The following is a 144,179-nucleotide window of genomic DNA, read 5'->3' as shown; positions in this document are numbered from 1 at the left end:
AGCAATGTGGAAAAATCCACCATTCTCGCTTTGCTTAGGTTCTACGGAACCGGCAGCGATAACCAAAAGGCCCCTAGGGACGATCGCCGACAGGATAATAAAAATCCCAAAACAAATCCAAGGGAATGAAAATGCGCAGCCGTCTCATAGCGAGGGAGGTCTGATAGCGCTAGGATTGGTGCACCTCGAAGTTGATTATTTTTGAGCTGGCATGCATTTGTCGCGTATGGACTGGATTAGGTCCCGGATTTGGAAAAGTAATAAAAAATCGACTGTACTTGCGCGTGTGAGGTAGCATGGGAGGGAAAATAGAATAATTTAGTTTGATAAGTAAGAATTCTGGCATCTCTTTTTCACTTTAGAGTTAAGTTTGGGTAGCCAGACCCAAGGCCTGAGCTAGAATGAAGCTAGAAAAATACAGGATTGTCTTTTGAATACTCGATGCGACCAGTCGATTAACTTGAAAGAAATCTTCTCTCCTCTTCTTTTCCTTTCTTAAAGTTTGAATTCTATAAGGTTCTGAAGACGGACCATAGACCGCTCCCCTAAATTATAGCGGTACTAGGCCCTTCCCAACCTTATTTGAAGGCAGAACTTAATCTTTAACGTGTTGGAATTCTCCTAGCTTATGCCAGGTGATATTCCAATACTGCAAAGACAAAGGGAAATAATTGACCACCTGAATCAAGTCTCAACCCTGAATGAATCTTCTGAAGACGGAACATAGGCCGCTCCCCTAATCATAGCGGTACTAGGCCCTTCACAAGTTTGATTCAAGTGAGAGATCACAACATCAGCTAGACAAGTTTGGCTGATGATAGATTCACTACACAATTTCACATCGACACTGTCGCACCGAAGAGTTCAAACCTTCGCGGAACGTAACATCGGGTTACGGATTAACTCGGTGTGCTTCGGGTCGGAAGCTTAGGCTTCAGTGCGCGACAACGCTATTGTTTGAAACGCGCATTTATAAGGCTCTAGGCTTACCAGATCATTTAGCCTTGATCTGGTATCAGAGTCATGTCCTATCTCGGTATCTCGATTCTGTTAGTGGTTTTTCGACTACCGTCGCCTACCAACGCCGTTCCGGTGATGCTTCGACCTTTTTTGGAAACACCCTCGTCAATCATGCAGTCGCAATGGCAATTTACGCCGACTACGAATTGCTCGGCGGTGTTTTTGCCGGTGATGACAATCACCTGTGGGGTCTAAGTTCTCTTCTGGACAACGTTGCACCCATTTACTCGCACATTTTTAACTTTGAAGCAAAAACCTTAACGCACTTTGAAACTTCTTATTTTTGCGGTAAATTCATCCTCGCTTCCATTGACGGCTTCACTGTTGTTCCTGGCCCCATTAAGTTACTGATGAAACTAGGTAGACGCGATCTTCGTAACTGGGAACACGTGGCGCAGTATCAAATCTCGTGCAAAGACAACATGAAGCCCTTAATGAATGCCTACATATACCGTCAACTGTCCGAAGCCATTTCCGAACGCTACAACACTCCAATCACCGAATTTTCCGGCTTATTTCACTCCATTAATTTCGTAGTCTCATCACAACATGAATTTTCGAAGCTGTATTATTCTTTGCCTGACGATAGTCTCCTTCTCGATCCGTCCCTCCCGTCCCTTGAAGTGTAAGCCGAGGAACCCACCTTTTCCCGCACCACACGACCTGTGTGTGTTTTACTGTCCCGACGCATTCGGTATGGTTGTAGCGGTCCTGCCGACCGAAAGAAGCATTCCCCTCCCCGTATTGAATAATTCGAAAGATCAATGATCACCATTGATCTAAGAAAGAACCCTTTTATTTTTCGATGATGTTCCACGCAAGTTAGTGGATTACATCAGATGTGGGTTTTCACTAGGTTAACCAGAAACAAGCGATGTAAGCAGAAGCCAAGAACCTTACTGCTTTTTGCTCGTTAACGTGCTCCAATGCCGGAGAATGTTTTTGTTTTAATTTTTGTTTGTGTGTCACCCGACAGCGCTGACTGAACGCCCCAACAAGGTCTCGGTCACATGGCTGCACTAACCGAGCCACAGCGACGCTCGTTTTGGCTTTTCTCTTTCCTCTCTTTATTTTCAGATTGGGAGATTGAGTTCCCCGCGGGAGCGCGATAAAACGCTCCGATCGCTGGCGGCGAGGGCGCAGTTCTGCCGGTTCGTTACAGGGGGTGTCCGGATGTGTACGACGCCCCAGTTCTGACGGTTCGTTCCAGGAGGTGTGGCGTTCGGGTTAAACCTACTTTTTGTATTCGACATTTTCGTTCAGTGTTTGATAGTGATATAAGGTGGGATGAACGATAGAATAAAGGCAGAAAACTAGTGAATTGTGATGACTTTTAGTGTGCCTAATAATGAATAAAATTGCGGAGAAGAAAAAAAAGATTGTTCAATAATCCGAAAACCAGTGTCGAGTGCCCCGGTACGCTACATGGTTATTCCACGCGCACTCCATAATCTCTCACTTCCGTAGTCACTCCACGGATGGTTTCCTAAGATACTATCCGTTCCTGTGTCCCCAATGCCCTATGAGGAATTCGTCGTCGCTTTCCGCCCATTGCACTGTTTCATTGACTCTACCCCGTTGACCACTTCCGTCGGTTGTGGTCAGTACCGTGAGTATTTGAAACATGGTGCAAAATCTGGTTATTCGTTTAACCAGTGGGCGGATGCCATTGACGATTGCCCCATCCCCACATACCCCCACCAATGCCGATTCAACGGTACTCACAACATCATCCAATCACTTTCCACATTCCCGCTTGGCACTGTCGGTTGTCGTCCCGCTCCTAACGTTTCCAATTGCCTTTTCTAATTATAGCTTAGGTTAAGTTTGGTCGCTTAACGACATAACGGTTGACACTTGTTATCCGTCGGTGTGCCTGCACCAATTTACTACGTGTCGTACCTTCTGTACGATCACCATGCGATCCCCGTTGTGAACGATCACGGGTTGTTTTGTTTACATTTGCGATGAGTTTCTTGTTCGTTCTTCTCATCATTAACAATTTTTGCAGTATCAACACTAATCAGGAAATAGCTAATTCAGGCCCTAGAGTATAATGAAAAAAAAAAAAAAAAAAAAAATTAGAAGGTACACAAACTCCAAAGCAATCAAAAAATCCAAATCTATGGTGGCTTTAAATGAAATAACAGTTCAAAAGTGAAAATCAATTCGCTATGGCAGGAATCGCGAATATTATAAACGAACTTTCTACAAAGGAACACAATGGAATAATTTCCACATCAAATTCAAAAATTGCCAAACAATTTGTGCACTTGCTTATTAGAGAAGAATTTATTAAAGTGCAAAAAGTGTCGAACAACAAATATAGGATCAAAGAGTTAATGCTGAACAATGTGGTGCTGGTCAACCGAAAACCACTCAAGGCAAAGCACATCATAGGATTTGCGAGTGAGGTACTCCCGACCATAACTGGAGCAGACCAAATAGGTTCAAGTCAGCAGCCAAAGCTATTATTTTACAAAATCGACTCAATAAAACCGTCAAAATGCCAGAAGTGGACATAAAGTTGGGGACAGCCCTTGTCCAAGTTTACGACGGAAATCCAGATAATCTTAATTCATTTTTGGACGGTATTGATTTGTACAAAACCACTATAGATGCAAAATTGCAGGCAGCAACAGCTGCAGAAAAACAAACAACCAATGAGACCGTATTCAAATTTGTTAAAACTCGTCTTACCGGAACGGCTCGTCAAGCAATTGGAGAAGCCTTAAATCTTGATCAAATCATTGATAAATTAAAGGATCAATGCTCGCCAAAGATCAGCTCGGATAACGTAAGGGCAAAATTAATTGCTCTAAAACAGAAGGGATCACTTGATGAATTCTGCGAACAAGTTCAAACACTAACGCAGAAACTCTCTAATTTGTACATTGATGAAAAAATACCAGCCAACAAAGCAATTCAAATGGCTACTAAATGTGGCGTGGATGCTTTGATCAGCGGAATGTCCAATAATGAAACAAAAATCATCCTTAAAGCAGGAACGTTTACAAAGATAACTGAAGCTATTCAGAAAGTACAAGAAAATGACAACGGTGAGAAAAATCGATCATCAAATGGTTCGCAAGTTCAAATGCTCTTTGCAAAGACTAATCAATTTGAACGTGGACGTGGTCGTGGTAGATTCACCAACGACCGAGGAAATTTTTCCTCCAACCACAGACAAAATTCAAATCATTACAGGCAACATAATAACAATGGAAATTTCAGATATTCAAACTCACGAGGTAATTATGGCCGAGGTCAAAATTTCAATCAAAGAGGTAGAGGAAGAGGAAGGTATGAACAATCTTCATATCATTCTGCATACTTCATGCAACCAGTACATCAAATTGCACAACCCGTTACACAACAACCTCAACAATTACTTCAACCAACCTACCAGCAACCAGTACAACAGCAACCTGTTTAAAATACATTTTTTTTAGGAACACAGTTTGGTCAGCGTGCACCATAAATGCATCGACTTCTAACTATGTTATTTTGAATATAAATTTATCGGAAACACAGTGTACTTTTATAATCGACACTGAATCCGATATATCCGTCATCAAAAGCCTGAAAGTAAAACCTACTCAAATCTATTATCCCGAAGAGAAATGCATCATAACAGGTATAGGAAATGAAAGAATCCACTCTTTAGGCAGTACCTTCACTAATATAATAGTGGATGGTATACCACTTCAGCAAAAATTCCAGATAGTTCAGAATGATTTTCCAATTCCAACAGATGGAATCATTGGAAGAGACTTCTTATCAAATTATAAATGCAAAATAGATTATGAACCATGGATTCTATCGTTTACTATAAACAGTCATTCCATTTCTATACCAATAGAAGACAATTTTCAAAACAAGTTTTTCTTACCTCCTCGATATGAAGTAACCCGTTATTTACCAAATCAAAATTTTCAAGAGGATATGGTCGTACACTCACAGGAAATTCAACCTGGAGTTTTTTGTGGAAATACGATCATATCGGTTAGAGAACCAATACTACAATTTATACTATAATTATACAAAATTTTGCAAGTATCGCATTTCCGCTAAATCAATTATTAAAGAAAAACGCAACTTTCAGAAAAAAAGGAGAAGTTTTAAACCCATATCCAGCGAGGGAGGCGCCCCGGCAGTCCGTTGCAGTACCACCCCCGAACTGGACGACGGAAAGATCTTCAACTGGTGGATCTTGTGAAGCATGCGGTGCATGCCGGCATTCGTGTTTTCTACGGAATTGACGGACCCCTCAGAGGCAGAAAATAATTCAATGCAACCCGGTGAAGCTAATCAGCACTTGGTAACAAATAATAATGACAATTCACCATATGGTTTAACAGACTTAAATAAAGAACTGTCAATAATTTCTTCTGAAACACAGCTAACTGACATTTTAATCTATTGTCAGAACTTTAATCGCATGAAAAGTGCTTTTAAAATTAATGAAATTCATAAAAATATATTAAGTTCATCGTACTCAATCATTTTGGGAACAGAAACAAGTTGGAATGATGATGTGAAAAGTGAAGAAATATTTGATAGCAATTACAACGTATTTTGCAATAATCGTGACTTACTTTTGACACAAAGAAGATCGGGCGGAGGAGTCGTCGTTGCAATATCATCAAATTTCAGTTCTGAAATCATTGCTTCACCTAACTTTAAAGAATTTGAGCATGTGTGGGTTAAATCAAATATTGGTAATGAAACTCATATTTTTGTATCAGTTTACTTTCCCCCAGATCAGGACACAAATATTCCATGATGTTATTCAGCTGTCCGGATTTTGATTCACAAGTGTCCGGATTTCAAGACAAGGCTTGTTCCAAGTGTCCGGATTTACAGACAAGACAAGAATAATTGATTTGACCATTTAAATGATAAAACCCTAATTTTTTATCAAAAACTCATTATATTTACCTAGATAAGATATGAGTCTATGTGTAGCAGCACAAAACATTATACAATTATAAAGATAATCTATTTAAAATAGAACTCGAATATTGTTCCCTTCTTAAGCGTCCGGGTATTGATGCAGCACGGTACACTAGCCAAGGCTTTAGTGGAAAACTTCATTTTAATTTATGGCTGCCCAGAAGTAATCAAATCCGACATGGGCACCGAGTATAAAAACGAAATATTCCAAAAAATCTGTAACATGCTCGCAATAGACCAAAAATTTTCCACAGCATACCATCCAGAAACCATAAGGAGCTCTCGAAAGAAGTCATCGTTGTTTAAATGAATATCTTAGGCAATTCATCAACGAACAACATGATGACTGGGACTCTTGGTTACCATATTTCACATTCTTTTACAATACAACACCACATACTGAACACTCATTTGCACCATTTGAACTTATTTTCGGAACTCGAGTAAACTTCCCACCAAAGCTTAAAGGATGAGCGAAAAGGAAGAGTGCGCACGGCACTACTGTGTATTAATGTATCAAACTCTGTGATGTGATGTCGTGGAAATTCAATCAATGCCACCCGCTCGTGGCCACCGCGTAGTGCCCCCTGAGTGGAAAAACGAAAATAGTGATCGCAGGTTCCTCCCGCGTGGGGAACCACGAACAAAAAGGTGATCGCCGCCCGCGTGCGGTAACTGCGTATCGCTCCATTAGTGAGAGGCAATCATAAATTGTTTTAATACCCCGTGTGTAAGATTTCGATTTGGAGATACCATCCAGAATGACAAGAGAAGAAGACCTTGCTGAGGTGGTTGGGACCACCAAGAATCAGCTGTGTTCCCTGGAAAGCAGTTTGAAAAGAATGGCCAGCGAGGCCAAAAAATTGAAGGATCCTTCATTTATCCACGTAAAAACAACTGTCTCATCACTGGATAGTGTGTACGAGCAGGCGTCAAACGTTCTGCTAAAGCTGGAGGGCTTTGAAGGCACTCAACAGCAACAGCGTAGGGAGCCACTAATGGCAATCTAACTCAACGCGAAGGTAACGCTGGAGGAGCTGGCGCAAGCACTGAGGCCAGCTCCCACAGCTGGTTCACCAAATGGACTACTGGATCAGACGATCCAGCAGTCTGCAAGCCGAGCTGATCATCTGCCACGAATAGACCTGCCTCGGTTCAACGGTTCGCCAACAGAATGGTTGGCATTCAAGAGCAGATTCGAGAAGCGAATCGCAACGATTGGAGAGGATGCGGACAAATTCGCATTCCTCACCAAATGCCGGGAGCATTTCGAGCCAGCAAAGAACTCAGTCGAAGCGCTCGAAAACTCCGGCGCCACCTTCGTCGAAGCGTGGGCGAAGCTGGAAATCAGATTTTATAAGAAGAGAATAGCTTATGAGGGTTATTTCTTAAAATTACTCAAACTCAAAAAGAGCACGACGCCAAATGCCAAAGCTATCATGGCGTTAATCGACGCGGTGGACACCACGGTCCACGCCGCTAAACAAATCCAAAACGACCGAATCCCAAAACGGATTACTCGTAAGCCTCGCTAAAGCCCGACTAGATGAAGGCACGCTCTCTAGAATGGAAGACAAGATGGACCTGCAAACAGTCTACACCTGGACCGAATTCAAAGGAGAATTGGAAAAACATGCAAACCAATTGGCATGTCTAAACATGAGCGAGGTCAAATCAGTCTCCACCAAGGTAATGGGTGAATTCGCCACGATCAAACCCCGAAAACGTCAAGAAGTAGCAAAGCCGAAACGGCTCTGCTTCAACTGCCTTCAGAAAGGACACGGAGTGTCCAACTGTAGATCGACTTACACATGTCGAACTTGCCAGGGAAAACATCACTCGATGCTTCATGAGGAAAAAGATTCAACCACCGCTCCCCCTCCCCAGCAGGTGAATGCAGTCTCAAACTCAGCACCATCCTCCTCTAACAGTCAAAATTGACTAGCAGAGGGCTATGTGTTCTTGGCCACTGCAATGGTCAAGATTAATTCGCCCAGCGGAACCTTCCAACCCGTCCGATGCCTATTGGACTCTGGAAGTCAACTAGAAGCTATAGCAGAGAGCACTTTCAAACGACTGGGAGTGCCTCATTTCAACGAAAAAACTATTGTCAGCGGAATAGGAGGTATGTTGCAACTTAATTCTAAAACAAAGGTGGTACTAATTGCAAATAGTACCAATTACACTATGGAGGTAAAGTTGGTCATCCTTCCTAAGTTGTTAATGGACCAACCTACACAATGCATTAATCTTCAGGATGTGGATATTCCAGCCAACATCTCTTATTGGCTGACCCACACTTCAATGTGAACGGCCCCATCGAGCTGCTACTGGGTGCACGGGTATTTTACCAAGTGATGGAGGGAGAACAAAAGCTGGAAAAGAATTGGAAGGAGCCCAACCTTCCAAAACTCTAAATTTGGGTGGCTGGCATGCGGACTAGTTGCAACAGGAGGCACGAACGCCTGCAGTGGTCCAATATTCCAAGAATCAGCGCTGGGGTGGATCGCACAAGAACCATCCAACCATGTTAGTCCAGCCAGCATAGCATTCTCAATAAATCGCGAACCAAGTAGTTCAGCGTATCCGGAGGATGAATTGGCAAACCTTCTGATCAATACACAGAAGAGCCATACGAGGAAACATATGAAGAATACTACGACGACCCAAATTTTCAACCGGATTTAGGAGAAGGAAACGAAACGTAAATAATTTCCTCCCTTACATTATTATTCAAACACAAGCGGGACAGCTAAAATTCCTTATTGACACCGATGCTAATAGAAATTACATCGACCCGGCTAAGATTACGTCAGAAGAAATCTTAGATTGCACACCTACATGTGTAAATAATATTAATGGCTCACACGAAATCAATCAGAAAATCAAACTAACCGTATTTCCTAACAAACCTCCTTTAGATTTATTTTTTTTTTTTGAAATTCCACCCATTCTTCGACGGTCTCATTGGGTACGAATCTCTTAGAGACCTCGGAGTAGAAATTTTGACTTCCACTAATACTCTAAAGCTTCCGGAATATTCTATCCGAATGTTACGAAAATATCCCGACTCATTCTCTGTATCTCTTAACGCACATGAGGAAGTTCCTGTTGTTTTAAACACAAACATCAATAGTGGTGATTTCTACATTGACCATCCCTTTCCCTTAACAGAGGATGTAATGGTCGTACCAGGGTTATACAGAGCTAACCATAACAAAGCTCAAGTCTTACTTAAAAATTGTTGCTATTTCTCCGTTAAATATAGCCCAAATCGTTCAATCCTCTCTGAGCTAAATAATTTCGAAGAACGAAAATTAAAAAAAAAATGACAAAAGAGAATTCATTATTGACCCGTCTCCGATTGACTCGAAACTGAAAAATCAACTTCGCATCGATCACCTCAATTCCGAAGAAAGAAATAAACTTCTCAAACTCATTTCCAAATTCCAAGGTGTTTTCTCCATCGAAGGTAATGACTTGACCTTTACCAACGTAGTCAAACACAGAATAGAAACGAAAGACGAAATTCCTACCCATGCAAAGAGTTATCGATACCCCTACTGCCACAAGCAGGAGGTTCAAAATCAAATTAATAAAATGTTAGCCGAAGGCATCATCCGATTTTCCAAGCTCTCCAGAATGTTAATTTTAAAATTCAACTCGATAAGAGTGAATTTTTAAAGAAAGAGGTTGCTTTTCTAGGTCACATTGTGACTGACCAAGGGGTTAAACCTAATCCCGACAAAATCATCTCCATCCAAAAATGGCCAATTCCAAGAAACCAGAAAGAACTAAAAGGCTTTCTGGGCATCCTAGGTTATTATAGACGGTTTGTACGTGATTTTGCTAAGATCACGAAACCGTTAACTGCCCAACTTCGTAAAGGAGAATCTGTTGAACATACGCCTTTATTCGAACAGGAATCATAACTTGTCTTTTGATTACTTGATACGTTCCACTTGTGTTTCTTTTGAACCGTGTTCTTTCAACTATATCATGAGTACCACGATTAACTTACATTGCGTGTTTTGTCTCACTATGGATCTGCAGGGAATCTGAGGAGTTTATCAAAATTAAAGATAGTACAGCTGACCTCTTCTATGGCCCAACTTCTCAAACCATACATTGGAGTCCACTCTTCCCGCCGGCCATTCCTTGCAACAAAAGACCGATTCCAGAACAAAACCGCATTTTGTCTAAGAAATTAACGGGAACAAAGCTGGCTCACATAACAAACTCCACAGCCCATGGGTACCTCTGTACAAAAGCCATTTGGACTGTGATTTGCTCTGAAGGCTTCTTTGGAAGCCGGACTCTCACACATAAAATCCACCCATCGCTGCCATCGTTAAACGAATGTCAGGATGCTGTCCGCCTATACAAGACCAACCATCATTCTGGCGTAGGGTTCCCTGTCGAACGGTGCGGATGGATGGGCGTTAATACAGAGTCTTCAGTTAATATCCAGTTATCTGAAGCATTTGTACATGTCGACCCATACAGCCAGAAATTCATCGACTCCCGATTCATCGGTGGTTCTTGTGGTGATCCTCCCTGCAAGTTAACCACACTGGATACCCTCTGGATGAACACTAGTTCTGTCAATAAAATGTGCCAACAAAGGACGGCAGTTGATCTCTTTGTACAAAACATGAATAGATCAGACTTCTACTCTAACGATCTCGTTGCTACCACAATCCGAGGAGCCTGCTATCTAAAGATGTGTAGAGAAAATGGGATCAGACTCGTGACTGGAGAATGGATAAATCTCCCAGCAAAGACAAGCGCAGAGGTGAATTGGATTAAGGACATCGACAATTGTCCAACCTTGGCTGAGATCCAAGATGTCTCACTAAAAGAAATCATGAGTCATATGGAGGGGCAACTCATCTTAGATGAGTCATATAGACTCTGCATTGAGTCGAAAGAAAAGTTCCTGACTGGGGAGCCAACGACGCGCTTTGACATCGCCAGAATTGCCCCGACAATCCCTCAAGGGGGTCCCGTTTACCGAAAAAATGGAGATCGTATTGAGGTCGGTTTCTCCGAATATACATTACTCAAGAGTCCGGAAAACGCATTGGTCGGCTCGAATCCGGATGTTATTGGATATGACACCGTATCTCATAAGCCGATTATCTGGAAGTACTGGACCAACACTAACAGTACTGTTCGCGAGGGACCAAATGGAATCACTTCTGTAGGTAGGTATCTGATCAACCCTCTTGTATCCCTGACTAGTCCTGGTCTTTATAGACATATATTGGAACAGGACTTTGATGCCCCCATATACCATCCCAAATTGTACGAGGGTCCAATGGGACATACATTGGATATAGAATTCGACCCGAAACATAGTTCAAAAGAACTGACGAAAGTCATTAAGCATTGGTGGGGCACTTGGTCCTTCACCAGGTGGTTTTGGATCTTATTATCAACTATCATCTTATTAGCTGTTCTGTAATTTATCGTTAGATGCTTTATTTCCCATAAGAAATCTAGGATCGATCCTCCTATGGTATATCGCTCGTGTCGTGTGGGTTCGAGGGTTTGACGCATCTGGTCCGTGAAACCTAACCCGATCAGCCATGAATCGTAACCGTAAACCGTCAAGTGACGAAGTCGTTCCTGCGTCCAGTCGTACCGACGCATCAGCGAACCGGCGCCAAGGAGGAAGACGCCCTCCCTTTCGGCCGAAGACATCAGCCTTTTCTGATGTACCCGACGTACCGCGTTCACCAGGACAGCATCTATCTAAGGCCCCGTCGGAAGTGAAGAACGATCCTTTATGGATCGAGGCTTATGCACCGTCCGCCGCCGAGGAAGTGACACCCATCGCCGAAGAGGTTAATCACTTCGTGGGGTTTGACGCATCTGGTCCGTGAAACCTACCTAAATCGTAGCCCATAACAAGAACTTTCGGGAATCCATGCCCGAATCCGCCTACGCCTACTACCTAGCTAAACTCACCTGGGCAAGAGTTCTATTCCTCCAGCATGCCAATGGATATCGCACACATGTTGCTGAACGTGAGCTTCTAGACATGGTATTGACTCAGTCTAACTACCACGTCCCACGCTCAGTTGGTATCTATTTGTCAGGAATGGGAAACTTCAACATCCCTAGCTCAGTAGAATCAAAGTTTAGGCTGACACCATACACCCTGGGGAATAACGGGTACCCCAAAGACCTTGATGCAGATCATCTGCATATGACTTTGTATCCCAACATCCCTGTCTACGCCCAACGCATCCGAGAGCAAATACGCTTTACAGCAGAACGCTGCATGGCATCCTAATGGCTTAGCCCATGTATGGAACAGCAGACTGATGGGTTATGCCGACGCTGATCAGTTACGACCTAATCATAGCGTCATCTACACGCGTGCCCGGATTACCGCCAATGACTTCCCGAGTGAGATTGACACTCTCCCACTGAATACCGTGCTCCTTCTTAACGCCGTTTCCTTTGGACGTTGAGAAAATGGTTAAAGCGAGGGACGATCTCTATGATGAGGTTATCCTGAAAATTACAGAAAATCAACAAAAACAACTAAAATGGCATAATAAAAACAAAGAAGATCCACCTTCCTTACATTCCGACCAAAATGTTTTAAATAAACGTCAAGGGATAAGGAACAAAACGAGAGAACTGTTTGAAAACGCGCAAGTAGAAACCGACTACCAACAAACATTTCTTGATAAATAAAAAAAACAAAAACAATTTGCGCCGCGTTAGAAAATAAAACACTTCTCTCTTAATCTCAATAAAAATTTATTTGAATAATAACATTCTTTTCTTTTCGCAGCAAAACAAAAATGGCGTTTCCAATAATCTCCCTACTGATTTTTCCTCTCTGCCTTGCCCAAAACATACTCATAAATGACCTTTCCCAGAACCCAGGACTCCTCACACTGCAGGTCGGGTATTCCAGAGTTAAAGACGGGAACCATCGTATATATCACGAAATAGACTTGGACAAATACATACCAGTACTGGACAAAATACAAATTCTCATTGACGGACTAAAAATTTTTCCGAATTTTAAAGACATGACTGACCTTTTACAAAACAGATATATGACAGTAAATAATCTATTCAATGACCTTTACCCCAAAAATAGAGAGAAAAGAGGCTTATTGAATGCCCTAGGTTCAGGGATAAAGTTTATTACCGGTAATCTAGACGATAACGATCTCATCCAGATCAACAATGACATTAATGACCTTAGATCCGGAACAAATAAACTAGTGAGAGAAAATAACCAACAAATTCAAATAAATAGACAGCTTCAGGATAGGATCAATAATATAATTAAATCTTTTAACGAACAGCAGGGAATAATAAAAAAGAAATTATCAAAGCTAGGGAAGATATTATTAATCACCGTAGTATTAACACAAATTTTACAGCTCTAACGCAATTTTTTAAAATATCACACCATATGGAACTTTTGAAAAATCATTTAGATACAATCTTTGAAACCATACAATTAGACAGAATTAATTTGATATCGAAGAAGTTTTTAGAAAAAGACGAACTAAGATTTATTAAGGATAAGCTTCTGGAGCAAAATATTTCATTAATCAACACAGATCAAGCTTACCAATTTTTAGGAATCAGGGCACTTTATAAGAATTCAAAAATTTACTTTATTATTCTCATCCCTCAGATAGAAACTAGAATTTTTAGTCACCTGCTTTTAGAACCTCTCCCTATTAACAAAACCGCCATAAAAATCCCAACAACACACGCCATCATCAGCCCTGGATCTACATTTTTCGTCAAAGGTCACTGTCAAACGATTAACGGAAACGAACTCTGCGACGCGAAAGATTTAATGGATCTATCGAACGACGATTGTTTTTCAAAGCTCCTACATGGCTCATCTGGAAACTGCGTAATGATGGAAGTTAAGGACAAGATGGAAACAAGGAGGATTACGGATAACCACATTGCCGTGAAAAACGCAAAATCAGCAACGTTACCGACGAACTGCGGAATGTCAAATAGGACGCTCTCTCCGGAACATTCTTGTTGTATTTCAACAATTGTACAGTTGTCATCAACAACAAAACTTTCAGCGCTCTAGAGTACCATCCAAAATCCCCATCCTTCGTAATACCACTAGAGGGACTAAACATCAAACAACAAACGATGGTCTCAATGGAAACGTTACACGAGTTGAATCTGAAGAACCGACAAGAAATAGAAGAGATCAAAGCTACAGACGTCATCCAAAGGAACACAGGAATTGGGTTTTTGTTTGTTGGTTTATTTCTAGGCGCAGTTATTTTGATATGCATCATCAGGTTAAGACAAGCCAGCAAGTAGTTGCAATCCATCGAATCGGGATGCTTCGATCTCAAGGAGGGAGCAGTTAAGGATCGGAATCGCTCTTGATGAGCATCGTCATAAACATCTCATAATCTATGTTTTCACAAGCAACTGAATGGTATGCAGGAAGATTGTTTACAACCGATAAGAAACGTTGAGACTTCCTGAGATCTTTTACGACCCTGCAGACGAGCTACGCCGGGATTTCCATCATCGTCGCTTATGACCATCCACAGCCTAGGACTCGGTAGCATAATTGAAACAGGCAGACTAAAGAAAGACAGCTGACGCCCACCCGGATTCTTCGATAGGAGGAACAGCGTGTTTGGGTTATTATTGTTTAGTTAAGACAGGTAAGAGTTAAGAGATAGCGATTAGGTAGAAGTTTATAAAAGGAATAGGAGAATTAAAGGACATTCATTCTTTGTACATCATCCAAACCGTGAGCTTGTGCTATAATCCGAACGACGAGTCCCTTAATTTATATATCATGTTTCAATATCCGTACTTATTAGGTATAAGATAAGCCAAAGTATTTAATCTATGTTATAGAACTCTCAGTTATACAAATGAAAATGATCTTCAATGTTTATTAGGTTATATGTTTCTCGATAGAGAACTTTATAAAAAAAAATCAAGAAAACTTTTGAAACCTGCAAAAGCCTACTTACGCAAAGTAATATTTTGCAGTATCCTGACTTTGAAAAACCATTTGTGCTAACTACAGACGCTAGCAATTTTGCATTGGGAGCAGTGCTTTCGCAAGGTCCCATTGGCACAGATAGGCCTGTAGCTTATGCTTCAAGGACATTAACTAAGACCGAAGTAAATTATCCGGCAATTGAGAAAGAACTGTTGGCTATCGTATGGGCCACGCGATACTTTCGACCGTATCTTTTGGGCAGAAAGTTCACCCTCTTTACAGATCATCAACCTCTAACATATGCCCTCAATCTTAAGACACCAAACTCGAAGCTGGTTAAATAGAGGCTTCAATTATCTGAATATGATTTCGATATTGAACACCGACCAGGAAAACTAAATGCAGTAGCGGATGCATTATCCAGAATCCCCGAAATTAATGTAAATGATGAATCATCAGATTCAAATTCGGTTCATTCGGCCGATACTGATGTGTCAGAATTTAACGAATGTACCGAGCGCCCCATTAACTTCTTTCATAATCAGATCATTCTCAAAATCGGTATCGAAAATTCTGAAACATACAAAGAAATAATTAGAGTTCATAGACGGGTTATAACAAAAATACATTTCGGTGTCCCAGCATTGATTCAAATATTTCGAGAATATATGGATCCCTCAAAACAAAACTGTATACTCTGTCCCGAAAGCTTAATTAATTCCATCCAAATATTTCAGTAGACATAAAACCTTCAAAGTGAAAATTTCCCAAAAATTGCTAATGGATGTAACCGATGTACATGAACAAGACTCACTTATAAACGAACCCATGAAACCTCACATCGCGGAATTAGAGAAAATCATGCAGAAATTATCAGGCGATACTACTTCCCCAACATGAAAATAAAAATTCGAAAATTTCTCATCCTATGCCATGTTTGCAATAAGGCTAAGTATGAGAGAAGGCCATACAAGATAAAACACGGAGAAACCCCCATTCCAAAGAAACCGCTAGATATCATCCACATGGACATCCTTATTTCTCAACCGAACATATTTTTGTCAGTTGTCGATAAGTTAACACGTTTTGGAACTCTCATCCCTGTAAAATCTAGAGCCATACTAGACATTAGAAAAGCCATACTCAAATATTTTGCGCTACATGGAACTCCTCAATTAATAGTCTCCGATAACGAACCGGCTATAAAGTCCATCGAATTAAGAGGACTGCTTGCAGAATTAAATGTTCAGCAATATTTTACACCCGTTGACCGAAGCGAAACTAACGGCATTGTAGAACGCTTCCATTCTACAATTGCCGAAATTTTCAAATGCAATAGACACAAGTATCAAAATGTCACAGTTAAGGAAATGTTTTTGATAGCCTGCACGTTGTACAACAATAGTATCCATTCCGCAACAAACCTCAAACCACGAGAAATATTTTACGGAATTCGAGATAACGAAGAAAGACCGTTAGACAGAGAAAAGATGCTAGAAGTTCGGAATAAAATTTATGACGAAGCCATACATCAAATCTCACAAACCCAGCAAAAACAAAACGCACAGAGGAACCTAAACCGAGAAGATCCACCAACCCTAGAACCAGATCAATTAGCTTTCGTTAAACGACAAGGAGTGAAAAGTAAGAGACAAGATTTCTTTAATCCTGTTGTAGTCGCTGAAAACAGACAACAAACCTTCCTTGATGAGGATAACAGATGGCTCCACAAAGGAAAAATACGAAGAATCCGGAAGTAGCTGCTGATTTATTTTGTATTTTATTCACGCTTTACTACTAATTGCATTATTCAAGTAGAAATTAGTTCTATAATCATTCATTAGCATATTAACCCCGTTAAACATTATTATTATGCTATTTCGCATCCTATAGAACTGCCTTGCTTCAAACCTCTTGTATTCACCTATTCCCATAAAAATGTCATCATCGTATTCACGAAACTTCTTTATTTTAGGACGAGATCATGAAGCCCACCTTACTCATATGGTTAAGCATCCACACATTAATCATCTGCACACCACCAGCAGAATCTGCTGCCAACATCCAAATAACCAACCTCAACAAGAATCCCGGCCTCCTAACATTGGACATAGGTAAAACATTTGTAAAAATTGGGAAACATCAAGTTTACCACATTATTGATTTAGAAAGATGTGAACCTCTCGGCTCATCGATCAAGCAAATCACGGGAAATTTGAACAACAATGATTTGATCAAAATTTCAGAAAACATCAGAAAATTAGAATTGAATAACGAAATCCTAATTACGGAAAATAATCAACAAGTCAAAATCAACCATCAGCTAGAGGATAAAATCAATAGAATCATTGACCAATTAGAAAGGGACCACAATCAGATTAGGAGCAGTTTAATTTAATCAAGGTTGAGTTCAGGCATAACAAAACATTTCTTTATTCTTCAAGACATACTAAAACTCAACATTTTAATAGACAATGTAAACGAATACTTGAGAACCATTTTTGAGATAGCACAACTAGCAAAATTGAATGTAATCTCTAAGGACATCTTATCCCCTGATGAGTTAAAAATTGTACTAGAACAGTTTAGAATTCGAAAGCTAACCATAGAGAGTGTAGACCAAATTTATGATTTTTTAGATATTAAGAGTTTTTATAATGAAACCAAAATGATTTTTGTAATCGAAATTCCAATTCTTGACATTCCTGTTTATCAAACCATTTTGCTAGAACCTTTAATTATCAAAAATAGGACGCTTAAAGTACCAGCAACCGTAGCAATCGCCAGCAACTCCAGCTTCTACTTTATCAACAAACCTTGCCAACAAATAGGACACAATCATGTCTGTAGCATGGAACATCTTCAGAACTCAACAAACGATGGATGTTTCTCGGAATTGCTAAACGGAAAAACTGCAAACTGCTTATTTAAGGAAATAAGCCAAATATCGGCGATAAAACCGATAACCCCAAACCATTTGGTCGTTAAACAAATCATCAATCAAGGAGTTATTGGAACATTATGCATTTGAAAAATTAATTATTCTACGAGTGACGTGAGGTGACAATTGTCGGTGTCGTATAGCGAGGTGACAATTCTCGACTCGAGTGAAGTGACTCGCCGTGCAAATCAAATGGAGAGTCACTTCACTCGAGTGAGTATTGTGGCATGTGCATCCCACATGTTAGCAAATCCCATTTCCAAACTTTAAGGGACCACTCTAGTGGCACCCCACAAAGAAAATAGCAAACGTTTTACAATGCCATCGAACTGATTTATGCGGCGAACGAATATGAGCCCATAAAGCAGTTCGATGACTTAAAGCCTGACCCGGCAAAAAAAATAGGCTGGGATCATATTACATTCCAGAGCAGGAGCCAACTTGAATGATTACTACCACATACTAGCCAGCACTTACCGCAGAGAATCTGTTTCTGTGACTTCATCTTTAACATTCCTTAATATGCTATGCCGTCAGATGAGTGGCATCTTAAGATTCGATTGGGTTTCCTTAGGAGTTTTAATTGGATATGAAGGTTCTACAATTGCTCCTCTCAGTGTCTTCTCAGTTCGCCTCACGGAAATCAACACCAATATAGGATCAAGCCAGGATGAAGTCTCTGATGATATGCTATACGACCTTGCGCTTCTAATTCTCGGAGGGTTTCGAATACATATGGCCTCGAACCAGACCTATATTGATCGCCTACAGACTGCATTAAAAGCTCAGTTAATGAACCCCGATTTTGCAGATGGTGTTGAAGTGGCGATAACAAATTTCGCTCAGCTCTATTCAGACCCTGAATTCATAAAGTTAACCTGTGGAATAGACATGTTCTTTGCTGTTTTCCCCCAACATAACCGAGCGAAACTCAGATTCGGTACGTTAATCATGGCACACAAGGACTGCACTGGTCTTTCTGCCATCACTGCCGGGTGCGAGTTAATGCACCACACCACACGCGTGTTCTCCCGGTGGTTAATGACACCGGTTTTGAGATCAGACATGAATCGGATGACTATCCCAGGGCAAGAAATTTGCATCCCTTATTCTTACAGTCCCTACCTGTCGGGGTTGGGGATAGTTGACAAGAGTCCGTATTCAGCAGCACTTAATTGCGGGCTCCACATGTTCACCCATATGATTGGGTGTGCTGTGCCCATGGCTCGATCTGTAAACGCTATTTACTTCCAGCCATCCGGCCTCCAATCAATAATAGATAATGCGATACTCTTTATTTACGCTCACTCCTGCACTGGATCTCTCCAGATGCAATTCTTTAGTGCGTCGGAGGTGGCTACTGTTAAGAGGGTTGAGGAGAGTCCAGACAGTACATGGAAGAGATGAGGAAGAGGTTGCAAGAATTCAAGGAGGAAGAGGAGCAAAATCCAGGATCTGGCGAAGAAGAAGAAGAACCATCCCGAGCAAGTACTCCGGATCTGGCTGCCAATGAGGGGGGCGGAGGGAATTTAGACGATCTGGACAATGTATCCGAGTTGGGAGGGATTGTTGAAGGAGAACCGACCAGCAGAGATGCTCTCGACTGGTACATGTATATCTCTCGTTACTACCATGGGTCACTTCCCTCGAGAATGAGGGCTGTAGCTTATGACCGTTGGTCAAAGCTGACAGATGTCCGACCGAATACTGTCGGCGAGTTTGTAAAACGGAAGCGAAGTTGATTTCAATTCTTACACCATATTTACTCATACCACTTATTTCATTCTGAACACGTAAACAGCGTGTGGTCGTCAAGCTCAATTCGGTTTGGCGCAATTAGCCTTCTCCGTATCTCTCTCTCTCTGAGCATTCTCTTTTTCGGTGTCGATCACTGATTGGTGATCACATACATAACAATACATAAGTGCTTTCAAGTGTCTCCGAACTAAATAAGTGTCAGAATAATTTTGGATAACTGAATAAATCAATTCTGTCTTGACCCTCAAACCGAGAGGTTCGTTTGCCATTTTAATTATCGAGGATGATGACAACCAAAAAGGAGATTTTTCTACATGGCTACCAAAGTGACAGGCTACCAAAGTGAAAAAATGTGAAAAACAGTTGTGAAGATTTTGAAGTGAAGATTTTGCACCATGACGGTGACATCGATCTTAATTATAATGCTAGCATTAATTTTGATGTGCGCAACAGTGGCATTAATGCAGCAAATAATCACCGAGTGGGCTAAAGGAATGGAAAAGGCACAATTTGCCATATTAACGAACTAACTGAAGTGAAATAAAACGGACAAGGAGCGTTAGAACAGTGTAGTTTGAGTGAATCAGCAACATGGGCACTACGGAGTCCAAGAACACGGAAAATAAAGGTGATCCACAGGTCCAAGTACTCAATAGATTAGAAGTACACGAAAGTTTACACCAGAAAAACGATATTAAACTGAACATTATTCTAATACTAGTAGTACTACAACTACTAATCATGTTTTACCGCATGTATAAGGAACATTCACGGAAGCAAGCTTTGAAAGCTGCGAAGAGTGTGTCGGCTTTAAATAAACTAAGTGAGGTTTGAAAAAAAAAAAATACAAACAGTGTCGAACTCGAAAAACGGTCAGTTTTTTTTTTCAGGCATCTATCTCGCCTCTAAGAGATAAACAGTGGGGCAGTAGCCCATAATAAAGAAAGTAGCCGAATCTAACATGATGAATGAACGCGAGACCCTTGCCTGAGGCCGGCAACAGTAGCAGCGAATAGCAGCAGAAAAGTGAATCATCATTAAAAGCGAGCGTAGAGGAGTGCGCCTCCGCCGCAAGGAACAGCAATCGAACCAGAATTCAGCGTCGAGGAGTGCGCCTCCGCTAAACGGGTGGAATGGTTGTAAGATAAGAAAAGGATTTGTTTTTACTTTTAATGTTTATAGATATAAGATTAGCAAAATATTAATGATACAGCTTGAAGAGGATGTTGGTCAGTTGATTAGACTTGCCAATAATCTAAAAAAGTCCATAAATACGAATTATAGAACCGAAACTCTTCAAGCAAAATTTAAATATGCTCATGAACTCTATGCCGATGTTGAACAAAGACTTATAGAGTTCGAAGAGGAAATATCGTTAACAAATTTAAACTTTCTGATTAAATCTTCAAGACAAGCATATTTTGAAATAACCGAAATAATAAAACGGAAAATAAAAGTAAACGACGCGAAATCAGGAGTCATAAATATCACGACAATGGCGACTCCTAAAGTCGATCTGAAATTGGGCACAGCCCTAGTGCAAATTTACGACGGCACATCAGAACATTTAACAACTTTTCTGGACGCAGTGAGGTTGTTTCACTCAAACGTAGAGGAAACATTTGCGGGGGCAACCCCTGCCCAGAAAAATGCTGCCGAAGCCACGGTGGTGCGGTTCGTAAGAACTCGTTTAACCGGCAAAGCTCGTCAGGCCGTGAATGAAAATCAAACCCTTAACGAAACTCTAGACGCTGTTAAAAATCACTGCATGTCAAAAATAACAGCAGAAAACCTCATAGCTAAACTCGCTGCAATTAAACAAACGGACAACGTCACTGACTTTTGTGAACAAGTCGACAAAATTATCGCGCAGCTAAAATCGGTGTATTTGGGTGACAACATACCTGAAGCTACAGCACAGAAAATGGCCACAAAACATGGCGTAGATGCTCTCATCAGGGGCACTATGAACAATGAAGCACGCATTGTTCTTAAAGCAGGTAATTTTACCAATATTAATTATGCAATTCAGAAATTGCAAGAAAATGCACAATCCAGCCCAATTACTGGAGAAACAAGTCAAAATACTGCTCGAATAATGTGGACATCAAGAGATGGAGCTCGAGGTCGTGCTCGAGCCCACCAAACGCAAAATAATCGCGGCAGATTTCAACAGCACAACAGTGGAAATTTCCATCAGTACAACCATGGAAATTTTGGTCACAATCGCGGAAGTTTCCGTCAAAGCAGAGGATATCAGCGATATCCACATCAAAGAGGAGGTTGGTCAAGTCGTGGAAATTCATTTCCAAATCGTGGATTTCCTTTATCAAATCATGGAATGTTTATTGCCCAAAGTGCAAATGAGGGATATCAACAACAACTGCCAAGTTTTCAGCAGCAAATACCCCCTTTAGTATCGCCCGTGAACTATCAGCAGCCACAACGCCCTTTAGGGGTACAATCAATACAGCAACACCCTTTAGGGGTAACGTTCGGGCAGCATACGCAATAAATGTAGCTGCCTCGAATTTCGTATGTCTTAATATTGATGCATCAGAAACACCGTGCATCTTCATGGTGGACAGTGGACCAGATATATCAGTCTTAAAAGCAAACAAAGTTAAACCAAGCCAAATTTATCGACCAACGAACAAATGCAACGTAATCGGTATAGGGAATGGAACAACATCCACTCTAGGAGACACTTTAGTGCAAATCAAAATTTATAACCAAAATTTAGCCCAAAATTTCCACATCGTGGACGAAAATTTCCCAATTCCTACCGATGGAATTCTCGGTAGAGATTTCCTTGCAGGTTGGAAATGCAATATTGATTATAATACCTGGATATTGTCAATCAGAACTTCAGAAAACACCCTCGAAATTCCTATAACCAATCACCTGAGAGGTAAATACTTTATTCCACCACGATGCGAAGTATTAAAACGACTGCATTTTGGCAATATTGAGGATAGCGTTACCATAGCACAGGAAATTCAACATGGAGTTTTCTGTGCTAATGGCATAATTAGCACAAATTACCCTTATGTTAAAATCATGAACACTTTAGATGAAACGGTGCAAATTCCAAATGATTTTATACCAAAACTAGTACCAATCTCAAATTACGAAGTATTTAATATAAATAAATCAGCAAACAATACTCACAGGAAGCAAGCACTATTAAATGAATTGAAATTGAACGTAACTGATACAAAACTCAAAGGCAAGCTCGAAAATCTTTTTGAAGAGTTCAGTGATGTTTTCGCATTGACCGACGACGAACTGACAGAAAATAATTTTTACAAGCAAACGATACATCTAAATGATCCGAGTCCCACGTATATTAAAAATTACAGGATTCCGGAAGCACAAAAGCATGAGATGGAAATTCAAGTCCGAAACATGCTGAAAAATAAAATAATTCAAAACTCAGTTTCCCCGTACAATAACCCAATACTTCTAGTACCGAAAAAGTCCGCTACGGGCGATAAAACTTGGCGCCTAGTAGTGGATTTTCGCCAATTAAATAAAAAAATAAGCCCAGATAAATTTCCATTGCCAAGGATAGATGAAATCTTAGACCAACTAGGACGAGCGAAGTATTTTTCGACGCTCGACCTTAAATCTGGATTTCATCAAATCCCGTTAAGTGAAGAAAGCAAAACATATACAGCTTTCTCATCGAATTCAGGGCACTATGAATTTAACCGATTGCCATTCGGGCTGAATATTAGCCCGAATAGCTTTCAAAGGATGATGACGATTGCATTAAGCGGTCTTCCTCCCGAAACTGCATTCCTATATATCGATCACATCATTGTCATCGGGTGCTCAATAAATCACCATATTGCCAATCTTAAAGAAGTTTTTCAACGTTTGAGGAAATACAACCTCAAACTTAACCCTCACAAGTGCAATTTTTTTAAAGCAGATGTTACCTATTTAGGGCATCATATATCCGCAAGCGGAATACAACCTGACAAAAATAAATACACAGTCATTAAGAATTTTCCTGTACCAACGAATACAGACGAAACTCGTCGATTCGTTGCTTTTTGTAATTATTATCGTCGTTTTATACCAAACTTTGCTCTTATTACAAACCCGCTCAATGTACTTCTAAGAAAAAACGTACCATTTCAGTGGAGTGATGCTTGTCAACAAGCATTTGACTCCCTTAAACGGTCTTTACTATCACCAAATATCCTAAAATTTCCCGACTTTAGAAAAGAATTTATTTTAACTACAGACGCCTCAAATGTAGCCTGTGGAGCAGTTCTTGCTCAGCTACATGATGGTGTTGAACTACCTATTTCATTCGCCAGTAAAGCTTTTACAAAAGGCGAATCCAACAAATCTACAATCGAACAGGAGTTGACCGCAATCCATTGGGCGGTTCAACATTTTCGACCATACCTTTACGGTCGTAAGTTTAAAATAAGAACGGACCATAGGCCTCTTGTTTACCTATTCTCAATGAAGGAACCTTCTTCCAAACTCACCCGAATGCGACTGGATTTGGAGGAATTTGACTTCGAAGTGGAATATATAAAAGGAAGGTCTAACGTAGTAGCAGATGCCCTTTCGAGAATTCAAATTTGTACTGAATCTCTCAAACAGATGTATGTAGTAACACGATCCATACATAAAAGGCAAAACAGCGTTACACATCCTAACGTTCAGTCACAAAAGCCTGATCAACTTTTTGTGTACGAAACAGTTAGTAATGAGGAAGCTTTTGTTCTGCCGAAATTAAGTTTTGTACATAATATCGATAATTCACTAGATATAGTAATTTTTAATAAAAATTATACTAAGGGAACGGCCTTCGGGCTGAAAATCCAAAGTAATAACGACAATGTAAATAAAATAGTAACAATACAAACAATAATGAAGGAAATTGAAAAGGGGGCCCCAAAAATAACAAATAAAAGAAACAATTCATACATGCTAGCGATCGCAACAAACGATCTTATACTCAAATACATTGATATTCAAAAATTTAAACAAATCGGTAATGATATTCTAAGGAATACGACCATATTATTATTCGAAAAACCTAGGCTTTTGACAAGTCAAGAACAGGTAAATAATGTACTAAACAAGTTTCATAACTCGCCCACAGGAGGACACCTAGGTATTAACCGGTTATACCGAAAAGTGAAATCCATGTACACGTGGCAGAATATGAAAGAAACCATATCAAACTACGTCAAATCTTGCGTTGAATGTAAGCTTAATAAAAATTTTCCTTCAATTAAATCTAAATTAGTAATTACATCAACACCAGTCAAACCTTTCGATGTTCTGTCGATAGACACTGTCGGACCATTTTCATTTACTGAGAATGGAAATCGTTACGTTGTAACTATGCAGTGTGATTTTACTAAATTCGTAATAATCGTTCCGATACCAGATAAATCTTCATACACAATAGCGAAAGCAGTTGTCCAACATTGCATTTTAAACTTCGGACCCATGAAAAGTATAAAAACCGATCAAGGAACGGAGTATAAAGGAGTGTTTGACGAAATATGTAAGCTACTAAATATAAACCATACATGTTCTACCGCATATCATCCACAGACGATAGGAGCATTAGAAAGAAACCATAGGTGTCTAAACGAATACCTACGGATTTTCTCTAATGAATCCAAATCAGATTGGGATGAATGGATACCACATTACTGTTTTTCATATAATACTACACCGAGTGCAGACCATGAATACACACCCTTCGAGCTCATTTTTGGAAGAAAGTGCAATGACATACAATTTTTGGCTACCCAAAAAATTGATCCACTTTATAACCATGATTCATACAATCACGAACTAAGATATAGATTACAGATTGCTCATTCAAAAGTTTTGCAGAAAATAGTAAAAAGTAAAACACTAAGGACAAATCGAATGAACGAGAACATTAAAACTACACCAATAAATATAGGAGATTTAGTATTCTTAAAATCCGAAAACAACTACAAATTAGATCAGGTACATTCAGGACATTATAAAATAATAAAGCTAACCGATTCAAACGCAATCATACAAAAAGATAAGAAAACAGTTGAGGTACATAAATCTAGGTTACTAAAATTATTAAAAAAAAATATATGCTGAAGCTTTTCCAAAGGGGGAAGGGAAGGATTCATAGAAAACATACATACATATAGACATGAATACAACATACATTGATACATCCAAACAAATAGCGAAAAGTTACAATTTTATAAAATAGAGAGGACTCGATAAAAAGAGGAAATGAAAAATTATACATCCAATTTTGTGAGAGACACTTGAAATCATCTACAACCAATCACTTTCCGTTAGGGGGATGGTGTGGCATGTGCATCCCACATGTTAGCAAATCCCATTTCCAAACTTTAAGGGACCACTCAAGTGGCACCCCACAAAGAAAATAGCAAACGTTTTACAATGCCATCGAACTGATTTATGCGGCGAACGAATATGAGCCCATAAAGCAGTTCGATGACTTAAAGCCTGACCCGGCAAAAAAAATAGGCTGGGATCATATTACATTCCCAGAGCAGGAGCCAACTTGAATGATTACTACCACATACTAGCCAGCACTTACCGCAGAGAATCTGTTTCTGTGACTTCATCTTTAACATTCCTTAATATGCTATGCCGTCAGATGAGTGGCATCTTAAGATTCGATTGGGTTTCCTTAGGAGTTTTAATTGGATATGAAGGTTCTACAATTGCTCCTCTCAGTGTCTTCTCAGTTCGCCTCACGGAAATCAACACGAATATAGGATCAAGCCAGGATGAAGTCTCTGATGATATGCTATACGACCTTGCGCTTCTAATTCTCGGAGGGTTTCGAATACATATGGCCTCGAACCAGACCTATATTGATCGCCTACAGACTGCATTAAAAGCTCAGTTAATGAACCCCGATTTTGCAGATGGTGTTGAAGTGGCGATAACAAATTTCGCTCAGCTCTATTCAGACCCTGAATTCATAAAGTTAACCTGTGGAATAGACATGTTCTTTGCTGTTTTCCCCCAACATAACCGAGCGAAACTCAGATTCGGTACGTTAATCATGGCACACAAGGACTGCACTGGTCTTTCTGCCATCACTGCCGGGTGCGAGTTAATGCACCACACCACACGCGTGTTCTCCAGGTGGTTAATGACACCGGTTTTGAGATCAGACATGAATCGGATGACTATCCCAGGGCAAGAAATTTGCATCCCTTATTCTTACAGTCCCTACCTGTCGGGGTTGGGGATAGTTGACAAGAGTCCGTATTCAGCAGCACTTAATTGCGGGCTCCACATGTTCACCCATATGATTGGGTGTGCTGTGCCCATGGCTCGATCTGTAAACGCTATTTATTTCCAGCCATCCGGCCTCCAATCAATAATAGATAATGCGATACTCTTTATTTACGCTCACTCCTGCACTGGATCACTCCAGATGCAATTCTTTAGAGCGTCGGAGGTGGCTACTGTTAAGAGGGTTGAGGAAGAGTCCAGACAGTACATGGAAGAGATGAGGAAGAGGTTGCAAGAATTCAAGGAGGAAGAGGAGCAAAATCCAGGATCTGGCGAAGAAGAAGAAGAACCATCCCGAGCAAGTACTCCGGATCTGGCTGCCAATGAGGGGGGCGGAGGGAATTTAGACGATCTGGACAATGTATCCGAGTTGGGAGGGATTGTTGAAGGAGAACCGACCAGCAGAGATGCTCTCGACTGGTACATGGGTCACTTCCCTCGAGAATGAGGGCTGTAGCTTATGACCGTTGGTCAAAGCTGACAGATGTCCGACCGAATACTGTCGGCGAGTTTGTAAAACGGATGAGCAAAAATGTTCAACCATGAAGAAGGACCGGCAGAAGCGAAGTTGATTTCAATTCTTACACCATATTTACTCATACCACTTATTTCATTCTGAACACGCAAACAGCGTGTGGTCGTCAAGCGCAATTCGGTTTGGCGCAATTAGCCTTCTCCGTATCTCTCTCTCTGAGCATTCTCTTTTTCGGTGTCGATCACTGATTGGTGATCAATTACATAACAATACATAAGTGCTTTCAAGTGTCTCCGAACTAAATAAGTGTCAGAATAATTTTGGATAACTGAATAAATCAATTCTGTCTTGACCCTCAAACCGAGAGGTTCGTTTGCCATTTTAATTATCGAGGATGATGACAACCAAAAAGGAGATTTTTCTACAGTATTGTCATCTCGCTATACGACACCGACAATTGTCACCTCACGCCACTCGTAGAATAAACCCAAAGATTCGATTCCCCTTTAATCCTCTCATTCGTATCGTCTTGTGCGAGACTGGCGCGTCTCATCCCACTCAATCAGCCAACAAAAATAAGAAATTTCCAAGAAGAGAGTCTTCGCTAGATTTTCCCCCTCATTATACTTCTAAAATGTGCCCAAATTTTTTCACAGAAATGGACTTATTCTTCGAATGCAGTGAGGTAAGACATCTCGGTCTTACCTAACTAGAGACAATACTCGTTTAGAATAAATTAGTGAGTCTCCGTTTGATTTACACGACAAGTTCCCTCATCCGAGTCGAGGTTTGTCACCTCGCCTAAATATATTAAAAATGCATCCTGAAACCCGGTTTCTTCAATTTTGAGTTTATCTACTAGTGGAGTGAGGTGATAGACCTCGATCTTGTATAGCAATGTAACAAAACTCGACTCAATTCGTTTTTTGTGCTTATTCTGCACGGCCGTTCTCACCGCTAGTGACGTGAGACGACTAATGTTAAGCAAATGAGAGCGAGTCGATAATTGTCACATCATTCGACTCGTCTCATCTCACATGCCGCGCAGAATAAGCACATTTACCACTTGTTAGGTGAGACCAAGATTTTCATCTCACTCTACCCAAGAATAAACTCATTTTTTTTTATAGAAACACGGCTTCTGCGAGTCAGGCGAAGTGTGGCGAATGGAATGAGATAACAATTATTGTAATTCTAATCCGCTTGTTTCATTCTCCCGTCCATTAGGGTGAAGCTGATTTTTCTCGACTCACTAATCTCAAAATTGGCTTAACCCTTAAAAGGCCTGGACGAATTTGTTGCACTCTTGTGACTCATTGATAAATTCGCTTTCGTGGGAGGGATTAGTTGCACCTTCAAATGCATCCGGGAATATTTGGATATCGATTACCAATCCGAATCGATCGGAAAACGATTTTAAAGTTTTATCCGCCAATTTTCCATTCCATACAAATTGTATGGGAGCCCAAAAACAAGCCAATCTTTTACGAATTATGTTGTTTTACTGTTAGAAGGAAAAATCACATATAGAATACCATTGGAAACTGACCAAAATGGCGCCTCGTCGTGTTTGAGCCTCTCAAACATTAAAAACAACTGTTAGTAAACGTAAAAATAAATTTATCAGAAGCTAAATAAGAGTTTTTAGGACATAGTGGAGTATTATTCTGGAACTCAGGTTTAGTAACAAAGTTCCACTTCTATTTCGGAAGATCAATGCTTTATTTTTAAAATTCCAATTATCCTACTGGGATGGATGGTGCTTGTGGAAACCCTTAAACGATGTCAATAAAAATCTTGAAATGATTATAATGAGAATTCTGAAGGGAGCAAACGAGAATGCTGAATAGATTCTGATAAGAGTCCTAGAAGGCTTCTAATGAAATTTCTGTAAGTTTTCTGATGAAAAAAATCCTTGAAGGTTTTTGATCATGAAATCTATTGAAGGCTTCTGATAAGAATCCTGGAAGGTTTCTAACGAAAACCAGTTTCTCGTGACAATACTGGAAGATTTTTGATGACAATTCTGGAAATATTCAATTGAAAATCCTGTAAGAATCCTTTTTAGAATCCTGGAAGAATTGTTATGAAAATCCTGATTTCAGATAAGATCTTTGCAATGTTTCTGATGAGAATCCTTAAAAGTTTGGATAAGAATCGTGAAAAGATTTATGGTGAATTCTGGAAGGAGTGTGATGAAAATCCATGAGGATTTTGTTGGAGAATTCTGGTGAAAACCCAAGAAGAATTCTAATGAGAATCCAGGAAGGATTCTAATCAGAATACTGGAAGGATTTCGATTAGAATGCTGGAAAGTTTATTAGAATCCTCGAAGGATTCTGTTGCGAATAATTAAAGGTTTCTGATGATAATCCTGGATGATTTTTGATAAGTATCTTGGAAGGTTTCTGTTGAGAATTCTGACTGAACTCAGTTGAAAATCCTAGAAACACTCTGTTGAGAAACTTAGAAGGAGTACCATCAGTACCATCACTAGTGGAAAAATTGATTTTTCGTGTCAAAAACCAACATTTTTTGTACGGATATATTCTAGCAATATTAACAACTTTCAAATAAAGTCGTCTACCATTATTTTCATTTGATAAAATAATTCTTTACATTGAAACCACAAGACCTCGTGAGCGGTTATTGGATCACTAGGTATTTTGGTGTGTTCCAATTACCGCTCATGCAAAAAATCAAACAAAATTTTAAAGAAATGTCTTTATTGCAGTAGTAGCTATGGTTTGATTATAAAAAATATCAGGATAAATAACGAAATTCCAAATAATGCATTTTTTAGTAAGTTCGTCACGAAATCTGTTTACAGTGAGCGGAAATAGGAACATTTAAATGCAGTAACAAATGCAAAAAAAAATTATTTGTGAATTTTTTTTCAATTTTCTTTTTAGTTTGCCGCTGATACTTCGAGCTACATTGTGACATAAAAATAGTATTGATCGACACAATAGTTTTTTTTATAAAAAACATTTGAACGTATAACTTCCCTTAAATGAGCGGAATCTGATGCACTGATGGTACTTCGAAAATAAATTGGGAAGGGAGAGATGAGAATTCTGGAACGTTTCTGATTAGAATTCGACATCGATGCTGATGAAATCCTGGAAGGATTGTGAGAGGATTCTGGTGAGAAATTTGAAAGAATTCTGATAAGAATCTTGAGATGATTCTAATAATAATCCTATATAATTTTTTCATCGAATTAAAAGCTAATTATTATTAAAAAAAAAAACAAAACTTGAGACGAGTCTGATTTGAATTCTGAGAGGATGCTGATGAAAAACCTAATTGGGTTTTGAAGAAAATCTTTAAAAGATTCTGATGCGACTCCCAAGAGGATTCTTTTGGGAATCTTAAGAGGATCCTCAAGAGAATCCTGAGAGAATTTTGATGAGAATTCTGCAAGTAAGCTGATGTAAATCCTACCAAGAATCCTATGTGAATTATGCGATGATGCTGATGAAAATATTGCGAGATTTCGTATTGGAATCATAAACGAATGCTAGTGTGAATCCTACAAAGAATCTTATGTGAATCCTGCAAGGAATCCAATGAAAATCCTGAGAAGATACTGATGAGAATTGCGTGTGGATTCTGAGAGATACCTGAGTGGATTCATCAGAAACTTTATAGGATTCTCATCCTTCCTTCCGAAATTCTAAATAGAATCAAAATTTCAAAAACAAAATTATTTGTGCTTTGTTACTAAACATAAGTTTCAGTACAATAATCAAATATGTACAAAAAAACTCAAGTTTAGCTTCCGATAGTTTAACTTTTACGAAACAGTTGGATTTAACATGTCTTGTGATGAGAAGACTTGATACATACTACATTGTCATGTTACCATTTCAATTTATGTATACCAATTGGCCACCCGTATTCAAATTTTAGTGGATGTATTTAGAGGTGCAACTAATCTCCTACACGAAACTGTTAAAGTTTTGAGAATTGATCAATTAAATCAAAAGATGTGAGCAAAAGAGTTTAAAAAAATGGCGTTCACGCCTTCCAGGGTTAATCAGCAATTGAAGTGTGTTGAGATATTTCAGTCTCGGACAGTGATGTGAGAGGAAATCTACTCAAATAAGGAGCATCGTCGTGTAATTTACTCATTCGAGCCTAGTTTAGAGAGAGGGACGTAACATCAAACTCGTCTCGCAGAATTGGCCACAAAGTGAGAAAACTACTCTTTGTATTCTCTCACCTAGTTATTCAAGACCTTGCTGTTGTCCTTCTTTACTCTACTTGTGGAACAAGAAAATCTTTCTCAACTCATCTCACTTTTCACGCTTCTGAAAATAAACCAAAGTCTCATTTAACATTCTACAAGAATTGAAACCAACTCGTAACGAATCTCGAGGTTCAAATTGAGCGACCACCATCCCAATAATCGTGTTGCAATATGTCACCTTCCTTAGCCCATCCCAAAAAAAAATGCGATCCTCGTCCTATTCTTGCGCTTAATACTGTGGTTTTGTGGCATCAAAGGGGCCATATAAACTGGGACCTGTTTCTCCTTTCATCGTCTGAAAACCCCCTGTTTGTCATTCTTGAGTTAGGCATAACTTACATTCGCTTTTGTCGGTGTTTCACAATCTAAAAAACAGAGAAGGAAAAACAGCCTATAGCACTCGGGACCACACTCTAGAGCCCCTTCTTCCCGCGCGGTCATATTTCACATCGTGTTGTACGCCGTAGCTGCCGTCGTGGAGGTCGCGTTGATCCGATGTTTGGTCAGGTTGATCTTGGCCAGCGGGTGCGTCTTGCCGTGGTGCTGGATTACCTTCTTGCCGGTACCACCGGTGCCCGTTCCCGGCCCCGGGTGGTTGCCACTGTTGGCCGAGGACGTGTTCATCGGCGGAACGATGATGCCCCGGACGAAGGGGATTCCGCCTCCGAAGGGCGGCGGCCGACTAAAGTCCTCCTGTGCCGACCGTATCAGATTAATCGAGTTGGTGATCGTCATCGGTCGGTTCGGGAGTTGCTTGTGTTTGAGCGGTTCGAAAACGGACCGGGGTCGCTGACGGAGCACTACCTGCTCGTTGCTACCGGAGGAGCTGGTGGTGGTAGTGGAACCACTACTACTGTTGTGCCGATGGTGCGTGTTGAACGAGGCTCGTAATCGAGGAGCTTCGTACCGGTCGACCAGATCCCGGACGGTTATGTCTTCCGGCTGGTTCTGCTTCCCGGGAGCTTGCCCGTGCTTGCTCAGCTCGGTGTGTATGGCAACCGGAGACGATGGCAGAGAGCGAACCTTTTTCGATTCCTTTTTGCTTCGATCGCCCACTTTGGCCTCGAAGCTCATCTTGAGGTTCTTCACGATTCCGCTGACGCTGATGGCTGTGTTTTCGTCATTGGCGGTGGCAGTCTTTTTCTCATCCGGAACGTTCTTCCGGAAGCTAAACCTCCGATGGTGTCCCTTCCCGGTCGGTTGTTGTGACTCCTCGTCGGACTTTTTCCTCGCAAAGGGACACAAACAGTACGAATCCGGAGCCGAAGCGGACAACCGTGTGTACGTATTCGAAATCATTGTCGCCGTTGACCGATTCAAGGGCAGTGCTTCTTCGCTGTTCGATCGCTGCTGGGATCCTTTCCCCCGGCTGTCGTCGTCGATGCCCTTTGCATGTTTGTGTCCAAACTTCTCGCTACAGATCCGCTTTATCGACGAAGTCGATCGTTCTTCGATCTTCTGCTTCGTCCGCTTGACCGTCCCGGGATGCCACGGGATTTCGTCCTTGTCGTACGGAAAGATTCCACTCTGACCGATGTCTTCCTCCGCCGAGCTGTTGGGAGTCACAGAAACTTCGACCACCGTTTGTATGCTGCTGGCATTGCTCGGAGCATCGTACGAACCCCAGCTGCTGTTCCGGGAAGGAGGCGCCGGCGCCACTCGAGTTCCCTGCTGTCCCCCTAGGATCGGGTTCTGACTGTCAGCCGAACACCAGCTGGAATTGCGCGAAGCAGCAGATGATAGGGTTCCACGGATCATATCCGCTACTACGGCGGAATCCACACTGGACCAGGAACTCTGACGGGACACGTGTTGCACTGGCTGCTGAGGCTGTTGCTGCAACAACGGTAAGACCGGGGGAACCTGCTGGATGATTTGACTCTGACTGGTCCAGCAGACCACCGGTTCAACTACGGAACTAGTATCACAATTTTGAGCAATGGTCACTACTGTCGTCAGTGAACTCTTTTCCCCCGGATCCCACTGGTGATCTCGGACGTCTTCATCCGTACCGATCGACGGCGCTAAGCTCAGACCTCCCGTTGCAGATGCCACCGACGAGGACGAACCTTTCCTTTTGTGATTGCTGCTGGTTTCTTTGGCTTTGGTCGACGATTCCAGCTCACTGACGATGGATCGCACCGAGGAAGCTGATAACGCTGATGGCACTACTACTGTTGTCTTGTCCTGATCCTCCCCTTGCTCCGGTTCTTGATCTTCCTGTTCATCTTCCTGTTGCAAACCCTCCTGCAAATGCACGATCTGGTTCTGCGACACGCTGTAATTCTGCCCGTTTCGACACGGTATCCGAATGGTTTTGGCCTCATTCGTCGGTGCCATGAGATGCTCCAATGAGTGGGACTGCTGCCGACTGGTTTCCAACAACAACGCGGCCTTCTCCGAGTCCGGGGACCAACTCTTTGGTCGCTTACCCAACCTCCTCAGAAATCTGCCACTTTTGTTCAACGTGTTCGTCGCACTTCCCCTATTCAGGGCTTGAATCAGCGGAGTTGGCTCACTGCCCGGCAGTGTCCGTCCCTCCTTGGCGCCACTCTTCAGATTCGTTTCACTTTTACTCCGCTGCAGTTTCTCTCGATTCTTCATCGCATCCAGCATCCCTTGATACGTCTCCAGCTGCATGATAAAGTTCTTGTTCGGTTTGATACAGTTCCGCTTTTCCTTCACGTGTCTCAGCGCCTTGTTGAAGTCCCAGTTGTTGGCCTTCATGGCGTACGCTATGACCACCGAAGCCGAGCGGGAGATTCCCATCTTGCAGTGCACCAGCACCTTCGAGCCTTCCATTTTGGCACGGGAGATGTACTTGAACGTGTTGTCCCAATGCTTGAGCAGATCCGTTTTTTCGTCGTCGTACACCCGCACATTCAGGTAGTCAAACATGCCCGGGAAGAAGTTGTCGATCTCGCGCGTCACGTTCAGAATGTGCCGAACGCTGCAAAGAAAAAAAAATAGAAACGATTGGTTAATATCTGGAAAGTCAAAGAATTTTGGTTGAGGTCAGGGAAAAAATCTCCATACACACCAAATGCTCTATCCATGTTTCAGCAATGCCATTTGCTGCAAACATTTCAGCAATGCATAGTTTTGCTGATATATACACTTTATGTTTCAATAATCGTTCGAGTTGTTCCAATATCAATCAGATGAAAATCAATTATCTTAATAAAATGATAGGATATATTATAGTTTCCATTGAGTTTAACTAACAATGTTCATGTACTCATGATGTTTCCATTGGTTCAACTCCGAGATTTTTGGAAAAAGTTCAATGAATGTTTTAAGACATCAATCAATATTTGAGAAACTCAAAATTCCTATGTTTCGAAGAAAGGCTCAAGTAAGAATCGTTCATTTATCAAAACTGAAAAACCAGTTTTGTTGTCCGCTTGGAAGAAAACTGATCTTTCAGTTCGATTCTTAATTTATTGTATTTTATTGATGTAGGGGCAATGGGGGCAATATGAACATACGGGGCAATATGAGCCATCCCGGTTTTTACCTCAAAAACAGTGTTTTAATGTCTAGTGTCATTATGATCTGCTAAAGGATGCCGCAAATAGCCACCACAATAAAAAACGTAAGAATATTCGTTTGAACACTCAAGATATTTACAAAAATGTACAAGTTTGTCCTTCGTCAGCTTATAATTTTGGCAGTTTTTAGTTAAGCCTATAAGACAATTATATTTATAATTCTGATAAATTTTACCAATCCATAGATACTTCAGATCATAATGAACAGTTCGTGAGCGAAATTAGATTTGTTCGTAAACAAAATTATTGAAAAACAATATATTATTTTCAAGATGAAGGGGCGGGGCAAAATGAGCCACCTAGATTTAAGCAAAACAAACGATGTTTTGAACATAAAAATGCATTGCCTAAAAATACCAGATTATTTATAACTGCCTAGTCATCTTTATGCACCATTACAAGTGGAACACTTTGCTAGAAAATACGTTGAACCAAGTATCGCAATTTAGTACTAGTATAACATGGTCTATTTACTATGTATTATGTTTATGTATCCTTGAAAATAAGCCGCTAGAATCAATAATTTCAAGCAAAGCTAATACAATTTCCTTTGCAATAATGTACTCTTCACCACTAACTCTTCTCTATACTGTTTTAAATAAAAAATCATTCGATTGAATGAGGTGGCTCATATTGCCCCGTAGGGTGGCTCATAATGCCCCATATGGTTGGTGATCACGTAGAAAAACATGGTTTTCCAAAAAGTTCCTGAAATAATTTGCAAGTTGATGCTAACATTAATTATCGACGTAACATGGAAGATAACATTTTATAGTTCAAGTCACTTGCATTTAAACCATAATTTTTGCTGTTTTCCTATGCATTTCATGACGTTTTCTTTAGGCGGCCCATATTGCCCCGATCACCCCTACATGGGGATCAGGACCCATATCTCAAGAATAAGTTTGATTACTCACACCTTCCATAATACAACGGGGTATAGGAGTTTGGGAATAAGCAACGCAGACCAGAAGGTTCTTTAAGTTTTGCTTCTGCTCTAGACTTCCACTACAGGTATGTTACCCTTCTACCACCCGAAGGGCAGGGAAGAACAATCTTTTGATCTTTAAACAAATGTTCAGACCGGTCATGTGTATGCTGCATCAGTATGGACAAGGTAGCTGTTATAATACCAGGAAGAAAGCTCTGCAGTCTTCAAAATAAATGATTATGAAAAATTATTCTGAAGCTGCTTGTTTGGCAAATCGTTGGAATCTTCTGTTGTTACGATTAATGCGTTTATATATTTATGTTAAGTTAACCTGTAAACAACTACCGAAAAGCTAAACATTACATATAATTTGCAATTGGATTAGATGGACAAATTGATGTGAAGATTTGCGAAAAAGTTACACGTCTTCTCAGTGAGAATCGAACTCACGACTCCCCGATCTCTAGTTGGGGCGCGGTAACCACTACGCCATGAGAGGACTCATGAACGCAGAAGTTAACCTGAATTCGATTTCAGCTCAATAATCACGTGGTCCTCTTTCGCAAAGTGCACCTCTTTCGGAAGAATTAGATGCCCATCCAAACACAACGCTTTCTATATATATCCAATGCCTAGCCCGAGAGCGCATTGTTTTTTAGGTATAGGAATAGCACACTACACTAGCCAGCAACTGCGCTGGCTGAGGTTTCTATTGTGTGGGCTTCCAATGGGTCGCGACGTTCTCAAACGACCGGTTACGGAACATGAGTCCGTTGCTCGATAAATACTTGTTTTAATTATGAATCGTGGTTTACGGCCAACCAGCCGAGTGGAAGTTTAACAACTACCGAAAAGCTAAACATTACATATAATTTGCAATTGGATTGGATTGGATCTTCACATCAATTTGTCCATCTAATCCAATTGCAAATTATATGTAATGTTTAGCTTTTCGGTAGTTGTTAAACTTCCACTCGGCTGGTTGGCCGTAAACCACGATTCATAACACTGCGGAACACGTTTTTGTCTCCAGCACCAAAATACCGCTATTCACTTAATTCAGGGTTGCTGAATCCATTGCCGTTTTCAGAAATATCATAGCACGTCCAGTTTTTGAGATATTGACTGTTGAAAATGCAAAAAATGACTATTTCAGCCAACTTGCATGCAAGTTTCCCAGCTTGTAAGGTAATATATTGGCTTAATTTGCCACTGAATTCAAACTTTATGTGTATAACAATACTTATCATCAAAGTTTGTATTATTTTCGATACGGAAAAGTCATTTTTTGATGGTTTAGAGAATTGTTGTATTTTGCCATATAGAAGAAACGAAGAATTTTGTATGGAGACTGCAAGCATGTTGAAAAAATCGATTTAATCGAAATTTAATCGCGCAATTTCAATCAAATTATATCTGAAATGAAAGTTCAAGTTCTATTTTGCATGTTTGGTGGATTAGATTACAAAAAAGTATGATAAATTGTACTTTAAATTTCATGTAAACATTAATAAAAGCAGTGTTTTGTACAACTTTGGCGACCTGTAGCTAAAAATTGTGACGTGCTGGAACATTTCTGAGAACGGCATCAGATTCAGCAGCCCCAAATCTACTAGAGACACATAATTTGGTTCTTGAGACACGCAAACATGTCATTTTTGTTACGCTGTGTAATTAAAACAAGTATTAACCTGTAAGTTAACTCATCTAGTTTCTTGAAGTCAGGTCGGATAAACGGGGTACTCCACTAATTTGAACGGTATCTCATGCAAACCATCGAGGTTCTAATCAAAACTACTAACGAAAGCGAACAAATATCTCAAATCATTACTCCAGAGAGGTTCAGAAACACCAATTTAACCAAAGACTAAATAAAGACCTCCATGTCCCTTGCAGTTAGCAAAAAAAATATGACATCTAGAATGCCGTGAAAAGTGTACTGCGAACTGTCAAACTTGGGTACCTTTATACCCAAATTTAAATTTTCGATTTAAGTATCATTTTTTGCTATCAAAATCGTTTTAAACACGTTTCGTACAATGATTTATTTGTATTCGCAAATTTATGAATTTTGGTTTTTGATTTATATAATTGGACTGTGAAATGGTGAGCCGACAACTAGGAAGGAGCGTCCAACATTGCTCTGGTTCTCACAAGTCCCTACCTCACGCTTCCACGGGTCAAATGATGACAAAGACCGCCAGCTAAGGGTTGCGTACTTAGCTGGTAGTGCAGCCTGGGCACTGTTGTCCTTCTGACATCAGCTACAGTGAGGAGGTGCGTCTCGAGCTTCTGTCCACCAAGAAGGTGCGGCTCAAACAGCGTCTGTTCTGGCATCCAGCGGCTGAGTATGAAATGCTGTATCACGTCAGCTACACATAAGGTGGCAGCCCCACCATCGTGATGTAGGTATCGCAACCCTGGTAAGGTGGCATATCGAATTTCTTACCTACCACGAAAAATGGAGAAAGGAGAAATAACGAACGATATTTTCGGCAACCGACCTGGCAACGAAATAAGGACTATGATTGGAAACTCGGTACCGTGACATGCTCTATTACCGTGAGGTTAAAAAAACTGAAGTTTCAATCGATCAGATAAAAATAACGTATGATTATTTTCAAGTCTTTCATGTTTTATACAGTAGACCGTTTTATAAACTTTGCATAAAAAATATGATTTGAACCATTTTGAAAATTTTAACCATAGTTACAGTTGATATTGTTAAACATACCAGTGTTCCAAATACCGTGCATCTGTATCTGTATAAACTATTGTATCGAACAACGTATTGAGGTTTGCATGATTGGTTCGGGAAATAAAATATATATTTCACTTCGCCATTTTGGGATCATAACTGAAACACGGTATTTGGAACACATAAGCAACCGTGCCCTAATACCGTGTGTTGGCACCAGGCGATTACATTCTAACATTATTTTTGTTTGTTTGTGTGTGCAACTTTAGTTCAAGTTTGTCATGGCTTTATAAATACTACTTAATGTGCTAACGTTTGTGCCAATCATTTAGAAAAAATAAATAATATAATATGTTAGAAAACCACATAATTCCCAAATACACAGTATTAGGCAACACACGGAATTAGAGCAGCTCACGGTACCTGGAATGTCAGGACGTTAAATGAACCCGAACGAGTGAGCCTTTTGGCTCGTGAATTGCAGAAGGTTGGAGTGAGCGTGGCTGCTATTCAGGATGTAAGAAGGCCTAGAACTGGAGAACGTGAATTCAGGGCGGTGGATCCCGTCGCCAACACCGCTTTCAAACACAACATCTACCATAGTGGCAGCGATAAGGCAGAGCATGGTGTCGGATTCATAGTGATCGGGAAGCAGATGAAGCGTGTTATGCGGTGGAAACCGATTAATGAACGAATCTGCGTATTGAGGATACGGGGCAAATTCTTCAACTACAGTCTGATCAACATCTATGCGCCGACAAACGATAAACCCGACGACACGAAGGATGCGTTTTATGATTGTCTCGACAAGACCTACGGAGAGTGCCCAAAACATGACGTAAAAGTTGTTATCGGGTATGCCAACGCTCAGGTCGGAAGAGAGGATTTTTTCCGCCCTATAATTGGCACGGAGAGCCTTCACTCCGCCACCAATGACAACGGCCTCAGTCTTGTTTGTGCATCGATACGTATCACATCGATATCGTTCGCTCTGTATAGCAAGTCAATAACAATCGTTTTTGTTTCTATCCCTCATATCAACCCCTTGCATTGTGTCAACTCTTCTGTTGAGCGGTACAATGCCGGACACCGGTGATGATACCAACCGGCCAAAGCGGCGGATTAGAAACTACAACGAAGCTTACACTGGACCGTACCTGGTAATTGCGGAATCTTCTAATGGCAACATCGTGGCGTCCAAAATCGCTAAGATGCTTATCCAAAAATTCGACCGGGATTATGTGCGTTCCATACCAATGACAAAAAAGAAGATGAAAATTTTGATGCGTTCACGTCAGGCAGCCAACCAACTGGTGATCATGGAGCAGGAAAATATTAAATTCTCAATCCCCCAACGCCTCATCGAGTGCCTAGGTGTAGCTTACATCGAGCCCGAAATTGATTCAGATGAGCTAAATACAGCGGTGGCCTTTGACAAAGCAAAAATGATTCAGGATCGAAACCCAGCGGTAGACGAAACGAGACGCATAACCAAAAAAGCGAATGATGGATCAACAAAACTGTTGTACACCGTCATAATAACATTCGACGGTTTAACCCTTCCGTCCCACGTCGAGATAAATCAGGTACTGTATGGAGTTAATCCCTATGTGTACCCTACTCGTCAATGCACTAATTGTTGGCGGTTAGGTCACGACAGAAAAAACTGCAAAAGTGCTATTCGCTGTCCCAGCTGTCTGGAAGGAAACATTGATTCTGATCACAATTGTGGCCAAGAAACGCCACAATGCGTCAATTGTCATGGTGATCACAAGGCAAACGACCATCGACGGTGCCAAAAAATAATCGCGAAAAAGCAGGAGGATGCTGAACGTCAGTCCACCTACTCTCAAGGGCGTACGGACTGGTTTTGCACATTGGCTCCCGAGGAAGCGGATTCTAACGTTATGCAGAATAATGTTCAAAACACTCAACATGCGGAGGTTCACTCAGATCCTCGAGCATCGGCTACCAATAACCTTGCAACCACTAGTGCTCCACCCCCAAAACGCCGATTAAGGGATACTGACTGTGACGATGAGCTGCCCCAACTCGAGGTACATATTTCGGATGGGGTCTGTAAATCAATTCAGTCTGGTATCGAATCGAACGAGGTAGTGGAGGTAATGGCGGAAGTTTTGGAGGTTGCACCCGAAGAGCAGGAATCAAGAGCTAAAATTCGAGAGCGTGTTCTGGGAAGAATCACTGAGCTGGTCAACGACCGTGTCAAAAAATACCTTGATACTTTAAGGTTATGATAATGCTTCACACCAGCTGACTCAATGAATACCGAATCACTACGCTGCCTTCAATGGAATTGCCGAGGTTTACTTCGTAAACGCTCGGTACTGATCAACCTTATCAATGAATTAGAATGCAACATAATTTTACTGAATGAAACACATCTTGATAATACTATGTACTTCAACTTGCCCAATCATTCTATATTTCGCAAGGATCATCGGAGCAACCCCACCGCATTCCAACTAAACGTTCCCGTCGATATTCAACATATAACCTGCCAACTCAGAACTAGTCTAGGAGTAATCACGGTGGTGTCTGTGTACATCCACCCACAAGCTAATGTTTCGGAAAACGGATTAGCTCATTTTCTTCGGTCCGTACCAAAACCTTGCGTCATTGGTGGGGACTTTAATGCGAAACACCCGCTATGGGGCAATAATACAGAAAATCAACGAGGTCGATGTTTATATGATGCTTTAGAAAGCGAAAATCTCGTTGTACTTAACAACGGTGATGCAACTCGCTACGACGCAAATAATTCGTGGAGTGCAATTGATATCACCATAGTCTCACCCGAACTGAGCTTGATGTTTGACTGGGAAGTCCAGGAGAACCCCACGGGAAGCGATAATTTTCCTATCATATTTGGATTACTGGGAACCACAGTGGACCAAAGGCGTAGCAAATTGAACTGGAGAAAAATCAATTGGGAGACTTACGCTAAGAAGATTGAAGACGACCTTGCCGCATACACAGGGTCGTTGGATCCTATCCGATTCTTTCGTCTGGTATGGAATGCTCTGACACATTCCGCACCAAACCCCTCTCCAAGAACTGACAAGATGAAGATTCCGCAACCATATTGGGACGATGAACTTGCTGCTGCCAAACAGGAGACTAGAACAGCTTTCAAAACTTGGAAACGGATGCTGACACAAGACGCTTATGACGATTATAATGCGGCAGAGCTAAGGTTTAGGAAAATGATTAAGGAAAAGAAAACTGCCAGCTGGCGAAAATTCTGTGACGGACTTGATGGCACTACTTCAGTCAACACGCTGTGGAAGATGGCACGTCGATACGAAGGGCGCGCTTCATCAGGAGGACGAGAGTGTATACCCCAACCTGTTTTGGAAGAGTTGCTGGAAAAATTAGCCCCTACGAGTATGCCGAATAGTCCCATGCAGTTTTCAGATTGCACTTGTGAGGATCATATTGAGGGCAACTTTTTCTCAATGTGTGATCTACAGTCTGTCATGAAAACCGGGAAGGATTCGGCTCCAGGCATAGATGGTGTACCGTATTCTGCTATTGCACACCTACCGTTTGTTGGATTACGAGCCTTGCTGAAAATCTACAATGAAACATTCGAGAAGGAGGGAACAGTTAGTGAGTGGAAGCTGTTTCAAATCGTAGCTATCCCAAAACCGGGGCAACAGGTGAATTCTTCTTCATCGATTCGTCCAATAGCTTTAGCGTCCTGCTTCCGTAAAACATATGAAATGCTACTCAAAGAAAGGGTAGAATGGCGGATTGAGAACATGCAACTTTTCCCATTCGAAATGTGCGGATTTCGTAAGGGGAAAGGCACCATTGATGCAGCCAACATCATAGTTGAGGAATCCTACCGGGCATTACAAAATCGTGAGCATATGCTGATATGTAGTATTGACATTAAAAGTGCATACGACAACGTAGACATCGATTGCTTGGTCGCAGAAATGAGAGCGATTGACATCGAAGAATGCGTAATCAAGGCAGTTTACTGGCTATTTCGAGAGAGAGTGATTGTAGCTACGACAAACGATCATCAACAAATTTATCGAACAACCTGGAAAGGGCTTCCACAAGGTTCGCCATTGAGTCCTGTTTGCTTCAACATTTTCATCACCAGGATAATGAACAATATCCCTCGCGGTGTCATCAAAGTGGGTTATGCTGACGACGTTACCATTGCAGTTCGCGGAAAACAGCTAGAAGAAACAAGTGTGAATCTACAAGCTGGATTGAATGGTGTGGTGAAAGACCTATTGAAACTAGGGCTTGAAATATCGTCTCCGAAGTGCAGCGTTATGGTAATTTCAAAACAACCATTGGAGGAAGAGCCGCAAATCCATATTGGAGAAGAAACTATACCTTGTGTAGAGTCGATGAAACTACTAGGCATCTTCCTAACATCGAAACTGTCATGGTCTCGCCATATCGCACATCTGAAGCAACGTTCACTGCCCTATGTCAATTTCCTTAGAAGTATCGCTGTTCAATACTGGGGTGCGCACCCGCAAACCATGCTCCAAATCTACAAATCGTGCGTGCGGCCAATTCTCGAATATGGTGCAGTGTTCTTAAGAAACATTCCAAAAAGGGATGCTTTAGCATTGGACCGCATTCAGTATGCCTGCATACGGATTTGCCTCGGATCAACTAAAACTACACATACAGGTTCTCTGGAAGTAATGGCGGGCTTATCCCCTCTTGAAATTCGTCGAGACGTAACTATCTTGCGGTTCGTCAACAAGAGGATTGGTCTCGCTCCTTGGGAGAGACAATTTGCAACACAACACGCCATAGAGTCATCGAGATCTCCTCTGAGAGATGCAGTTATTCGTTTACGAGAATTCTTTCCATGGAATCATACCCTTCCAAATCTACCATGTTTCCTCGATGGGTCTACCGTAAGGAGCAAACGTCTTTCTATTAACTTCAGCATTCAGGCGGCTATGAAACAATCTACGGATCTTCCTGAAAATGACCTAGTTCAAAGAGAAATGGTAAAATCGTACAATGGATTCAGTGTATGTGCTACTGATGGATCCAAAAGTGTAGATGGAACAGGATATGCCGTTGTTAACAATTTTGGTGCACCTTGTGTTAGTGTGAAATTACCGCACAATATATCAGTGTACATGGCTGAGTTATTTGCGATACTCGACGCAGTTCGCCTCATCAAAGAAGCTCCCATGGGTAAATATGTTGTCATGACCGATAGCATGAGTGCCCTAAAAAGTCTTCAAACCCAATCGGTAGATTCATCGACTCCAATGGCGTGGTTCGAAGTAAAGCAGGCAGTACGTCTAGCTGAATTTGAAGGATCTGAATTATCATTTTTGTGGGTCCCAGCTCATAGCGGAGTAATAATGAACGAAGAGGCTGATGAATTAGCGAAGGCAGCGTGCATTAGTGGAGTCGAACAACCTCATCGACTGACTTATTTTGATGTAAAGTATCCGGCGAAGCAACAGGGAATGCATATCTGGCAGAATAACTGGAGGGATGGAACCATGGGTCGTTTCTGTCACAGCATACTTCCTACTACTTCACAACTACCGTGGTTCGTAGATAGTAATTTAAATCGGAGACAGGTGGTTATACTGTCTAAACTCATCAGTAATCATTCACGTTTGCCAGCCCATCTCAAACGGAATAGGATAATTGAGGATGATTCATGTTCCTGTGGTGAAGCACCTTGCGATCCGGAGCACATAATATTCGGATGCACTAGATTCCTCAATCCAAGGCGTACATTGTGGACGATGTTAATTAGAAAACAAATAATTCCAGATTTGCAAGTAATACTTAGGGAACAAGATTTAGAAGTTTCAAAGACAATAGCCGATTTTATTATCGCATGTGATGTTGATATATAGTACTATACTGGAATTACCACTTGGCAGGCAATGTGTTATTATAAGTAAAGCCAAATAAATCTAAGGAAAAAAAAAAAATAAGGCTAATAACTTTTACTGCAGCTAGAGGGATGGCCATCAGCAGCACGCAAAGACATCCGAAAGCACACCTGGATGCACCCAAATGGCGAGCTCCGCAACCAAATAGACCACGTTTTGGTGGACGGTCGGCATTTCTCGGATGTCATCGATGTGAGGACCTTTAGAGGCCCAAACATCGACTCTGATCACTATCTCGTTGTTAGTAAAATTCGTGCACGGTTGTCTACCGTGGCGAACACAAGAACACAGCGACCGTTGCGTTTCAATATCAGGGTTTCTACTACCCCGGCTCTAAGCCCTTTTGGAAATTATCTAAAATCTTGAAAAAACCTCAGAAGCCAATACCGGCATTGAAAGAGGAAAACAAATTATTACTAACTAATTGCGAAAAAGCTCAAAAACTTGCTATGCAGTTTGAAAGTGCGCACAATTTTAATTTAGTTCGAAAATATTCTCAATCAAGAGAACGTTTTCGAAAATGCCTTGGAGACTGATTTGGAAGAAGTGAGAACTATTATTAAAAAATTCAAAAACATGAAAGCTCCTGGCGATGATGGAATTTTCTACATCCTCATCAAGAAACTTCCAGAAAGTAGCTTATTATTTTTAGTTGATATATTTAACAAATGTTTTCAATTAGCATATTTTCCTGACAAATGGAAAAATGCTAAGGTTGTTCCAATTTTAAAACCAGACAAAAATCCTGCAGAAGCTTCTAGCTATCGTCCAATCAGTTTGCTTTCCTCCATCAGTAAACTTTTTGAAAAGGTTATTTTGAACAGAATGATGGCCCACATCAACGAAAATTCAATTTTTGCCAATGAACAGTTCGGATTCCGCCATGGACATTCGACCACTCATCAACTTTTACGTGTAACAAATTTGATCCGTTCCAACAAATCTGAAGGCTATTCTACTGGTCTTGCTCTTCTAGACATAGAAAAAGCATTCGACAGTGTTTGGCATGAAGGTTTGATTGTAAAATTAAAAAACTTTAATTTTCCAACATACATTGTTAGAATAATTCAAAGTTATCTGTCAAATCGTACACTTCAGGTTAATTATCAGAGCTCCAGATCTGAAAGACTTCCTGTAAGAGCTGGTGTTCCTCAAGGCAGCATTTTGGGACCAATATTTTCACATCTGACTCACCTGAGTTACCTCAGGGATGTCAAAAATCTTTGTTTGCGGATGACACAGGCCTCTCCGCCAAAGGACGAAGCCTGCGTGTCATCTGTAGTCGATTGCAAAAAAGTTTGGATATTTTTTCTTCATACTTGCAAAAATGGAAGATTTCTCCTAATGCTTCCAAAACTCAACTAATAATATTCCCACATAAACCAAAAGCTCTTTATTTGAAACCTTCAAGTAGACATGTTGTCACGATGAGAGGGGTTCCAATAAATTGGTCAGATGAAGTTAAGTATCTAGGGCTCATGCTAGATAAGAATTTAACTTTCAAAAATCACATTGAGGGCATTCAAGCCAAATGTAATAAATATGTAAAATGTCTCTATCCCCTTATTAATAGAAAATCAAAACTTTGTCTTAAGAACAAGCTTTTGATATTCAAACAAATTTTCAGGCCAGCCATGTTGTATGCTGTACCAATATGGACTAGCTGTTGTAATACCAGGAAGAAAGCTCTGCAGAGAATTCAAAATAAAATTTTGAAAATGATTCTGAGGCTTCAGGCAAAAATCGTTACAATCTTCTATTGCCACGATTAATGCGTTATATGTTTAGGTTAAGTTAGGTTAAGTATATAAAAAACTTTTTTTTTCTCTTATAAGCAGGTGAAATCAACTCACCTGTAAAAAAAACTGAACTGCTACGGCAAATGAAATGTAATATGTTGTTAACAAAATGTTAATTAAATCTTAAATTTGTTTTACCAAATTAGGATGATAGTGTTGTCTAATAACACAGAACACCTAGACATAAGAAATGAATGTAATGTTTTGAATGATACTAATAAAGAAATTTAAAAAAAAAAGAAATAGTGCTACTAAAGGCACATGTGTTCCTTTAGTGGCACAAGCGATAATAAATACAAACAAATAAGTTTTCGTAGTTTTCATATTTTTTCTACAAAACCAAGAGAAAAAGCTTTCAGATGATGTAAAAATAATGACGCTAGCGTTATTTTTCGATTTTATACGATTTTTTGTTCTTAGCTATGCGGCTATTGGTACATCGACCCTATATATTAACACAAAATACAACTTTAAACAATTTCGAAATGATTGCTTGTTTCTGAGATAGGCAAATTCAAATTTTTCGGAGACGTTTTTTCTGAAGGCCGTTAGATATACTGGAGATTCATTATGCCTAAAACAAAAAAAAGATGAATCCAAATGTCCTATTATTATTTGAAGTAATCTACAGGTTGGTGGCTTCAAGTTAGACTGGAAATAGAAAATTGTACGGTTCAAATCCAGTGATTTCTATGGACTTTTCTATTCCGTCATTAAGATCGAAAAACAGCTCCCTTTAAGACACCTCAATACATTTGGATTGGTTTTGCAATTATTTGAAATCGGAAATGTGTCAAACTTACTTCTTAAGAATATAATAAGCCAATGTTTAAAACCATGCAAGAATATTGAATTTATTATGCCTGATTGTATAGAGCCATGTCTTCAAAGTTTGTACGGATAATTTGCGGACACCCTGTAGTTCGTATAACACATGTGGGAATCGTTTTCCATACACATCATCAGCGCGCTGCATTTAGCGATGGGCAACCGCGTGACAAACGGAACCATTTGCTTAGATTGGATTTGGTGAGTTGGCTCCAATTAAAGTACCTACTTATTTTCAATGACACAAAGGCTATTTCAGAGGGGTCTGGGTCATTTGGCATAAAGCCATTTGGCATAAAGGACACATGGCATAACAGCCATTTGGCATAACGGTCATTTGGCATAATTTTGAACAATGTGAAAATAAAGGGTCATTTGGCATAATATCAAACCATCTGAAAAGTAAGGGTTATTTGGTATAATGATTCAGATACTCCTTTTTCTATGTGAAAAAACTGTTGTAATATTACGCAAAAGAAAAAAACAAGTTAAAAAGAAAGGCAAATTCTCATATAATAAAAAAAACGCGTCGAATCGCTATAGCAATAACCCTCGAAAGAATACCTTATGTTTAAAAGAAGGGTAAATCTCTAGATAAATATCATGACTAAACAGGATAACAGAAGATGAACTAGAGTGTCAATCAGTGACGCAATATTTCTTAATTTGAAATTAAAAATTGAAAACAAGGTCATGACTTTGGAAATCAGAAGAAAAAATGCAGCAACATTGAGGCAAAACAACCCCATGGTGCCTTTTATGAGTATTTGTAAAAAATTTGGAAAATATTCGTCAAGGGCGGATAGGAGTGACCCACAACATGCGATTTTACAAATCCAACTTACAGAAAAATGTTATTATAAGCTCTAATATGAATAACTATGAGAAATACTTCACTCTTGAAAGAATAGCCTATGATCAAAAGAAGGAAAAATCTCTTATGAAAATTTAGGCAAGTGTAATGCATATAATAGTTTTATCAGTACAACTACAAAGAACTTCCGATGATTTAAAGAAGGTAAAATTCAAAATTAAAATATAAGTTGAACTATTTTCAATAGTAATGAAATCAGTATAACTTGTATAGCCTATGTGCAAAAGAAGGAAAAAAAATCTGATGAAATCAATAAAACACTTGAAACCTTATTACACCTTTGGTAATCCAGAGGCGAATTAACCGTCACCTCAGAGTCTTGACGCGATGTGAGGAGTTCACAACTTCGTCCTGAATTAACGGGTCGATTTTATGATTCCCTTAGAGCTCTTATAGAGGGACAAAAAATTACGTCCCGTCAAATCATGAAAATCAACAAATTAATTAGCTTATCAGTTATTGGGCAACACATCAGAGGTGTTGTAATTTGATATTTATGTTCATGATTCGGCCAAACGGCATTCGGCCAAATGACCAACAGCAGTGATGCGACATCTCACTATAAATTATAATCAATTCAGCATGAGTGATCACGTGACAGTTCTCCTTCTCCCTGGGGCCTTCCTTAGCCGAGTGGCTAGAGTCCGCGACTACAAAGCAAAGCCATGCTGAATCCCAAGGTTCAGGATCTTTTCGTAATGGAATTTCCTTGACTTCCCTGGGCATAGAGTATCATCGTACCTGCCATGCGACATACGAATACAAAAATGGTGACTTTGGCAAAAAAAACCTTTCAGTTAGTAATTGTGGAACTGCTCATAAGAACACTAAGCTGAGAAGCAGGCTCTGTCCCAGTGAGGACGTAATGTCAAGAAGAAGTAGTGACAATTCTCCAAGCTATTATTGGTCTTCTGTGACCAACACATAGTTTCATTTCATCTGCAGCATTATCAAAAATATCGTTTTGATAAGTTTCATTTGCTTAATTTAAAATTGATCTTAACCCATCTGTGATATCAATAGTCTATCACTACTAATGCATTGGTGATGGCAAAGAAGTAGACAGTATGATGTTGATGTGATATAGAATGATCCGTATTGTATCGCAGTCAGCCTGTACAAATTAGCAAGTTTTAGGCGTTGATAGTGACAGCGAGCAACTCTGCAAACGATTAGCTTAAGAGCCGCGATAATTGAATATTTTTAATACAAAAAATTGTCGCTCTTAAGTGTTTTATTTTTTTAATTTATTGGCCTACTAAGTTCTACAAAGTTTTAATACTTATCATTTGCTACAACTTTGCCATAGTTGTATTTCTTATGGTTTGCATGTTATTTGAGTTTTTCATCTTAAAATTTAATATTTTGTGTGCCTTGTATCTCAACTATGAGCGCCTGAAGAAAATGATACTTCCCACCTAATGATTTTGCAGTCTTTCGAGTATCTCTGAGCAAAATTAGGAGAAGATGATATTTTATATCTCGTTCAAAATTGATTTTACTAATAGACGATATGAGATAAATCCATATTTATTGAATATTCACACATGCTCAACTCACAAAAGTCATCACCAAAACGTGTATTTATATAGAAAGAAAAAGTACATCGTTTTTCAGTCGTTTTCGATTAACTTGGAAGCTTCTGAAATAAATTCACCATCTTTTCCTTTACCGGTATTTCGTCCATTAGTAAGCGAGATCACCGGATTGGAAGTCAACATAAGTCGTATAAGATACATCTACAAAGTTTACAGTCCGATTGAATTCGGTGGTATCATTTAACCGGAATCTTGTGCTGGATTCATACCGTACTTATTGTGCTTCTTCGGCGGCTTGCCAGAAAAGAGAATAAATAAATTATTATAAAACAGTTTCAGCTGTTACTAAAATGAAACAGTAATAAAATGCTAAAATCTTCAATTTAAGTATATACAGAAAATATATTGAAATTATGCCAAATGACCCTCATCTTCCACTTAGTTAAAAAGTATGCCAAATGTCCGTTATGCCAAATGACCGTTATGCCAAATGGCGTTATGCCAAATGACCTTATGCCAAATGGCCCGCTCCCATTTCAGAGGTATTGTCAATTTGTTTTCTCATTTCAAGTGGCGCTTAAACCAAAGTTCTTTAGCTAGGACACAAGGTGGAAATACCTGTGCCCTATTCAGGCTTAATAATACTCCTCAACATCATCAGAGTTCGATGGCATACTCTAGAGCAGCATTTGCCTCTTTGCGAGGGAGCGAGGCAACGGAAAATGAGCGAGGAAGATGCAGCACAAAACACAACACAGTAAAAATCCATCAAAAAAGAATACTCTCACAACTCCCTGAGGACAGCCTTGTTCGGGCGGGACACTCAAGAGCGTGAGTAAAAGTGAGCATCGCAAAAAGAGTGAGAGTACCCGAAAAAATACTCGCATTTTTTTGCACTTTCACTCGAATTGCTTGACGATCTGTGTTGAACATTTCGAGTTTAGCTTTTACTCCTCAGAAAAACGGCAAAATCGCCTCATCTTTGCATCGCAGAGGAGTTTTTATCAAGCCTGGCCCCATCCCTGGAAGACACGCGCATGAAGTGACATAAGGCAGCGTCCATTTATTACGTAACGCTAAAATTGAAAATTTTTGACCCCCTCCCCCCCCTCCGTAACGCTTTTTGTATGAAAATTTTCAAAATTTTGTATGAGTCGTAACGCTTGTGCCTACTCCCCCCCTCCCCCTAGAGCGTTACGTAATTTGTGGATGCCGCCTAAACATTCTTAGCAACATTACTCTCAACAATTTAAATCCGGTCGTATCACTCGCATATAGGGAATCCTAGACACCTAGACCATTCCCTTCCCTATCATCCAACTCCTTGACATCTATGAGGGCGTCGGTGAGTTGCTGATCTCTCTTTAAGTAGATGTCATATCATCATTATCCTTCCCTTTCCTCGTAACGAAGAGTCTTTTCATGTTGACTTCCGATTGAACAGCTTTCATCCAGCTTTCATTCCGATTGAACAGCTTTTATTCAGAATAGTTTTTCATAAGTAAATTAATGGTAAAGTAAATAACATGACAGTTTTCAATATGCAATCTACGACAAACATCGTTATCACGCAACGCAACGTAATTAAATCCTGGTAACCTTCAGAGATTCTTACGCAACTCCATAGGTTCGTTAGAAAATTCTCATTGAGTAGATGAAAACCCGAATTTAGTACTATACCATTTAATTCCACTGGAGTTTGTATCTTTTGACAGATCCGCGTATTTCGACCTCAACTGTAAGGCCGTCTTCAGTCTTACTTCGAGTCTAGTACACGGCCCTACTACATTGAACAATTATTTCAGTAATTCGTTTTTCAGATGTCCTTAGCCGAGTGGTTAGAGTCCGCAACTACAAAGCAAAGCCATGCTGAAGGTGTCTAAGTTCGATTCCCGGTCGGTCCAGGATCATTTCGTAATGGAAATTTCCTTGACTTCCCTGGGCATAGAGTATCATCGTACTTGCCACACGATATACGAATTCAAAAATGGCAACTTTGGCAAAGAAAGCTCTCAGTTAACTGTGTAAGTATTCATTGAACACTAAGCTGAGAAGCAGACTCTGTCCTAGTGAGGACGTAATGCCAAGAAGAAGAAGAATTGGTTTCAAACGACAACTTTTAATATGCCCAATACAAGTTATGTATCTTGTAAAAATATACTTTTTTTGTTTTAAATTAGAAAGTTCAATGGTCTATTTATTTTCTGAAAATCGTCTGGAAGGTCAGGAAAAGTCAGAGAATGTTAAGATAAAAATTGAGTCCGGTTGTCCTTTGCAGACGCAACTCACCCATTTCGTTGCAGCTCTTCCAGATTGCTGGCGTTCCACTCCGATCCCAGGTACACGTGGTCGAAGATCTCCGTCGGGGCGTCCATCTGGCCGAGAATGACCAGCATCTCCTCGTCAATGAACGATTTGTACTCGCCGAGGTCCATGTCCAGCTGCTCCTCCAGCCGGCCACGGATGAACTTGGACGTGACCACGTCCAAGTCGACCGTCATCATGATTCCTTTCAGCTTTGTGCGTATGACACGTTCCGTTTCCTCGCGCTCCGTGGGTCTAAAACAGGAAAAAAAAGTGTTACGTTACATGATCCTTCGGGCGATCGTGTCCAAACCATACTTGTTCCGAATGGAATCCGGCGACGGAGGGCGCCGGCTCTCGATCGAGTCCATCGCGTGCCACTCGTTCAGGCAGGACCGGTCGGAGTCGATGTGGCTCTCGTAGTAGGACACCCATTCGTGCGATGAGCCCCCGGCAAAGAAGTTGTGCTCCCGTGCCTTCGATGACACTTTGTGCAGGGTTTGCAGGGCGGACCTAAATAAGTAAAAATATTGTTAGGTGTAACACGAATTGTACGAATCGGGGTGATAAATAAATAGAATAGGAAACATCTTATGAACTCTCGGATAAAATAACTTCCAGCATAGAAGCATAGGTATACGGGGCTTAGCCGAGTGGTTAGGGTTCATTCAAATATTACGTAACGCAAAATTTGCCGATTTCAGACTCCCTCCCACCCCTACGTAACAGGTTTTGTACGGAAAATTTAAAAATGTTGTATGGACCGTAACACTATGTAAAACCCCCTCCCTCCCCCAATTGCGTTACGTAATATTTGAACGATCCCTTAGAGTCCGTGGCTAAAAAGCAAAACATGGTGAAGGTGTCTGGGTTCGATTCCCGGTCGATCCAGGATCTTTTTATAATGGAAATTTCCTTGACTTCCCTGAGCATAGAGTATCATCGTATCTGCCACACTATATTCGAATGCGGAAAATGGCAACTTTGGCAAAGAAAACTCTCCAGTTAATAACTGTGGAAGTGCTCATTGAACACTAAGCTGAGAAGCAGGCTCTGTCCCAGTGAGGATGTAATGTGAAGAAGAAAAAAGAAGATTATGGAGGAGTTCAAGAGATTAATGGAGGAAGCCTTAGCTTCAGTTGCAAATGGTAACAAATTCTTAATTCTTTAAATTATTCTTAAGAATGAGCCATAATTGAAACATTCAAACTTCAACATCAACCATCAACAACAATTGAAGCAAATGTTTGAAGGTTGACTCAAAACTTTGATGTACTCAATTTTAAAAATCGTATCCTTACCTAATAAAACCCTTGGCCAAAATTATAACACGCGCAGCAATTATGTTACACGTGAATCCCCTTTCCAACTACGCAATATTTTCCGCAACTATACACAAAGGAATGCCATGGGGCTATCAAAGGAACATATTTATCCCGTTATTTTACACGATTGAAGTGTTTGTTTTCCCTTCATTCCGAATAGAAGAGAGCAAAACAAACTCAATATCCTCACCGAAATAGATCCATGACCTTGTCTATATTTATAACATCCGCACTTCGAAGTTTCGCTTTCACTACTTAGCGGCGCAGGTTACAACAACAAGCCAATACATGGCGCGCGGCACTTTGCTGGAAGTATTCTTTCGCGACGAGGGCAGTCCAGGAGAAAGTATAAAACGCGTCGCATGAAAGGAAATAAGAATAGGTAACTACTACTCACCACATCGCTTGCACGGAAACTGGCTTGAAGATGTGCTGCTGTCCACACGAGCTGACACTGAATCCACTGCGAAAAGGAAAATACAAAAACAAAACCCGCTCGTTAAAGTTCCATTATACGATCCAAAACCCGTCATCATTCCCCGCAGGGCTGGTAGCGACTGAGTGTATTGAAAATAGCAACTTAAGATATCTTCTATCAGTTTCTTGTCATAATGCCACAAATATTTCTCAAAGTTTCCTTCAGACATTACATTGAAAATTTCATCAGGAATTCATTTGGTCATTCTGATTATTTTTTTTTCAGTTACCTTCATAAATTCAAGCTGGAAGCTTGCAATGGATAATCCCAGAATTACGTCAGAGTTTGTAAATAAGTGAAAACAATCATTTTGAACTAGAACATAGTTTTATGAACAATAACAGATATACTGAAACATTTTGTTTTAAAATATCATGAAATCTGATGCATATGGATATGGTTGACCAGAGTATTCTAGACTTTAAAAAAAAATGACAGTACACTAATAAAGCATATAATGAAGATCTATCGATCAGAACGAAAGTGTATTACAACAATTGCATAAGTATATACCGTAGTAGAGTCAATAGATCATCACGATCCGGACTCCAGGACGACTTGGATGACCCTCCAATATCCAATCTTATGCGTCAGAAATTAATTCAAGAATTTCTCAAAATTTCCTCCAGATATTACCTAAACCAAAAATTTCTTCAGGAATTCAACCTGGAATTTTTCAAAGGACAACCCAAGAAATTACCTCGAAGATTTCAGAAAGAAGACTTCCAAGGAATATTGAACTTTCTCCAAGAATTCAAACAGGCATCCTTCCAGGGATATCTCCAGAGAAATATAAAATGCCCTCTTCTAGACATTTGTTGGAGGAATGGAAAAATCTGTTGAAATCCGAGGAATGTCGAAGCAAATCTCAAAAGAACTTCTTATGATACTTCCATAAATTCCACAAGGATCTCTGAAAGAGCTCTTAGATTTTTAAGAAAGTCTGGTAATATTTCCTAGGTAAATTACTAATATAGTCACTGACCTAAAAAAAATATTCTGAGGGAACTCCTCGAAGAATGTTGAACCCTGGAAGAGTACTGTATATTAATGATCGGAGGAACTACTAGGGTAGTTTATATAGTATTTACTGGTGTAACATCTGAAATAAACTGTTGAAAAATCCATGAAGAATTTTCTTGAGTAATTACACGATGTTTGAAAAATTGCTAAAGAAATTCCAAGAGACATTTCGGGTGTAACTTCATGAGGAATCTCAGGTCGAATTTATTGAGGAATTCCTTATCACTGAAAGACTTTTTGGTGCTATCTCTGGGAGAAACCGTGGACGAATTGGTCGGTGTTCAGACAGACCGGACTAGATGATATTTTGGCGTTCTGAAGATTCTTTAAGGACTCCATAAATTCTAATTTTTTCGATGATATTTTTATACAGATGCATCATTAAACACATAAGTTTCATTCTAAAAGCAAATGGAGCATATATTTTGATGTTTCGAATGCCTGGGAGACGTTTTTCTGAAAACATTAAAAAAACACTTGGTCCAGTCTGTCTGAACACCGACCAATTGGAAGAACGAAAATGCCTGAAAGAATACATGAAAAATGGGCGTATGAATTGTTATGGGACTTCCTGAAAAAAGCTCCTAAACAAATCTCTTCAAAAACTCCGGAATCTTTGTGTTTATCTTGGAATGTCTATCTTTGAAAGACCTCCTAGGTTAACAACAGAAGAAATCGATAGAAAAAGTAATGTTAAAATATCTGGAGAAAATCCTAGGATAAGCCCTGGGAAAATTTTCAGAGTAGTAATTGTGCCACGGGGTGTGGGTTCAATTCCCACTCCAGTCGGTGGAAACTTTTCGTCAAACGAAAAATTCATCACTGGGCTACTGGGTGTTTCGTGTTGTCCGTTGCCTAATGTCAGTGATCGTTCAGTCTGTGCAGCCTTATGTGCGGAAGACGATGTAAATTGTCTCTTTTTTTAGAATTCCTAATGGATGTTGTCGTCATTTGTAGTAACGTTTAATTTGCTCAATGATTTCCTGATTCTGGTGAAATTCCTTCAGGAAATAATAAAAATGCTGGAAGAAATGGAGAAGAGAATTTAGAGAAATTTCCAGAAGAAAACCTGCCCCAATGAGGAATAGAGTCCCTGATTGTAATCCAGAATGAATCCCTAGATAAATAACGAGACGAATTCCTGAAGCTTTTCCTCGAAGAATCTTAAAAGAAATTCCTGAAGATTCTTTGGAATAGTTTTTCGTTGACCTTCCTTAAGCATCAAGAAAAAGATACAATTTATGCCTCTTAAATGACCCATGGTATTGGAAAGCTCGCAAAATACATTTTTATCGATTTTCTTTTAGATCTATAAGAAAGATATAAAATCCAAAAATGGCATCCTGGGCATTGTTGGTAAGTATGGCCGTTCTGGACACTGGGCACCTGAAGCCTATTTCAGAAGGAACTTGTACATCCTCAAAATCCCTACATAAATAAAGATTTCTCTAGGGATTCCTCCAAGAATTCATCTTGGGATTTCTCTAGGAAGAACTTTTGATCGTAATCATATTTTTTAAACTTGTTCCGATAGGGCTCCATTCCATTCATTCAGTGATTTTTTTTCCAGAGATTCCTTCATTCAGGAATACTTCCAGAAACTCCTCCAGTGATTCTTCCAGGAAAATCTCTACATCTCTTCTAGAGATCTTTCCAGGTATTACATTGATTAGAAAAACCTCAACATGGATTCATTTAATAAAATCTTTTCATTGATTCGTCCTGAAAATTCTATAAGGATTACTTCAGGATCACATTAGGATTCATTCCTTCAGCAATTTACCCAGGTAACACTTAAATCTCTGGATTGGTTTCTTCAAAAATTATGTCAGGGATTTCTTTAGGAATTATTCCAGAGATTTCCCCGGGTATCCCTCCAGAGAGAGAGAGAGGGATTGTTCCATGGATTTCTCCATGAAATCCTACAGGGGTTTCTCCCTAAATAACTGTAGAGACTCCTCCAAGGATTGCTCCAGAAATGTATCTATGGATTTCTCCAAAAACTTCTCCAGGAAAAACTTCTTTAGGAAGAATTTATGAAAAAATCTCGGATGGATCCCTGGTGTAATTTCTGATGAAATCCTCGGAAAAAATCATATGGGAGGAATTTTTAGAGGAATTGTTGGAGGAATCCCCGAAGGGTTTTTGAAGGCCCATAACGAATCTCTGGATAAAATATTGGGGGAATCCTAGGAGAATCACCAACCTCGAAAAAACTGGAGTAATTTCTGTAGCAATATTTCTAGAAGTATCCTTGGGTTTATTCCTGAAGGAATTTTTGAAGAATTCATAATTGTAGTTTACGGAACAAGTTGTAGAATGATGATTTTAACAGCACGAGTCGTAAATTTATCTTACGAGGTTTGCCGCGTAGGATAATTACGACGAGTGCTTTAAAAATCGAGTTCTGCAACGAGTTTTTGAAATTTAGTAGAAATTATATCGGAATGGTATTATATGGTGAATGCAATAATTTTACAATTTCTGAAAAATTGTTGTGTTGCACTGAAGTTTGCAGAGCGGGAATCTTAATTACGCAACTGAAACCAGTGCTGTAATGATTCATTACGCAACGCTTTCTCATTACGCAACTGTTTTGAGTTGCGTAATGAATCATAACACAACTATTTTTCAGAAATAGTAAAATAATGGTGAATGCATTCCGATATGATTTCTGATACCTTCAAGTAGTATTCTACGAAATTGTAAAAAATGCTGTACGTAACTCGTTGCAGAATTCGATTTTTACAGCACTCGTCGTAATTATCCTACCCCGCAAGCCTCGTAGGATAAATTTATGAATCGTGCTGTAAAAATCATCATTCTGAAACATGTTCCGTAAACTACCATTGACGGTTTCTCTGGTGCCTCTAGAATTTTGCACCACGCTTCACTGCAAGCAGAAAAGAGTAACTTTAGATACCTTTACTTTACAAAGCTTCCTTAAGAAATAACTACTAAAGACTTGCTTCAAAATAGTGACCATTTCTAGGGCTAGTGGTGCCTGAGTGTTTCAAATAGAGAAATCTTAGAGACCACATGCTCAAACCAAAAATAGGAAGAGACATAAAAGAAACCATTGCGGAATTAAAAACAAATCGATCAAAAACCAGAGACAAATTAATTTTCTAAGGTATTTGTTTGAAGGTTTCGCTATTAATCCAACCAGACGCTTTTACAAAGTTATTCAGGGATTACTCATGACATTAAGCCAGGTATAACACTGGAAATTTTGTCATATTTCCAGAAATCTCAGTTCATTAGGGCATTTGCCTGAAACTTTTTCAAATTTCTTCAGAAATTCATTCAGTATGTATTTTTTTTAGAAATTCCTTCGAAAATTTAATAATTAAAAAAGATGTTTGTAATATTGTCTCTAGAAACTACTTCAGATTCCTGCAAAGATTATTCCAAAAGTTTCTCAAAAAACTATTCAGATCTTTAGAAAAGTATTCAATTATTCTTCCTTGGAAGTTTGCATTATCTAGCAGGGAGTTCCTCTAAGAATATCTCTGGAAACTGCTCCAGAAATTTCTTGAAATTTCAAAATCTTCAATTCAGTTTTTTTTTCTAGGATTTCCTGTAATTCATTTGGGACTTCTTCGAGAATGAAACCAGTAATACTGATGTTTTCCGAGAATTATTTCAACGATTTCTACAAAACATTTCAAGTATCGTCCACACATTTTTTGGATTTTCTCCAAAAATTTTGTTTTGGGTTTCTCGAAAAAGTTCTCTAACGATACTTTCGAAGCTCGCTTCAGAGATTCCCTACCTAGATTCTTTTCAAAAAAATATTTAGGAATTCAGGGTTTTTATAAGCTATAGAAAACAACCGAGAAAAATGAAAAAAAAATATATATATTTGGAAGTTATTGTAAAAGAAAATCTTACAGTAATCTCTGAAAAACGCTCATGAGAAATGTCTGATGAACTCCTGCAGAAGAAAACTCGTACAAGGATCTCTGATGTAATTTTGGACCTTCTGAAAATTCTTGGAGGATTATCTAAAAAAATCTTTAGCTCCAATCAATAGTTTCATAATTTTCTTGAGATCTCCTATAGGAACTCTTGTAGCATTATGTGAAAGAATTATTGTTGCACTCTTTGGGAGAATCGGAACAATCGATGGAACTATTTCTGGAGGAATTTCTGAAGGAAATCTCTGAGAGAGTTTTCGAAACAATACCTGTGGCAAGGACAGAAGGTATCAGCGTTGGACTGCTGGACAATTTTCTGGAGGGAAACTGGTGATAAAATTCCCCCATCCGCAAATACTCAATTTTCGAAACGCAGCTTGACGCAATGTCGAGAAGAGATGTCGGTTTTTGAGCATTTGGTAAATTCAATTGGTAATAAGTGTAGGCAATCCATGGTTTCGTGCAGCTTCCAATATGGATCCAAACAGGATTGCTTCTGAGCGAAGGCTTTCTCGATATCGTATGCAACCTTTTGTAAAAGAGTCACTGTGGACTTTCCAGATTGATAAGCATGTTGATTCACATGAAATTCACAGTTATATAACGCCCGGTAGTAAAACTACTTACAAGTAGGTTTCTCTAAACATGTTTGATAAACTCAAATCCCTTCTGCTCCAGAATAAGATAAATCTCATCTGCTCCTGGAGATTTAAAAGGAGCAAAGCTATTGAGTGCCGATTGAATCAATTCAGTAGTTATGATACTGCGTGCCTAACCCAGAGACTCGTAATTATATGAAAATACATTTCGTTCATTTGTAGATGCTATTTCCACACATCCGGAGAAGTGTGTATTGAATAAACATTCTAAAACTTCTTCATCAGAAGTAGTAAAGTCACCATTAGGTAAGCGAATTTCGTTCACTTCGAAATCCTTAGATTTTGCAAGGATTTTGTTCAGCCGATTGACTTCATTTAAACTGGAAACATTTGTACAGAAGTTTTTTCCAGTCGGATCGTTCAGCAGAACGAAAAGCCTTGCGAGCCGACTTGAACGACTCTGACCCAGCTGAACGGCTTATGTTTCAACTCTTTCTACATTAATTCCTGAGTCTAGTCAGATCGGAATTCTCCCATGGCGTCCCTCTTGTAGCCCTCTTGTATCAACGGCGTCACCCAATTCACTTCGATTTTCATCCGGGGTAATGCCTGAAAGAATTATTGGAACAAATTTTGAAGAAATCCTTGTAGATTTTTCTCGACTAATCTTTGAAGAAATTGTTGAACAAATCTCTGAAGGAATCCCTGTAGAGATTTTACTTTAAGTATTCCTGGAGGAGTCTCTGAAAATAATCCTGTAGGAATCTCTGAAGTATTATTAGGGTGAATTGCTGGAGTAAACCTTATAGACAGCTCTGGAGGAATCCCTTGAGTAATCTTTGGAGAAAATCCAGTAGATAAAACCCAGGCGAAATCTCTGGAAGAATCATTTCTGGATTTTTGTGTAGAAATCCCTGGAAGAGGATTCTCAGGAAGAATTCCTCGTGGAATCTCTTGAGAAATAATTAGATTCTAGATTTGCCAATATAATAATATTGGTGTTTTTAGTGTCGTAGAATAAGTCAAAAGTGAGGTTCCAAATCGCCCCTGCTTAAAGGCATCTCTGGAATAATCCCAATAGACATTTTTCTAATTCGTATATGAGTCTCTGGAAGAATTCCTGGAGGAATACCCAGGGTAATCTCTAGAGGATTTCCTGGAGTAGTCCTTAAAGAAATTTCTGGAAGAATCCTTGTAGAGATTTTACTAAATGAATTGCTGGAGGAGTCTTTGGAAAAATTCCTTTAAGAATCTCTGAATGATTACCTGCGTGATGGAGGAATCTAACAAAAATTACCTGGATAAACTGCTAGAGGAATCCCTAGAGAACGCCCCGGCGAAATCTCTAAAAGAATACTTTGTGGATTTTTGTGTAGAAATTCCTGGAAGAATTTCCAGAGGAGTCTCTGGAAGATCCATAGAGACATTCTTGGAGTAATTTCTTGATAAATCCCTGAAGATTCGCTGGTGGGAATTTTCAGGGAAAAATTCTTCTTGAATGTATACAACTTAAACATAGAGGAATGAAATTGAGCCCTATCGGAACTGATCCAAAAATCCGGTTGCGATCAAAAATTCTTCCTGAGAGAATGTTTTTCAGGAGTTCCTGGAGAAACCCTTGAAAAAATCACTGTAGGGATCAAATCACTATAGGGATCTTCGTGGAGGAATCTATGGATGCATTTCTGGAGTAATCAATCCCTAAGGAATTTCAGGAGAAATCCCTTAAATCAGTGATCCCTGTTTTTACAACCATTTTTATTTCTGATAGCGGATTGTTCTCGTAATTATTTAGTTTCGTGTTCTTGACAACTTTGGGAGTAGAACAGCATCCCGTAGAAAAAAAAATACGGAAATCATCAGACTTGAATGATTCCTAAAGGAATCCTTGGAGCTAATCTCTGGAGGTTTTCCTGGAGCCCATCTAAACCGGTCTCAAAATTGAGGTCAAATTTTCAAATAAGTCAGGAATAAAATGTCTCTTCACTGATTTTAGAACGAAAATCTTTTAAAAAATGAGCGTTTCAAAGTCTCGCATAGTCTGAGATAACGCCCAGGCTTGATAATTCTCCTCAACATCATCAGAGTTCGGTGACTTAATCTAGAGCAGCGTGCTGCCTTTGCCTCTTTGCGAGGGAGCGAAAAAATGCTAAGCAGAGAGGCAACGAAAAATGAGCGAGGAAGATGCAGCACAAAAAAAAACGAGTAAAATTCCATCATAAAAGGGTGCTCTCACAACTCCCCGAGGACTGTCTGTTCGGGCGGCAGACTCGAGAGTTTGTTTGAAGTGTGAGTGATGGTGAGCATCGCAACGAAAGAGAGAGAGAGTGCCTGAAAAAATCCTCGCATTTTTTTGCACTCTCACTCGAATCGCTTGAGGATCTGTGTTGAAAATTTTGAGTTTATTTTTTTCTCCTCAGAAAAACGGCAAAATCGTCTCCTCTTAGCATCGCAGAGGAGTTTCTATCAAGCCTGATAACGCCCTAGAAGCCATTGGTAACGACGTGTGTAGCTCGTTGTTTCTGAGCAAATGAATGAATAAGCACCCAAACCAACACCACCGGCAGGTAGAGAATGATCCTTTCTTCACCATTGAGTTGTTTAATAACGTGTAAATCTATTCAAATGCTCAGAAACAACGAGGTACACACGTGGTTACCAATGGCTTTTAGGGCGAGATCATAAGTTATGCGAGAAGTAATTGGCTATTTTTGACCCTTAATACATAATATGTGTAACTTTCTCTCAATATATTAAGAAGGTACCAGCCCTGTAATCCCCGCACACGCGCGTGGCCGTTCCACAAACATACACACACTGTACCCCCACTCGACGCGACACACTCACCCATCGCCGTCCAGTCGGATCGTAGTGTCAGCCAATACCCGCAACACCAATCCCACAGTGGTTCTCTCATTGCAGTCGATTCCCAGCAGACAGGACTCTTCGACTTCGTTGCAACCGCCATGGTGATGCTGCTGATGATGATGGCCACCAACGCTACTACGAGGACTGCTAGTGCCAGTAGTGCTACTGCTGGACCCACTGCTGCCACTTCCACCCACCGAACTTCCCCCCAACAATTTGCACATGCCAACGCCACTTGTCGTGGTGGCCACATTGATAAACCCACTGGGACCGGTACTGCATACTTTCACACTACTACCCTCACTCCGACTGCTTGCACCGGATCCCGGTCTGCCGACACTAACTACACTACCGCTAGGATTAACATTACTATTTCCACAATTACTACTAGGTCTATCACTATCACATTTATCGACACTCTTATTGTTATTCACTGAAGCAACAGCAGCAGCAGCTGAAGCATTCTTCGGCAAAGAAGCACTAAGGACGCAGTTATCTAAGCTGGACACAAAGGTTTCGTCGCCGGCGGCGATACCGACGCCAACGAGGACACTGCTGCATACGGTCGTGGAAGGCGAAGCGGCCTTGTACAGAGAGGCGGAAGTAATTTGTTTGCTAACCGGGATCGGCGAAACCGACGAGGACGAATTGGCCGAAGGAGTCGTCATAGTCGTCGTCGCCGTTGAACAGTTAAAGGACAGCAGCGATTGCTGCAGGAGTTGTTGCTGCAGGAGTTGCTGTGGCTGCCGGAGGATTCGTTTGGTCCGGGGCCGGGAAACGACCACCAGATACCGGGTGCGACCAGCGCGTAACGATTCGAGTTTGACGGCCATTTTGAGTGTTTCCTCCGGCCGGAGTAGGTAGAACATTGACTGCAGGTGCTGCTGGATGTCACTGCCGGCGGACGAAGCGGAAGATGCGGTGCTACCCGTCGAGGCGACCGATTCCCGTTCGTCCGCACTGTCGGAACGGGACCGCGGCGGGGGATGACGATGAGGGCTGCTGGCAGGATCGAGCTGTTGCTGGGCGGCCACGGTTGGAGCGGCGCTTTCGACCGCCGTGGGAGGAGTAGCCGTCGTGGTATTTGATACGGGAAGTTGTCGCTGCTGATGCTGCTCGCTGGCAGGGGTGTCCTCGCCGGTGGCGCGAAGACGCTCGTTTGGACCTAGCATCTGGGCAGCAGGGTCGTTTCCGGCAGGAAAGCATTCATTCAAACTGGAATTACAAGAGAAAGAGATAGGTGTAATATTAGTAAAAAGATTAATTTTAATAATTTAGTACAATGTAGAGCATATTGTTAAAAGTATGAAGGTGAAAGCAGCACTACCATGAACACATGGATGGCGCAAAGAACACAAGCACAGAGGGTCACGACAGCAAGGGTGATGTCTCACACAATGGAGGAAGTGGGAGATATCATTCAACAGCTCAACAGCTTCAACTAGACCTCTTGCAAGGATGGTATCGGAGCCAAACTCATTAAGATAGGCCCGGAGACGTTGGCCGCTTGTCTGCATCGGCTGAAAGTCAGATTCTAGGAGACGGATCAGCACCCGTAGGAGTTGAAGCAAGGCGATACATGTCCTAAGTATCTACAAAAACTATTAAACAAACTATTAGGCAATCACTATCCTAAACGCCGCCTACGAAGTACTACCCCAGATTGTCTTCCGACATCTACCCACCTACAGGGGAAGTCGGTCTCATCGACGGCTACGCGACAAAGGAACACGATATTTTCCGCGTGGCAAATCCTTCATAAATACCGTAAGTACCAGGTTTCTATGCATCATCTTTTCATTGATTTCAAGCCGGCATACCAGCCCTGCCTAGGCTGGTCCTTTGTAGCATTGTTGAAGTCGGCTAGTAGAAGCAGTTTGCCGGAAGAAATACTGTAAAATGGTTCCGGGGAAATAAGGGTCTGAGTCCAAGGGTCATGTCCATGCACTGTACACCACTTGAGCAATTCAAAACGAATTGCTAAGGTACAGTGCATATGCTGGTTTTAGCGGGTCGTCGTTGATGCGTCATCCCCGCATTCCCTGAGTTGTCTTCTCAGGGGATCTGTCTGCAGATTTCCCCCTTGTGAAAAACAAAAAAAAAGGCGGCATACGACAGTATTACGACGTATACAGCTATGAAGGTAGCCGTAGCAGTAAAAGCGTCGTGGGTTCGAATTCTACCAGTTGAGGATCTTTTCGTAATGGAAATTTTCTCGCCTTCGCAGGGCGTGCTTGCCACACGATGTATACATGTGAAAATGGTCAAGTGGCAAAGAAAGCTCTCAGTTAATAACTGTGGAAGTGCTCAGACCAACACTAAGCTGAGAAGCAGGCTCTGACCCAGTGGAGACGCTACACCAAAAAAAAAGAAGATGTGAAATACGGCAAACTTTAGTGGGCAGACCACAAACTGAGAATGTAGGAAAAAAGGCAAAAAGTTAATTAGGCTAAGAATCGAATGGAGAACACGAAGTCCAGGGGGACATAGGAACCCCAACTAAACACGTTGGACACGCACAACTGGAGATGTATTGCCCAAGACCTTTGAAGAAGTAGCTCAAGGATACTCCCGATCTGCGTCGAAACTACACTCGTGACGATAATTAAGAGTGCGGTTATCGCTTCTTCGCTGATTCTCAAAGCACCATTTTTTGTATGTGGGTGTATAGAGATATGACCAGGGATTGAATCCTGAGAAAATTGAGAGAATCGCTCACGTATCGCTCTCTGTAACTATCATAACATGCTGCACATTATGAGAGACTGTTAATCGTATACTGCTACAACTTTGATCAGATTGGGGGGATAGTAGTGTATGATAAAACCCCTCTAAACATGCTCCAAGCCTGGGGGACACTATTGCTATTGGAAGTTCGTGGATTGTTTATCGTGCCAGTAAAGAAAAACATCTATCCCCAACGGTAAACAAGCGAGTAAAATGGGTTTTATCATCGCTCTCTCTTTGGGGCTCTCGCTCACTGCTTCCATTTATCAGACTTGTTACACCTTGCGATACAATGACGATCGTGGACCGCAACAGATGGGATGTTTTTCTTTGCTTGCTTTGATCGTGCTTCATACTCAAATGAGAGCGAATTCTGCAAAGCCTGGATATGACCTTAAACCTTTTCCTCCCCGGAACAACCTCGCGCCTAGCTTCCCTTGTGTTCTAAGCGCTCGTGACCAAATTGATCAACCATGCCTAAGTATGACTTAACTGAGCTGCTATCTTGCTCTTTAGACGGGCCGGTTGAATGCCGAGGTCAGTCCTGCGATTCCGGTTTAAGGATGTTCTCCGGTTCGCAGACGTCCCGCCAACCCAAAGCATGTCAGTCATCGATGCCACTCGACATAGTCTCCGACGGTGGCTCGACGAAGACTGCCACGATGTAGGAATATCTATCAAAACCAATAACGTTACGCTTACACGTTCTTACACCGATATAACATCAATCGTGTTTGGTTAGTCATGTGCAACAGTCAATCCTGAGAATCTGTGGAGCAAGAACTTCGGTTCGCAGGTGCCTTGACAACCCAAAACCGACTTTAATCGTTCTACTCAGCCTAGTCCCAACCACAGATGTTGCCAACTCCTATCAACCGACGCTTCATGGTCTTTCTACCATTGTATTGCAACGACGACATAATCATGCATTATGGTCAGGATTTAAGTCTCTGCCACTGGTTCCAATAGTTTCGCTCCGCACTGCTGCGAATCTGAGGTAGTCAATTAGGCAATCTGTGCAGTGTGGAGACTCTGCGTGTCCAAATACGTAGTGATACTTGCACGAATAGCAAGCTGGTAATTGTGAGGGCCGTATAACTTGCATACTCAACATCTGTTTATTGATTTCAGCTGTGGCAGATAATGTCTGAACATGGTTTTCTGGCGAAACTTAATAGGCTGGATGGTTCGAAATTAAGAGTTCGGATTGCAGATGCGGTGTCCACCACGTTTGTGACGTTATACGGATTGAAGCAGGGAGACGAACTTTCGAATTTGCTGTTCAACATTACATTCGAGGGTGCTATTAAGAGATCTGACGTGCAGAGAACGAAGCGTGTACGTTGAAAGCGACAGACCGGAAAGCCTTCGGTGCTGCGGACAATACTCGGTGGTAAACTAGAAAATTGTGAGTGCCGCAGACGCATGAATCACTAATAAAGTGTAAAAAAAATGCGAATATTATTAAGCGTGCAAAATACGGAAGATTACAGTGAGCTGCTCACTTAGTGCGAATGTCGGAAGAAAGAATTGCGAAAATAATATTCAGCTGGGAACCAGCTAGAGGTCGACACCTTCCGGGAAGACAAAGAATATGCTGGTTGTACGCAGTGTACAAAGACCTAGTGACCCAAAAGTTCAAAGCAACTGGAGAAGTATCGACCAAGAACGCCGAATATGACGCTCCTCTGCGATTCAAAAATGAGGCGTTTTTGACGTTTTTCTGAGTTAAAATTGAACTCAAAGTTTTCAACACAGATCCTCGAACAAATGGAGTGAGAATGCAAAAAATGCGAGATTTTTTTCAGATACTCTTTGTCTCTTGTTGCTATGCTCACATTTACTCAAGCTTCAAAAGAACTCTTAGTTGAGTGTACTCTGTTCTGTGCTGCGTCATTCTGGCTCATTTTTCGTTGCCTCTCTGCTTAGCATTTTTTCGCTTCCTCGCAAAGAGGCAAAGGCAGCACGCTGCTCTAGAGTATGTCACCGAACTCTGATGATGTTGAGGTGTATTATCAAGCCTGTTGTTTTCACATGTCTCACCAAACCAGACCCAAACCTGACTTGACCCGACTTCGTTCAAGCCCGAATCCGATCCATACCCGATAATTGTATAGTCTTCAAACTCGACCCGAACCCGAAAAAAAATCAAATCGTCAAACCCGAACCCGTCGAGTCGAAATTGCTATAGAAAATGTTTATTAAAATCATCTTTCAAATTGGGAACTTTTTAACGGCAAGTTTTGAAACAATTTGGGTGAAATCTATCCCATACAATCCTCCATGAACACTGTCAGAGTATTCTGCAAGTTTTAATATGACACTTAATGTCAGAGCTGTATTCGTTGAAATCGAGAACATTTGAGGCTTTATACCATCAGTGCACCAGTAGCCGCTTATGTTCCAGTTGCTTAACAGGGTGTCTACTCATTTACAGAAATAAAATTCCCTGATGTTTCCAGGTTTAAAAAAAATAATTCCAGGTTCAAGAAATTCTCCAAAATACATAAACTATTGACGATTTTTTTCATTTCAGATGATTAAAACTTTCTTTTCAAAGTGACTTCAAAACACCAAAACAAAAAAAATCTTATGATAAATTTCAAAATATTTTTCATAGCAATGGAGAAAACTATCTGTTTGTTCTAAATGTGTAAACAACTTTTAAAAAATTAACGATTTTCTTTAGTTTTCCCGAAAACCAAGAATGCTTATCAAATGATCTGAAAGTACCTACAATAATCAACGTCGGATATGAAGTTAATAGTCTATTCGAACTTAAGAAAATAAAAAAGCATTTTCCTTAAAATGGGATTCAGATTTATGGACATCAGCATGGATGTCTTCACAAGTTTGAATTGTGGTATTTCAAGTAATTCTTCGAGGAATTTCTTTTAAGATACCTTCCTGAATTCAATCTGGAATATTTCTAAAAATAAGAATCCTTTCAATTTTTGTGTTGTTTAAGAAAATTCCAAGTTCTTTAGAAATTAATCCATTGATTTTTCTATTGATTGCCTAAGGATATTCTCCAACATTCTGTAGTAACCGAAACTCAACTGATCGGCCAAACTTGAGCCGAACCGACAAATAAATACACTATTGCAAACACCGTCCGTTTGCTACGAAAGTTGTCACCAAACTGATCGAGTTGTTTTTAAACCGTATAGGCCTGAGTGAAAGCCAAAATACTAAAACCTTCATCGCTCAGCGAATTCTTAACGGATTTAAATGATTTTTTGTCAGTTTACTGGCCCACATATCCAGTTTGTAGAAGTGGCCAGAGGAACTTGGAAATATTCCTGTGGCCGGAGTTATTCCGGTGAGTCACTGGGTCAAGTCGGGTAAAAAAGGACTATTTTTTGGGACATGACAAGTTATCTTTATTTATTTGCAATGACAATCATTTTAATTTGCATAAATCATTAAGATCTGATATTCAACATTATAAATGAAGAGTTTTGCACCGTTTAAAATATACCGGATGTGGCCATTCGGACGTAATGTCCGGAAGAACCGGCTATAGATTTGTTGGATACTAAACCGTTTCAATTCTTGAAAATTGGAAATCAAACATATTTGTGCACTAAAATGCGCTCCCATAAACTTGGCACAGATGATCAAATACAAATTGACCACTTTATCGTAAGTTTGAGGCGTCCCTGGACCCAAAAATGGTCATTTTTTAGGATCAATCAAATGCAAAGTTCATAGTTATCCAACTTAATCGTTTCACAAAAAGTTTACACTGATGCAATTTTCTTCAAATTCCGTCATATAGTGACCACATTATAGCCGATTCCGGAAATTATCTGTGACTTGAAATTTGCCTACCTCCAGGGGCAAAAACGCACCGTACCCTTTTCACCCGACTTGACCCAGTGACCCACCGGAATAACTACGGCCACATGAATATTTCCGCGTTCTTCTGTCCACTTCTAGAAACTATATATGTGTGCAAGTATACTGACAAAAAATAATTTGAATCCATTAAGAATTCGCTGAGCGATTGGGGTTTTAGAATTTTTGCTTTCACTCAGGCCTATACGGGTTAAACAATGGCCAGTACCAAACACAGCTGACCAAGTAAAACGTTTTATAGCTTTTGCAAATTATTATAGGAAACACATACCAAATTTTGCTGAAATTTGTGGTCCATTGAACTTATTAACCAGAAAGAATGTTCCATTCAAATGGACTGATGAATGTCAAAATTCATTTGACAAATTAAGAGAAAAATTTATCAACCCTCCTTTACTTGATTATCCTGATTTTTCATTTGATAATAAATTCATATTGCAAACAGATGCTTCTGGATTTGCTATTGGATCAGTTTTATCAAATAAAAATGGCAAGCCTATAGCGTATGCCAGTAAAGCAGTAAACAAAGCAGAAATCAATTATGCAATAATCGAAAAAGAGCTTTTAGCTATAGTTTGGTCTATCAAACATTTCCGGCCATATCTTTATGGTAAGAAATTTGAAATTCATACTGATCATAAACCTTTAGTTTACTTATTTTCTATGAAAAACCCTTCCAGTAGGTTAACCAAATTTAGATTACTTTTAGAAGAATATGATTTTTATATAATTTATTTGCAAGGAAAACAGAACGCTATTGCTGATGCATTATCGCGAATATCAATTACCGACTTAAAGGAATTAAATAATAAAATAAGTAAGGATATTCTTGCAGTCACAAGAATGCAATCACATAAAATTGATCATAAATATGACTCAAAAATATTGAATGGCCACAATGTTTTTGATGAAAAATATATAAAACTTATTATTGACAATACACTGAGAGACAATATAAAAATTATAGAAGAGGAAGCAAAAATATTAATAAAACCAGCTAAGTCATTACTTCAGCTACGGCGAATAATGAAAAGTCTGGAAGAAACTTGTAAAAAGAATAATATTAACGAGCTCGTATTGAAATTGAATGATAAAAGTTCACAAAAATTCTACAATGAAATAATTGAAAATGATCTATGGAAAGGCATGCCAAAAATACATGTTATTAAAAATAACATTGAAATTATCAGAGATGAAAATAAAAAGAAAATAATTATGAATGATGTTCATATGCTTCCCACAGCAGGACATGCAGGCATAAAAAGAACATTGAAGACTTTGGAGCAAAGATATTATTGGAAAAACATGCAAAGAGATGTTGAAAATTTTATCAAAACATGCAAATTATGTCAACAAAACAAATACATAAATCAACCCAAAATTCCGATGACAATAACTTCTACCGCCACTACTGCATTTGAAAAAATATACTTAGATTTGGTTGGTCCTTTGATTCCAGATGAAACCGGGAATCAGTACATTCTCACAACACAATGCGAATTAACTAAGTTCATTACAGCAACCCCAATTAAAGACAAAGCTACTGAAACTGTAGCCAAGGCATTCGTTGAAAGTGTAATTTAACAGTTCGGAGTTCCCAAAGAAATAGCCACCGATCGAGGAACTGAATTCATGTCGAGTCTTTTTACAGAAATATGTAAATTATTGCAAATAAAGAAGATTAGTTCAACAGCTTACCATCATCAATCAATAGGAGCTTTGGAAAATTCGCACAAAGTCCTAGGAAACTTTTTACGCATACACTGTGGAAATAATCTATTTCAATGGTCGTCTTGGATCCCTTATTACAAATTTGCTTATAATACAACAGTTCATACGGAAACAAATAAAACTCCATTTGAATTAGTTTTTGGAAAATTGTGTTCATTACCATCAAACCTATATCAACCAGAAAAGATAGAACCATTGTATAACTTTGATGATTATTGTAAAATGTTGAAATTCAAATTGCAGTTGTCTAAAAAAAACCAAAAACAAATTGTTACGAAACAAACAAAAACGAGCGGAGAAATATAATTGTAATTCGTTACCTATTATATATAAACCAGGACAATTAGTATTAATAAAAAATGAAACTAATTCGAAATTGGATAAAAAATATATTGGACCATTCCCAGTTATAAATGACAGAGAACCTAATGTAGAAATTCGGGTTGGAAACAAAACAGATTTGGTTCATAAGCAAAGAATTGAACCATTTATAACAGAAGAAACGTGTGGTGGATAAATTCAGAAACTGATCAACCAACTATTGTAAAATCAGTGAAAAATTGTAAAACAGAAAACAGAACAAAATAATGTATTGTAAAACAAAGAATTGTGAAATTATGTAGAAAACCAAGTATTGTAAAATCATTGAACAATTGAAAAAACAAAAAAAATATTAAACAAAGATTGTAAAATAATTTAAAAAAAAAGATGGTTTTTTGTGCCGTTTTGAGAGAGTCTAAAACGATGATAGGACAGCTCAAATAGGCTTTTTCCATCTGAAATTTAAATGCAAAAGAAAAATGAGATAAAGTTAAAACCTACATCAATTGCGCACTATTTACAGCATTTAAAAAAATGAACATTATTTTTTTTATTAAAATTAGTAAGGCGTGTGGTGGATGCGCGAAATTAGATTCAGTAAACCACATTTCAATTAGTAATATTGACGTGCAACATAAACTAAAAACAAAACTGTAAATCACATTGACAGAAATGCTTTCGCATCATTTCAATCATTTCAAGTTACACGAATATATAAACAGTTTGTCGATATTATATTTCAGTCGTTTTCATTAGTAGAGTTCACACACAATCGAATAACGAAGGAAGCTCATAAAATCTCAATAGCGTAAACCATTGCTTAGACTTTTGAATGGTCATGAATATTATGCGATAACGACGAGATGAATGAAATGATTGTTTATGCAGCCTAGCACACTTGCGATAAACAAAGGCGACGGGCCTAATTCTTAATGCTTGATAAGCATAGGCGACGGGCTTGAAGTGTATGGCTATTACTGAAAAGAAAACATAATCATGTTTCAATAGGAATTTTCTGATGCGCGTCTCCGATAGTTTGCCATATATGGAAATGTTAGCAGATCAAGGTCGAAATGATGATATGCGCAATTGATAGAATAATAAAACAATTCTGCACACGAATAAAGTTGATTTTTCCATCGTCAACCATGGAGTAGTTCATTCTGAAATCGAAAAACCATCGCACTGTGGTATCCGGATATGGCCAGAACCTCATATTGGTCTTTGGCATTATATCTATGATGTTCCGGATAAAAAATCAGGAATTTTGAGACGTTGCACGATATGAGTGAGTAAGATTACAAAAGTGTTCCACAGAGGCCCCACCATAACCGATTCCGGGGTATCCGGATGTGGCCGGAACCTCATATTGGTCTTTGGCATTATATCTATGATGTTCTGGATAAAAAATCATGAATTTTAAGACGTTGCACGATATGAGTGAGTAAAATTACAAAAGTGTCCCACTGAGGTTCTACCGGAACCGATTCCGGTGTGGTGGATGCGCGAAATTAGATTCAGTAAACCACATTTCAATTAGTAATATTGACGTGCAACATAAACTAAAAACAAAACTGTAAATCACATTGACAGAAATGCTTTCGCATCATTTCAATCATTTCAAGTTACACGAATATATAAACAGTTTGTCGATATTATATTTCAGTCGTTTTCATTAGTAGAGTTCACACACAATCGAATAACGAAGGAAGCTCATAAAATCTCAATAGCGTAAACCATTGCTTAGACTTTTGAATGGTCATGACTATTATGCGATAACGACGAGATGAATGAAATGATTGTTTATGCAGCCTAGCACACTTGCGATAAACAAAGGCGACGGGCCTAATTCTTAATGCTTGATAAGCATAGGCGACGGGCTTGAAGTGTATGGCTATTACTGAAAAGAAAACATAATCATGTTTCAATAGGAATTTTCTGATGCGCGTCTCCGATAGTTTGCCATATATGGAAATGTTAGCAGATCAAGGTCGAAATGAAGATATGCGCAATTGATAGAATAATAAAACAATTCTGCACACGAATAAAGTTGATTTTTCCATCGTCAACCATGGAGTAGTTCATTCTGAAATCGAAAAACCATCGCACTGGGGTATCCGGATATGGCCAGAACCTCATATTGGTCTTTGGCATTATATCTATGATGTTCCGGATAAAAAATCAGGAATTTTGAGCCGTCGCACGATATGAGTGAGTAAGATTACAAAAGTGTCCCACTGAGGCCCCACCGGAACCGATTCCGGGGTATCCGGATGTGGCCAGAACCTCATATTGGTCTTTGGCATTATATCTATAATGTTCCGGATAAAAAATCAGGAATTTTGAGCCGTCGCACGGTAGTATTCTTTGAGTTTCAGAAAATGTCCTCTCTGGGTACATTCAGGAACCGGTGCCAGGTGACCAGGTATCCGAAATGGCCAGAATCAATGAGAACCAATGTCATTCGACTTTCTGGCAGCTTTTTACTTATAGAAAGTACACAATGAATAATTTTCTTACCGCCAATCTTGAAAAATCTAAGGGAACTATCACTTCCGGAACGAATATACCCCATTTGAATCCGGAATAACTACGGAACAAAGTGGCCAATCCCATTTCTTCCGAAACCCAATAAATCTTGAGGAGTATGCGATTTGTTTGAGACCAAAAGATCCAAAATTGATTAATAATTGGCCAAGTTATGATTTTTTAAACTTCATTTTTAATGAAAAGTCAGACGTTGGGGGTTTGAGAGTTAACTTGAAGTCTGGACTTCAGCGAATTCATTACTTTGCATTCATTTTCCAAAGAGTTTCAAAGGCAAAAGTAAGTAACCAAGAGACTATTTAAATTAATTTAAAGACAATGAGTTGTTGGTTAATGTGTTCTGCAAACTTGCGTAAAGTGAACAACTTTACCGAATAAACCGACCACCCAAAACATACCGTTTTTATATTAAATTAAATAGTCTCTTGGTTACTTACTTTCGTCTTAGAACAACCCTCTAAAACTCTCAAGAAAAATGCAAAACAAATTGAACAGGATTTAAAATGTTTTACAATATATTGCATCGCATTTTTTTCCAAGTGTTAGATACGCCGATTTGAAAAATTATGCTTGAAATGTGTAAAGGTATAATAATTAATTGCAAGCTGCATAGCTTAACAGTTCATTGATTATCGTGTAATTTCAAATCTATTTGATGAGAAGTTCCCATATTTGTGGGTTATCCGTAACTGTAAGGGTACTGTAGTCGAAATTGGCATTCTTGTTTTTTGCAAAATTTTGTCTGTTTTTTTTTTACTGTGGTACTTGGCAACCAGATACAGAGTTGCTCGCTGTCACTATCAATGCTTAAAATTTGCTGATTTGTACAGGCCGACTGCGATACAAATCGGATCATACCATATCACATCAACATCATGCTGTCTACTCCATCACCAGTGCATTGATGGCGATAGACTATGGACATCACTGATGGGTTAAGTTTAGCTTTAAATTAAGCAGATAAAATGGCAATTTATCAGTACGATATTTTTGACAGTATTGCAGATAGACTGAAACAATGTGTTGGTCACTGAAAAACATTAATACCATGGATAATGACCACGTGATCACTCATTCTGGTATGATTATGATCTAGAGTGCGATGTCGCATCACTGCTGTTGGTTGTCAAATCAAAGTGATATTGATAGCTCGCAAGTGATATTGATAGTTTTAGACCATCAGCCATCAGCTGATATGATTGATATTAGGCAACTCTGACCAGATATCGAACAAGGAAGATTTCGCAAAGCCGCTTTCGTATCGCATAACAGTGATAACAACATACGACGTGCGTTCTGATAACATAAACTACCTACCGTTAGATATCAGAAGAAAGCACAAACGCTGCCGTGACTGCTGACGCCCATAAATCCGATGAATAATAAGTGTTTACTTTTCGGGTATCTACCCATATTACTTGAACTCACTTCTGTTGCTTTTCCGATGGGTCGTCGTTTGTTTTTCAGCGGTTCAAGGCAAAAACGACACTTGATGAGCGTTTGTCGTCGCGCAGACTGACTTAGTTTGAACCGATATGACTAGGCGCTTAGTTTTTAGCTGATGGACTTTGGTGGAGTGGGGATCCCACCAAGTCTCTAGATAATGGTGGGCGGGTTGAACCATCGCGGCTCTGACATTGAAACTTGATATCCTAATGAGGGTCATTCACTAATTTCGTTAAAATTTGTAGAAAATCGTATGGATTCAAAATATAAATCTTCAAGAGTTACGTCGTAATAGACGCGTGACCCCTAGACACTTGTTTCTTTCACCGTCGTTTAGTCTAAGGCGATTTTGCGTTTTAAACCGCTTCTCTCCCCGCCATCAAAAGAGCACCGTTATAAATTTCGCGAGAAGCATAAACTGTGAACTTTCTTGGCATGTGCCGCAACAGCAAAAAAAATATATATACACAGCCCGACTCAATGACGATAGCACACATGACTTGGTACGCGGTGTCGGTGACTTGAACCTGATCTTGGACGATCCGTCGTGGATCATTGGGGACCGCGGAGAGGTATCATCTCTCGTTGTATACATTAGGCGATCGAGTGTCCTCGTAATAAATGTTGCTCCGCCTGTTTACTTTCCCTCTGCACGCGAAGCCATTTTTACGAGGACAGATTGTCGCTTTATGTGTCAAATCGTTTGAAATTTTCTAATAAATTTAAATTGAAATTATCTTTTTGAAGGATGTTGACCATCAGGCGCGCCGACAGCTGCTGTCGGTCAGTGGATAGAAATCTAAGAAGTGAGTGAGGGTCGGTCAATGCATACAAAGAAAATGAAGCGGTTCCACATAAAATGACGACTTTTTTTTCCCAAATTTCATTTTTATATTTTTTGATTTGGATGAAATTTTGCACATGCTTTCTTTATGCCCAAAAATGCCTTTTTGCATCATCGGTTCGCCATGTTGACTCTAGCCTTACTTTTGAGAAGGGCCTAAGAAAAAAATCCTTAATAATTTTCAAAAAATTATATTTTGATTTTTTATATGTTCTTCTTCTTCTTTCTGGCGTTACGTCCCAACTGGGACAAAGCTTCTCTTCTACTTTCTCAGCTTATTGTTCTTATGAGCGCTTCCACAGTTATTAACTGAGAGCTTTCTTTGCCATTTGTATATCGCATTTGTATATCGCATGGCAAGTACGAAGATACTCTTATGCCCTGGAAATCGAGAAAATTTCCAACCCGAAAAGATCCTCAACCGGTGGGATTCGAACCCACGACTCTCAGATTTTCAAGAACATTGGGCCGTATGAATAAAAAGCGTTGAACTTTACTACATGTAGCATCTACTCAAAAACAAAATCCACAAAGTTTACTACACTTTTGGTATGAATAAAAACCCTTTCGAACATTTAGTACCTACTACTTTCGAACATGAGCAGTGACTGATGCTGCACGTTAAGAAAATTCTATTCAGAGTACAGAGTAATGCTGCATGTTAAGAAAATTCCATTCAGAGTGACTCTTGAAATCAATAAAATCATGCATATATGCCAAATTTGTCACTTATTCACATGACAAATTATGTGAAAATATGAATATTACTACATTCCCGCTATGCATCGCGTAATCGATCATGAACACAAATTCATGTTGGTTATGTAACTTTACAGTATTCCCTTTATGTGCATGTGAATTTTATAATGATTTGACAACAAGGATTTTCCTAAGAATTTTCGAATTTTAGCTAGAAATTTGTATCCTATGAATGAATCTTGAGATAACAGCAATTGTGACATTATAAAGTTCCTAACATTTTCAAGATTCCAGTATTGAGAATTTGATGAAATAGCGGTAGAATTTTGAGCTTCCTCTGTGAATTAAAAAAAAAACAGCATGTCGAACTACGCTGATGGATATGGGATTCTTGGTATTTCTGTGGTATTCTCGTTATTTCGATAGGTTTCCTGGTAGTTTCCCTGGGCTTCTTAGAAATAAAAATTCTCACAATAGTGGTTGAATTAAGGATTTTCTTTTACATTTTTACATTCAGACGCTCAAAGGTTTATACTATAATTGTAGATTTTTTCTGAAATCCCAACGGAACTGGAAATCAATGGGATCTAAAGTTTACAAGAATTCCAAAGATTCGGATCAGAGTTTGCAATAATCTCACTGAAATCTCAGAGATTCTTACAGAAATACCGTCTTAAAGATACCCGAATAATTTCAAGAGATTAATAGCCAGATCAAATACCGGATTTACCCAAAAGAATCCCAGAATAGCTTACAGAATCCCATAATTGTTATAACAAATCTAGAATGCCTATCGGAAACCCAGAATTTCTATAGGTATTCCAGAATTCCAAAGGAAATCAGAGAATCTGGGATGTCAGAATTCTTACATAAAATTAAGAATTACTTTATAATTAGCTGAAATCCATCCGACATCCGAGAATTCCTAAGAAACGACATAATTATCGTAATGCCAGATTGAGCATAATTATCGTAATGAGTATCTTCGTATCTGCCACACTATATTCACATGCAAAATAGTCAATTGACATTGAAAGCTCTCAGTAAGTACTCATAAGAACACTAAGCTGAGAGTTAGGCTCTGTCCCAGTTGGGACTTAAAGCCCAAGTAAAAATGGAGCAAATGTCAAAAGTAAAAAAGCAGTTTTCTCCGTTGAAATCGACAAATCGAAAAATATAAAAACACACAGCTGTTTTATTTTTAAAATAAAACGACCGTGTGTTTTTATTTTTTCTGTTTTGTTGATTTCAAGGGCGAAAACTGCTTTTTCATTTTTGACATTTGCTTCATTTTTACTTGCACCTTAACGTCAGAAATAATACCAGATCTCTCAAAAAATAAAATCAAAAATCTTTACCGGAATCTCAAAATTCTTTTCGAAATATCAAAATTTCTACAGAAATCTTAAAATACCGTTCGAAATATCAAAGCTGACATCGTATTCCCATGATATTTATTGCAATTTCAGAGATAACTTTCCGTTCTGCGGTTGAACCGCAGCTGTCACATTACTGATTTTCACAAAGCATCATCGATCAGCTGCTATGATACCTTGGAAACCATACCGATGATTGTTGTTTTCGGCTGTTTTTCAAAGCTGTGGACTCTACTAGCATACTTTGATTAGATGGTTTCGTTCAATGATACAATCATTCTCAAGTCTGCGGTAGAACTTTGACAGCTGCGGTAGAACTTGGCGGCTACCGCAGAACGGAAAATTTTCAAAAGAAACGCAATACTCAAATTTTAATTATTCCATTCATTTCAACAATCACAATGCATGAGTAGCAAGCTCTGAAGCTAACTACCAGTAGCTTTGTAGTAAATGCTACCTTTATTCATAGCAACGCGTTGTTTGTAGTATGTTCGAAAGGTGTAGAAAGAGAAATGACACAAACATGTTCCACTCGTGTTCCACATTTAGCGTTTACTACCGATCATGTAGTAAACTCACTTTACTACATTTTTATTCATACGACCCATTGCTTCAATGTTGAGCAAAAAACTGGTTTTGAAGATTTGTAAAACGATGATGGTTATTTTCCTCATAAAAAATATTAGAGGCCTTCCATCAAGAATAGAGACATTATGTTTATGTTTATGTGCATTGGTATTCATCAACAGGCTGAGTTGCGCAAATGATGATAAAAAATGTACATGAAACGTCACTAATCAAACAATATAAGCGAACAACATTTACAAGCAAGTTAAAGCAAGAACAGACATTTAAATACAACTATCTACTAAAATATTCTGAGAATCTACTACGGAGTACTTCGCGAGACAAATGGTAGTCAAAGAGTGACGAAACGCGATTGCGTAGTTTGTGCTACATAGGGCAGTCGCAGCATTGCACTGTTACGCAAAGGCCGAGGTTGAACGTTGACGTTTATCTGTTCCGATGTACTGATATTTCTGTGCCAGCTTTGGCACCGATGACGTCCAGGTGTTCATTTTAGTCTTGCTTCCACCTTTCAATCTCTCTTCGAAGCACATCGCGGCACGAAGACTTTGAACTACCAGAAGAACTTCCGAGTTTTTCGAGAGCAATGTAGCTTCTTTTTCATCTGTTCCGATCACGATCCTTGAGTCAATGAGGTGGCATTTTTGTGCTGCAGCGATCGAAACGATACAATTTTCCTTCGTAAATTAGAAAATGACCCACTGATGCAAGGACGGCCCAAAAGTGTGCATTGAAACTGCTTCCTCCCTGCACAAAAATGTAATTATCCGAAGAAACCTACCTTTTGTTCTCCTTAGCATTTTCTTCGTCTTCCGCACAACTTGTGTCCTGTAGAAAAAGGAAACAAGAAAAAAACATTAATGAGTTACCCGCAATCAACCAAAAAAAACTACCCTATCTCATCAAAGATCATCACCATCAATCTCAGATGATCCCCTCGTGCCGCGCGCCGGCGTTAAGGTTACGGGAAATTCGAGAAAACGACATTGTATAGTTTTGAGTTTTGGCTGGCACCGACCGGAGGGAAACAGAAAATTTCGAGCGGAAAATGAAATAACACATAAATAACCACCCGACCGAGCACAGCTCGAGGCAGTCTGTCAGTTAGTTAGCCAGCCGGTTCGAATGCGTGAAGGACGGCCATCCGGACGGCCGCGGAAAAAGCGGATGATCGCCGCCGCGCAGTGGTTCGATCTAGAGCAAATGTCGGCCAAATCATCAAACTCTTAAGTTAATAGGTAAATATTGTAGTATTTTTGCTTAAATAGCAAAGCTTGACATATTTTTCTAACTTATGCCTAATCAGATAGGGTAACCAATATATTTTGGACCCCCTGGGCCATTTTCTTGCTAATTTCCCAGTTTAAATCGAAAGACCAACTCAATTCGCATGCCATTTGGAAAGATAGGACTATTCCGCACTTGCATCGAACGTTTGTACATAGAAAATGTGTTTATTTTATCTAAAATTAATTTAATTTAATCGGTTCATCCATGCAACCGTTACGAAACGTTACACACATAAATTGAAGCTGTCAGAAATTTTCCAAATGTAAACAAAAACTTTTTTCAAATTTCTGAACTAAAAGCGTAGATTTTTTTCGGTTTTCCACTGTCAAACGATTGATTAGACTATGGGCAAGTATATTATACAACCAGTGTCGTGGATTTTGTCGCCAAAGGATAGAAAATGCCGGGGTCCAAAATGTATTAGTGTGTCCAAAATAATGAAAAACAGTGCTTCACAATTCAATTATTTTCGACGTTTTTTGGGTCCTACATGACCGTATGGGCAGTTTTATCTCAGAGAGGAAGTTTTTCTGTACATTTTGGCATGTTCTTCGACATGGTTACGCTGTACGATTATTTTTTTGGGACAAAAAACTAAAATCACTTCCTTAAAGGGTCCAAAATACGACCGTTACCCTATGTGACTTAAAATTTTCCTACCTATAGAAGTACAAAAGACGATAAAAATGTGAACGTATGGAGAAACCTACTTTGATTTTTGAGATTTGGCCACCGTGCGTCGATCTCTATGTGGCAAAGCACGCTAGATCGTTTTTTGGTTTTGCCACGCTCGTCGGAGGTGTCGAGAAATAAACACGTCCGAGGCGAGGGCAACAAACATTGGCTGAACCTTCCCTCAGGGTGCTCGTTGTTTTTCTTCCCCAGAGTGTGATGACAATACTTGAGAGCTTCTGTTGTTCTGAGCAAAACAGTTCTCGCGTAAGTTTTCAATGGGACCCATGTAACAATGATTTGGCTAGCATTTTATATGAAAAACGCAAGAGAAGAGGGTAATGTGGCTCAGTTATTGATTAAAGTGAAAGTAAACAAAGAGAGAGCCTCTCAATGTTAGATAGGTCGTTTTAAAAAGTTTCGCGAGAGTTGTCCCATCATGCATGCAGGGGAACGACTTGCGATTGCGAACGCGGAAGCAGCGAAATGTAGGTCGATCGATCGACGACAGCATCGCAGATAAAAACAGAATCGGGAAGGATCGAAGATCGTGCCATCCAAGCACGCGATCGAACGCGTACGGGTGACACACTCGGTGACCCGCGAGCGAGCGGCCATCGATCGTGCAGACAAAAGGGGGATCACCCATACAAGGCGTTACTTCGTATAGTGTGATAAAGAAACGGGGAGATGTTCTAAACTCTTCGAGTAGGATAGACCAGGATTTGAACCAGGACGCATGATATTGACTAGCAACGAAAATTGAAATTCAAATGTCTGTGGTAAATGGATTTTGGTATCCCAGTCGGCCATAAGGTTTGGTCCGAAGTGCTACCTGACGCCTCAATCTACGACACTACGTAGGCTATGGTTGATTAATCACCCTGTAGTAAACGAGATGTAGGTAGAAGCAGGACTGTGCCAAAAACTGAAGTCGATTAGTCACACGCAACGCAAACGAATTTTTAAGTGATGAGTAATGGCGATCTGGCATTGTTTTCAGCTACGAGATTTAACGGTGATAGTCAGCGCACTTAAGGTTTACGAACGGTCACGTTATGGCTCCGGCATATGCACTTCACATTAATGAGAGTAATGATATTTTGTAGAAAATGTAGAAGTATTTTAGAAAGACCACAAGATATGATGGAAAGAGGATTAGTTGAATATAGATATTTGAATACCGTACATCCCCGATAATTTGAACGGTACCTCATGTAAACCATCGGGGTTCATTTTTAATTTGGACATATAGTTATCTAAAAAAACGTGTTTCTGGTCGCCTCATTGGCTGTATTGTTTTGATTGTGCGTCTCGTTTCACAACGTTCCATTTCTCCAACTTACGCAAATTTTCATGCAAAAAGATTGGTGATATCTACTTTTGTTTAAAAGTTATTGAAGTTTTTTCTTCGTTGTTTTCAGTGCATAGGGTGTTTTATGTATTTTGGACAGTGCGTTACGCGTAAATAATTTGGCCAATTCCATTTCATTTTGCCGTAAATGGCCAAATTATATACGCGTAACAGTCTGTCCACAATACTTTGATCACCCTATTTTTTCAAAGATAAAAAAAAACTATATTTTTTATTTGATATAGAAACCTATTTTTATCATTTGGATGCCGTCGAAGAATATGTTTTGTTTGCCTCAAACAGAGATAGGGAGTTGATGCCGGTTATTGACCCTTTGCGTATTATGGGCCTCCTACAGAAAAACATAAAATTTACACTCAAATCAACCTTATGGAAATCCATCGGAGGAACTTCGATTGCATTGTTAATTAGCAGTTTCAGGCAAAATGTTTAGTCTAAGGTGCAAAATACAGATATTTCTCGATTACTTTTTCAAATCGACGTAAGTAACTTTCAAACGATTTTGAGAAAATTAATTAAGAAGAGTCACGCCTGCCTTCTAAAACTGTTTTAAAATGAATCATATTTTTAACATTTTTTTCGCCGTGTACATCACTCAAATTTTGCATACAATGCACCTCGCGTTCAAAAACAATGTAGTTTCTATTATTTCCCACACAAAACATGTAACAAAATGATAAGCAATTTCATTTAGTTACTTTCGACCTTTTGCACCAGTGTAAATTCGGCTCAAGTAGTGTTTTGATTTGATTCTAGGTTAAGTCACTTTGTCTCCCCATACAACGGAGCGGTGAAAGTAAATTCTTACTTACGCCGTTTTGTAATTCCGGAATTAAACGTTCTTAAAGTGAAATATCTAGTTGGGTAAAAGCGGAACGTGTGCAATTTCGTCTGTGAAACACGTAGGATCTATAAAGTAAGTTTGTTCACTTTTCTGACTTGAGACTATTTGAATAAGTTTTCGAGATTTGAACGATTTTGTAAATGAAACCACACAAGGGGGTTATAATTAGCATTTCCAGGAGGGTCCATAATAGGATATGGATGGATAATGTTCCAGTAACAGTGGTATTTGCTAACATCTGTTCCTATAATAGTGGTTTACATTGATTTCCCCAGCTCATCTCTCAAATTTTTTCAAGAGTTTTTCATGATCGTTGATTCTAAATACCGAATATTAGCACTTCTAACTAGTGATCCATAATATGGACCAGGAAATGATTGTTTACCACGGTTATGGATTACTTCCGGAGAATGTATACTTCTGCCATTTTAAACATTGGATTCGACATTTTCAGACAATAGCACTAAGGGTAGAACTAATAAAACATCAAGGCTTGTAAATTTCATTTTTAAGCAGATAAAAATGAAGGCAAACTTGGTGTGGAGCGAAAACAGTTCATGTCTCAGTTACTGTGTTACTACAGTTACTATACAATGCAGTGTCACAAAAAAGGGCATTTTACCCTTGTTTCCAGCTCTAACACTGCTATTTTTGCAGTAATATGTGACACATTGTTAACTTTCGCCAAATCATGCATTACAGATGCATTGAGTTGAAAATCTCTTGATTTTGCGCACTGATCCGTATTATGTCACAATTTGATCCATAATATGAAAATTGATCCATAATATGGTTTTCAGAAACCGATACAATTTTTAATTGTTATGCAATCCTATGTAAATATTACACTCTAAACAGTTAACTTACCGAAGTTCCAATTTGAAACGATTCAATTCGTGCTTTTCAATTACAATTTTACATTTTCCATGTCGTTTTATTGAATTTTATAGGTCGGACTCCACACTATTTGATCCATAACTGTGGGGTCATGGTATTTTCCTATAGAAATGTGAATGAAATTTTTCAGAAATTTGAGAAAATGTTGAAAAAAAATCGTGAGGAACCGTTTTGTCTCAAATTCCGAACACTCTGTTTTTGTATGGCGATGAGGTTGAAATGTTTCGCTGAAATATGTCATCAAATTACAAGGAAATGACAGTCAATTGCAATTAAATTTTAACGTCTTCCAATCTATTTAATACCTCTGGAGTAGTAATGATTCTCTAGTTTGGGACCAGTAGAACTACCTCAGATAAATTTATTTGCGAAATTATTAATTTCAATACGGTTTATTAGTGCTGTTCGGAATTTGAATCAAGGTGTTCGGAATATGAGACAGAATGAACATAGTGTTCGGCATTTGAATCAAAATGATGTTCCATACCTTAACCTAAAAACAATACTAAATAAGCTAAAATAAACAATTTTATCGGCACATCCAACAACTAAAAGTTAGACTTAGCGAAAAAATTTAAATTTCAACAAATATCAGCTAATTTATGCCTATCAGATGCATTTGAAGTCACTGTTGGCCTTAAGTGTTCGGAATATGAGTCAAAACGGTATTTTTAAAGAAAATTTTCAAATAACTTCTGATGAAAATTGTGTAAAATTTTAAGTTCCCCATGATTAATAAGGGTTGCTAAAGGAACTTATAGACGCTTGAGGAATTATTAGAAGAATTTATAGTAAAATTGTTAGGATGATTGAAAAAATTGAATCAATCAAAACTCTAGAAATTTTCTTGCAGCGTTTTCTGAAGGAACTCCTTTGAAAACATCGGACCCAAAAACAATCCCTTAAAAATATGTAGGAGGATTCTCTGGAAAAATGCTGCAGTGTTAATTAGTATGGAGCATCAAATGAACTTTTGTAGATTCCATGAAATTTTTGTGAGAAATGTTTGACAGAACTGTAGTTGTAATTCTTCGATGAAATTCCCAAAAATTAAATCTAAAGAAACTCAATGATGAAATACAGGATCGAATTTGAGGAATTCTTCAAAAAGTTCCTTATAGATTTTCTCGAAAAGGATTTTTTGGAGAAATTCTTCTTCTTCTTTCCGGCGTTACGTCTCAACTGGGATAAAGCCTGCTTCTCAGCTCAGTGTTCTTATTAGCACTTCCACAGTTATTAACTGAGAGCTTTCTATGCCAATTGACCATTTTTGCATGTGTATATCGTGTGGCAGGTACGAAGATACTCTATGCCCTGGGATGTCGAGAAAATTTCCAACCCGAAAAGATCCTCGACCGGTGGGATCCGAACCCACGACCCTCAGTTTGGTCTTGGTGAATAGCTGCGCGTTTATTGCTACAGCTATCTGGATGAAATGCCGTAGACATTCTTGTCGGGTTTCTTAAAAAAATATCCCGGTACATTTTTCTTATGCAAAAACTCTGGAGTTGTTAATTGGCAGATTTTCTTGGAAAAAAATCTGTAACAATCTTTGGAAGATCTCCTCTAGAGTAACAATTCGGTTGAAAGTGGAAAATATCTAGAGGAAGTCCTGATAAAGTGTTCGTAAATTTAAAAAAAAATCCCTGAGCGAATTACTGGAGATAGCAACGTTGAAGTGTTCAAGAATTTCCTGGAGCAAATTATGGAGACATTTCTCAAGATATTTTTTGGAAAATCACTGAAAGAGTATCTCAGAGAATTAAGAGAAAAAGCACCAATTTTCGACCCATTTATACGATTTTGGGGTACTTTGTATGAAAATCCAAAGATTGGCACAGAATTCTTGTAGTAGAGGAATCTCTAGAAGAATTTCTGGAGAGATCCCTGTAGGAGTCCCTGAAAGGTTTCTCTGGAGAAACCAATAGGACGATTCCTGAAGCTTTTCCTTGAGAAATCTTAGGGTCGTGAGCAGGCGTTGCAGAATTTGCTCTCATTTGAGTATGAAGCACGATCAAAGCAAGCAAAGAAAAACATCCCATCTGTTGCGGTCCACGATCGTCATTGTATCGCAAGGTGTAACAAGTCTGATAAATGGAAGCAGCGAGCGAGAGCCCCAATTGGAGAGCGATGATAAAATCCATTTTTCTCGCTTGTTTACCGTTGGGGATAGGTGTTTTTTTTTTACTGGCACGATAAACAATCCACGTACTTCCAATAGCAATAGGGTCCCCAGGCTTGGAGCATGTTTAGAGGGGTTTTATCATGCACTACTATCCCCCCAATCTGATCAAAGTTGTAGCAGTATACGATAAACAGTCTCTCATAATGTGCAGCATGTTATGATAGTTACAGAGAGCGATACGTGAGAGGTTCTCTCAATTTTCTCAGGATTCAATCCCTGGTCGTGAGACATTGTCAGGGGAGTCGCGAGAAATATGTATATTCAGTATTTTTCACACCCTTCATCAAATGCTATCTCAAAAAAAAATATTTGTGGTATAGAATGAAGAGTTATTTTTGTGTCTAAAGGAATAGCGGAAAATTTGTACTCTTTTTCAATATGCTTTTCCTTCAAAGTTCACGTTCCTTACAGTCATTTATTATTACCATTTGTTTAACATTTTGATAAAAAAAAGCATTCGTGAAAGAAGTCTTATTCTTTGGGAAATCAATCGAGTTTTTATCTTTTTCTTTAGGAATAAAATTCAATACATAAAATTATTTAAAGTTCTTTTTAATCTTCATATGAAAGACTAATCTACTTACGAAAAAGACTAACTCGGTATTTTTTTTTCGTAATTTTCAACACCAGGATTAACTCGGTACACTCGATTGCTACTTTTGTAGATCCTTTAGTAAACGAAAAACCGATTAAAGCAAATTTACTGTCAAATGTTACTGAGAAACGGGAAACATCGATTACTGATTACATTGAATCTGCTGTTGAGAGCTCAGTAAAACAAGTTCAAAATTTACCGAAAAACCTTCAAGTTATTCAAATCAAAAGTTTGAATTTTATGAAAACAATCAAACCGACCCTTTTCAGAGATGAGCAGGCCTTTCTAATTTATGCTTGTTTTGAAAGAGAATAGAAAACTGGTGTCAAATGCTAAAAACTTGATTGACAGTATTTGAAAAATTGAAAACTATGGCATTGGAAAAATCTAAAACCTATTTTTTATCACTTTTCTTTGATGGGTCGTGAAAAACTGGACGGCTAGGTGGGTCGCGCATAGAAAAAATTTGACAACCTGTGTTTTAGAGACTTGCATTAAAATAGAGACCAAGTCTCTAAAAAGAAACCTACTACCAGCCCTGAAAATAATTGTTTTGACATTTTAAGTTCATCGTTTGAATTCCAAATTACTTTCCCAAAATTAGTTTTCCAGTTTTTCAAACCTCGAATAATTTTAAAAATCGTGCATGAAGCTATGTGAATCCATTACTGATCAAATAGAATTCATAAAATCATATCTTGGGAAGTCGATAAAATTTCATACCCGAAAAGATCCTCAACAGTTCAAGGAGCGTTTTGTTAGCGAAGTTTTTGGGGGTTGGTTTTAATACGAAAATCCTTTGTCTTGAACATATTCTATCAAGAATTACTGCCTCAAAGAAATTTCCCTGATTGCAATCAAAATTCCCTATGAATTCCAGGTTTTATAATATTTCCCGACAATTCCAGGTTTTTTTCAGGTAGTAGAAACCAGATACTATGATAAATTGGCATTGAAAACGCCACGGACAGAAAATCAGTATCACATTGACCACCCTATGTCCACATTTGAAAAAGTTCTAAATCAATCAATTCAAGAGCTACAAGAAAACACCTTTTTGACAAAGTTGCTTTCAAATTATTGGTTTGATTTCTAAATATGAGAAAGCTGTTTTTATCTGAGAATGTTAACCACCTTAACTTTGAATACCCCCAAACCAAGGACTATGTAGAAGTCAGTTTTTGTCTAAAATTTCATTCTGAAGCTTTGAATTAATCTTTCCATTCAAACCTGCACAGTGGTCCAACTGTGCATTGTTACTAAAGATCGAATATACCTCTGAAACTCTACAGTTGTTACGGGAAGGATATTGGGATAAGGTAAGAATCTGAGAATCGAATACGAATTTTATCAAGATTTTCATAAAGGCATACGTTAGGAATTTCTTCCTTAAGGAGGGAATTCTGCTGAATGTTTCATCCAGCAATTCATTTAACGATTTCCTTTTTGAGACATATTGTTGAAAATCCTGGAAAAAATCGAGAAGTATTTCTAAAATAAATCCTAAAGTAATCTCCGATGGATCAACCGGAGTAATACCTGAAAAATCCTAAAAGAAAGTCTGGAGAAACTTCTGCAGCAATGAGGAAGGCTTGGAGGTGCCTTTATATGAATTGGAAGAAATATCGCCTACAGAATTTATGGATGAATTTCTTCAAAATAGTGGGAAGAATCAATGGGGAAATTTGTGTAGGAATGAGGATTTTAAACGTAATCGAAGATAATCATGAAAAAGATACGAGAATCCTGAGGAGTATCCTGAAAATACGATGAATAGACGATTCAAAACAGAATTCTGGAAAGGACACCAGAACAGAAACCTCTTAGAATTCTATTAATATCCTAAAGATTATTAGGATCTGAGGAAAATCCTGAAGAGGCTTCTGAAGGGAGACATGAAGAGGATTCTGAAGAGAATCCTTACTAGATTTGAGAATTCTGCACAGAAACCCACCCGAAGAGGACAGAGTCCTGAAGAGGATTCTTAAGATAATCCTGGAAATAATTCTAAAGAGAATCCTGAACACGTAATTTTAGCATAGCATAGACTGACTGTACATGTCAATGGTTGCTACTCCGTGATTGATCGGAACTGGTAAGAATTGCACTACGATCCAAATGAATAAGGGATGGGAGTTTCCGCTTACTCTCGGAGTGCAATTTTAGCAGATCTAATATTATTGATCAATAACGGCGCCGGCCAAGTCCTTACAGTCAGTTGGGATGGGGAAGGAATGTTAGGGTGTAATGATTGTTGCTTCTTGAGACCGAGAATACCTCTGCATCTCCACAATCACCACGGGAAGGGCGTTTATTAGTGAGGGAGGAAAGGATCTGGGAGTCACCTCTGGTCGGTGATGCGATCCATGGACAAGGGGGAAATATACGACTTATATTTAAAGCTAGTTATGTATTTTTGTCTCGAGAAGTTTTTGGTTTTGAGAAACTTTAAAAAATACGTCAACATCTATAATGTCGAACAATTCAAAAGACGTTTTTATTAATGACGAAAACTGAAAATAACATGTATATATTTTAAATTATATGAAACAGGAATAAAGCCGACACTTGTAGTGACGAACCATACATAATTTGTTTGAAAATGACATATGAGTATTACTGTGCATTTTGTCTCGATATGGTAGAAGTTTTAAAAAAAATACGTCAACATTCACAATGTCGAACAATTCAAAAGATAATTTTCAATAATGTCAAAAAGAGAAAAATATATGTATATTGAAATTGTATAAGAAAATAGCATAATGCCGACACTTATAGTGACGAACCATACAAAGTTTGTTTTAATATTACATAAAAGTTACGCATTCAAGAAAAAATGTGTTATCACAAGCATGAAACGAACTCACCAGTTGGTAATCCATCCTCGACTGAACACAAAACTGACACTGACAGCAAAACTTCTTGGCGTCCCGAAAACAAACCGTCTTGTTTGGGCCTTCCCAAATACCCACCCAGCAAGACGCTCCAAAACAGGGAAAAAAAATTCTCCGGCGACGAAAACGCGCGAAATCGTGAGCAAAATATATCGGACGACGCAAAACCGAACTGTCCTGCTTGGGCTTCACGAAGCACTACCCAGCAAGACGCTCCAAAACAGGAAAAAAAAAAATCTCTGGCGACGAAAACGCGCGAAATCGTGAGCAAAATATATCGGACGACGCAAAACCGAACTGTCCTGCTTGGGCTTCACGAAGCACTACCCAGCAAGACGCTCAAAAAAAGGAAAAAAAAAAAATTCTCCGGCGACGAAAACGCGCGAAATCGTGAGCAAAATATATCGGACGACGCAAAACCGAACTGTCCTGCTTGGGCCTCACGAAGCACTACCCAGCAAGACGCTTCAAAACAGGAAAAAAAATTCTCTGGCGACGGAAACGCGCGAAATTGTGAGCAAAATCGATCGGACGACGCAAAACCGAACTGTCCTGCTTGGGCCTCACGAAGCACTACCCAGCAAGACGCTCCAAAACAGGAAAAAAAAAATTCTCTGGCCACGGAAACGCGCGAAATTGTGAGCAAAATCGATCGGACGACGCAAAACCGAACTGTCCTGCTTGGGCCTCACGAAGCACTACCCAGCAAGACGCTCCAAAACAGGAAAAAAAAAAAATTCTCTGGCCACGGAAACGCGCGAAATTGTGAGCAAAATCGATCGGACGACGCAAAACCGAACTGTCCTGCTTGGGCTTCACGAAGCACTACCCAGCAAGACGCTCCAAAACAGGAAAAAAAAAAATCTCTGGCGACGAAAACGCGCGAAATCGTGAGCAAAATATATCGGACGACGCAAAACCGAACTGTCCTGCTTGGGCTTCACGAAGCACTACCCAGCAAGACGCTCAAAAAAAGGAAAAAAAAAATTCTCCGGCGACGAAAACGCGCGAAATCGTGAGCAAAATATATCGGACGACGCAAAACCGAACTGTCCTGCTTGGGCTTCACGAAGCACTACCCAGCAAGACGCTCAAAAAAAGGAAAAAAAAATTCTCCGGCGACGAAAACGCGCGAAATCGTGAGCAAAATATATCGGACGACGCAAAACCGAACTGTCCTGCTTGGGCCTCACGAAGCACTACCCAGCAAGACGCTCCAAAACAGGAAAAAAAAATTTTCTGGCCACGGAAACGCGCGAAATTGTGAGCAAAATCGATCGGACGACGCAAAACCGAACTGTCCTGCTTGGGCCTCACGAAGCACTACCCAGCAAGACGCTCCAAACAGGGAAAAAAAAAAAAAAAAAAAAAAAAAAAAAAAAAAAAATAATCACCGGCCACGAAAACGCGCGAAATCGTGAGCAAAATATATCGGACGACGCAAAACCGAACTGTCCTGCTTGGGCTTCACGAAGCACTACCCAGCAAGACGCTCCAAAACAGGAAAAAAAAAAAATCTCTGGCGACGAAAACGCGCGAAATCGTGAGCAAAATATATCGGACGACGCAAAACCGAACTGTCCTGCTTGGGCTTCACGAAGCACTACCCAGCAAGACGCTCAAAAAAAGGAAAAAAAAAAATTCTCCGGCGACGAAAACGCGCGAAATTGTGAGCAAAATATATCGGACGACGCAAAACCGAACTGTCCTGCTTGGGCCTCACGAAGCACTACCCAGCAAGACGCTTCAAAACAGGAAAAAAAAATTCTCTGGCGACGGAAACGCGCGAAATTGTGAGCAAAATCGATCGGACGACGCAAAACCGAACTGTCCTGCTTGGGCCTCACGAAGCACTACCCAGCAAGACGCTCCAAAACAGGAAAAAAAATTCTCTGGCCACGGAAACGCGCGAAATTGTGAGCAAAATCGATCGGACGACGCAAAACCGAACTGTCCTGCTTGGGCCTCACGAAGCACTACCCAGCAAGACGCTTCAAAACAGGAAAAAAAAAAATTCTCTGGCGACGGAAACGCGCGAAATTGTGAGCAAAATCGATCGGACGACGCAAAACCGAACTGTCCTGCTTGGGCCTCACGAAGCACTCGAGAATCCTGAACACGTAATTTTGGCCAAAAATGATCCTTATTAGTATCAGAGGTATTAAGAATGAAATAACAGTGTATGTAACCGGGGGCATCCAGTTAGGGGCTCAGGGGCCTACTATATCAACAGTTTTTTTTTTTTTTTTTTTTTTTTTTTTTTTTTTTTTTTTTTTTTTTATATCTTTATTTGAGTGTATTTTAACACACGAGGGCTAGTTCTACACTTACTATATCAACAGTTTATTTTGAATTGAGCTGTAAATTTCGGAGTAAAAAATGTTATAATTCGCCTTTAAACATTACATTACAATGGATACCGCGTAACAAGCGGTTAATCAACGCAAACCAACTGCAACAGACAACAATGCCCAACCCGTTTTGATTCGGCTTAACAGCACAAAACCAAACTCGAAACAATCCCCGGATGCAAGACCCGCTTCAGCTCTCTCTCTCTCTCTTTCTAAATTCGTAATGTTAATGTAAATTGTTTTACGACGACTGACGACGCCACCCCAGAGCAGCAGCGTTCAATTTGTACGACTTTTATTAGAATCGGCAAAATTTTTGGCCGCACGCCGACTTTTTATTGTGAACACATATGCAAACGCTAAAAAAAAAGAACGCCGAAATGCATTGCCAAAACAGGTGATGGTTGAGCTGAACCGCGTGCGCAGCACTATTCCGAACTCCCCGGTCCAATGTGAATGGCGTTTATTCTTGTCCTAGCGACGACGACGACGACAGCTCAAACAGAAAATGACGAAGGCAAAATCGAACCCTGTTTCGATGTCCAACCAGCCGAACAAACAAGACCCTCGCGGAATGGCTAATTTCTCTACTTATGATTCGACCAATACAGGCACAGTGGTCTAGGTTAAAAAAAAAATTAAAAAATCCGCATTCACAATGTTTTACTATAGTAAGAAGTAAATAACCATAGTGTTTTGGACCATGATTTAGGATTGAAAATCCTAATTTGGGCATAATTACCATATTCTATTTTTCATACGATACAATTCCAGTAAAATTGATGTTTTTCATATATTTTGAGGCTCTTGACTTTTTCAACATAATAAATGCTTAGTCATATTTAGACTAGAGGAATCTTCTCTAATCTATAAAAGTCCTTCCTTAGTCTTGAAAGCGAGTTAAATGGAGTATATAGCAACTTGTGCGCTTTCAAGATTCACTTTGGCATGTGGAGTTACTTCGGCAGAATTGTCTGAGCACTTCAATATAGTGCATTTTGTGACCAAATATGAGCTCAGAAGCATTTGAAAAACTGGACCTCTGTGCACCCCTCAAGGAACCCACTCACCGAGACGGAGAATGGCTGAATGGCAATTTGCGGAGTATGAATTTTTATTCGTCGTCGTCGATCGCTAAGAAGGTGAAGGCATTATTCTTCGTCGGACCACGGATGGATGGATGGAAACGGGAGGAGGTCTTGGATGGGACATGAAACGCCATCGCAGTTGGTACCCTTGAGTGGTCACTTTCGAGGGCACTCGGCCAGAGCCATCTGTTGTAGGCCACGCCACTGCTGCCATATAGGTATATAAAGTTGCGCGGTGCGGTAGCCAATAAAAATCCCACAACAATAGCAATATCAAAAACGGCATCTCGCCATTGCAGCAATAATAGCATAGCAAAACAAAAAGAGATAAAAACGAAGCGCATAACTACTCTACTGATACAATGCAGAGAAAAACAATGATATTCATAGTTAAAGAGGAGAGAGGTGGAGAGGAAAATAAAACTGGAAAAACAAAAACAACAACATTATTAGCAGCGGGCGTGCGGGAGGGCTTTGCTTTGGCTCGATGATGGTAGTAGGCCGCGAAAAAGCCTTTCGAGACGACCAAATTAGGAAACAATCAATCCATACGCATGCTGCGATACAGAGAATGGTACGCTACGTTCAAACATAGCGTGCCACCACAACCAGCCTCCTGACACCGCCCATACAACCCCATTGAAAAATAACGAGCAAACATCTCTGGTTCCAACTGGGAAGTGGTTCCCACTGACAGCTCAATGTTTGTAAACAAATAACCATTTGATGACTAACAATCAATGATGGCGAAATCTACTTCTCCGAAAAATTTATTTTCCCGCATAACAATAGCTATTCGAACAAACAAACGGTTGCAAACTATTGGATTGCAGTACAGCAAGTAAATTTGGGTTGCTGTGATTAGCTAGAAACACATTTTAGTATTTGAGGAAAATTTTCCTAATATGATTTGGCCAATGTACGTTGTTGCTCTTGAGTTTGATGTTGACCACCAAAACATGGCTGCCTAGCACCAGGTTGACCACAACCGGTTACCAACACGCATAAAGCCATGCCATGGGATCGCTTTCGCGACTACTGAGATCTACTAACAATACTGATATCGATGCACGTTGGTAACTATTCACCACGACAGACTGGCTTAGTGATGTTTGTGATTGTGCTGGACGCGATAAGGGTATGGCATTATTTCACTGCTTAAGTTTAAGAATGTTTCAAACATATTTAAAAAAAAATGCCAACCACTAAGGTTATGGACCCAGAGAGGGCCATAACTTGAATAACTTTGAGTCAGAAAGTCATCCGACTCCAGAGGCATCGAAAATCTTAGCAGCAACCGATCAAAGATGTCGTCATGAAAGCACAACAGTTACGGTTCGTACAAGAAATCTGCTATAACTAATTACATATTTTGAAATTCATCAGAAATCTGCTGCGGACCATATGCCAGTTGAACTACTAAATATAATTAGTTCAGGAAGGATAGACGATGAGTTCGCCAAGGAATCTATCAACGGGTTCATCTAGTTGGATATTCCTCTCAATGGTTATTTTGAGATCTTCCAAGCACTACTTTAATAATTCTTCTTGATTTTTAAGGGAAGCACTTCGAGATTCTTCACGAAATCCTTAATCGATTTCTCCAAGTATTTTCCTAGAAATTCCACAGGTTTTAGCATGGTTTTCTCGTAAACAAATTAGTACGGTTGTTCATTAACAATTGTATTATATTGGAACATTCTTGCAATACAGTCAAATCTCAATAGCTCGATATTGAAGGGAGTTATAGAACACAAAACTAGTGTAAATGCGATACAAAAGATTTCAAGGAAGCTATAAAAACGACTTTTACTATAGTTTTCCAACTCGATATCGAGTTATGGAATATCGAGTAAGGGAGAGCTGACTAGAAGTTCCAATAATCACCGCTTTTTGAATGCTGTGTAGGTCCTTTTTCAATTTCAGCTTGTCTAGGAACCTTAAAAGAGATGTCGGGACAACTCCGGTCGCTGACAGGACTACCGGACCTATAAGGACGTCCAGTCACATCTGCTTCAACTCCTCCGCCAAGTCGTGGCACTTTGCTATCTTGTAGGAGAACATTGATTGAACATTGTGGTCCAGCAGTACAGCGATGTCGATGAGTGTAACTCGTTTCATCCTTTTGTCGTAGACTACAATGTCGAGGCGGTTGGCACGGATGAGGACATCCGTTATGATTTCGCGATCCCAGTACGGGCTTTATGCAACTATTTTCCAGAACCGGGTCAAGCAGGTACTTGTAGTAGGGCACAAATCGGTCCACCAAGTCGTGCTTAAGAGCAAGCTTGGCAACTTCGTGGTGTCGATCGAGGTAGGTTGATCCAGCTAGTACTGAACAGTCGGCAACGACATGCTCGATAGTCTCCCCTACTGAATTGCACTTCCTACAGCGATCCTCCACGTCTTCGTGCAATATGTGGTGCCGATAGTTTTTCGTCGCAATTACCCGGTCCTGGATGGCTACCATGAAAACTTCTGTTTCTGAGAAGAGGTCACCCCGTACCAGCCACGTGTTTGACGCCACCTTATGGGTGTACTCGAGCTCCAGTTGATGTGAGTGCGTACCAAGCAACTCCTTCTGTTTCCACGTTGCGATCAGCTGATTCAGCTGGCAATCCTCCTGAGCCGGATGCAGGGCGCTGAAGCCGTGATCAGCTTCGCATATAGTGCGGTAAATTTCGTGGCGGTTCTGGCTTTCTACGAAATATACCCGCAGCTGCTGGTGACGCCTATTCCTCCTGCTGCACGTGGTAGGGTGACTCTCTGAATGGACGATTTTGGGTAGCCCATTCGGTGCTTGGTGGACGCCACTCGTACTGCTCGTTCTATCGCCTCCAAGTCAGTCTTGGTCCACTTTACAACCCCGAAACTATACGCCAACAGGGGCACAGCAAACGTGTTGATCGCTTTCACCTTGTTGCCGGCAGACAGAAAGCTCTTCAAAATACAGTTGACACGAGACAAGAACCTTTTCTGCAGCTCCTTCTTGATCATCGTATGGCGAATGCCTCTAAGTTGCAAGAATCCGAGGTATTTATACGTTTCGCCTTCAATCATATTCAGAATCTCCTCCTGCTTGTTAACGCGGAAACAGCTGGCATCCATAACTTGACCACGACGTAGATGAATTGACCGGCATTTCCAAACTCCATCCGGATGTCGCAAATAGCTTCAGGTCGTCCATATAGAACGTGTGGGTAACTGTTGTACTCCTTTCCCAACTTTTCAGTTGGTTGCCATAGTTGCATTGCTTGAGTGCTTTGCTGAGGGGGTTCATGGACAGGCAAAACCACAACGGACTAAAGGTATCGTCTTTAGTTATTATTATAGAGTTTTAGCACTTCTCAGCGAAGCTTCAACCTACCTCGGGCAATCACGTTGCTGATACGAAAGTGATCTTTTTTTTCGTTTGCTCTGATCATGCTTCAAAATCGAATGAGAGTAAATTCTGCAATGCCTGATTCTATGTGGTGCCTTGATGGGTCAGGCAAAGTCAGTTCTAGCCCTTGAACTAGTAAGTCATTACTTTTATGAATAACGAATACACTAACGTTCGCAAGCAGATGGCTTCATTGAATGTTTGATCAGAAACTCATTGTATACTACTAAGAGATAGAATTCGTTCTATTGGAAATGACAAAAAAAAACCTTCGTCATGATAACAAACGAAACTTTGTTGAAAAGCATGCTTGTTTCAATTCGTATGTAATGTTAAGAAAAATAAGAAAACTGTCAGGTAGTACTTGTTGTACCAAACAACTTTTCCAGAGACATCTCTTCGGAACGAGTACAGGAAAGGCCTTTTCACGAGCCGTTTTAAATCAGTTTATAGTCCTTTTTCTGTGACAGGCCTATGTTTGCAATTTGTTTACTTCGGTGAAAAACCGTTGCATACACGGGACTATCATTTCCAAAGAAGCACTGTTAAAGTTGTGCTGCATGGCTTAACACTCAGTAATTTCTGAACAGATACACTTCCGGTTTTCACCGGATGCTTCCCAATCACATATAGATTATGTATTTTACGAACGGGAGCAATCCATTGACCACAGCGTCACGTAGAGGTACAACAGTGAAAACGACGATTTTCCCATTACGTCCAGTTTTCTCATACAATTGTTGAGCCATATGCGAAGACACTTTTCGTAAACCTAAGGGAATGAAGCTTTCAGCGAGTGATAGTAGTCACCCACTATCATTTCGATGTGCAAGGTTTTGATTTCCTCATTGCATAGGTTTTGGAGCTGATCAAACCAACATTTCGGACCATGTTGGGTAGCTTGCGTTCAAATCAGAGAAAATTCTTCTCCACAATCAGTAGTCTCTCGGGGTTCCGGGTGATAGCTTAGTCAGTTTCCATTTTCCGCTATGTCGTTCAATTATTCCTGCATCATCTCTATGCACAAGATGTGCTCCAAACCGCTTACAGAACTTACGATGAGATTCACTCCTTTCTATGCTCTTTATTGAAGAGAGGGCAAATGAGACTATACATCCAGCTAACAGGCAGTTCTCCTTCCCCTATATGCTTAGTAGTATATGATGAATAATTCCATGCAGCTGCTCATTACCGTGCTTGAGAAATTCGACCAGGAGCTCATCCTTCCCAGCAGCCTTGTTGTTCTTCAGCTCCTTAATCGCCTTTTTAACTTAATCTAGTGATCGAGGCTCCCCTGCTCGATCATCGTTGTCGTTCGAAGTGCTCTCTCCACCTGGCAGTCACCTTTGTTTTATCTGTCAGCAAATTACCTTCACGATCGTTGCACACACACGACAGGAGAGGGTGCTGATTTTCTCCGTAGCCATTGATAGTTTCATGGAATCGTCGCATATCGTTCTGTTTCATACATTTTCATCATACTCTTTTTACTTCCTGCGGTGGATTCGCTTTTCGGTTGATCTCGCTTCCTAGTACCGCTCTCTATTCAGCCTGGTACCAGACCCTACTCCTCGTCAAACCATCCGCTTATGGGGCATCTCGTTGTTTCACTCACTATTCTATGGATTGAATCCCATAGATTGTTGATGTTTTCCCTTACATGGATCCCACTTATCCGCGTGTCCAGCTATTCAGCTGTAACACCGTCTGCTGAGAAGTGCTGGATATTGAATCGCGTTGTTTGCTGTAGTCTTGAACGCACCACAATTGATAGCCACGCTCGAAATTTTACTGACAACGAGGTAGTGATCCAAGTTAATTCTAATATCGATGACATCTGAGAAATGTCGGCCATCCATCAGAATATGGTCTATCTGGTTGCAAAGATCACCATTTGGGTGTATCCAGGTGTGCTTCATAATCTCTGGCGTTCAAAGTAGATGCTGCTGATGGCTATACTACTTAGATATAATTTTTGTGTGTTATAGCAAATGTATTAGATGAGAAGTTCTGTGTTTAATCCAAAACTAATCCATATCTGTGGGTTGTTCACTTTGAACATTTTGAACACGCCGACCGTTGGTATTCCGATAAAATATTTGTTTTTTATTCTCATTTTGATTAACCTATTGAGAGCTCCTATTCGCCAGCTTGGGCATCACCAGAGCGAATTCAAGTTGACAGCTGTTAATTTTTAGTACAGAGTCCGTGTGCCTATTCTTTATCGATCGAATCTATTTGTGGATCTGATCCAAAGTTGCGCCTCTTTTACACTGTACCATCGCCAGTAGATGAAAGAAGAGCACGTGATGTTGCGTATCAGTCCAAAGGAAAGTCCATTGTTTCTTGCCGTTGGTCGTTTGCCGTGTTATCCGGGTTCACTTGAGCTTGTTCGCTCAGAAGAAGGTCAGGTTGTCAGTCCGCTTTCAGACGGCCATGGTGTTGGACCGGTGGAGCACGTGTCGTTTTCATGCGGACTGACGAAAGGTTTTTTGTTGAGAGGACTGGGAATCAAACTCATGACCATCCGCTTAAGAAGTGAACGTGTAGCCAACTACGCCATGTTACCCCTATTGATAAGAAATTCTGCGTTTAAATCATCACTGATCCATATCTATGGTTTATCCATAACTGTGGGGAAACGGTAGCCAAATTTAAACACATCGCCCTTCGTTTTTTTTTTACGATGCAATCTTTTAATGTTTATGCGTTATAGCAAATCAATTTGATGACAAATTTTGTGTTTAATTCGTGGCCGTGTGGGTTTCGTGGCCGTGCGGTTGGCTGCGTCAGTCATTTAGCCGTATTGCACCACGATGCGTGGGTTCGATTCCCGCTCCAGTCGGTGGAAACTTTTCGTCAAACGGAAAATTTATCACTGGGCTACTGGGTGTTCAGTGTTGTCCGTTGCCTAATGTTCGTGATTGTTCAGTCTGTGCAGCCTTTGGCTGAAAACGGTGTGAATTGTCTTTAATTATGTTTAATCACTGACCCATACCTGAGGGTTGTTTACAAATTTTGAGGTGACTGTAGTCACATTTGAACACACCGCCCGTTGTTACTTTCGATGGAATATTTATGTTTTGCGTTGTAACAAACCTCTTTGATGATAAATTCGGTATTCAAGTCAACACTTATCCGTATCTGTGGATCATAATAGTAATATTTGAAGTTTTTGAAGGTAAGTATTTGCTAGTTCCTCGGAATTACATTTGAATCGTTGGAGTTGATCGAACTTGATGATTTAGAGGGAGTATAACTCGTAACAACCATTCGGTATCTTCTGGTAGAATCGATGGCACAAAGCTACCGTTACAAATTTTCAGATTGCCCCGTGCTTTCCACTTGTGTAATGTTTTTTTTTTTTTTTTTTTTTTTTTTTTTTTTTTTTTTTTTTTTTTTTTTTTTTTTTTTTTTTTTTTTTAATTTCTTTATTAGTATCATTCCAAACATTACATTCATTTCTTATATCTAGGTGTTCTGTGTTATTTGACAACACTATCATCCTAATTTGGTAAAACAAATTTAAGATTTAATTAACATTTTGTTAACAACATATTACATTTTATTTGCCGTAGCAGTTCAGTTTTTTTACAGGTGAGTTGATTTCACCTGCTTATAAGAGAAAAAAAAAAGTTTTTAATATACTTAACCTAACTTAACCTAAACATATAACGCATTAATCGTGGCAATAGAAGATTGTAACGATTTTTGCCTGAAATTATTAATGATTGTATTTGACATTTGTTCCAATGTTTCAACATTGGATATTCTATGTAACTCATTGGTACTATACCAGGGAGGAAGCCTCAGAATCATTTTCAAAATTTTATTTTGAATTCTCTGCAGAGCTTTCTTCCTGGTATCACAACAGCTAGTCCATATTGGTACAGCATACAACATGGCTGGCCTGAAAATTTGTTTGAATATCAAAAGCTTGTTCTTAAGACAAAGTTTTGATTTTCTATTAATAAGGGGATAGAGACATTTTACATATTTATTACATTTGGCTTGAATGCCCTCAATGTGATTTTTGAAAGTTAAATTCTTATCTAGCATGAGCCCTAGATACTTAACTTCATCTGACCAATTTATTGGAACCCCTCTCATCGTGACAACATGTCTACTTGAAGGTTTCAAATAAAGAGCTTTTGGTTTATGTGGGAATATTATTAGTTGAGTTTTGGAAGCATTAGGAGAAATCTTCCATTTTTGCAAGTATGAAGAAAAAATATCCAAACTTTTTTGCAATCGACTACAGATGACACGCAGGCTTCGTCCTTTGGCGGAGAGGCCTGTGTCATCCGCAAATAAAGATTTATGACATCCCTGAGGTAACTCAGGTAAGTCAGATGTGAAAATATTGTATAATATTGGTCCCAAAATGCTGCCTTGAGGAACACCAGCTCTTACAGGAAGTCTTTCAGATCTGGAGTTTTGATAATTAACCTGAAGTGTACGATTTGACAGATAACTTTGAATTATTCTAACAATGTATGTTGGAAAATTAAAGTTTTTCAATTTTACAATCAAACCTTCATGCCAAACACTGTCGAATGCTTTTTCTATGTCTAGAAGAGCAAGACCAGTAGAATAGCCTTCAGATTTGTTGGAACGGATCAAATTTGTTACACGTACAAGTTGATGAGTGGTCGAATGTCCATGGCGGAATCCGAACTGTTCATTGGCAAAAATTGAATTTTCGTTGATGTGGGCCATCATTCTGTTCAAAATGACCTTTTCAAAAAGTTTACTGATGGAGGAAAGCAAACTGATTGGACGATAGCTAGAAGCTTCTGCAGGATTTTTGTCTGGTTTTAAAATTGGAACAACCTTAGCATTTTTCCATTTGTCAGGAAAATATGCTAATTGAAAACATTTGTTAAATATATCAACTAAAAATGATAAGCTACTTTCTGGAAGTTTCTTGATGAGGATGTAGAAAATTCCATCATCGCCAGGAGCTTTCATGTTTTTGAATTTTTTAATAATAGTTCTCACTTCTTCCAAATCAGTCTCCCAGGCATTTTCGAAAACGTTCTCTTGATTGAGAATATTTTCGAACTCCTGAGTAACTTCATTTTCAATTGGACTAGTAAGTCCTAAATTAAAATTGTGCGCACATTCAAACTGCATAGCAAGTTTTTGAGCTTTTTCGCAATTAGTTAGTAATAATTTGTTTTCCTCTTTCAATGCCGGTATTGGCTTCTGAGGTTTTTTCAAGATTTTCGATAATTTCCAAAAGGGCTTAGAGCCAGGGTCCAATTGAGAAATTTTATTTTCAAAATTTTTGTTTCTTAATTGAGCAAAACGTTTCTTGATTTCTTTCTGCAAATCCTGCCATATAATTTTCATAGCAGGATCGCGAGTGCGTTGAAATTGCCTTCTCCTCACGTTTTTAAGACGGATCAAGAGTTTAAGATCATCGTCTATAATCACGGATTCAAATTTTACTTCACATTTTGGAATTGCAATGCTCCGGGCTTCAACAATGGAATTTGTTAAAGTTTCAAGAGCATTGTCAATATCAAGTTTAGTTTCTAAAGAAATGTTAACATCAAGATTGGAGTCAACATACGTTTTATATATATTCCAGTCGGCTCGTAAATAATTGAAAGTGGAGCTGATAGGATTGAGAATCGCTTCTTGGGATATTTGAAATGTAACAGGGACATGATCAGAATCAAAATCAGCATGAGTAATCATTTGGCTACAAAGATGACTAGAGTCGGTTAAGACCAAATCAATCGTAGATGGATTTCTAGAAGAGGAAAAACATGTGGGGCTATCAGGGTATTGAATTGAGAAATATCCTGAAGAGCACTCATCAAATAAAATTCTGCCGTTGGAATTACTTTGAGAATTATTCCATGACCGATGTTTGGCATTAAAGTCACCAATGACAAAAAATTTTGACTTATTGCGAGTCAATTTACGCAAGTCAGTTTGGAGCAAATTAACTTGCTGCCCAGAGCATTGAAAAGGCAAATAGGCAGCTATGAAAGTATATTTACCAAACTGTGTTTCAACAGAAACACCTAAAGTTTCAAAAACTTTAGTTTCAAATGATGAAAACAGTTGATGTTTTATACGCCTATGAATGATGATTGCAACTCCCCCACATGCCCCATCAAGTCGATCATTACGATAAACAAAAAAGTTAGGATCTCTTTTGAGTTTAGATCCAGGTTTTAAATACGTTTCGGTAATAACTGCTATATGCACGTTATTAACCGTAAGAAAATTAAACAGCTCGTCCTCTTTACCATTCAGAGAACGAGCATTCCAATTTAAAATATTTAAATTATTATTTGGATCCATTAGAAAAACGTAATCCAATAACAATTTGATTTGTAAATTTTACACCTACTTGGACTGCTTCAGTCATAGTGGTGGCTTTGAACATTGCATCAATCATTAGATTCAATTGTTCAGTTAGAAAATTAAAATCAGAGGCAGACATGTCATGTGATTTCCCATTGGAATTTCCGGTAGACGAAGAAGCGGAGTTACCTGTGGCGGTAGGGTTTTTTCCATTTGATTTGAAACAAGTAGAATGGGTACCCATGGATCGAACAGGGGAGGAGTTCGAATTTCCTGCTACGATATCGGCAAAGGATTTACCGTGGGTAGATACATTCGAAATAGAAAGATTCGAACGGCTACCCGACGGATTAAAATTAGTTTGTGAATGAGCATGATTATGATCTTCCTGATGGGTATGATTCATGATCAAGCGATCGTTAACTGAAAAATGAGCATTGTTCGATACTCTACCAGGCAAATTCCGGAAACGACCGTTATCGTAACGGATATTATCTTTCATCTGCCTGGCACGAGCCTCAATGACCTTTTTGCGCGAAGGACAATTCCAAAAATTGGACTTATGGTTAGCCCCGCAATTACAACATATGAATTTGGTGGTATCTTCCTTCACTGGACAGACGTCTTTGGCGTGAGAAGAACCTCCGCAAATCATGCATTTAGCATCCATGCGACAATTTTTTGTACCATGACCCCACTTTTGGCACCGACGGCACTGAGTGGGGTTCTGGTAATTTCCTCCAGGTTTCTGGAAATGTTCCCATGTCACACGGACATCAAACAAAAGTTTTGCTTTTTCTAAAGCTTTAATATTATTTAGTTCTTTTTTGTTAAAGTGAACTAAATAAAGTTCTTGAGAAAGCCCTTTCCGACCAATGCCAGATTGGGTTCTCTTTTTCATAATGATTACTTGGACTGGGGAAAATCCAAGTAAATCATTTATTCCATTTTTGATCTCTTCAGGTGACTTATAGTCACTTGAGAGACCTTTCAAGACAACTTTGAACAAACGTTCAGTTTTGTCGTCATAAGTAAAAAATTTGTGCTTCTTCTCTTCGAGATGTTTGAGAAGAAGCTCACGATCTTTAAGAGTTTCCGGCAAAACGCGACAGTCTCCTTTCTTTGCGATTTGGAAGGAAACCTTGATTCCCCTAATGGAGTTCAAGATCTCCTGCCTAAATCCCCCAAATTCGGAACAACTGACCACGATAGGCGGCACTCTTTGCTTCCTCACTTGAATCAAAGAGCCTGGGCTAGAGGCTGCTTCGATTTGGTGTTCGGAAAATTTGTCTAGAGCATCGAACTGATTGCTCATTTCGATACAATTATTCATTTCACCTTTGGAAGAAAGTTCGCATTCCGGGGAAACGTCCTTTCTTCCATTCTTGCCACGTGTAGTGACAGTTTTAAAACCCACTTTTTTGGAAGGAAGTAGTGAATTCAGAGATTCACCCTTCCTTTTGTTAGTTGTTGATACCATGTTTAATTAATAAACGAAAGAAGACGTGACCTTCGAAAGGTTTTTTCCCAAGACGGTGTCCAAGAAGGATTACCACCGCTAGCTTTCGCCAACGGGTCCAACGAAAAATCGAAGGCACGGGTCCAAACAAGGATCGTAAAGGGATCAATAGTAGAAAAAATAGTACTGAAAAGTACTGTTTTAGTAGCACTGAAAAGTACCGTTTTTAATTTTAGCACTGAAAAGTACTGTTTTTGTAGCACTGAAAAGTACTGTTTTATTGCTTTAGGTAGTTTTTAAGAAAACTTCCAAGAGCAGAGAGAATTCGTGTACGCACAGCACGAAGGTACGATGCGCACTGATTGTGTAATGTTTGTTGTCATTTCAACAGCAGGGTTTCAATCCGTCAGCTCACTGCACATTATTTTCTTTCTGTGATTATCACTTCGCTACCCTGTGTTGTGTTGCTGATAGTGATGTTGATGACCGATGCGCCATCGTTTTTGTATTGGTACATTCACTCCGTGTTTCGTCTGCTCTGCGGCCTCTCGCAGCTACAAAATTGCATCCATCATCGATCATTACCGAGCATGAGCAATAAGGCTGGCAGCAAGCAGCAGCTGTTTCCATTCATCTCGGGTAATGTGTGTGGAAATACTTGCTCACCAGTGTTGGCTCACCTCTCACCTTCTTTTATCACACGCACACTCTTCAGTCTGGAGCGCCATACACAAAACAATCCCTTTGTTGCTGTTCACACCCATACCAACGAAGGGTGAATGGGTCTTCCAACTTCTTGCATCAGGATGACGACGACGGCGATGGAGAATATGACAACAACGGGGACGGGAACGGGATCGGACGGAATGGACATTGCACCTTATTTTCCCCGTTTCGAATGGCTCCCTATCTCGAGTGAGACTTGCCACCTCCATTCGAGGAAACCAGACTCAAAGGCGGATGAACTTTCTTTTTCCTTTGGGGAGGAATACTACACTATTAATCATCACAGCGCCACAAACGGAGCGGCGAAGGCTGGTGCCGTTCACTATATGGCGATGATGACGAATGGGACAAAACCGTGCCCAATGTGCGTATCGATGGTCACTGTTTTCCTCACTGAACGAGGCGCCATGATCATTTTTTCTGCCCGTTCCTTTTGCACCAACTTCAAGGCTGAAAATTATCTGTTTCTCGACGCTTCACTTCTGGGTTACCAACCAAACAACCAATAATAGCGAATTCTTCCGCAAACAACCAAAATCGAACACTCACCAACTTGGGACACTGCACCGAATCGGAACAATAAAAAAGATCTAGCGTTTTCGTCTGGCAAAGCACTCTGACTGCTGGACTGCACGAAAAGAGAAACTTATCCTTGGAAGATCTTCATCTCACTGTCTGTAGCCTACTACGATTGCTTCTGTTGCTCGTTGCACAGAGCTCCCGCGAGCACTATTCTTTTTCGCGTTTTTCTTCTACGTCTGTGTCTCCGTCTCTGACTCCGCGAGGAACACACAATCTATGCTTGCAAACGACCACGACGAGCCAACAGAAGGAGGAAAATCTGCTGCTGCTGCTTCTGCTGCTACTGTACCGATGACTGACTGATGATGATGGCTGGCTGCTTGGTGCTGTGCTGTGTGCTATTGCGAAAACAGCACCAAATTCAGCCATGAGGAGAGCGAACTACGACGACGACGACGACAAATATGCACACGCACACCCTCTCATACACTGGCGCATTCGCAATGTGTGTGCACGGCGTGTGTCATGACAACGACTAAATACGAGCGTAATACATGACAAGGTCCAATGGTCTACTGACGAGCTCTGGCAAAGATGGCCCCTAACTTCCTGCGTTCAAAACTCCTTAAGAGCTGGCAAGTCTTCTTTCGAGCATGTGAAATAGATGACTGTAGTACTGGTTTTATGAACAGTTTAAACATCGTACATTCAGCGTGGGTATGCATCTTTTTTGATCGCAGCTTCTTTTGGAGCCCCAAGTCTGACTTCTACGAACGATTTGCCGTCAGCAAGAATCTAAGGTAGACGAACATCTCGAACGATATTCCACCATCTGCGAAGCAAACAAATTGACAGGATCAGTTGAAAATCGTCTCACGGCTGCTACACCAAATTCTCGGAAAGTTGTAGTCTTCGGCGTATTTCAAACTAACTGGTGTGCTCACCATAAATCTTCATTGCTTTTATCAGTCTTATGAGCATCTCGGGAAAGCTATGCTCATCTATAATTTTCCATGGCTCTACGCGTTGTTTCCTTTGTTCTCGTTCGGAAACATGTTGGGTACATGCCTGTCAAACTGCATACATTATAACGTGGAAATTTTTAGTCCCACCTATCTCCCGACAGCGACATTGTTCCTCTATAGTTTAATATCGTTAATATACTGTCGTATGCTGTCGTGAAATCGTTGAAAAGTTGATGCATTGACTCCTGGTATTCACAACATTGTTAAACAATACAATACGTACAGTAAACATCTTGTCCGTTGTCTTTGTAGGCCACGGTGGTCACTCGAAAATTCTTACATTCAGACTTTTTTGTAGATGGGGTATGTTACCCCTTCCTTCCACTCCTCAGGTATCTGTTCTGTTTCCCAGATGGTGCCTATCAGCCAGCGCAGATAAATATCCAGCCTCTCCGGGCCCATCCTTTATGAGTTCAGCTCCGATACCATCCTTACCAGCAGCTTTATTGTTCTTGAGCTGGCGAATGGCATCCTTAACCTCCCTCAAAGTGGGGGCTGGTTGGTTTCCATCGCCCGCAGTACTGACGAAGGCATTTCCTCCGTTGTCTCGGCCTTCATTGTCTGTGCTCTCAGCGCCATTCAGGTGTTCGTCGAAGTGCTGCTTCCATTTTTCGGTCACCTCACGCTCGTTCGTTAAAATGCTCCCATCCTTATCCCTGCACATCTCGGCTCGCGGCACGAGGCCGTTGCGGGATGCGTTGAGCTTCTGATAGAACTTACGTATTTCTTGAGACCGGCACAGTTATTGCATCACCTCGCACTCCGTCTTCTCCAGGCGGCGTTTTTTCTCCCGAACTTTCCAATAATCGGTCTGAATTCCTCCTCCTGGCCAACCTGAGCGTTTAGATTTCCTATGATGGTTTTGACGTCGTGGCTTGGGCAGCTGTCGTACTTGCGTTCGAGCTGCGCGTAAAAATCGTCTTCGTTATTATAAATGTTTCTTAACAGTTATCTCTCCAGGACAAGACTTGAATGCTATAAATGGTAAAACAAATGGTGCATTGGTTATTTATTTAACTTCCTTCTTAAAAAAGTGGATGAATTTCTGAGCATTTGGATTTATTCTACGAGTAGCGTGAGGTGAGAATTGTCGGTCTCGTATAGCGAGGTGACAATCATCGACTCGAGTGAAGTGACTCTTCATTTGATTTACACGGCGAGTCACTATTAATCCATCATTATTGTCCAACAATGCTCAAGCAATCATTATAGAAACGTATTTTTTGTACAAAAATATTTGATATATTTTACATGACTTTGGTAAAACCAATATCAAGGGTTAATAAAAGGAAAAATGTGTATTATATTGGTTGCTAATGCAATTACTGATATGATTTCTAGCAACATTGATACTCACTTTTGAAGTTCTGGACGAGTTTTAAACAAACTTTTTGATTTTTTGGGTGATTTCCAAACCGTCTCTGGCTAATCTTCAAGAGGACTCTTGATGAAGTTCTTTTAGATGGCAGGTTTAAGAAAAAAACAAGAACAAACAAGAAGGTCACTTGAAAGCTTTAACTTTTTGTTCCGTTACCGGCGAATTTAGTGAGATCATCTCGTTGTCAATTATTGGGATTTTCTATTCGCCACACTGTGAATATAGTGACTGTACACTGTACAGGTTCTGCTTTTCGCCAATTTATTAAAATGTTTCGGCCAACAAATTCAGTTCAAAGTACCGCTCTATGTTTTGGCAGAATCTTCTACAAAAAATTCTCAGATTTTGCTTACGTTTCTGTTGGAAATGTATACAAAAAATTTACCTGAATTCTTTTAGAAAGCTAGCCAGGGATCCCTATTTTTCTTGACACTTTGACTTCCAAATAACACTATATTTGTCTTTATGTATGACAAGTATCTATTTCTTGTTTTTTGAGTTTGAAAAGCTAAACCAGTCTTAAATTTCATTATCATCAGGTCACGAAAATAATGTCCTTAGTGACCATTTTTCTGAAAAAGTGACTTCAGTCACTTTTTGTTGGAAATGGTGACTGTGAAGTTTCTCAGTTGACAATTTCAATAATAATGAACCCGACCAAAGACACGGCCTACTATAAGATATACAAAACTACCACAACTCCTTTCCTTCAACAGAAAATGCAGATTTTTCGCAACATCAAATCAATAGCTCCATAGGCAAACATATTAATGAAATCTTAATTTTAATAAAATTCTGCACATTTATAAAGCTTGTAGGAACCCTTTAGTAAAGCAGTTGTGCATCATATGCGTTGCTGCGACCTTTTTGTGAACGCATCTAGCACGAATTTTTGTATATTTTTATCGGACGCAACGGATCAAATCCGTTGTTTTAGCTACGGCCTTTTGTAGCAGTTTTGATCTTTTAGTTACAACTTGCAGACCAACCCTGCTGAATTTTTGTGTAATTAAGTTCAAACTTTTTGTTTGGTTGCTCCCTTCTAAGGCGAGCATTTCAGTTTCCACTGGACTCAACGGATCGTGTCCGTTACTACGGCTGTGGCTCCCTTCTAAGGCGAGCATTTTATTCGTTTTCCGCCGGACCCGACAGTTCGAAACTGTCGCTGCGGCAGCTCCCTTCTAAGGCGAGCATTTCAATATTGACCGGACTTAACGGATCGCATCCGTCCCGGTTGCTCCCTTCTAAGGCGAGCATTCTGATTCATTACCGCCGGACCCGACAGTTCGTAACTGCCGCTACGGCTGCTCCCTTCTAAGGCGAGCCATTTTACTTCCTTAAGTTCCCTTTTGAGGTGAACTTACTTTGCAACAGCCTGACCCGACGGATCGAATCCGCCGCTGAGGCAACTTCCCTTCTAAGGTGAAGTTTTTATTATAGAATTTACTTACACACATAGCTATTTTTCCAACTAAACTAATGTCATATTTGAGGCACAGGTATCGCAAAATAATTGAATTTTCGTAGGAATAGCAATTACAAACACCAGTTGAACTTCTTGAGAAAGCAGCTTTTTTCTTCATATATTGATTTCTTCCTATGTAATCCGAGTTTGATGGCCATCGCAGGAAACTCCGGGTTCACTCGTCGCCAATGTGAAGTTTCTCAGTTGACAATTTCAATAATAATGAACCCGACCAAAGACACGGCCTACTATAAGATATACAAAACTACCACAGTGACTTTCAAGTGTCAAGAAAACAGTTTCCAAGTCACTAAAAAGTGACTTACTATTAGCTATGTAATCCTAACAAACTTCAAGGAAAAAATATCTAAAAGTATTGACAGCTTGACAACAAATTCCTAGTGTAATTCAAGATGAATTAAATTGCATAGGAAACAATAGGGATAGTTTTTTGGGCTTCGCTTGAAGATTTGTTCTTGTAGCTTGTTGGGTAAAAATTTAAAGAGTTGCTTAAGGAATGCCTCAAAAATTGTGATAAAAAAGAAACCCAAAAGAATTCTCAAACTCATGGAAGTAGGTATACTGAAAACAAAATTTCATGGTTACTATGATGGTCCCATCAAACAGCTTTCCAAGGCATTTGTTTCCACGACTCGATATTTCTATGAGTCGATGGTCCCTTCAGATATTTTGTTATGGAGGTTTTACTGCAGATAAATTTCTTGAAACGACACTGGAGAATTTCGTGGGTAAATAATCGAAGAACTTAAAATATTTCTTGATGGAGCAATCTGTGAAGATTTTTTAGATGAATTTCTGACTAAACTCCTGATGAATTCTCAAGAATAATATATCATAACCTATATGCCTTGTAAAATAGAGAAAATTTCCATTGATTGGCTATATTCGATCCACGATCCTTAGAGCATGGTCTTGCTGGATAGCTGCGGGTTTAGCACTGCAGCCAAACCAGAACTTGCGATCTTCAAACTATTGAGAATGTTACGTTCATTATAACAACGCTAGCACATGACGGCTCACCATACTAGCGTGTCCGAAAGAATTTGAAACTATTGAGAACCAGAGCTACAGGTCCAAAGTTCTAATAAAGGTGGATGGTTTTGATGGCTATGACCGTGGTCATCATGTAAAGAACAAACGGACAATGCTGTATCGTGTCAGCACCGAAGAGGCAGCCCCTCTAGCACGATGTAGGAAGCGCAACCCTGGTTATGTGACCTATCGAAGACTTTTCACCAACCAAGAAAGGCAAAAGTGGAGCAAACACATTGATTTTAGTTGTTGGAAATACGCTGGCCAAGAACCGGAGATCGTGAATTCCGAGCGGTGTACCCCATCATCGCCATCACTTCATTCAAGTACCACATCTACTACAGCGGTGGCGACAGAGCAGAACGTGGAATTGGCTTCATATTGATTGAGAAGCAGATGAAGCGAATTATTCGGTGGAAACCGGTAAGCGACCGAGTCTGTGTGTTGAGAATGAAGGGCAAGTTCTTCAACTACAGCCTGATCAGCATATATGCGCCAACGAACGATAGGCCCGATGACATGAAGGATGAGTTCTATGAGAGCCAGGATAAGGCCTACGGGAAAGAAGATTTCTTCCGACCCGTCATTGGAACGGAAAGCCTCCATTCCATTACCAATGATATTGGCCTGCGGCTAGTAACCTTCGCTGCTGCTAGAGGGATGGCAATCAGCAGTACCTACTTCGCACGAAAAAAAGAGAGAGCGTACAGGGCAGCGAGAGTCGAGGAAAAGCGAATCCACCGCAGAAAGAAAAGGCAGCACGAAGAAAGTGTGGTAGCTGACACTCAAGAAAGCATGAACCGGAATGATATGCGGAGATTCTATACAACGGTCAATACTGCACGTCACAATACCGTACCAGTGCCCACCATGTGCAATGATCAATAAGGGAATTTGCAGACCGATAAAACGGCGGTGGCAGCCAGGTGGAAGAAGCACTTTCAGCAATTGTTGAACGGTGAAAATGGAAATGTAGCGAGGAACAAGATGAATATTGATGATGACAATCAAGCTGTGGACCCACCAACCATAGGCGAGCTGAAGAACTGTAAGGCTGCTGGGAAGGAGGAGATTCCGGTTGAGCTTGTCAAGCACGGAAGTGAGCAGCTTTATCGATCGATCCACCGAGTACTTCTGAAGGAATGGGAGGACGAAGAATTGCCCACCGGCTGGTTGGATGGGCTCTTACACCCAATCTACAAGAAAGGGCACAGACTGGAGTGTGCTAATTACAGAGGATTTTTTTTACCCTGCTGAATTCGGCGTACAAAATTCTGTTGCGCATCCTGTTTAACAGACTAAGACCGCTCGAGGAGTCCTTCGCGCGGCGAATACCAAGCTGGTTTTCGTGAGGGTCGTTCGACAACCGATCAGATGTTTAGCTTGCGAATGACCCTAGATAAATCCCGGGAGTATAACTTGCAGACTCGCCATCTACTTATTGATTTCAAGGCGGCGTACGATTCAGTGAAAAGAAATGAGCTTCGGCAGATAATGTCTGAACATGGTTTTCCGGCGAAACTAATTAGGCTGATACGTGCTACGCTGGATGGTTCGAAATCAAGTGTTGGGATCGCAGACAAGGTGCCTACCTCGTTCGAGACGTTAGACGGGCTGAATCAGGGAGACGCACTTTCGAATTTACTGTTCAACATTGCACTCGAGGGTGCTATTAGGAGATCTGGCGTGCAGAGAAATGGCACTATTATCACAAGGTCACATAACCTTCATGGCTTTGCGGACAATGTAGACCTAATTGGAATCGATCGCAGGTCCGTGGAAGAGGTCTTCGTGCCTCTGAAGAGGGAGACAGCGATGATAGGCCTGACCATTAATTCTACCAAAACGAAGTACATGGTTGCAGGTAGAGAAAGAGTCAGGCTTGGTGATGTAGGTGCTGAGGTACTGTTTGATGGGGATGTGTTTGAAGTTGTTGAAGAATTTGTTTACCTTGGAACACTTGATACATGTAACAACGACGTTTCCCGCGAAGTCAAAAGACGTGATGCGGCTGCGAATACGGCTCGCAGCTTGCAAACGAAAACAAAATTCGCCCTGTATAAAATGTTGATTCTTCCGGTGGCTCTCTACAGGCACGAAGCGTGGACGTAGCAGGCCGGAAAGCTTTCGGTGTTATCGAGCGTTAAGTGCTGCGGACAATAATCGGTGGGAAACTCGAAAATTGTGTGTGGCGCAGACGCATGTATCACGAGTTGTATCAAGTGTACAAACATGCGAATACTATCAAGCGTGTAAAATACGGCAGACTTCAGTGGGCTGGTCACTTAGTGCGAATGTCGGATGAAAGAATTGCGAAAATAATATTCAGCAGGGAACCAGATAGAGGTCTGCGACTTCGGAGAAGACCACGAATACGCTGGCTTCAAAAAAGTTCAAAGTTCAAAATTAACCTTTACCTGCTCTGCCCATAACTGCAAAACAGTCACATTCGACAATTTTGACAAAATGGAGTTAATATCATGGAGAGTCATCAAATGATAAATACTTTCGATCAACTTACTGAAAGCTATGAGATTGTTCTAGAAAATTCGAAAAAAAATACCAAGTTGTTTTGTCACATTGGTAATCATAACCGCATAACAGTCACATTGATATTATAGGCCTTGTAATGTGATAGCAATCAAATTTCTATCAGAATTATTTTCTGACAATTCACCCAGTATGCGATATGAGCTGTACAAAATATTAGCCTCAAATAAGCACTTTTGAGTTCCTGGTAATTTTTAGAAATTTTAGTTTCCTCCCATACTGCCATTAAATGCACACTTGGTGTTCCATTTACTCAATGCCTACTTTTGTCGAATGTTACAAATATGCAGTTATGGGCAGTGCTGTTTAGATAGAAAATTTAGTTTACATTGATTAAAAATAGCATTTTAGAAGAGTGTTGAAGTTGTAGTACAACAATTTTCTGAACTCAAAAGGGATAATAAAAACTGTTTATGATTTCTGTAAACTGTAGACATTTCAACCAAATTTCTATCGTGAGCTCGAGCTCACGTATAATATTAATATATTGGATTTTATTGCAAAAATCATTACAAAACTGGCATTTCTCATAATTTTACCTAAATTTCGTATATATCCGCTAATAAATTGTCCAAATGTACTTCACTACATATGAACATCATAATAAAGCATTTCAGCAATCAAATAGAGCAAGCATGCCCAACCTTTTTGAACCGCGTGCCAAATAACAGAAATAATATTGTGGCGCGGGCCATATTGAAAAAAAGCTCAAATATTCGCATGAAATCTGACTAAGGTAAATAAATGAAGTTCATGAAATCTGACAGAATCAGTGAATGAAGTAAATTTAATTTGAAGAAATCGAAAAACGAATAATTGATGCTAATCATTCCGCCGGATGTTGTGAGGCGTTTTTTTCAAAACTATGTCATAATCTAGAGCAGAATATTTTAAAGAATCTATCCCAAAAATTTCGATTCTGTGTGAATAATGCCTAGGATTTTATGAAAATCATACTCCTAATTCTGTCAGAATTTGACCCGGAATGTGCTAAAATCGTGATCAAGCTTGGTCAGAATGTCCAGGATTTTACAATAATAGTGCCTAGGATTCCTTCAGAATCTCACTCAAAAAACATTTCGAAATGCAACCTTGAAATCTTTGAGAGTGCTTAAGGGTAGTTCAAGTAAACTGCTCAAAATTTAAATATTAATTCGCTTAAGGTTCTAGCAAAATGTTGATATATTTTAATCTTGCCAAGGATTTCAGAAAATTATGTATTGAATTCGATGTAAATCCTGGCTAGAAGTCTATGAGAATCTTGCCAATGTTGACCGTGAAAGTCGTGTTCAGAATTCTTAAAAAAAAATCTGTCCAAGATTTTGTAAAAATCGTGTCTTTTAAAAAGACTCTTTTTATAATCGTGTCAATGAATCTGCGTGAATAACGCCCAGGTGTTGTTAAAATTTATTTCCAGGATTCTGTGAGAATATTACACACTTAGATTAAATTACTGGGGTCGGTAAAATTTTACTGGGTTTTGGAACTACCGAAAAAGTCATGTTTTCCATGTTTTATTTTTTATCGATGTATGATATAAAAAGAAAGCTCTCTGCAAAATTTCAGTAAAAAATCTCTGTTTTTCGAATTCTGATATTTTTTTTAGTTTACTGACATTTTCGGTAGTTCAGAAACCCAGTTATTGAGTGTGTAGACTATGATTCAATGAAATTATGTATGAAAACTTAGCCTCTTGTCCATAAGTTTTGTTCAGGCTACATTTCTTGATTGCCGAAGGAAGTCATGATAGAAACATTGTTGAAACACACAGAATTTGAGATTTAGACTTTGAATCATTCATAAAATTAAGTATCACGATTTAAAGGAAACAAAGCAATTTAAAAAATATTAGGTTGAAACTAAAATTCAGATAGTTTTGGTAAGTTCTACCTTTGGGTTTGTAGGAAATATGACCAAATATGAGAAGAATCTTCGAGCCCTCGGCGGGCCACACAAAATGAGTTCGCGAGCCGGAAGCGACCCGCGGGCCGTACGTTGGGCAGCCCTGAAATAAAGCATTAAAGTTTAGTTTTGAATGTTTTACGTTTGAATTTTGATAGGTGTACGAATATGGAATTGGGTTAATTTTAGACATAAATTCAATACTTTTCCATTAATCCAAAAATGAATGTAGACTCGATTATCCAGGATTCGATTATCCGGAATTTTAGACTCGATTATCCAGAATTGGTTTTTTGATGTTCTTGTTTTTCAATTTTTATGCATAAATCTGAGATAGGGTCAGGTTCCCTTAGTGGACAGTCCCCTATGGACCAGTGCACGAGTTCACTATCTGACGTTTGAGCGGTGCCGTGTGATTTACGTGACCATGGCAACGAGTGAATTCGGCACCGCCCAAACGTCAAATTAGTGAACTCGTGCATTGGTCCATAATAGCACTAGTGGCTTTTTACGGCCGTTTTGCTATAAATCTTTTCAAAATATTTTTTTACATGAAGGTCAGGACCTATTTATCTACGTACCATTGATACACAGCTTGTGTTGCCGCGCCGCTTCAGAATATAGTGCAACCGGGAACTCCCTCGGAAAAATCTACTGATAGACAGAAGAATATGTCAATTTCTGACAAGGGTTCACGACGTCAAATGAGTTGGCGAAATTGAACAACATTGGTTGAAGCAATTCGATACGCAAAATTATTGAAAGCATTTGTGAACAGTAAATTATAGTGAATTCGAAACTAGATTATCGTGTTGAGCTTAATTGAACTCCTCTAGTTCTTCACCTCTTAGGTAATAGTATGTGAATTATATAATAGAACTTATCAGAAACTTAATTGTATATTATAACCTAACAGCCACCCCATATACGCTCTCATTGAGTGCACAGCAAATTGTACCTTTAGCATATTTCCTATTGAGGCACTGAAATGTAAGTCCAACTGAATTGTCGTTTAAATAATTGAACTAATTCAATAAAATTTGCAGCTTTGAAGCTGTAGAAAGCAGCTATCAAAAATCGGTGTTTATATGTTGCCCTAGTCAGCCGCAACACTCTTCAAAGATTTCATCTGTTTGCACCGGATTGAAGGCAGTAGTTTCATCCGGAGAGAATGGATCAGTCGAATCCATACCAAAATGAGACCGCGCGGCACTGTAATTTGTGTGACAGACCGGATTCCGCAGACAATCTGGTCCAGTGTGATCGATGTGATCAGTATGCTCATTTCTCGTGCGCCGGGGTGAATGATTCCATATCTGATCCGGACCGTAGTTTTGTGTGTCAGAGCTGTACGGCAAACGATGACCTTGCATCAGTACTTTCCAAGCGATCGAGTAGGAGTTCTCATAGTAGCCGTAGATCAGCGCGACTCGCTTTAAACTTGCAGCTACTGGAAGAGGAAAACCGAATCCGCATGAAACAATTGGAAGAAGCGGAAAAGTTTCGCCAGTTAAAGATCGAGGCAGAGCAAGAGATGCTTCGAAAGAAATTTGAGCTGCTACAGATGGAATTGGAAAGCGAAGACGACGACGGAGCAAGTAGGAAGAGCAGAATGAGCAAACGAATAGTTCAGAAGAATACTGAGAAGTGGGTACAGAAAGAAGGTCAGACAGATGGAGCGAACAAAACAGCTACCACGTCGTCCAACAGTAACTCACAACAGCGTTCTGTGAGCGACAATGATCGTGCGCAAAATGCCGCTGCCGCTCCTGAACTTGTTAGCCTTGATCAAGTTCCGCCTACAACCTCAGCAAGTAGTACTCCAAAGAGTGACCTTACTACCGGTGTACCATCCGGAAGTCCAGCCGGCGTCGTGATCGTTCCTTCAGAAAGAACAACAGTGGGCAATGTGAGTGTGATTAATACGACGAGTGCTGCTACACGTAAGGCTCCTCTTTCGGAAGTCATCGTCAGCCCGCAGTTGTTCTCGAATACAACGATGATTTCGAAAGCTCCCGTGGTACCAATATGTAGTACGATGATTGAATTACCACCAACATCACTTCAGCGTGGCATATATCCAAATACGACGTTACCACCTCTTTCGTCTTTAGTGCCGCCTCCGGATTTCCTTTCGATTGCAAAACATGCTCCCGCACCAACAACAAGCTTGCTACCGCCGCCAGGGCCTGATTTACCAGTCATGCCTAGTGGCCGGGACAACATGATGTCAAATAGGATGATCCAGACACGTTATGGAGAACCAATGAATTCGCAGCCAACATCAGCCCCTCACGGGTCGGGGCAGAACTATAGCGGTGCGGTGTATACGACTCAAGTCCCCCAACAATCGATTCCGTCGCTAAGACAACCTGCGGGCTCAGTATCGCACCATCAAGCAGTCACCATTAGTAATCCGATTCCGAACAATGCAACTGTGACTTCCAGCTTGCCACAACCATCAGTATCCGATGGATTAGCGCCGAATTATCCAGTCGTCACATTTGGACCGAATTCGATTCAACTTGCCGCTCGGCAAGTGATTCCAAGAGAGCTACCAGTATTTTCTGGTGATCCGCAAGACTGGCCTCTCTTTTTCAGCGCCTTTCGGAATTCAACTGCAGTCTGCGGATACGGCGATGCCGAAAATTTAGCTCGTTTACAACGATGTTTAAGAGGGCACGCATTAGAAGCTGTACGCAGTAGGTTGCTGATTCCAGAATCCGTACCCCATGTGATTGCCACCTTACAACGTTTATACGGTAGGCCAGAAGTAATTATCAATGCCTTGCTGAAACATCTTCGGAGCGTCCCTTCCCCCAGAACAGATGATTTGAAAACATTGATTAAATTTGGGATGGCGGTGCAAAATCTTGTCGAACATATGATCGTAGCTGAGCAACAGCATCATCTTTCCAACCCTATGTTGCTATTCGAACTGGTGGAGCGTTTACCCTCTCACTTCAAGCTGGAATGGGCAAGCTATAAGTACGGATTGGTGGATGTGAATCTAGCAACCTTCAGTGAATTTATGGCTCGATTAGTCACAATGGCGAGTGATGTTACATTGCATGTCGATACAGGTTATTCTCCTAACTCAAAACCGGAGAAATACAAACGAGAAAAAACTTCAGCGGAAAAACTATTCCTTCATCATGCTGAGGTGAACTCAAAGCATGAGAAGAAACCTCAAGTAGAGAGATCCTCTCCAGAGTCGACAAGTACGCCTTTGGTGAAAACTTGCTCGTATTGTCATCGCACTGATCATAAAATTGCAGATTGTGACGCGTTCAAAGCTCTAGATTGTGATGGTCGATGGAAGGCCGTTCGAGAGAAAGGATTATGCCGGATATGTCTAGTGCCTCATAAGTCCTGGCCCTGTCGATCCAAAAGAGATTGCGGATATGAAGATTGTCGGTTGCGTCACAACGTGCTGTTGCATTCGAAGGCACCAAACAATAACCCGGTCACCGGTAACCAGAACATCGCAAGCACCAGCAACATCGCGCACCAGAATCATCACTTCCTAAAGTCAAGTACACTTTTACGTTACGTCCCGGTTACGCTTTACGGAAACGGAAGAACGGTAAGCGTGTTCGCCTTTTTAGATGACGGATCATCTTCAACCATGATGGACGTAGAGCTTGCGGAAGACCTTGGAGTAGAAGGCATAAGCGAACCGTTAACGCTCACCTGGACGAGCGATGTATCGAGGGTCGAAGGAAAGTCACAACGCCTACAGTTGACGATCTCTGGAGCCGATAAAGATCAAAAACATCCATTGGTAGTTCGAACTGTGAATCAACTTAAACTTCCGAGCCAAACAATGGACTACGAACATATGTGTCAACTACACCCGTATCTCAAGAATTTACCGCTTGAAAGTTACTGTAATGCAATTCCACGGATCATCATAGGAGTGGATAACGTTAAGTTGATAAGTGTACTAAAAGTACGCGAAGGAGGCCAAGGGACACTTGTAGCTGCAAAAACTAGACTTGGCTGGAGCGTGTATGGAAAATACAGTAATATGGAAGCCGTCGAACACGTTAATTTCCACCAGCATCAAGTAGAATGCACCATTGATAACGATCAGCTGCATGATATGATGAAACACTTCTTCAACATAGAAGAGTCGTGCATCGCCATTAAGCCGGAGTCCGAAGAGAATCAGCGAGCAGTTCAAATTCTTGAACGAACTTCGGTTCGGGTACCTTCCGGGTTCCAAGTGGGCCTCTTGTGGAAAAAGGACGAATTTAACCTTCCTGACTCCTATCCGTTGGCACTCCGCCGACTTAAATGCCTGGAACAGCGCCTTCTGCGAAAGCCTGAGTTATATGCAAAGGTGAATGAGCTCATTCAGAATTACATAAACAATGGATACGCTCACGTGGCATCAGATGTGGAACTGGAATCGGCAGATCCGAGACGCACATGGTACTTACCTCTAGGGGTTGTACAAAATCCCAGGAAACCAAGCAAAGTTCGCTTGATCTGGGACGCGGCGGCATCCGTGAAAGGTCTGTGCTTCAACGATCTTGTACTCAAAGGACCCGACCTTACGACATCATTGATAGCCGTGCTGATCAGATTTCGCCAAAGGAATATTGCCATTGGTGGAGATCTGAGAGAGATATTTCATCAGATCGCCATTCGACCCGAGGACCGACAATTCCAAAGATTTTTGTGGAGAAGACATCAAAATGAATCGCCGCAAGTTTTGGTTATGGACGTAGCCATTTTTGGTGCATCTTGCTCCCCATGCATAGCACAATTCATAAAAAATAAAAATGCATCTGAGTTCTTGGATGAATATCCACGAGCAGCGCAGGCGATCATCGACAACCATTATGTCGATGATTACCTCGACAGTGTGGATACTGTTGGTGAGGCGGTCGAATTAATGGAACAAGTGAAGTACATCCACGCCAACGGTGGGTTTGAAATCAGACAGTTCGTATCGAATTCAACGGAAGTTTTACGGAACCTGGGAGTCGAAGAAAGTATGGCCGATAAAAACCTGAACTTGGAAACAGAATCTTCGCGTGTGCTCGGAATGTTCTGGCTTCCATCTCGAGACGTATTCACCTTCACCACACCTTCAAACTCTGAACCTTTGCTGCTGGAAACGCATTCATCATCCCCAACAAAACGACAAGTACTCCGTGTCATTATGAGCGTCTTTGATCCGCTTGGACTAATAGCCCATTTTGTTATCCACGGAAAAATCCTGATGCAACATATTTGGCGTGCAGGAACAAATTGGGACGAAGAGATACCAGCGCATCTTCGGCAAAGTTGGACAACTTGGAAGAATTACTTGCCAAATTTGAAGGAAATCCAGATTCCACGATGTCTCTTAGGTTTCTTGCGTTCTGAAAAATCGATCACATCCGAGTTGCACGTTTTCGTGGATGCTAGTCGAGAAGCTTATGCTTGTGCAATTTATCTGCGAACGATGGGAACATCTGGAGTTGAGTGCTCTCTTATTGTAGCCAAAAGTAAAGTTGCGCCGCTGAAACCTACATCAATACCGAGATTAGAACTACAGGCAGCATTAATAGGAGTAAGATTGATGGAACACGTACAGCAGAGCCTCACTATTCGCATTACCAGAAGAATTTTCTGGTCAGACTCATCAACTGTTCTGTCCTGGCTTCAAACAGATGGATTTCGATATCATCAATACGTGGCATTGCGGGTAGGAGAGATTTTGTCTTCGTCCAAAGCAAACGAGTGGAGATATGTGCCTTCGGGACTAAACGTGGCGGACGACGCCACAAAGTGGAAGACCGGACCAGACCTCAGTATAACCAGTATCTGGTTCAACGGCCCCATGTTCCTTCGTCAATCGGAGTCGTCCTGGCCAGTTCAACCTCGAGTTCAACAAACTAACGAAGAACAGATTCAACACGTGTGTCTACATCGCGAAAAAATTGGTGAATCAATCATTGACATCATCCGTTTCTCCAATTGGAATCGACTACATCGAGCGGCGGCATACGTTTGCAGAGCCGTAGAATCATTCAAAGGTAGAAGAGCGACATCAGTCGGTGCGATGCTGACTACTAGTGAACTTGCAGCGGCAGAGAACATATTGTGGCGCCAGGTACAGAGAGAAGTTTTCCAGATGGAGTATCATATTTTTAGTTCTCGAAATGACGAAAGTGTCGAAGTGGTGGTGGACAAATCTAGTACGCTGTATAAATTGTCCCCATTTATGGACAAGAATGGAGTCATACGTATGGGCAGTCGCATTGGAGCCGCTTCGTTCGCTCCGTATGAAGCAAAGTACCCCCTCATTTTGCCTAAACAGCATCATTTGACGTTCCTTTTGGTCGATAGCTATCACCGTCGTCTGTTACATGCAAACAATGAAACCGTTTTGAACGACATGAGACAACGGTTCTACGTTCCCGCCTTACGACGCCTCGTTAGGAGGGTGGCAGCAGAATGTCAGCAATGCAAAGTCCGCAAAGCCAGCCCTCAGGCTCCTCGGATGGTTTCACTACCCAGGGCAAGAGTCACACCTTTCGTAAAACCTTTCACTTATGTAGGTGTTGATTATTTTGGACCGATGATGGTAAAAGTGGGACGAAGCCAAGTTAAGCGATGGGTCGCATTATTTACCTGTCTTTCGATCAGGGCGGTGCATATGGAGGTTGTCCACAGTCTGTCTACCAATTCTTGCATAATGGCCTTCAGGAGGTTCGTCGCGCGACGTGGGGCTCCACTGGAAGTATACAGCGATAATGGAACTTGTTTTGTTGGAGCCAACCGACGATTGAAGAAGGAGATTCAGGAGATAAATGAGAAATGTGCAGCAACGTTCACCAACGCAAGAACTAGCTGGATATTCAACCCCCCAGCCGCACCTCACATGGGCGGACTGTGGGAACGAATGGTGCGTTCCGTGAAAACCGCTATGCAGGCCATCGGCGATGGACTTCGGCACCCTAACGAAGAGACGTTCGAAACCATTGTGTTGGAAGCTGAAGCGATAGTTAATTCACGTCCGCTGACGTATATTGGCTTGGACTCAGGAGATCAAGAAGCGTTAACTCCTAGCCACTTTCTTCTCTATGGCGTACAAGGTGTGAATCAGCCCGCAGTCCAACCTATAGAATATCGAGCCACGTTGCGAGACAGTTGGAAGTTGGCGCAGTGGATGATCGACGAATTTTGGCGGCGATGGATACGGGAATATCTACCAGTGATAACGAGACGATCCAAATGGTTTGAACAAGTTAAGCCAATACAATTGGGAGATGTAGTTCTGGTAATCGATGACTCCATGAGGAACAGCTGGATTAAAGGAAGAATTGTGGAAGTGTATCCAGGAAAAGATGGACAGGTTCGACGAGCAAAGGTGCAAACGGCGAAGGGTATCATTATTCGTCCAGCAGTGAAGCTGGCCGTCCTGGATGTCCTCGGAAGTACCAGGTCACACGAGTCGGGGAATGTTGCCGCGCCGCTTCAGAATATAGTGCAACCGGGAACTCCCTCGGAAAAATCTACTGATAGACAGAAGAATATGTCAATTTCTGACAAGGGTTCACGACGTCAAATGAGTTGGCGAAATTGAACAACATTGGTTGAAGCAATTCGATACGCAAAATTATTGAAAGCATTTGTGAACAGTAAATTATAGTGAATTCGAAACTAGATTATCGTGTTGAGCTTAATTGAACTCCTCTAGTTCTTCACCTCTTAGGTAATAGTATGTGAATTATATAATAGAACTTATCAGAAACTTAATTGTATATTATAACCTAACAGCCACCCCATATACGCTCTCATTGAGTGCACAGCAAATTGTACCTTTAGCATATTTCCTATTGAGGCACTGAAATGTAAGTCCAACTGAATTGTCGTTTAAATAATTGAACTAATTCAATAAAATTTGCAGCTTTGAAGCTGTAGAAAGCAGCTATCAAAAATCGGTGTTTATATGTTGCCCTAGTCAGCCGCAACAGCTTGATTTTGTTAAAAAAAATGATCGAAATAATTAGTTTTGCTTAAAATTTGAGCTCTCTTGCGCCTATAGTAAACCTATTGCTCCCATAGTAGCACTATTGAGAGAAACTATTTTTTATTATACGAAATAATTAATGAATTGAGAACTTTTTTACATCAAACGAAAGCTTTTGATTCACACTTTGAAGGAAAAATATATAGTTTTTATATTTTTCCCACAAAACTAAGATAAAAAGTTTTCAGTTGATGTAAAAATAATGATGCTAGAGTTATTTTTCGATTTTATACGAATATTTGTTCTAAGCTATGCGGCTATTGGTACATCGACCCTAATTTGGTATTGCAATATACAATATGTATGGTTTTGCAGTTTAGAACGTATTTAAGAAAAGGGGGGTTTGAAAAAGTGTTTTTGTGTTTGTTGGTCAATTTTTTTTCTGTTGTTGTTGGGGTCTTACTGTTTCTAGAAAAAAATTATGGCTACGCCACCGCATCATATAAATTAATTAACGAAGAAAGATAATAATGAAATTCTTTTATCAAAGATATCATTTTTTTTCTTACTGATTCGATTATCCGGAGTGAAAAAAAAAATCAATACTCCGGATAATCAAATCCGACCTGTAATAGATAACTCCTATTACCTATTAATGTGGATTAAGTATTTTAAACTCAATACATCATTTAAAAGATTTTTAATAACTTGATGTGAAAACAGTATCATGTACGAATATGAAATTGGGCCACTGTATATAAATTACCTGGCGTTTAAAGTTTTTATGGCTGTTTTTGTTTTATAATAAGGTTAGGTTAGGGCCTTCCTTAGCCGAATGGTTAGAATGCGCGGTTACAAAGCACAGCCATGCTGAAGGTGTCTGGGTTCGATTCCCGGTTGGTCCATGGTCTTTTCTTAATGGAAATTTCCTTGACTTCCCTGAGAAGTATAATCGTACCTGCCACACGATATACGAATGCGAAAATGGCAAATTTGGCAAAGAAAGCTCTTAGTTAATAACTGTGGAAGTGATCATAAGAACACTAAAATGAGCAGCAGGCCTGTCCCAGTAAGGACGTAATGCCAAGAAGAAAAAATGAAGCACAAGCATAAATGAAGATGCAAAAAATCGAGTGAGTTTAAATACATTTTTTAATTAAAAATAAGCCTTATAAACACAAAATCGACAACACACTTCATACCTTTTCATATGTTACGCTAGGGTGAATGAAGAACACACACCTAGCACCCTCCTGCTGTATGAAGAAAGACCCATACGATTCCCAATTTCGCACCGAAGAAAATCTCCGTTTAAGGGCAGTCCCTCCTCAAAAAAGGGTAAACAGGATCAAAAATTTACCGTCATCGAATAATCATCATCGATCATTGCGTGCAATGATTGTCTGTCTTCCAAAAGTACCCCATAAGAAATCATAGAGAGGTAAAAGAATAATAAAATGTTCATACCGAGTTGGAACTGTGGGAGGATCCAGCGAGGCTTGGCGATCTTTGGATGGTCACCAGGGCCATCGCACTTCCACCAGGACCACCTTCTCTCTCCAGAAACTGCTACTGCTCCTTTCCCGTGACAGGTCTGGCAAAACTCGTTCGGGATCAAATTCACAATCGAAAAACTTCTTTCTTCACCATCAATCAACACCTCTTTTTTTTGCTCACTTCCACACACGTAACTTTCAAAAACCAGAGGAAAAAAGTTTTTTTTTTTTCACTCCGTTCAAGTACAGAACTGTGACACACACGATGAGCAACTTTTTATTCCTTTTTTGTGCCTTCGGAACGAACTTTGACGGATTCAACCTGGGGCAAAACGAAACAAAAAAAAAACGCACCACTGGATGATGATGATGGCCTGCTTTTTGAGAGCTACACTTCTTTTGGATTGAATTGAATGTGACTTTTCTTCAGACAGCGTTTTTTGTCAAAGTTCACTATTCTTCACTTCTTCAGCTCAGAGCACAGAAAAAAAAGGCGACCGACCGAAACTGGCGATGAGGACGCGAGAGACTGAGCTCTGAATTTGCTGCCACCATCACACACACTCTGCACGCTACTGACTGATTGACGGACTGAAACTGAACGCAACGCCAGCTTTGATCGTGCCTCTCACGACTCATGGTGCAGTCGCGCAATCTCGACGTCGACCGTCGGGTGAGTGAGAAAGGATGTAAACGCTCCATCCCCCAGGAGGTTCCAAGATTTAACATTCTCGCATACACTGAGGCAAAAATACTTAGGTTTTCCATAAATCAAGACTTATGAACCAACCAAATTATGGTTTCATTGCACGCTTAAACATTTCGAAAATGGGATCATAAGTTTCATAAGTGAGAGCTTTGAATTCTTTAACAACAATTATATGAAACAATTATCATAGCAATCGCTAGAAGAACTACTCCGCTTTCGATCGAGAACAGATCACATGTTATCAAAGCATGTCAATTTTTGAGCACGCCTGAAATGAAAGGCGAATAATATTGTCGATTGATAATTCGAATAAAGCTAATATCATTCCGTTTATTAACGAATTTCATTGATTGACTTATGAAATTTATTACTGAAATTCTTCACCAAAATCATAAGTAAAACTTAAAAATTTCAACAATAATCGTTGTGGCGCCAAATCATAATTATTCCTTAAGAAATTATTAAGTGTTTTTGCCTCAGTGTAGGGTATTCAAAGTAATTTGGACAGACCGTTAAGCGTATATAATTTGACCATTTACGGCAAAATCAAATGGAGGTGCCTAAATTATATACGCGTAACGCTCTGTCCAAAATACATAAAACACCCAACTCTTTGTTGAGGCCCTTCCTTAGCCGAGTGGTTAGACTCCGCGGCTACAAAGCAATGCCATACTGAGGGCGCCTAGGTTCGATTCCCGGTCGGTCCAGGATCTTTTGTAATGGAAATTTCCTTGACTTCCCTGGGCATAGTGTATGTATCATCGTACCTGGCGCACGATATACGAATGCGAAAATGAAAACTTTCCAGCAAGAAATGGTCGCAATTTCTTGCAATAAACGGTCGAGAAAAGCTTTTTTTTATCGCAGTACCCAGTTGAAAAAAAATGTAATTTAAAATGGAGCTCACTGTAGAAAATTTCTTGACCATTTCATCCGCAGAAATTTTTACATTTGTCGAGCGGAACATATTTATAAAGCTATAGCTTGAGGACATAATGCCAAGAAGAAGAAGAAGCATACTTGTTGCACTAAAAACATGAATAGAATAGCTGGCAATTTTCCTGCAGTTTTCAATCAGTTTATTTGCAGTTTTTTGCACTAGCATGAAGTGTTTGTTACTGACAAGTTATTTCTTGGCCTACTTGATTCAACTCTTTTTTTTTCTGATCGAAGTACGCATTTCAAATAAAATGTCGGATTTAACGAGAATCGCCGAAGAAAATTTCTGCTAGGATTCAGCAAAAATTTTCTTCAGTAAATTAACTCAACGATCATCACAGTCGTTTTATTACGCCTAAAATTAAGTAAAAAAAAAATTTTTTGGATTATTAAAATTTTATTTACTTCGTAAGCTCGTATCACAACAAACATCTGCTTCTTAAAATATCACAACTGGTGGTAGTAATTTTGCTTCTCCCAGGCCACGGATGCGTAGTTGAGAGCTCAAATCTTTTCGGGAACCACATTCACGGGCACAATATGCACAACCGAAAGATGAAGTTCGGGCAGTTATCCGGTCTATATTTTCCTGAATATCTGATTTCCCCTTCTGTGTTTGCTGCTGGTACCACGCCATGCCGTTTCCTTGGCCATTTTCAGATTGGAGAAATTTGCCGGAAGGATTTTTTTTCGATGGATCATGCGCATCAGTTCTGACTGTAAAAGAAGAAATTCAGCGCGTTTTGTTTTAGTTTTTTAATTGAAACTTACCGGATGCTACTTCCAAGGCTTTGGCTTAATCCTTTTACATAATTCAGAAGGTTTTACATGCGAAATAGGTTAAAAATACTGTGGAACAGATCGACACACCAAGTCAGTAGATAAAAACAAATGGGCGACAAAAATAAACTGCAGCAATCCAGCCGTAAATCACAATGGATGCAGTTTAAAAAAGGTTGTCGTATGGTGTATACTTTTCATCCTGTTTGGATACCATACCACCCAAGTAACCAGTAAGCACGATAATGCGGCACGGTAACAGCATTATATGCGCATATAGGGTAATCATTTGATGCATGTCAGTTTTATATACGCATATAATGCTATTATAATGCCAGAAAAGGCGAAATAGCGTGCCATTATAGTGCCAAGATATAACCGTGCTTCTCTGCATTAGTGGTGTATATAAGACCACGTGAGAAACGTCAGTTGTTTTCGCCAGGTTTTCAGGGCGAATATTTTGTGCTTTCGCGTACGCAGCCAGAGAGCTTTCGCGTATGCGGCCAAGCAACTGGTACACGAGGTAAATAAATAAATGAATGAAAACGGAAACCTCTAATAGTATGCAAAAAATGCAATAAAATTATACAGATAGTACTTCTCCGTATCAGACATATTCATTTTGGTAGTTTTCATCCTTTTGAGGACTTGCAATTGCCACATTTTGATCCTCGTTTTATGATGATGAAATTCCTCATTTTGCGTCTCGAACCTGCGACACCCGTATTGTTGAGTTGTGGTCCTGCTCCTTTGCACCTACGGCCACATAATATGAATAGTATTGGAAAGAAAAGAGACCAATTTAAACCATCACTTTTACCCGTCATAAAACCTGCAATTGTAGTAGTGAGAAGATTTATGTTTGACTCCCTCTTACCACTATATGCAAACACAAAGCACGTGGTATATCTGTCAAAACACTGGATGGCATTTAAACATGCCCTGTATTCGAATATAAAGCCAATATAGTGCTTATTTAATGCCTGTATGCATCAGGCTTAGAAGCATTAATGATGCTGTAATAGGGTTTCTATGCAGCGGAAGTGCTGTTATAAGGTGTGTAAGCATTTGTGGTGCTATTATAATGCATGTACGCATCTATGATGCTGATTATTATTAGTGTTTATGGTTACTTGGGCAGAGCTTTTGTTAACAGTAATTGATAATGTTACAGTTGTACTTGGTGTCTGGATATCGTTTTACCGTTAAATGGAGAATACAAGTGAACCACATCCTAAATAGGTGACCGTTTCTATTTTGTTCATGAAACATTTTGTCTAGTTCAAAGAATGGTAATTGGGTCCTAAAATTTTTAATAAAATCTTGTTTTTATTTAATAACACGAAAGAGCATGTTACTGCAACTACTTTAACAATTTTTCCTGCTTAAATAACGGCTATTTCATGTTTAAACTTTAATTTGAAAATTGGGTCCATAAATGAACATTGACACTTTTGATCATGTTCGACGTTCGCTTCGTGATGATGATGATGATGATGATTATTTAGCCACCATCAGCGCAAGGATTACCTATGGCTGCAGAATCATACCGGGATGGTATGATCTACCTGATGGTTTGTTGTAGCAGGGCTAGTTAATATCTTTGAAGACCTTTGGAAGACAACACTAATGTCGTTTTTCTTTATTTGCACCGCCTGCACCGTTTTCCCACCGTTTTTACACTCGATCGCCACCGGTGCAGAAAATCCTACACCCTGATCGAGATGGGTGTAGCAGGTAATGCACTCTTTTTACCAATACATATACGGTTCTTAGCTGTCAGTGGCATCCTTGTTTTGATTGTTTTAGGTAACGAACAAACAAGATGATTCATTTGTGCTCATTTTCGACTGCGTGGATAAAATGGATTTATTTCAGAATTGTTTTTTTTTTCAGTATAAGATGAATTATTCTAAGCATTTATAAATAATACAAAAACTGCAATGAGTATAGATTGTATATTAGACTGGCCCAGCTCAGTATGGGAGAAAAATAAAGTTGTATGATTCCACGGGGCACCCTCCAGGATTATTTCTTGGGATTAGACGAAGCCTTTCTGAAAAATTCAGCTCATTTGGTCGTTCCATGAGCTGGCGCAATTGAATTGAAGTTAATATGGGATTTTCAGCTCAAACATATGAGCAACAGCACATCATCTACTGTTTGGTTCAGTAAAAATGATGATCGCGTTCAATTGGACCCAGAATGTCAAAAACACTACTTGATGTAATAGCGAAGAATATTGTAGAAGATTGTATCATGATCAAAATTAATAAAGTTGGTGTTTTAACCATGCTTGTATTTCTTCAACATAGCTTGGAGGTAGTCACTAAGCGCATCATAGCCACCTATGACGCTGAGCGAGCTGAGGTACATGTCGCATGCATATAAGTGACTGTACGGGAGTGTTGATCTAAGCCTAACTTTCAACAACTGAAAGAGGAATGAAAATGAGATTAAATCCAGATACAACCTTCTGCAATTATGTTCATTAGGGTATCAACTAGTGTATTTGTCATTCTGGGCTTATTTGAACGCGAACAATTGGTATACGGAACGAAACAGTGACATAGGATCAATTTTCAATATATTTGAGACAAATATCCCATACAAACTTCAAATCGAATGCGCCAGCTGGTGAAGCAACCAATTGAGTTGAAATTTTGAGAGAGTGTTTTTCTTACCCTAAGGCTCATATCTAGAGGGTGCCCCGTTGAGTTTTACAACTTTTTTGTTTAAGGGCCAGTCTATTGTATATGTATGATAAGGGATACTGTAGGAGAGAAAACCAGTGTTGATTGCTTGGTGGTTTGAATACTTATGAATATTTATTCTCTGTCATCTATCTCTACAGTTGGTCAAGGCTACTAAGATTGACCTAGCTTACTACGATCCTACAGATACTAATATGTATGAGTATGTCCTATCAGTATGAACTTTAGCAGCTTATGTCAGAAAATTGAATTCTTCTTTCAGATATTTGGATTACATGTATACCAGTAAGTACTACATTAAAACCATTTTATTTAAGTCAAATTTTCCGAAATTTGCGCATAGGCACCAACAAAAAACATGGGTCGCAACAAAATAGAATCAGCAGCGGCTGGAGTTGTAAGATCTCATAATTTAAACTGGGATCACAGAATCTCTAGTACTATATTTTAAAAAAAAAGTCGATTGACAAGAATCCACATTGATTTTTCATTAGGATTGTAATGCAATGATTGATTTAAGTTGCTCTTTTCGTATTATAACAATAAAAAACTGATTCATCTGTTGCACCATGCGGAAGTATAAGTTTTGGCGAAGTTATTACCCACAGAGAGAGGATCGATGAAGTTAAATAAGTCTTTGCAGTATTGAAATGAGAAAATTCTGAATTTTAAACATGTTTTAATGAATTACGAAACCTGTTTTATGGTATCAGTTTCCAGGAAAAATGAATTTATTTTCATATACCGAACATTTATTTTCGTCCACGGCATAGTCAAGTAAACTACACAAAGCACAAACGAATCTGATATTTTCGAATCCCAAACAGAAAATCATGAATAACAGCAATAGCTGTTCTATCTGGTTGAAAAATGACATTTTGTTTTGATTGACGTCGTCACAAACACCATCATACGCTATCAAAGCATTGCACCGAAACCGTTCTATTTTCCGGTGTCAATTGTTACACTCGCGCGGTGCACCGTCGGGAATAATCGAAAACGACATAAGGCTGTTTTCTCATGACAAAAGGCTGGCGACCCCACGCACTTTCATCCAGTCAACAGTTCAATTAACTCCCTTATGCTACCCCTCCCCAATACCCAATATATAGTAATATATCATACATAGTGTTATTAAAGTATCTTACCGTAAAATTATAGAAATAAAGAAATTAAAGATTATTTTCAATAATTGTGACAAATAAATAAAAGACTACATACACATCTTTGTGTTTTTTTAAACAGGAATAAGGGCACATGCCGACACTTATAGTGACGAACCATCCATAGTTTCTCTAACGATTAAATGAATGAAACATTGCGAAATAAATTTGAGCTTTCACAAGCATGAAACGAACTCACCAAAAGTTGGTAATCCATCGTCAACTGAAGTCACAATTACGGCATCAACCTCACTCTATTCGCTTGAATTCTTGATTATTATATGAACTGGAGAACATTGTCATTGGCGCCGTTTACTTAACACTCCCGCAGTTTAAATAAGATAAAACATTATGCACTGTTCTTACATGCACTAACGTCTGCAAAACGTTTTTACAATCTTTTCGATTCTTTCAATTATTTGATTTTACTACTGACAGGAACAACAATTTTCACTTTCGTTCACAAGCGCGGCACTCTTCGATCTGATGTTCGACGTTCGCTTCGTCGACAAAAACACCACAGGGGTTTTAGTTTTAACACTGGGGTTGTTCCTATCTGACATTTCGGAAGGGACACGGAAAACAAAATACACCCACAATTTGAGTATAAGCCAAGGGGTGTGACAAAATCTAAAATATATGTATTTTTGACTTAAACCAACGGAAAACATTATAAAATTGAGTAAACATGTGTTTTTGACCTTAACTTAAGCGTTTGGCACTAAAATTAGGACAGGGCTTTAGGACCCTATTCTACTATGGATTCGGTAGATTATACAACAAAATTTGTTTGCGTGTAAAAAAAGTTCCAACGGTGGTACCTGGTAATGGCCGGGAAGGGATAATTTTTCGTATGCATTTTTTCAACAGTGGGGTCCGAACTGTCATCGGGTGTATGTCAAAGCAAGCGCTCGCAAAAAAAGCGAAAAAAGGTACAAATTTGACGTTTCGCCCACATCATCCGATCAGTTCTTGAGAGAAAAACGTGCAATCAACAGCGGAAAACTTACTCCAGTCTTTGGTAGTCAGTCAGGAAAATTGCATCACCCAACAGACCAGTGAATCAGTGAAATTTCGCAGCACTATCAAGAGGAAGTAAACAACCGATTACAACAAAAAAGGAAATAAAAATGGGTCGACGAGGAAGGTCCGCTTCTCCACCACCAGCGCAGCGCAGGTCAGTACATGGGGGATAGATATTTCTAGGTTAAATCTCTGACCTTTCCCCGAACAGCTTCTTTCGAGAAACGTCTCAGGGGTGGCTTCCTATATGATTCTGGAAGCCAAGCGTTACGCAACCAGCTTTTTTGAAGGGGATGAGTAAGGTTGTTTTTCGAACAAAAAATGATGGGCACATGATCAAATAGTTAGGAGCCTGGTCCAAAGGTCGGTCAATATTTACGGTGGATTATAGTTGCTTCCTCTTGGGAAGTAACTGAAAGTACAGTCACCCTACAGTTATGGATCAACTAAGGGTCATTTTTCAGAATAAAATGTGACTAAAAATCACAGTGACGCTGTTCAAAACCAAGTTACCTTCCTGGCCCGGCAGAATATAGTGGTTTTGGGGAATATACTTCAAAATTCGTGGTTGTTCGTAAGTGTCGATTACGATAGAAATTTCAAACGTTGTCTGTCCCACAGATGTGGATTAGTGAGGGAGAAGGTAACCTATTATGGATCAAAACACTATAACAGCAACTTATCTGTGAGGTGAACGAATGGTGTGTTAGTGAAGCATACGTTTTAAAGTTTTTTCAGGAATCGTCTTATCCTTGATCCATTACTGTGGTATGATTTTCAATGCTCTCTAAACAGTGCCGTAGCATTGGGTTGGCTAGGATGGCCACGCCACGGGTGCCAAAATGATTCTATTCATTCGATTTTGGTCTACTTTGTATGAGAATCCGAAATTGGCACAGAATTCTTGTGGGTCGAAAATTAGTTCTTTTCCCCTATTTTATCCCTACACTTTTTTATATTAAACTTTGGGAGGGATTATTAGAGTATGTTTAAAACTACAAATGAACTTTAACACTTCACTTTTTGCAAAAAAAAAAAATAAAATAAAATACTAAAATCACTAAGGTGAGCAAATACCTTTAAACTCTAATATGTGTTGCTTATCTTGACAGATAGGCCTATTTCGTCTGCGACTTACAGACTTCTTCAGTGTCGACCCTATTTTATGTTGAGAACGTCTAAGAAGATTGCTGTGTTGGTATATTGAAGATCCTCGAAGGATTTTTTTAGCATTATCAATAAATAATATAAGTAAACTTAGGTGTAAAAAGCTTATTTAACCTTCTTAAACAATTTAAATATTTAATTGCCAAAAATTAATCCTACAAACTAGGAGGGTTCAATCGTATCGTGGAATCGAACACAAGTTTGGACCAGATCTCCGAATGGCTGTTTAAGATTAAGTATCCCATGTTGATTTTGCAGCTTGCATTTTGAAAATGATAAAACTCATCGTAAGTAATATTGATTCAGAAAAGTATCACTACTTGTGTTTACAGATATCTTTCGAATTCCTACATATATTCACGATTATTTCCGTTCCTTGAATTTCTCGTGCAGTATCTTCCAAAAAAATTCTAGAAGAATATTGCAACTAAATAGTCCATGGATTCTTCAATAGGTAGTTCATTTACTTTAGGATTGGTTAACTCGAATACTTCTGTGGGACATTTCTGAAAGAATATGTTGAGGTATTTCTGACGGAATCTCTAGAGGAGGTAATTCTTTGGATGAAATCTTAATGAAAATCGGAACGAAAACTGTAAAGTAAATTCTAAAAAATCCCAATGTCAGGAGTGATTTTTCTTAGAGAAATCATTGGCTGAACTCTTAAATATAATCTTGGAAGTAATACTAGAAAGAATTCCGAGGGGGTCAAGGATTTCAAAAGAATCTTAGAGACAAGAAAAGAGATTCTAGAAGAATCTTAGGAAGAATACTTGAACGAATCTCTGTAGTAATTTCTAGAGATATCTTTGGAAAAAAATCCGGCTTGAATTTTTAAAGGTATCCTGAACAAAATTCATGGAGGATTTTCTTGAAAAATCTGTATAAGAATCACTTGAGTTTATTCTACGAGTGGCGTGAGGTGAGAATTGTCAATGACAATTCCCACCTCACGCCACTCGTAGAATAAACCCTACTGGATCAAGGTCAGAAATCAATTACTTTTTTCTAAAGTTGCTAAATCCATTGCCGTTTTCGTAAATATCTTAGTACCAACGTCTAGTTTTTAACGTTTAAGAATCCGTCATCGTAATAATCGTCATGATCTAAACTTCAACAGCGTGTCTACTTATTTACAAAAACGAAATTTCTTTATATTTCCAGGTATTTAGATATTTCAAAAATAACTCCAGATTCAAGAAATTCTCTGCAATACATGCATGATTGACGAATGGTTAATTTTATATGACTTAAGGTGAAGGTTCATTGAGCACGTAAACATAATGTTGCCACCCACTCGAGCCACCCGCTAAAGCACCCTCTCGAGCCACCCAACAAGGCGGAGCACAATGTTATGTACGTCGGCCAAAAATAAAGCATCATGTTTCATGTATACCTCCACCAACAAAATTATGTAGGTAGTGTTACTTGCACACGTATCATACAAAGGTATTATTGTCGATATGAATTCATCAACAACTTCATAACAACTCAAAATCACAATTTATTTCATTTAGTAGTGAGAACATGTTTTTTGACCAAAATTATAAGCATTTTTCACACCTTGCGTGTTGTTTACTATTTTTGGCAGTTTTCTCCTCTCTTCTCTCGCTTCTCATGGACGGAGAAAGTTGCCATCAGTATGCATTTGGATTCTACAGTCAATTGTACTGTATAATATCTTATATTCATTTTTGCTGTTAAATTGCGTCGTACATTGTTTTTCTCACGCATAAAAATGTTTTGCAACACTTGTGACATTGTACACCTTTTGAGTATTATGAAATTGTAAAATACGTGGTTGTAGCAAGTGTATGAATATCCAAACCATTCTAATTGCAAACATGAAAACTGGCATCACTTCCAATCAGTGAGAGCGGCGCATCCGAATCATAAACAATGTTGGCTCAGTGAATTCGCATTCCGGTGCTGTTTTCGAGCACAAATTGACTAATATAAGTGATTTATTGCTCCCAGAAGCATCGTGCGTGAAAAATCAAAGTGTTCCAAGTATCGCATTAGATTTTTGAATTGCTACGGTGAGTAGAAATACGATTAAAAGTGAGTTTTAGAACGGGCACCGAAAAGCCAGCAAACAATATCTCGGTGCGTGAAGAAGAAGTGATTCGAAAGTGCGTGGTATTTTACGACACAAATCACAGCAATAACTATGTATTTGCATTCAAAAACTGCTGATTTGTGAAAAACATATTATGGAATGCTTTCAGTTAAGAAACCACCGCTCTACAATAAGGTTAGTAACTTCAAATAATCATTTTTTGTGATCGCTCTCCAAAACACTGTGAGAAGTGTGGGAGGAGGGAGCGGAAAGCGAAGGGGGAAGTAAGGTGCCATATTAGAGGCCATTTTGGTACTCATGGGGATATGTCCTTAAAATTTAAGTTTAAAGATAGGTTCGGTTTCAGAACACTTAAACAAAAAATCTTTCGATTAATTTCAAAGTATGTTTCATCAAAAAAAAAATCAGTTTGTCCTAAAGTGTGTATAACATAAGAAAAAAGTGGTGAATTTTATTCAATTTCCGTTTTGTATTTCTTCCCAGATGATAGCTTGGGGAAATCAGGGCTAATAGCGTCTGATCGTCTTGGAAATTAAAACTTCCGATATCACTTGTCTGAAAAAATAACAAATATGAATCAAAAAGAAATAAATTATGAACACAAAAAAAACCTAACCTAATATAAGATTATTGGAATTGATTTTGCGAGATTACGACAAGTATTACTGTTTGTCTTATTGTGGATTTTTTTCACATATTACTCCCAAGATCTCTTCTGCAGTTTGTGATTGTTCACAAACTTTCTACACTGAGATTAATCTCATAGTCGAATATAATGTGCATTGCACATATATTTTTGCAATCAAGCTTCGCACTTGTAATTTACTAGTCTTGCACATAAATTTGGGAACGTTGTTTCTCTTGAAATTTATGTACAGCGCACGTACAAAATAAATGCCTACGAACTGTATTTTATTAGACTTATTAATGCATTGTACTTGCAGGCATAAATAATTAAAAACGTTGCATTTTTACAAAAAGTTATTTAAAAGAATTTAAAATCATTTGGAAAGAAAACTTGATGAATTAATTCACTCAAGGTTTCAGGTTTGTCGCCATTTTAAGTTTTTATAGTTCGATCCGGAGCTAGAGCAAATGTACCTAATCTCCACCTGTGGATGATGCAGATCATGTGGAACGAGACTTTTTCTTGGAAAGATTATGTTACTCCCTCAGTTACTCCCATGCATGCAGATGTTGAATGAAATGAGCCAGGTCGTCATCTGCCGTGGAATCTCGAATTTAGTTCATACGCAGGAGAACCACATTTCCCTAAACAAAAGTAATGAGTTGGTTGCACAAATTTGATTGTGATTAGATTAGCTCCGAGAATGTTACTTACCGTTTTTTTCTTGCATAACCAGCAAGGATTGATCTTCAGCGTTGTCGATGTCTTTTCGATGCCGTTCAAGATTACAAGATTGGGAATACAAATCGAAACAATTCTGTTTGTTTATTCCGCCATTTTAATATTTCACTATGTTTGTAACCACTTGAAAATTATGTGCGGAAGTTGATAATTCTTTACTATGGGTTGGTACATTAAAAATTTATATTCCACTTTGATAAGTTTCAAATATTTATCATTTCAATTGTATTGCAGTGCACATAAAAACCAATTTAATAATTTAATGGAAACAAAATACATTTCAAATGGTGCACATAGATTCGGACGATGACCTCCAGAAACAGTTTTATCTGTTTTACGCACATAAAATACAATGATGATTTGATTTCAGTGTAAGTAATTCTATCAAAAAATTCATTTTAGACACCTTCAGGAGTTAAATCTGGATTTTTTTTTCTGAGAATAACCATAAAAATTACTACAGTAATTCCATCAAAGATTGATTCAGAAAGTCACTAAACCTCCAGAAATTTATCCATTGATTCTCCTAGGATTTCTGTAGGACTTCTTCCAGCATTCCCGTTTAGAGCATTTTTAAGAATTCAAAAATCAAATTCCTTCATGATTTCTGCTAATTTTTTTCAGTCATTCATCCAAGGATTTCTCCAAGGAAATGTCAAGGAAATTTTTCAGTTTTATTTGGAGAACAATTTTGAAAAAATCCACTTGAAATTGCACGATTAAATTTAGATCAAATCGATTTATTCAACTAGCTTGTAGTCTCTATACAAAATTTTCCATTTCTGTAATATGACAAAATACAATGCTTTTCCAAACTATCAAAAAAAAAACAAATTTTGTGCATCAAATATATTATGACCTTTTGGTTTAATATTGTTTGACACATGGAGTTTGAATTCTGTGGCAAATTAAGCAAATTTACCATAGAAGTTAGTAAACTTGCATGCATGCCAATATCTCAAAAACTAGGCGTGCTATAATATTTTTGAAAACGGAATTGGATTCAGAAAATCTTAAAATGAGTAAATAGCTGTGTTCTGGTGCTTGAGACGCATTGTTATTAGAGAAATGAAAATTACTGAAGATAGTAACGTTGGAGTGCTCTAAGGTTTTCTTGATCAAATTCAGAAGAAATTCAGCTAAGCATCTCTTAAATAATAGGGGACGGACCTGGTGTAGTGGTTAGAACACTCGCCTCTCACGCCGAGGACCTGGGATCGAATCCCATCCCCGACATAGTCACTTCTCGCGGAACATTACTAAAGGACCTATGTACAAATGAGAGATTCTCTCCTCTCTCGCTCTCTTTCGATTATAACAGTGGGATACTAAAGCTTTTGAAAAGTTTTTCGCTACAGATCGAAAGGCAGATTCCATGACTAGCGTTTCATACAAAAAAACGCAACAGAAGAGGTTAATGTGACTCAGTTATTGATCAAAGAGAAGGTAAACAAAGAGAGCCTCTCATTCGTACATAGGTCCTTTAGTAATGTTTCGCGAGACTTATAACGTAAAAAGTTATAGTGACGACTTCCTTCGGAAGGGAAGTAAAGCCGTTGGTCCCGAGATGAACTAGCCTAGGGCTAAAAATCTCGTTAATAAAGTCAAATCAATCAATCAATCAATCTTAAATAATGCTGGTGGCATCCCTGAAAGTTGGGCTTATTCTACGAGTGGCGTGAGGTGAGAAATGTCGGTGTCGTAACGCGAGGTGACAATTCTCGACTCGAGTGAAGTAATTTTCCATTTGATTTACACAGCGAGTCATTTCACTCGAGTCGAGAATTATCTATACGATACCGACAATTCTAACCTCACACCACTCGTAGAATAAACCCAAGTGTCTCAGAAGGAATCGCTGGAGAAATCACTAGAATCTAAGAATCTAAAAAAATATCATGAACTTGTGGAATAGTCGCGTAATAATATCTGAATGTTTCTCTGAAGCTTCTAAAATTTTACACTAGGATTCACTGGAAGCAGATTAAGCCAAAAAAGTGATTTAGAGACCAGTTTGATTAAAATAGACTTCAGAGTAAAAAAAGGTGAATACCCATAACAGTGTATTGGTAGCGGCGCATCTGATTTTTTTTTATTGAAGAGATTTGGTGTCACTAAAAAAACATATTCTACCATTACTGATTCAAAATTATTACTCTGACTGTAGCCAGAATTCCATATTTGTTCCACGTTAAATAAAATTCCCTGATAATTCCAGGTAGTAGACAGCCTGTTCAAAAGCAGATTTTCTGTTAAAAACAGAAAATTATTCGATGAAAATGTGTTCACTGTGTCGGTTAAAGAATAGATTACAATGAACACATTTTTGTATGAATTTTCTTGATTTTGAAGGAAAATGCTTTTGAAAATTCTGATATTAATGACAGATTACTGCCCTCTTAAAATGCATTATTTAACGATTTCAAGTTTACCAGCTTGTATGGCGATCATTCGCTTAATTTACCACATAATTCAAATTTTTAGTATTAAATAATACTTATCAGCAACGTTCATAACATTTTCGATGCTCAGAAGTTATTTAGAAACTTCAGAACAGTATTGTACATTGCATATACACTACCCACCATAAGTATGGAATCGCGTATTGCAACACTCATACTGAATATTGCAGCACCTTGAAAAGTTTAGCATCACCTAAAATGAATATTATCTCGTGACTCTGAAGTGCTAGATCAATGTTTTTTTGAGGTCATCTTAAAAAATACGTCTTTGAGCCCCTGCGATTTTTATTTTTGTTGAAAAAACTTTTATCACTGGATTTTGGGTGATGCTAAACTTTAAAGTGCTGCAATATTCAGTATTCCAACAATTCCATACTTATGGTGGGTAGTGTAAAAGAAACAAAGAATCATATGTAGGAAGAATGCAGGCATGTTGAAAAAATCGATTGAATAAAAAAATAATCAAGAAATTTACACCAAATTATATCCTACATGAATGTTTCAGTCCTATTTTGTATGCTTGGTAGTTTTTTTTTTTGCTTGGTGGGTTAGATTACTCAAAAGTTTGGGAAATCGTATTTTAAATATCATGTAAACATTGATGAAACCACTATTATTTACGACTTTGGCAACCTGTAGCTTAAAATTGTGACGTGCTGGAACATTTCTGAGAGCAGCATCAGATTCAGTAATCACAAGTTTACTATTGACACATGATTTGATCCTTGAAACACGCAAAAGTGTTGTTTTTGTTACGCCGTGTATTCGAAATTTTGACACAACCTCTGAAGGAAACATTGAGCACATTCTTGAATTACATTCTGATGAAATTTCCAGAGAATGTCATGAAAAATGCATAAAGTAATACTCGGCGTAATGTAACAAAGAATCTCAAAAAAAAAAAAAAAAACTTTAGAAATAACCCCTAAGAGAGTCTGGTCAGAATGTCTTGTCCTTGTTACATTCAGGAAACATAAGAATATCAAAAGGCAAGGGGCATTTATGTTCTTCATAACAGTGTTGTGAAAAACTCAATTTCTCACAACTCACGCTTGAGATTTATCATGCGTGAGTTGTCAATCATGCAACTCAGCAGTCAAAATATCATGGATGAGTTAGCTCAACTTTTTGACTCATTGTCATTGACGTATTTCCACAGTTTACTCACACATGGCAATAATTTATTGTTAGTGTGGTAAAATTATAGTACTTCTTTCTAACATAAACAACAACATTCGGGTTTCACAAGTTTTTGCCGGGTTTTGCGACTGAATCATTTTTTACGGTTTGAGTTGATTGAGTTGATTATGCATCAAAATCTCAAGCGTGAGATTTGCGAAGCAGATCTCTAATGAGTTTGCTCTCACGGGAGAGCGTATTGATTGAGATTTTGAGTGTGAGTCTATCAACACTGCTTCATAATACGTACCGGAGACTGCATACCCGATCAGAAAGGCATAACAAAATTATAACAACCTGAGATATTTTTATCAAAAATTATTTTATAACACAGGTTGATAAAAAGTATACCTCGTTAGATGATAAAATATCAAAAATTATAACAAAAAAACCTCTACGAGAAGCAAAATTATATCAAGCGTTGATATAATTTTATCAAATTTAAAACATATTGAGATATGATACGCCAAATAGAAAAAAGGCAGTCATAACAACTGTTGTTATAACGTTATAACGTGCTTCGTGAATTAGTTTCCGATACTAATGATGAAGTCAAAATTGGAATGAGCAGAATACATAGTTTCATACTAATGTTATCTAGATATTACACTTAAGGTGAAGATGAATCGAAGCCAAGCCTAATTTTTTTAAGAGCACGGATCTGGAGAACCAAACATCCATTTAAGCTGAAAACTTAATCGATTGGTCAGGCGACTGCATTTGAAAATCGTTGATGTTATTCTGAAGATATCCATGCGAAAAAGATTGCATTTTCACACGAAAGTGAGCGGTATGCGGGGCATATGAGGCTACTGGTGCACTAATGGTAGATATATTCTGTAAAACAATTATATTTTACAGTGTCACATTGATTTGGTTTGTATAATTTGGTCTTGTAGAGGATCACCACGAATTTTGATTTGATTTTTATTTCAACATAGGATTGTTTTTATTCTAAAATGTGACTTTTAGTTGATTTATAACTGCAGGGTGACTGTACCTTTGCAACATGCGACAATCTAAAAATAGTAGGAATAGAGATGTGCCTTGTTTTCTTTCATAAGAATGTGAAATTCACGACTCACGCGATATGACAACACGTATCTATCTCGGAACATCATTGCGATGAATCAGATGGTTGTTTGTTCGTCTACTGTCCTAATCCAAAAAAAAAATGACGTCGTTGATTGCTTTCGCTCCAAAGTGCATCAACAACAACAACACAAACTTTGATCATTGTCTTCGTTTCAGTCTGTTTGTTGTTTACTTAATCATTTATTTATTAGGCTCATGCGCTATCAAGCATTACGGAGCCGAGTTCTTTTGAAAGTTTCAAATAACTTATCTTGACTCTTAATTTTCTATGTTAGTTTTGGGGAACCGTTAAACTCGCAGTTTGGTCGAGGTTAAGGGTAACAATATGTTTGAAGAAAGTGATAGGATAATGATCCCAATTCAGTTTATCCAACACATCTCTAATGTCTTCTTTTTTTTGTCTCCCTTGGGCCCTGAGGGATGCACAGAAATAGGATCCGGCAATACCGTATTCGAGGCATTCCTAAACTACGTGGTCAATATCTTGATAATCTGCACCGCAGCTGCAGTGCTTGCTATCCGTGAGCCCTATCCGATAGAAAAACGAGCCTCGAGAGTAGTGATTGGACATAAATCAAAACATCACCTTGATAAAATCTCGACTTAAACCCAACCTTCCGTCTGTTTTGCAGATCGGCGCCAATGGCCGCAGCTCCGGCTCCCCGCCCTGCTCCGCCACCAACCCAACCGGCCGTCCAGCATGCTCCACCAAGTGCGGTAGCTCCTCCGATGGCCGCCCCTAGCCAGGGCCCAGGATTGATGGCCCAGATGGCTGCGACGGCCGGTGGAGTGGCCATCGGTTCGGCTGTGGGTCACACCGTAGGACATGCCCTCACCGGAATGTTCAGCGGTTCGGATTCGAAGGAAGCGGTTCCACAGCAGCAGGCTGCCCCAGTGCAGCAGTACGCTCCGGTCGCCGGATCGGAAGCGCAGGCCCCATCCGGACCGTGCGCCTGGGAAATCAAACAGTTCCTGTCCTGCGCCCAGAACCAGTCCGATCTGACGCTGTGCGAGGGATTCAACGAGGCCCTGAGGCAGTGCAAGGTGCAGCACCATATCTAAGTCAGTCGAAGGTGTGTGAATATGCAGAATGACCACCTGGTGCGAGAGATTTGTTACGGCTGGGAAGAGGAACGGTTTGGCCCATGAAGCGATATGGTGAATTGTGAACGGAAAATTTTCTGTAGTCTTGTCTTAGTGAGTTGTTCAGTTGCACAGTTCAATAAATCCGTAACCCAGTATGCAATATGGCCAAATTGAGCTTTTCTGTAGATACGTAGAATCTTTAAAACAATTGGAAAAAAGTCGAACTACATACTACGTCACTGTGGTAAACTTACTGTTAAGCTGAATGATTTTATTTCTTAATGATTTAATTCTAGGAGTTTTATTAAATGAATAGCGGATGGAGAGAAGGAATTAGAAGCTTTTTTGGTGCGTTGGTGATATATCACTATTCCTTGAATTGTTGCTGAGCTGGGTCATGCAAACAATAGAGGGTCAGTTCTTAAGCTATTGCTTTCCTTGCGGATCAAGGGCACTTCTTTCATCAGTCTTCTCTGACTTACTGCAACACCTTTGTAAGGATATCTGTCGCCGGAAGGCAGGAAGCCACCAATTCCAGCTTGTGCGCCCTTACCTCTACATGCTCACAAACGAAATAACTGTGTCTAACGTAGCGATGTGCTTCGTTCTAGCAGAATAGGCCATCTTTTTGCCAAACAGATTTGATTTTGAACTTCTGTTGCAAGACTGGTAGCACAGAAATAAGTCTCTTTTTTGAGACCTAATTTCTATTTGAATGCAAGTTTCCAAAAAGTCTCTATTTTCAATGAAAAATTTCTAAAGCCTCGTTTTTCGATCAAAATGGACCTTTAAATCACTATTTTGTTCTTTCATTTTGCAGTGAAACCTAGTGTATAATTATAGAGGCTACAGGCTAAAGCTTCAGAGCAAAATGAACCAATATTAAGCAGGATCCACGCTCACAAACCAACAGCGACCGATTTGCTCACAGATTCTTGGATCAGAGAACCAGAACAAAACAAATGTAAAAAGAGCGTGATTGTTGGATGAGCAGAATCTGCTCACAGCCGTTCTTTTTTCCGTTCATAGCTTTTTTTGTGAATAATTGGTGGATTATGATTATAATATATTACAAACTAATGTACGACATAATTGAGAAAATTGACCCATATATCGGTGTTATTGTAAAAATACCACAGAGAATCGGACGCGTGATTGCTTGTCGAAATACAATTATGCGATACCCTCTACAGCAGTGATTCCCAAAGTGGGCGAATTCACCCCCCTGGGGGCGATTTTCAGGCTCAAGGGGGCGAAAATTTGTAAAACAGAATTTGGGGGGCGAAAAATCCAGGAAGGCGGCGAAAAGGCTAACACGGAAACATTTGAAAATAATTACTCATAATCTTTTTTGGACACACATCTGAAGGTTAATCAATTCCAAACATAACTAATTCCAGGAAAAGTTTACCTTTGGTCGATATATCTCCAATCAGGGTTATTTTAAAATTATGATAGACTACACTTGATAATTGTCAAATACATGTTATGCATTCAGATTTTTTAACATCATGCAAGTTTTAAGAATGGTCGGTATTTTAAAATTTCCACAAGGCCGGATGGTGAGTCACAGATAACATTTAAAACACAACATAATTGGGATGTACAAAGTATCTGAGAATTTATCGAATTTTTGCAAATGTCTAATATTTTATATTGCTGTTTGCGTTTGACGTGCAAATCTTGTTGAAATGCGTTCCAAATGCGGTAACACAAACTAATCAAAGGACACTTAGCAACCGTGATCCATATCACCGCCAACCTAGCAAAGAAAAGCTATCTTTGACTTCGCCTTACTTGTGAAAAATCTTACCGCGTTAGGTGTTCCCGCATTTGATATTTGCATTTCAAACGCACACAGCAATATAAGGATTTTCCTATGTGGGAACTTTGAGGTTAGGAAGCTAATACTTCTTTCATTCGTATCCAGCTTTCTTACAGAAAAAAAATCTAAAGTACCCATTTTGAAGTTTCGATTGCTCTCATTCTTATCATTCCTTAAGGTACAAATCATTTTAGAGACACATTCCGCTTGGTGTTAGGAAAAATACCCTTTTTATATATTGCATTGAAATATGAGTTCAAAAACATGCTAGATTTTCATATATTTGTTAAGTGTTTTTGGATTGAATGAAAAAAATCGTTCCAGGAAACGTCAAACATTTATTATTCACAATTTCTGAAAATTATTGTAGTAATTTTTGAAATAAAACATAAATCAGTATAAAATCACCACTACCGAAGCATCCCCAAAATAAGTCAGAAGTTGGTGCCTTTGTCCAGCTAGCTTAAGACCACCTGATTTTTTTCAGATCCAATAGGAAAACAGTTTATATTTATGACCCACCCTATGACACTTTGCTTGTATTTGTGTAAGCAGTCGAATGTACGAGTAGTGGTGGATGATGATGAAGGATCAGTGTTTATTCGTCCTTCGCATACTTTTGCGGTGTCCATTTAAGT

General features: G+C 39.6%; 2 protein-coding genes across 3 annotated transcripts; one reads left to right on the top strand and one right to left on the bottom strand.

Annotated features, from left to right (window-relative positions):
- Positions 1–31,631: 31,631 nt before the first annotated feature.
- Positions 31,632–124,536, bottom strand: LOC5577024 (protein phosphatase Slingshot). Of its 2 annotated transcripts, XM_021842420.1 has the most exons (8): positions 124,453–124,536; positions 123,922–124,272; positions 79,287–79,333; positions 62,345–63,580; positions 53,875–53,940; positions 52,471–52,665; positions 52,138–52,407; positions 31,632–34,649 (listed from the first exon to the last, which is right to left on the bottom strand). In XM_021842420.1, the coding sequence occupies exons 2-8, from the start codon at positions 123,982–123,984 to the stop codon at positions 32,144–32,146; spliced, it is 4,383 nt and encodes a 1,460-aa protein (XP_021698112.1). In that variant the 5' UTR covers positions 123,985–124,272; positions 124,453–124,536; the 3' UTR covers positions 31,632–32,143. The 2 variants fall into 2 exon arrangements, with proteins under 2 accessions (XP_021698112.1, XP_021698120.1); XM_021842428.1 differs by lacking the exons at positions 123,922–124,272; positions 124,453–124,536 and adding an exon at positions 105,137–105,463.
- A 6,604-nt stretch (positions 124,537–131,140) lies between these two features.
- Positions 131,141–142,050, top strand: LOC5577023 (coiled-coil-helix-coiled-coil-helix domain-containing protein 10, mitochondrial). Its single transcript, XM_001656260.2, has 2 exons — positions 131,141–131,432; positions 141,263–142,050. Exons 1-2 carry the CDS (start codon positions 131,386–131,388, stop codon positions 141,690–141,692), a joined length of 477 nt encoding a protein of 158 aa, XP_001656310.2. The 5' UTR covers positions 131,141–131,385; the 3' UTR covers positions 141,693–142,050.
- The last annotated feature ends 2,129 nt before the right edge of the window (positions 142,051–144,179 follow it).

Source organism: Aedes aegypti, chromosome 1 (genome assembly GCF_002204515.2).
Source record: "Aedes aegypti strain LVP_AGWG chromosome 1, AaegL5.0 Primary Assembly, whole genome shotgun sequence".
Classification (NCBI taxonomy): Eukaryota; Metazoa; Arthropoda; class Insecta; order Diptera; family Culicidae; genus Aedes; species Aedes aegypti.
This window is presented reverse-complemented; position numbering and strand designations above follow the sequence as displayed.

Coding starts and splice junctions, on each gene's coding strand:
- LOC5577024 (XM_021842420.1), bottom strand. CDS start 123,984: ATGGCCCTGGTGACCATCCAAAGATCGCCAAGCCTCGCTGGATCCTCC. Junction 79,334..123,921: donor CCTCCCACAGTTCCAACTCG/GTATGAACATTT, acceptor CTTTTTCTACAG/GACACAAGTTGTGCGGAAGA. Junction 34,650..52,137: donor GAAGAGCTGCAACGAAATGG/GTGAGTTGCGTC, acceptor TTTTCTTTGCAG/CGTTCGGCACATTCTGAACG.
- LOC5577023 (XM_001656260.2), top strand. CDS start 131,386: ATGGGTCGACGAGGAAGGTCCGCTTCTCCACCACCAGCGCAGCGCAG. Junction 131,433..141,262: donor CCACCACCAGCGCAGCGCAG/GTCAGTACATGG, acceptor TCTGTTTTGCAG/ATCGGCGCCAATGGCCGCAG.